The sequence below is a fragment of the Peromyscus leucopus genome, chromosome 10 (assembly GCF_004664715.2).
Source record: "Peromyscus leucopus breed LL Stock chromosome 10, UCI_PerLeu_2.1, whole genome shotgun sequence".
NCBI lineage: Eukaryota > Metazoa > Chordata > Mammalia > Rodentia > Cricetidae > Peromyscus > Peromyscus leucopus.
Genome location: NC_051071.1, coordinates 71,378,785 through 71,522,963, shown reverse-complemented (window position 1 = coordinate 71,522,963; position 144,179 = coordinate 71,378,785). Strand labels below are relative to the sequence as shown.

General features: G+C 35.9%; 1 long non-coding RNA gene across 2 annotated transcripts; it reads right to left on the bottom strand.

The window, feature by feature from the left end:
• Nucleotides 1-58,655: 58,655 nt before the first annotated feature.
• On the bottom strand, nt 58,656-114,674 carry LOC119088689. Of its 2 annotated transcripts, none has more exons than XR_005092384.1 (3): nt 114,583-114,674; nt 75,368-75,422; nt 58,656-58,787 (listed from the first exon to the last, which is right to left on the bottom strand). It is a non-coding gene; the product is annotated as an uncharacterized LOC119088689 (long non-coding RNA). The 2 variants fall into 2 exon arrangements; XR_005092383.1 differs by lacking the exon at nt 58,656-58,787 and adding an exon at nt 68,847-68,985.
• Nucleotides 114,675-144,179: the final 29,505 nt, after the last annotated feature.

The window sequence follows — 144,179 nt, the reverse complement described above, 5'->3', positions numbered from 1 at the left end:
CCCAAGAGTGGTATATCTGGATCTTGGGGGAGATTGATTCCCAATTTTCTAAGAAAGGGCCATATTGATTTCCAAAGTGGTTGTACAAACTTGCATTGCCACCAGCAGTAGAGGAGAGTTCCCCTAGCTCCACATCCTCTCTAGCATAAGCTGTCTTCAGTGTTTTTGATCTTAGCCATTCTGACAGGTGTAAGGTGGTATCTTGCCTGTAGTCCTAGCACTTAAGAGACAGAGCCAGGTGGATCTCTGTCAACCTGGTCTACAGAGTAAAATTTTTAATGTTAAACTTGAGGACCTGTGTTTGATCTCCAGAACCCATGTATGAAGGCAAGAATGGTGATATATACTTGTATTCCTAAATGGGATCACTGTGATAGGGATATCCACATACTTGCTAACCAGCTAGCTTAGCTTATTCAATGTCTTCCAGACCAATATCTCAGAAATAAAAGAATGTGGAAAATGGCACCATAGGAACAAAATCTGAGGTGGACTTCTAGTTTACACACACACACACACACACATACACACACACACACACACACACACACACACACACACACACATACACATACACACACAGAGGAAGACAGACAGAGAGAGAGAGAGATACAGGAACATATGCTCACAATATCACATACAAAGTGGTTTAAAGATTAAAGCCTGATCTGGTATGTGTATATTGGTTCAAGAGGTTTTTTTTTTTGGTTTTTTTTTTTTTTGGTGATACAAAACCACAAAACTTACTTTTAAGAAAAAGAATGCTTCTCAATTTTCTCATATCCCCTATATCTGCTAGGGATTGTTTCAGGGTACTCACACATTCCAAGATCTTCAGTAATTAAAGCCACATGAACAAACTAGTATATTGCTAACATGTAATATATGAAATACTTTTCATATGTTTCATATTTTCTGTAAATTCTACAGAAGGTTTACTAAAATTGAAACACTAGGTAAATAGTTATGTTATCCTGACTAGAGAAGATGAAAAAGAAAAGTGTCAGTACATGAGAAATACAAAAGAAATATTTTTATGAGTATCTTAGATCCACAGGTTTTTAAATCCATGTATGTAGAAACATTGGTGTAGATGAATTTCCAAATGGTCATATTAAATAAAAAAGATGGAGTCAAATATAAAGTTGAAAGCCTTACAATCAGGGAAATAGGGAAAGCCACAGCCAACCTTATCTCACCAACTCTGCATCTTCCAAATGCTGCAACTTCCTGTCTACCCATGCCTCTATGCCTTGCTGTTTTGCCATCTGATTTGCTCTGTCCAGCTACATCACTTCCTCTTTCTGCCCAGCTCTGTCACTTCCTGTCTGTCTGTATAGACCTCCAGACCACCACGTTTAACTAGTGTTGGAATTAAGCCGTGTGCCACCACATCTGGCTCTGTTTCCAGTGTAGCCTCGAACACACTGAGATCCAGCCTGCTAAGTGATAGGATTAAGGGCATGTGCTACTGTTGCCTGACTTCTTTGTTTATTTAAAATGGCTTCATATTTCCTCTGATCTCCAGATAAGCTTTATTTATTAAAGCACAAATAAAATATCACCACACTTTAGTTATGCATAACCAACTGCAGACATGTTTTCAGTGTACATGATCTGTATATTCTTATACTAAAAATGGGTATGGCTGAAGATGGCTAACTTGCTAGTTTATATATGATTGCAAATTAATTGAGTTGGATTGCTACAGTGGTTATTGTTGAAGTTAAATATCAGATTGGTTGGGTTTTGTTTATAATAAAATTCTATCCATTGAATGTTGGGTTAGTTGTGTTACTTCCAAATTCAGGAGTTATTATACAATGATTCAAAGTTATGAGATAGGTTGGTTGGCATATCCAAGATTCTATTTTCTTTCCTTTCAAAGATCTAAGATGCTTGCAAATACTTTTGAGTGGTATGCTATTGAAAGATAAAAAAAGGCTAGGAAGCAAAGGAAACAGGGGTTTTAAAGAGATTTTTTTAAAAAAACTTTAATAATCAGGAAGAAAAATATTTTTAAAAAATCGGAGAAAAACGGATGTATCTGTTTGTTTTCTGAGGTTGTTCTGAAAAGAAATAGGTAACTATTCATGTACTTAGTCCAAAGATTATTCAAAGGAACAAGTTGCTAAAAATTATTAATTGAACAGATGTGTTTCCAGAAAATGCATGACTTAATCAATATTATTATATTGTGCTCCTGTGTGCAAAGGCAAGATATCGAGGTTTAATATCATCGTCAGTCACTTTCTCTCTTATATTTTGCAATGGGTTTTCTCGCTGTATTTTTTATCAGAGGGATGCTGGATTTTGTCAAAAGATTTTTCTGCTATTGAGATTATCATGTGATACTTGTGTTTCAGTCTGTTTATGTTGTTTGTGTGGTTTTTGATTTACCTATGTTAAATCATCACCACTCTATCACTGGGAGGAAGTCATCTTCATGGTTGAAAAATCTTACTCATGTGTTCTAATCTTATTCATGTGTTCTAAAATTAAGTTTGCACGTGTTTTATTGACAATTTTGGCTTCCAAATTCATAAAATATATTGCTCTGTAATTTTTTTATTTTTATTGATTTTTATGTGGCTTTGATGTCAGAGTAACATTGTCTTTGCAGAAAGAATTAGAAAATGATCATTCCATTTCTGTTTTGTAGAATAATTTTAGGAATGTTGGTGTTAGTTTGCTTTGAGGGTTTGTTAGAATTCTGTACTACATTCATGCGTCCCAGATGCTTTGGGTTGGGAGATTTTTAATTACTGATCTATTTCACTAGCAGTTATGTATTTGTTTAGCTTGTTTATTTATTTTATCTTCACTTAACTTTGGTAGACTGTATATATAAAGAAATTCATCCATTTTTTTGTATTCGGTTTGCCAATATTTTATTGAGTATTTTTGCATCAATGTTCAAGAGGGAGATTGGTCTGTAATTCTCTTTCTTTTTTGTATCTTTGTGTGGTTTGGGTATCAGGTTAACTTTAGCTTTTGGTAATGTTTCTTCTGTTTCTATTGTGTAGAAAAATTTGAAGAGTATTGGAATTAGCTCTTCTTTAAAAATCTTGTAGAATTCTGGGCTGAAATCATCTGGTCCTGGGCTTTTTTGGTTGGGAGACTTTTAATGACTGTTTCTATTTTCTTAGGAGTTATTGGTCTATTTAGTTTATCTGGTCTTGATTTAACTTTTTTATGTGGTACCTATCCAGAAAATTGTTCATTTCTTTCAGATTTTCCAATTTTGTATAGTACAGATTTTTGAAGTATGATGACCTGATGATTCTCTGCATTTCCTCATTGTCTGTTGTTATGTCTCCATTTTCATTTCTGATTTTGTTAATTTGGATGCTCTCTTTCTGCCTTTTGGTTTATTTAGATAAGGGCTTGTCTGTCTTGCTGATTTTTTCAAATAACCAACTCTTTGTTTCATTGATTTTTTTGTATTGTACTCTGTTTGTATTTCATTGATTTAAATGCTCTATTTCTTTATTTTCTGGTGTCTATTCCTCCTGGGTGAGTTTGCTTCTTTTTGTTCTAAAGCTTTCAGGTGTGCTGTTAAGTCACTAGTGTGAGATTTCTCCATCTTCTTTATATGGTCATTTAGGGCCATGTATTTTCCTATTAGCACTGCTTTCATGGTGTCACATAAGTTTGGATATGTTGTGCTTTCACTTTTATTGAATTCTAGGAAATTTTTAATTTCTTTCTTTATTTCTTCCTTGACCCATTGATGATTCATTTGGGCATTATTAAGTTTCCATGAGATTGTAGGCTTTCTGTAATTTTTGTTGTTGTTGAAATCTAACTTTAAGTCATGGTTGCCTGATAGAATACAGGAAGTTATCCCAATTTTTTTTTGTATCTGTTGAGATTTGCTTGTGACCAAGCATGTAGTCAATTTTAGAGAAGGTTCCATGGGGTGCTGAGAAGAAGGTATATTCTTTTTTGTAAGGATGGAATGTTCTGTAGATATCTAGTAAGTCCATTTGTGTCATAACTTCTGTTAGGTCCCTTATTTCTCTGTTAAGTTTCAGTCTGGCAGATCTATTCAGTGGTGAGAGTGGTGTGCTGAAATCTCTACTACAAGTGTATGGGGTTTGATGTGTGATTTAAGCTTTAGTAATGTTTCTTTTGCAAATGTGGGGGCCCTTGTATTTGGGGCATAGATGTTCAGAATTGAGACTTCATCCTGGTGGACTTTTCCTATGATAAATATGTAATGTCCTTCCCTATCTCTTTCAATTAATTTTAGTTTGAAGTCTATTTTATTAGATATTAGGATAGCTACACCACCACTTTTTAAATGTAACAACAGTAACAAAGACACTGAGAGCAACAATTAATAAATGGGACTTCTTGAAACTGAGAAGCTTTTGTAGGGCAAAGAACATGGTCAATAAGACAAAATAACAGCTTACAGAATGGGAAAAACATATTAACCAACCCCACAAGTAAAAGATGGGTGATCGCTAAAATATATAAAGAACTCAAGAAATTAAACATTAAAATACAGAACAATCCAATTAAAAAATGGGCTATGGAGCTAAATGAAGAATTCTCAATGGCAGAATCTCAAACGGCCAAAAGACATTAAGTTGAGAATTTAAGAATTGCTCAAGATCCTTAGTCATTAAGGAGGAAATGCAAATCAAAAATACTCTGTGATACCATCTTATACCTGTCAGAATGGCTAAGATAAAAAACACCGAAGACAGCTTATGTTGAGAGGATGTCGAGCAAAGGGAACACTCCTCCACTGTTGGTGGGAGTGCAAACTTGTACAGCCACTTTGGAAATCTGTATTGTGTTTTCTCAGAAAATTGGGAATCAATCTTTCTCAAGACCCAGCTATACCACTCTTGAGCATATACCCAAAAGATGCTCAATCATACCACAAGGACACATACTCAACTATGTTCATAGCAGCATTCTTTATAATAGTCAGAACCTGGAAACAACCTAGATGCCTCTCAATTGAAGAATGGATTGAGAAAAATGTGATACATATACACAATGGAGTACTACTCAGCAGAGAAGAATAATGACATCATGACATTTTCAGGCAAATGGACGGAACTAGAAAACAAACTCCTGAGTGAGGTAACCCAGACTCAGAAGGACAAACATGGTATATACTCACTCATAAGTAGATACTAGATGTAAAGCACAGGATAACCAGACTGCAACCCACAGCTCCAAGGAGGCTAGTTAGCAGAAAGAGCCCTAGCAAGGATGCATGGATTGCCCAGTGAAGGAGAAAAAAAAAAGATAAAATTTCTTGTTGAAGGGTGATACCCTTACACCTGTGTGTCTAAGGGCAAATATATATAATGCAATTAGAGATTGTGCTGATTTAATAAGCATTGTTTTTAAGTTCTGCTCCAATACCCATGACTTCCCTAACCCTGGGGAATTTGTTTCCAAAATGGGATTGCATTGAATCTACAAATATCTTTTGGTAAAACGTTCATTTCATAATATTAATTCTATCAATACATGAGTATGCCTTTCCAAACTCTACAGTCTTTCTTTATCCCTGTCTTCAGTTATTTAAACTTTTCATTTTAGAGGTACTTTATTTCCTTGGTTAGGATTATTTCTAGATATTTGGTTTTCTTTCTGGCTATTGTGAATAAATTGTGTCATCCATCATCTCATTCTCTATATTTTTTGTTGCTGGTGTAAAAGTAAAAAATAAAACCTATTTATTTGTAGAAGTTGGTTCTATATCCTGCCACATTGCTGAATTTACCATTTTAGAAGTTTTATAGTAGAGTTTGGGGGTATCTCTAGTGTATAGTATCATGTCCTCTACAAATAGGAATAGTTTGAATTCTTCATTTCTTATTTGTATCTATTTCTTTTGCCTTATTGCTATATCTAATGGTTCAAGTTAAATATTGAAAAGGAGTTGGGAAGATGGACATCCCTGTCTCATTCCTGATTTAATGGAATTGTCTTGAGCATTCTTCCACCTATAATGATATTGTCCATGAGCTTCTCATATATAGATTATTATTATGTTGCCTCTAGACATATATTCTCTAGGACTTTTATTATAAAGGTATGTTGGATTTTGTCAAAAGTTTTTTCTGTATTTATTGAAATTATAATGTGATTTTGTTTTTAAGTCCATTTATGTGTTTTATTACATTTATTGAGTTGCTTGTGTTGAAATATCCATGCATGTCACAGATAAAAGAAATTTGGTCATGGTGGATGATTTTTTTGTATTGATGTCTGTATTCTGCTGAGTGTATTTTATTGTGCATTTTGAATCTATTTTCATCAGGGACATTGGCCTGTGGTTTTCTTTATGTGTGTTTAAAGAAAACCTGGTTCTTTACCTTGTTTTTATGCTAGAGTGATACTGAGTTCATAGAACAACTATATTCTATGTAAGTACATACAAACAATTTCAGTTGTTTGAGGGTATTCCTGCTGTTTCTACTTGTTCTAATAATTTAAGAAGAATTGGTTGTTAATGTTCTTTGAAAGTAACTGAATTCTGTTGTGAAGTCATCTAGCCCGCTATTTTTAGATGGAAGTATTTTTAATATGATATAATTCTCCTCATTTTAATAGTCCTGTTCTATGCTGTTGAGTTTCTTTGGTTTAATATTAGTAGTTTAGTTGAATCTAAAGTAGTATCCATTTCTTTTATGTTTTTGTGGTTAAGAGAGTACCAGTTTTTAAGGTTTTTCCTTATAATATTTTGTGCTTCTTTGGTGTCTTCTGTAATGTTTTCCTAGTCATTTCTGTTTATGTTAATTTGAGTTCTCTTTTTCTTTCTTTTTCTTTTTTGGTAAGTTTAGACATGGATCTATCTATTGAAGAAAGTGCAGTATTAAAATTATCTAGTATAACTGGATTGATGCTAAAATTTTGTCTTTTCTCTGTACACATTTTATGAAACTGGGTTCCCCAATGTGTGTTACATATATGTTTAGGTTAGCAAGGTTCTCTTGGTTAACTTTTCCCTTGATTAGAAGAATTTGTCCTTCCTTATCTCTTCTGATTAATTTTAGTTTGAAGTCTATTTTGTTCCTACTAGGATAGGACACTTGCTTGCTTGCTGGTCCAATTTGATGCAGTAATTTTGTCCATCATTTTACCTTAAGGCAGTGCCTATCTTAAAAGTGATGTCATGTTTCTTGTAGAAAATATATAGATTTTGTTTTTTAATCCATTCAGTCAACCTGTGTCTTTGATAGAAGAATTGAGGCTGTTGCTATTTAAGTTATCATTGAAATGTATGTGTTAATTGTGATCATTGTGATGCTGATTTTTGGTGGTGTTGTGTTCTCAGTTGTTACCTTGTGTTCTAATAATTATGGTTACATATTTCTTTCCAGAGCTATGATCATTCCTCTCTCCATCCTTAATATTGCTTCCTGAAACATGTCACATTCTTTGTTTAACACCTCTATTATCTATATTTGAATGTATGATTCAGTAACAAGAGTTGTTTGTTATTCAGCAGTACTCTCATTTTCAAAAAAAAAAATACCTTAATGATTCAGTGCATGAATGGATGACTCTTCTTATTAGAAGCTCTTATAAAATTTTAGAAAAATAAGTTTCTTAAAGCCATATGATGCACTCAAGTTTTAATATACATGTTCTATAATTGTCTTTCTTGGATATTTCATTTTCTTTGGTGGTGGTGGTGGTATATGTGTGTGTGTGTGTGTGTGTGTGTGTGTTATTACATACTCACACGTTATGCTAACTTTTTATGAGAATATTCATGATAAAAATTAATTTTGATTAAAATAGGCTACTCATTTATTGTGTACTATACAATTCTCAAAGTACATTATCTCTTTTTCTAACAGACTAAAAGTTGTGGATATGTCATGGATGTGCAGTTCTCTACAGTTGGATGATATTATAGAGAAAATAGCAGAACAGTGATTGCAAAGGAAGGCTTGCATTCTTTTATAGTAGGTGAGCAGACATTTTTTATTTCATACATCATTACAACTTTTTTCCATGATTGGGCACCAATTTTAACTCACTCCATCACAAGTTACCTTCACACAAACTCAGGATAAAGGTTGAAACAGTCTCAACACACTATCTGTGAAACATTGTAATTTCCAGTGTTCATAATAAAAATGTGATGTTATGCATCTCATTGTGATCCGATCATATTAGCAGGTTACAATACACCATTAGACTGTGAAAAAACTGTTTCAAAAATATCTAGCATAATGTAAAAAGTGAAAAAAATGTAGTAGATATTAGTATTCTCTGCACTTATGGTGCATAAGTTTTCCAAACATTACTTGTTGGCTTATTTTAAAAATTTTACTAATTACTAATAGATTAATCTAGTCTATCTAAATCAGCATTGTTTATTAGTACTAAAAGAGGGGTAATGAATCAATAAACTGGATGTTCATTCTTAAGTTTAAATTTTCCATTCTTAAATAAGTTTGTCCTTATCAATCACTCCATGAGGGGAATCTAAGAAATTAACCTTGTGCTTCCGGGTTTTCGCTTATTTTAAGGTTTTATTCATGTACACCTATTGTACACTATACCATGGACACAAGGCTCAAAATAGCAAATGTTTAAAATCCTCTGTACTATTAAAAGTAGAAGTTTTAGGGGTTAGAAAAATTGCTCCAAATAAATAAGCTAAGCCAACAAATGACAGAGAAAGTGATAGATAGATAGGTAGATGGATAGATACATAGATAGATAGATAGATAGATACATAGATAGATGAAAGAGGTGTGTTCCCTTAATTGAAGTGAAGTAAGGAAGAAAATATATTCTATGAGTGGGTTTGTTATTTGCAAAACTGTTAAGAAAGAAGATAGTCATTATGAATTTAGTCAAGTGAAAAATAAGAGAATGATCTCTTACAGGGAAGAATAGAGAGTGTCTAAATATGAAGCTGACAATACCAGAAAATAATTACAGTATGCTGGGTGTGGGACTTCATTTTAAGAACCACAGAACTTCTTTGAGTATTTTTCAAAGAACTTGTTTATTCACATATGCATTTTAACAAATACTTTCCAAGCTAAAGAGAATTAATGTGAATAGGCAATGGTCATGGTTGAAGACAGTTGTAATATTGATAAAAGATAATGGCATCTTGATAAAACAACTGTAGTATGTAGAGGAAAAAATAAAGACATATTTATTCACCATATAAAAAGTGAAGAGAATGGATATAGTAGAGATAATAGCTTGACTAATCCAGTGTATATTCAAATAAATCTGTGCTGAGTGACTCTTAAGCCTGAGCACCACTTGAAGAATGAGAAGTAAGGCAGTATTGATAACTGAAACATCTGCTTCATTGGAATTGATAATTGAGCTGTAAGAAACAGGCAATTAACAAATTAGTAAACAATGTACAAGCCTCCATATAGAAGGTTCTGCATCCAAATACTCATCCAACTATGGATTGAAAAATATGTGAGAAAGTCTCTTTCTTTATTGTCCTTATTTCCTAAATTTTACAACATATAACTTTATAACTTTGAATAACATTGGTTAATCTATGTAATATTGATATGATTTAAAATATTCAGGTATATGTATATGTCATATGCACCAGGACTACTACATTTTCATAGGATCCTGGAGAAGCCACACAATTTGCCATCCAGAAGATTTCTTGGAATTAGTGTAGCACTGATATCGAGGAAATGCTGAAGCTCATCATCCATGAAATACAAGAAAAGGTACAATCAAGGAAAAAGTTTTGAAAAGATTTAGTTAAAGGTAAGATGGTGCATTTCAATTTTATATGAGGGAGTCACCAAAAATGTAGATTTTTGAGCAAAGAGTGCTCATTAAAAAAGTGGCATTTGTAGAAATACCCTGAGTGAATGAATAAGGTAGCATAGAAGAATGCTTAAGATCAGGAACTACGACAGGTACATCTTGTAGAATTTTAAAAACTATTTTAATCAGTTATCAACTACAACATTGCACTCTCCTTACACATCTCTGATTAGACATGTGCTAATTACACTTCTCAGTCACTTACAACCTTCTAATGAACTCTACCATTTGTTACCCTACAAGAAAAAGTAATCTATTCAATGTGAGAGGGTTAGTTCCCCACACATAATACTGTTATGCATGGAGCATAGGTTCTGTAGGTTCTTGCAAGATGAATAAATGAGTACTTGCCCCTACAATTTTCTCCATAGAATGTATAAAATAAAATGTGTTTATTTTCCTAATTATGTTATAATGTCAAATGTTTACTTAAATTCATTAATTTATCCTCTTTCTCTATTACAGAATAGACAAAGGCATAGATCTTTGGCTATGGGAATGTATGATGTGCAATATACACATCTGGTCTTTTTCGAATTTTGATAAATTTTACAGCCTATATGCTATGCTTAAAATGGATCATGTTATAAAAGTAATTGTGTTTAATCACTGTACATGATAATAAATGAAGACAGAAAGCAGATGTAGCTTTTGACAAATATGTACTAGGCAAATAAATGGACTAAAATGCAAAGGCATTGTTATATGTTGAAATATAATTAATCTGCCTTTATTATAGAAAAAATAATAGATTACGATGCCTTTCATGTCAGTTCTTTTGAATCGTTTCCTGTAAAATAGATAATTCGTTATCGATAGAACTATTGCCAAGTGCTATAAGAGAAGCACCATTTTGCATATTTTCTCTTCCTAACAAAGTATTAAGTCATATAGGAATGATAGGATAAAAGGGTATATGATTGATTCTACTTTTAAATTAAAAAGCAACTACTAGTCTTAAATATTTTACATTCATATGGATTTTTGCATATTGATGCAAATTTAAGGTTATTTTTGTTATACTGTATAACAAAACTCTATGTTTCTTAAGGTATTGTACCTATTCAGCTCATTTAACAATGTAATGTAAATTTCTAGCCCTTGAAAGCTATTATTATAAACTATTTAGAATAATTAAGAAATGCAGGTTAGTAGTTATACATAACAATCAAACTTGTAGTTATGTTAGGTATGTTTTTCAAGGTCAAACACATATACTTTTAGATATATAGGTGATCTTCAAACACTTCAGAGGTCTACAGAATAAGGTATTTAAGATATTTTAATGACACAAGGCTTTTCATGACAGTTATACATATCTGCTCCTGGCAGCACCAATTTACTTCATAAAAGGATGATGGGCATCAAAGAATCTCCATATGGAGTTTGCTTTCTTTGTGGGAAATTAGCCACTGGGGCAAGAAATTGCCCTTGCATTGACTGTTGACAGCATTCTGTCCAATTGGACAAGCAGGACACAAAAGAAGATATCTACTGAACTTTTTCAAGACAAGGTAGGACAGTGCTTTGAAATTCCTGATTCACAAAAATGTCTGCCAGATATTCTAGGCCTTAGTCAAAAGATAGATGCTCCAATGTTGCAGAGGAAACTTGGATAACTGTCTAGGCAGAGAGGTGTTTCTGTCATTTCTAGAGTTTTGGAAGTTGCTTGTTCTGTATTCCCTGCTTACTCAGATAATATTAGATCCTTCTTGGGTCTCTGATGGGGTTGAAAAACAGATAGTTATAGTTCTACAATTTTACTTGTTAGCAAATTCAGAAAAGAAGCTTACATAAGGAATATAAAATTTATAATGTGGAGAAACATAAGGCTTAAGCTGTTTATTGAAGATGTTTTAAAGTCTAAAAAGGTACTTTTAGAATGGTAATGCAAGTTATGGAAGAAAATCATTTAGGTATAAGAGTTTGGACTCATCAGGATATTGATAATAGAAAAATTTCCTCAAAATTGCCAATTATAAATGTACTGAACATTTTGAATATAATTTTTACCTGATAATTGTTCTTGTTATATATACTTTTATTATGTTAGAGTTAAAAACTTTCCTTTTCATTTAGACAAAAAGAGGGAAATGTTGCAGAGTATTTCTTTCAACTGTGCAAAGATGTGTCACGGTGATTGGTTTAATAAAGAGCTGACTGCCTAACATCAAGAAAAGAGAGATAGGTGGGATTTCCAGGGAGAGAGAAGAAGAGGAGGAGTAATCTAGGCACATGAATTATGCCAGAGGGACACCAGTGGGACTCTGAAGAAGTCAGACATATGGTACAGAGCAGATGTAACTGAGCCACATGGCAGAACATAGAAGGTTCATTTGAATTATGTGCTAGTTGGTGACAAGCATAAGTAAAATAAAGCCCAAACTTCCATAATTAATAAAAAGTCTCCATGTCATTATGACTTGGAGTACTTAAGAAAGTACTGCTACAATCTCTGTTACAGGATAAAAAGTTATTGGGTATATGCCCAGGAGCCAAATAGCTGGAACATAAATTAGTTCTATTATTAACTTTGAGAAAACTTCATGCTGATTTCCACAGTGGCTGTACCAGTTATATACCCCACAATGAATGTATTTTTCTTTCTCCACATGATCATCACCAATTGTTTCCCTTTGTTTTCTTGGCTAAGATGAAATAACAAAGTCATTTTGATTTGCGTTTCCCAGGAAGCTAAGATGGTTGAACGCTTTATAAAATATTTCTGACACATCTACATTTCTTCTCTTGGAAACTCTGTTTCATTCCATACCCTAACAAAGGGACAAACTTTTAATTGTTTTTAAAAATATTTTTAATTTGAAAATGTCCAATTGGTAAACTGTTAGTGCCATTTCCTGAGCCAATGTGATTAAAATTGTCCTTACTCTTTAACAGTTTCAGAGTATCTGATCTTAGGTTGAGATTATCTATCTATCTATCTATCTATCTATCTATCTATCTGTCTGTCTGTCTGTCTGTCTGTCTGTCTATCTATCATGTATTTATTTATTTATTTATTTATTTATTTATTTATTTATTTATTTGGAGTTGATTTTGTGCAGAGTAAGAGATAATTATCTAGTTTCATTTTTCTACATTTACATTATCCAGTTTTCCCAGCACCATATGTTGCAGATGCTCACTATCCTTCAGTGTGTAATTTCAGGAAAGTATTGAAAAATCATGTACCTGACCGGGCAGTGGTGGCTCACACCTTTAATCCCAGCACTTGGGAGGCAGAGGCAGGCAGATCTTTGTGAATTTGAGGCCAGCCTGGTCTACAGAGTGAGATCCAGGAAAAGCAAAAAGCTACACAGAGAAACCCTGTCTCATAAAACAAAATAAATAAATAAATAAATAAATAAATAAATAAATAAATAAATAAAAACATACACCTGTGTAGACTTACGTCTATGTCTTCAACTCTATTTAATTGAGCTATAAGTTTGTTCTATATTAGTCTCCTGTTATTTGTATAACTATGTCTGTAATATTACGTGTAATTGGGGATAGTAATGCCTCTGGTTTTGTTATTTTGCTCAGTGTTGCTTTGGTCATCTGGGGTCTTCTATGCTTCCATATTAATTTTAAATTTGGTTTATTTATTTCATCATAGAATGGCATGAGGGTTTTGATTGTGATATTATTGAATCTGTAGGTTACTTTTGGTAGGACATTCAATTTCACAACAGTAATACTTTCAATCCATATGCAATATCATCTTTCCATCTTCCATCATACTTAATTTATATCTTCAAAGTTTTAAAGTTTATAAATTAGAGGGTTTTTTATTTCACTGATAAGTTTTACTCCCAGGGGGAATTTTTAAGGTATTGTTAATCATATTTTCCCCTGATTTCTTTTCCAGAATGTTTGTCATTGATGTATAGAAATGTTACTGATATGGTAATGATGAGTTTACATTCACAACTGTGCTGAAATTATTTATCAGCTCTAAGAATGTGTGTGTGTGTGTGTGTGTGTGTGTGTGTGTATGTGTGTGTGTAATATTTCAGGCCTGATATTCATAAAATTCTCATTAACAAATAAGATAATTTTCTTTTCTTTTCTAAAATTCTTCTGTTTGTTTCTCCTGTCCTACTGATCTACTCATGTTCAGGTATCATATTTGATGGAGTGGATAGAGCACATAGCCTTATATTGTTTTCTATCACATGCAAATTACATAACCAAATATTTATTTTTCATGTTTAATTTGCTATGAGTGTCTGTAGAGGAAAGATAAGAAGAATCTTGAAAAGTGAAGAGAGAACAACAACACATACATCAATAGTAAAACCCAACAAGTTTGGATGAGTAGTAAAACAGACTTGATTTGAAAGTTGAGAGATAATTTTGGGAGTGGAAATATTTAAATGAGGATTGGTGATGGAGTTGGTAGAAGGGACAGACAGAGGATTAACCAAAACTAAAGATTTATGATAAAGTTTTGTGGAAATCTATTATGTCTTAAATTTTCATCTTTTTTGACCCTAATATTTAACATTCTATACATTTTTAAAATATTTGTCTCTTAGTGTACATTATCTTATTCTTTACTTTATCTCATATAATTATAAAGACATTTTGCTAGATATATAACCTTAATTTTTGTTGACTCTATTTCATCAGTTATAGCAATATGAAATACAGTTTTATAAATTGCTAATTCATTTTTTAAATAATGTCTTAGTGTTTCTATTTTAGGTATCATTTAATTTTTTGAAATTTGTTTACTATCATTTTATATGTATGATAAGTTCTAATGTTTGATGTTTGCATGTATATTTATGAAAAAGAACCAGCTTGATCACTTCAAATTGTGGCCTATCATTTACTTATCATATGTGAGCATTCTCTTGATGAACCATAAGAATTGATTATATGTGCACATCTATTGGCATGTTTCATTTTAGAATATTGGTCAGAATTTTGGCAGAAAAACTCTGCTATTGATCATAAGAGACAGAAAATAGAGAGCACTACTCTTGTTTGCCAACAACTACATTCAAATTTTAGTAATTTCAAAGCAAGTTATGTGTGTTATTTCTATAGTATGTGGATGGAGTCTAACTTCCAAACATAATGGTAAAAATAACCACTGGTAACCATTCTATACTGAATGGTCCTGAAAAACTTGAGAGGTATTGATTATTAGTGAATTTAAAGCCTCTAATAGTCTCTGTATTTCTTTGTAGATTATTACTGAAATTTCAATCCCTACGGAGAGTCTCATCTGGTAAAGTTTTCAAATTTCATTCAATTTTCCTTTGAATCTGTTTCCACTGTCTTCTCCACTCCAGATCATAAATCACTTTTACACTATGTACTCTCAGCCTTCCAAAATTCTGCCTAAAGGTTGACTGAGTAAACATCTTGTTTGGTGACAGTTTATTTCTATTCAGGACACAAGTATTTGGGCTCAAACTTAAGTGCAAAGTGCTGGAGTGATTATCAATGGCTAAGAGCCTTTGCTGCTTTTCCAAGGGACTAGAATTCTGTTTGCAGGATTCACATCAGGTAGGTTACAACTACTTTCGTTCCAGGGAATTCAACAACCTCTTCCAAAATGTGGGCAACCACACACATGTGGCAAGCACTCACACAACAAAAAACAATTTAAATCTAGCTGGAAAATGAAAAGGAGATAGATCTGTGTAATAAATCTACAATATTGTTCCAAAAATGATGAAATTACATAGTTCATCATTTTAAAATATTCTTCATATATTCTAGGTTTCTTTGTTGTTGTTATTGTTATTTTGATTTTTTTTTGTACACTCCTTCATGTATGTGTCTTTTGAGTAATTTTTTTTTTCTTTGTCAACAAGACATTGAATCTGATAGAGAATTACATAGGGGAAAATGCTGGGTTCCAAGAAATGATTTATGACTACACTCTTTTTTTTTAAATTTATTTTACAATACTATTCAGTTCTACATAATAGCCACAGATTCCCTTGTTCTCTCCCTTCCTGCCCTCCTCCCCTTCCCCCCAGCCTACCCCCTATTCCCACCTCTTTCAGATCAAGGTCTCCCCTGAGGACTGGGATCGACTTGATAGACTCAGTCCAGGCAGGTCCAGTCCCCTCCTCCCAGATTGAGCCAAGTTTCCCTGCATAAGTCCCAGGTTGCAAACAGCTAACTCATGCAACGAGCCCAGGACCTGGTACCACTGCCTAGATGCCTCCCAAACAGATCAAGCCAATCGACTGTCTCACCTATTCAGAGGGCCTGATCCAGTTGGGGGCCCCTCAGCCTTTGTTTCATAGTTCATGTGTTTCCATTCATTTGGTTATTTGTCCCTGTGCTTAATCCAACCTTGGTTTCAACAATTCTCGATCATATAAACCTTCCTCTTTCTCACTAATTAGACTCCCAGCGCTCCACCAGGGGCCTAGCTGTGGATGTCTGCATCCAGATCCCTTAGTCCTTGGATGGGGTTTATGGCACAAGTATTAGGGTGTTTGGCCATCCCATCACCAAAGTAGGTCAGTCCCGGCTGTCTCTCGACCATTGCCAGCAGTCTTTGTGGGGGTATCTTTGTGGATTTCTGTGGGCCTCTTTAGCTCATTGTTTCTTCCTTTTCTCATGCGGTCTTCATTTACTTGTTCTCCCTCTCTTTTCTTGATCCAGCTAGGATCTCCAGCTCTCTTTCCCTCGACCCTCGCCCTTCCTTGCTCTCACTCATGTCCAGGCTGTTCATGTAGATCTCATCCATTTCTCCGTGTCTTTCTTGGGGTCCCATTTTCCAGGTAGTCTCACTGGTGATGTGAGTAGCAGTCCAGTCATCCTTGTTCCACATCTAGCATCTTCCTATGAGTGAGTACATACCATATTTGTCTTTCTGAGTCTGGGTTACCTCACTCAGGATGATTTTTTTCTAGATCCATCCATTTGCCTGCAAACCTCATGATGTCATTGTTTTTCTCTTCTGAGTAGTATTCCATTGTGTATATGTGCCACAATTTATTTATCCATTCTTCAGTTGAAGGGCATCTAGGTTGTTTCCAGGTTTTGGCTATTACAAATAATGCTGATATGAACATAGCTGAGCAAGTGCTCTTGTGGTATGATTGAGCATTTCTTGGGTATATGCCCAGGAGTGGTATAGCTGGATCTTGGGGGAGATTGATTCCCAATTTTCTAATAAAGCTCCATATTGATTTCCAAAGTGGTAGTACAAGCTTGCATTGCCACCAGCAGTAGAGGAGAGTTCCCCTAGTTCCACATCCTCTCCAGCATAAAGTGTCTTCAGTGTTTTTGATCTTAGCCATTCTGACAGGTGTAAGGTAGTATCTCAGAGTTGTTTTGATTTGCATTTCCCTGATGATTAGGTATGTTGAGCAATTCCTTAAATGTCTTTCAGCCATTTGAGTTTCCTCTGTTGAGAATTCTCTGTTTAGTTCTAAAGCCCATTTCTCAATTGGACTGTTGGTCATTTTGATATCCTTATATATTCTGGATATCAGTCCTCTGTCACATGTGGGGTTGGTGAAGATCTTTTCCCATTCTGTAGGCTGTCTCTTTGCCTTGTTGACCGTATCCTTTCCTCTACAAAAGCTTCTCAGTTTCAAGAGGTCCCATTGATTGATTGTTTGTCTCAGTGTCTGTGCTACTGATGTTATATTTAGGAAGTGATCTCCTATGCCAATGCATTCAAGACTACTTACTACTTTCTCTTCTAGCAGGTTCAGAGTAGCTGGATTTATGTTGAGGTCCTTGATCCACTTGGAATAAGTTTTGTGCACAGTGACAGATATGGATCTATTTGCAGCCTTCTACACATTAATATCCAGTTATGCCAGCACCATTTGTTGAAGATGCTTTCTTTTTTTCATTGTACCCTTTTGGCTTCTTTGTAAAAAATTATATGTTCATAGGTGTGTGGGTTAATGTCAGGGTCTTCAATTCGATTCCATTGGTCCACATGTCGGTTTTTATGCCAATGCCAAGCTGTTTTTATTACTGTAGCTCTATAGTAGAGCTTGAAGTCAGTGATTGTGATGCCTCCAGAGGTTGTTTTATTGTACAGGATTCTTTTGGCTATTCTGGGTTTTTTGTTTTTCCATATGAAGTTGACTATTATTCTTTCCACGTCTGTGAAGAATTGTGTTGGTATTTTGATGGGGATTGCATTGAATCTGTAGATTGCTTTTGGTAAGTTTGCCATTTTTACTATGTTAACCCTGACTATCCATGAGCATGGGAGATCTTTCCATTTTCTGACATCTTCTTCAATTTCTTTTTTCAGGGACTTAAAGTTCTTGTCATATAGGTCCTTCACTTGCTTGGTTAGTGTTACCCCAAGGTATTTTTTGTCATTTTTGGCTATTGTAAAGGGTGATGTATCTCTAATTGCCTTTTCAGCTTCTTTGTCCATTGTATATAGGAGGGCTACTGATTTTTTTTTGAGTTGATCTTGTATCCTGCTATGTTGTTGAAGGTGTTTATAAGCTTTATCAGTTCCTGGGTGGAATCTTTGGGGTCACTCAAGTATACTATCATGTCATCTGCAAATAGGGAAAGCTTGACTTCTTCCTTTCCAATTTGTATCCCCTTAATCTCCTTATGTTGTCTTATTGCTCTGGCTAGAACTTCAAGTACTATATTAAATAAGTATGGGGAGAGTGGACAGCCTTCCCTCGTTCCTGATTTTAGTGGAATTGCTTTGAGTTTATCTCCATTTAATTTGATGTTGGCTGTTGGCTTGCTGTAAATTGCTTTATTATGTTTAGGTATGTTCCCTGTATTCCTGATCGCTCCAAGACTTTTATCATGAAGGGGTGTTGAATTTTGTCAAATGCCTTTTCTGCATCTAGTGAGATGATCATGAGGTTTTTTTCTTTGATTTTTTTTATATGGTGTGGACTTTTGTATGTTGAACCACCCTTGCATCCCTGGGATGAAGCCTACTTGATCATGGTGGATAATTGTTCTGATGTGTTCTTGGAGTCTGTTTGCCAGTATTTTATTGAGTATTTTTGCATCAATGTTCATGAGGGAGATCGGTCTGTAGTTCTCTTTCTTTGTTGCATCCTTGTTTGGTTTAGGAATCAGGGTAATTGTAGCCTCATAGAAGGAGTTTGGTAATGTTCCTTCTGATTCTATTGTGTGGAACAATTTAGAGAGTATTGGTATTAACTCTTCTTTGAAGATCTGGTAAAATTCTGCACTGAAACCAACTGGTCCTGGACTTTATTTGGTTGGGAGACTTTTACTGACTGTTTCTATTTCCTTAGGGGTTATTGGACTATTTAAATAGCTTATCTGGTCTTGATTTAACTTAGGTATGTCGTACCTATCCAGAAAATGGTCCATTTCTTTTAGGTTTTCCAGTTTTGTGGAGTAGAGGTTTTTGAAATATGACCTAATAATTCTCTGGATTTCCTCAATGTCTGTTTTTATGTCCCCCTTTTCATTTCTGATTTTGTTGATTTGGATTCTCTCTCTCTGCCTTTTGGTTAGTTTGGATAAAGGCTTGTCTATCTTGTTGATTTTCTCAAAGAACCAACTCTTTGTTTCATTAATTTTTTGTATTATTCTCTTAGTTTCTAATTTATTAATTTCACCTCTCACTTTGATAATTTCCTGGCATTTATTCTTCCTGGGAGACTTTGCTTCTTCTTGTTCTAGAGCTTTCAGGTGTGCTGTTAAGTCACTAGTGTGGGATTTCTCCAACTTTTTTATGTGGGCATTTAGTGCTATGAATTTCCCTCTTAGCACTGCTTTCATAGTGTCCCATAAGTTTGGGTATGTGGTGTCTTCATTTTCATTGATCTCTAGGAAGTCTTTAATTTCTTTCTTTATTTCTTCCTTAACCCCTTGATGATTCAGTTGAGCGTTATTCAGTTTCCATGAGGTTGTAGGTTTTCTGTAGTTTTTGTTGTTGTTGAAATCTAACTTTAAACCATGGTGGTCTGATAGAACACAGGAGGTTATTCCAATTGTTTTGTATCTGTTGAGATTTACTTTGTGGCCAAGTATGTGGTCGATTTTAGAGAAAGTTCCATGGGGTTTCTTGTTAGGATGGAATGTTCTGTAGATATCTATTAGGTCCAATTGGGTCATGACATCAGTTAAGTCCTTTATTTCTCTGTTAAGTTTCCATTTGGGAGATCTGTCCAGTGGTGAAAGTGGGGTGTTGAGATCTCCCACTATTAATGTGTGGGGTTTTATATGTGGTTTAAGCTTTAGTAATGTTTCTTTTACATATGTGGGTGCCCTTGTGTTTGGGGCATAAATGTTCTGAATTGAAACCATCTTGGTGGATCATTCCTGGGATGAGGATGTAATGCCCTCCTTGATCTCTTTTGATTGATTTTAGTTTGAAGTCTATTTTGTTTGATATGAGGATGGCTACACCCGCTTGTTTCTTAAGACCATTTGATTGGAAAGTCTTTTCCCAGCCTTTTATTCTTAGGTAGTGTCTGTCTTTGAATTTGAGATGTGTTTGTTGTATGCAGCAGAAAGATGGGTCCTGCTTTCGTATCCATTCTGTAAGTCTATGTCTTTTTATAGGTGAATTAAGTCCGTTGATATTAAGGGATATTAACAACCAGTGATTGTTCGTCCCTGTTACTTTTGGTGGTAGTGTGTGTGTACTTCTCTTCTTTCGGGTTTACTGTTGTGGCTTTATCTATTGCCTGTGTTTTCAAGTGTGTATCTGACTTCCTTCAGTTGGAATTTTCCTTCTAGTGCTTTCTGCAGGGCTGGGTTGGTGGATAGGTATTGTTTAAATCTGGCTTTGTCTTCGAATGTCTTGTTCCTTCTGTCTATGATGATTGAAAGTTTTGCTGGGTATATTAGTCTGGGCTGACATCCATGGTCTCTTAGTGTCTGCATTACATCTGTCCAGATCCTTCTGGCTTTCAAAGTCTCCATTGAAAAATTGGGTGTTATTCTGATGGGTTTACCTTTATAGGTCACTTGGCCTTTTTCCTTTCCTGATCTTAATATTCTTTCTTTATTCTGTACATTTAGTTGTTTAATTATTATGTGTCGAGGGGACGTTTTTTGGGGGTCTAGTCTGTTTGGTGTTCTATAGGCTTCTTGTATCTTCATAGGAATTTCCTTCTTTAAGTTGGGAAAGTTTTCTTCTATAATTTTGTTGAATAAATTTCTGTGTCTTTGAGTTGGTATTCTTTACCTTCTTCTATCCCTATAATTTGTAGGTTTGGTCTTTTCATGGTGTGCCAAATTTCTTGGACATTTTGGTTCATGACTTTGTTGGCTTTAGTGTTTCTTTCGACTGATGAAACTATTTCTTCTACTGTATCTTCAATGCCAGAGATCCTCTCTTCCATCTCTTGCATTCTGTTGGTTATACTTGCATCTGAAGTTCCCGATCTTTTACTCAGGTTTTCTATTTCCAACATTCCCTCTGTGTGTGTCTTCTTTATTTTTTCAATTTTCTTTTCAGGTCTTGGACTGTTTCTTTTGTTTGTTTCATTGCTTTTTCATAATTTTCTTTCAGTACTTTATTGTTTTCTTCCAGTACTTTATTGTTTTCTTCCAGAACTTTGTTTTCTTGCAGGACTTTATTGTTTTCTTCTAATTTGTTTGCCCTTTCCTCTAGTTGTTTACAGTGTTCTTCCAATTTTCATGTCTTTTCCTCTACACAAGCCTCTACCTTCTTCATGATGTTACTCATAAGGCTACTTTCTTCTGCTTCTTCCAATTTTTGATGTTCAGGTCTAGATGTTGGAGGCGGGCTAGGTTCTGGTGATGCTGTATTGCTCTTCATTTTGTTGTATGTACTTCTGCCTTGATGTCTGCACATCTCCTTGTGGTTCCTTCTTGGTCTTATCAGTGTACTTGGTTCAGAAAGAGCTGACAGATTCAGGGTGTCTCTCTCTCTTGTCCAGATGGGAGTTTTCTTGTCCAAATGGGAACTCCGAGGCAGAATGGAAGCTCTTATCTGGACCGGAAGTCTCTGGTCCAGAAGGGAAGTCCGGAGCAGGATGGGAGCTGGAGGCTGGTCTCTAAGTCTCAGGAAGTGGCTGGGGTTTTGGGCAGATGGGCGTGGGGGGCAGTGTGTGGAGATTGCAGGGGTTGCGGGGGGCGGGGCTTGGAAAAGGGGATCCCTCCTGGTGCGGCTAGAAGGGGACCTGCCAGGTGGCCAGAACCTGGGGCCAAGTTGGACAGGTCTTCCCAGAGTGGCTGGTGCCCAGGGATGGGGTCTGGGTTGGGCCCGGATACTCACCTCTGGTCTAGAAGGGAAGTTGGGGGCAGGATGGGAGCTGGGGGCCGGTCTCTAAGTCTCAGGAAGTGGCTGGGGTCTCAGGCAGATGGGCATGGGGGCAGGGCGCGGAGATTGCAAGGGCTGCTGGGGGGGGGAGGGCCTTGGAAAAGGGGATCTCTCCCAGTGAGGCTAGAAGGGGACCTGCCCGGTGGCCAGAACCTGGGGGCCAAGTTGGGCAGGTCTTCCCAGATTGGCTAGTGCCCAGGGATGGGGTCCGGGTTGGGCCCGGATACTCACCTCTGGTTCAGAAGGGAAGTCGGGGGCAGGATGGGAGCTGGGGGCTGGTCTCTAAATCTTAAGTAATATTTTTAAATCATTTTCATTTTGTTGTCTGGAGCACTTTTATTTTACTGTTTATTTTTTTTACTAATTTAATTTTGGAGGATTTTTATATATAAATAATGTATTCACATCATTTTTCTTTCCTCTCCCTGCTCCAAATCTTCCAATTTCTCTTCCTTGTTTCCTCTTATATTTGTAACTTCTTCTTTTTGCATTATTATTATTAAACATAGACATACAAACACATGCAGATAGATAGATAGATAGATAGATAGATAGATAGATAGATAGAGAAAGACTTAACCAATTAAATTCACTTTGTTTCATTGCACACATGTTTAGGGATGAGTATTTAGGACTGTGTAATCTACCAGTGGTCAGAAGGCTTTTCCCTGGAAAAAAAACTGATTCTCCCTACTTCAGCAGTCATAGTTACCCTAGGATAATCTGTTTAAGATTGGACTTGTAATTCTTCTTGTGCATCTTGACATGTCAATGGTGATTTAGTCAACCATACTGTTGAGATTTCATGGGTGCAGGAACCTTGTCATGTCCAGAAGTCACTACTTTGCAGCAGATATCCTAATTCCTTGGCTCTTGCCATCTTTACTCCACTTCCCATGATATTCCCTGAGCCTTAGGTGCAGTGATTACATTGCAGTTACACCAGCTAGGGCTGGGCATCCCATGGTCACTTACTATTTTCAATATGACCAGTTGTGGATCTCTCCAATAGTCTCTACCTGTTGTGGGGAAAAACATTTGGTGAAGGGTGAGAGCTACACTTCTCTTTTGGTATAAGGGTAAGTATTTAAGGTGCAGTTGGACATTATAATTCTTTGGAAATGTGGCTGCAGTACATTCTCCTTTAGAGTCTATGCTTGCACCAATCGTGAATATTTGGTTAGGTTTACGGGAACAGGTATTAATTCTCAACTCTTGAGCAGACTCTTCAATTAGATAGTTGTTGATTATCCCAAGATACAAGTTCAACTATTGCAGCCTTGGGAATATCTTGCCAAACTGAAAGTTTTTGTGATTTGTAGGCAGTATAGCTGTGTAGTAATGAATAATATTTTCCTTTGCCAGCTTATATTGCATCATAAGATAATGGGAGAGTTAAACATCAGAGAAAAAGCTTCCTGGTAAGTTCAGATTAATTAGTCCATGTTCTGTGTTGAAATTAAATGAGTTATTTCCTAAATAGTATTTTACCTTCAAGTTCTAGGAGGCAAACATGGGTAATGGCAATAACCTATATAATTTTGGAAGTCGCTTTGACTACCCTGACCAACAAAACAAAGAGATTTATCATGCCCGACACTGTGGCTTTTGTATAGTCTATGACAAAAAGGGATGCATCGTCAACTCATGTGGCATCACTCATTAAAACTTACAATTTAGTTCATGTTTGGCCAGTCATGTTGGTGAGAATTTATGGGTTTAGGTTCAGGTAGTGCCAAATAGCCCCCAAAATGTACAAACATGTCCCTTTATACAAATTGAGCAGGTAATATTTAGGAATATATATGTACATGAATATACATATTTGCAGGCAATAGTAATTAAAAGAGAGGCCAAATTTTGAATCAGAGGAAGGAAGGGTATATGGGCTTGTTTGGAGCAAAGAAAGAGAAGGAAAATTGTTTTAATTTTATTATACTCTCAAAAACAAAGCAAAAGCATATTTGTAAAATTATAGTTTAAATGGAGCTGTACATATATATATGTACATATGCATACATAGTATGTAAGAATTTCAAAGTACTATTATAGTATGATTACCTCTAGCATTTTCAAACATCCTCAATGTTTATCTCTCTTCTCTTTCTCTTGCTTTGTAGTATTATCTCACCTCTCCCACTTCTATTGACATACTCACTCACCTTTACCATTCCCCCTTCATAGCTCCATATTTCTTATCTTCCTCTGTTTTAACATTCCACTTCCCTAGATTCAGTGGTTGCACAGGTTATATACTCAAATTTAAGCATTCGGAGCTAGAACCCACTAATAAAAAAAAATTCTGCATCTTTCTTTTGTATTTCTGGGTCTCGGTTACCTCATTCAGCATATTTTTTCCCCAATTCCATCCATATGCCACCAAATGTCATGATTTCCCTCCTTCTTTATATCTGACTAGAATGCCATTATGTATATGCACTCTATGTTCATTGTCTGTTCTTCAGTGAATGGACATTAAATTTGTCTATGTTTCCTAGTTATTTTGAATACTGCAGCAGTGAATTTGGCCGAGCAAGTATCTCTGTTGTAGAATACCAAATCCTTTACATATGTGCCGGATTAATGCAAGTGGATCATATGGTAGATCTACTTCAGCATTTTGAGAATTTTCCACATTGATTTCTATAATAGCGATACCAGTTTGTAATCCCCCCACTGTCAACAACATAAGAAGATTTCTCTGTTCCAGAATTGTCCCCAGTATTTGCTGTGAGCTTGATTTATTTCATCCTTAGTCTTAGCTGTTCTGACTAGAGTAGGGTGAACTATTTCTTTGCATATTCTGAATATCCTTCCTCTGTTGTTTGTGTAGCTGGACAAAGTTATCCCCCACTCTGTGGAACTCAATCTTCACTTCACTGGCTGTTTGTCTTGCTGTAAACAGCATTTTAGTTTTGTGAGACCTCATTTTTCAGTTGCTGATTTTCATTCTTGAACAAATTGAGTCCCATTTCAAAAAGACTTTCCTACATCTAATGTTTGACATCTCATAGTTATCCCAGCAAACTGTATTAAGAGATGTTCTTTTTAATCCAGAAGAAAAATATACATCCCATCTTTTTTTATCATGGAAATATGGTTTTATATGTAAACACAGTCATAAAGTAGAATGGGTTGAATTTCTGTCAAAGCTGTAATACTTATGTATTACATTTATCAATCAAATTAGACATAAAATTGTACTTTTCCTAACAGACTTTTGCAAAATCTATATTAGTTAATTCACTGGAGCATTTAAAGTTATTCTAGGTAGAATATAAACATACAAAAATTTTAATCTTTTATTGAAATTAATCTTTTGAGTAATAGTTCCTTCTTTTTAAATATATGTTTTTATTTCATAAGCCTTATTTCACATTTGATTTTATTAACTACCATAATTCTAGCTAGCCCTAATTAACAGTAGATTTAATAATGACTAAAACATGAAAATTTAAAAATAAGATAAAACATTGTTATTACTTTTCTCAGTCACGCCTGAAAATTGTTTATAAAAACTATGACTAAAGAATAGATAAGTGGTATTACTCACAAAATTTAACATGAGTTATTCTAAATGAGTTAAAAGATCATTTCATTTTATGTAAGTCTGAAAACTTTTAAAATGCTAAACTCTTTCAGAAAAACTAAAAATTTACTTTGCAATTATATTTATAAGATTTTTAAAGGATTGTAGGTTTAGTATTTGGTTAGAGATTATGCATGAATGATGGAAAAAATGAGAGGAAAAATGGAGCCTATAACTAAACGATATTTGCTTGATTTTGATTTTTCAGAATTTAACTTGAGCTCCTAAAAACAATTTATTTCCATCTTTTGTTTTCTTGTCCTCTAGGCACAGGATGACTTAGATTAACAGATTATGTATACATTGAACAGATTTCTTTGAAAGTCTGTTCTTCATTATGATAGTATGTGTAGGACTATGTAGGTGATTTAATTGTTATAGTGCTTTTTGTGTAAGCATGAGAACCTGAGTTTGAAAATTCAGCACTTGTGTACTGACTTGGATTGTAACCTCAGCCCTGAGGTTGTACATAGGCAGACAGCATGGGCATGTTGGCCTACCAGTCAGCTTGAACAGCAAGATCTTGTTCAGTTTGTTACCCTGTATCTAAAATATGCCATGAAGAGAGCAGGGAAGACACGGGCTACACATGCTTCTAGATCTGCATTTGGACACATAAACACACACTCTTATACTACACTACACACACATGCACACACTAATTAAACAGAAAATATAGCAAAATATAATTATTTAATGAAATTAAGTTATCCAGTTCTCATAAATTTGTTATGTATATTTAGCCAAATTCTAAAAAAAAAAAAATCAGCTATAAGTCTTCAAATAGTTTTTCTTATAATGAAAAATATCTTTCAAAAACTAAATGAAAAAAGCTATATTTCTGTCCTATACTTCACTATCAACTTTCCCTCAAAAATAACAGTGAGCCTAAGAGTTTCTGGCATAATAGCCATAAAATGTTAATGAGTTCCTACTGATTTTATAACAGTACTTGGAAGAATGGAGAACCATTAATAATTTTTGGAAAATGAATTCTCATGGCAAATAAGTTTCTTAATATGAGTTATGAGAATCAAATATAAAGGAATTCAAGAGCTTTTTCTTGCTTAAAATCTTCTGCTTTCAAAACATGCTGATTTGAGAAACAAAAATAAATTTAAAAATGAGAATGTTTTACAGTGGAATTTATAAATTAGATAAACACAATGAAAATCATAATATAACTTAATAGAAGCAATTATTTCTATATTCTAAAATACTTTATTATATTTGATTCCATGCATAGTGAATGTCTTCCTTATAATAACAATGACTAATACAGCTTATGATATAATAAGAACTCTATACTGAATTTCCTAATGACATTAAGTCTTTTGGTACAATTGGATTAAAAAATATATTCTGTTAAAATCAAATAATTCCCCCAAAATTGCATTTTTAAATATTTACATATTTTTAAAAACATGTAAATTTATTCTAAAGACTATATTAGCATAATTTCTGAAATCCTGAGTGTGTAAAACGATCATGTCTTCTGAAGAAAAGTTAATAAAAGTTGCATGGAACCAGCGTTCATAGAACTATCTGATCTGTCAGGAGATGTGTAAAAATAATTTGTTTTCTACAGAGTCTAAAATAAAATATTTAGGCAATAACTGCTTGTTAAATTGGTAATTTTGAAAAATAATACTGTTTTTTCACTAGAAAGGAACGTAGATCTGGAAATTAGAGTCCATTTAAACTAATTGCCCTGGAGTTAAGTTTGAAGATTACTGGCAGAATGTTGACTCAAAATAATGACACTCTAAAACTGCAGACAGAACTCCACCCTTTGGGAGATTATAAAAGGAGATAGAACTTCAAGAAGTTATTATTGTGATTATTCACTGAATGGGTAGAAAAAATGCAAAACAAGTCATTTATCTCAGTGGGTCTCACAAATAAAGTTCCTTTGTTTGGCTTCATTTCAGCTGGTGGTTGGTAGGATGAAGGAAAGCTCTGGCTGGGATGAACTTCCTGTCCTCTTTCGATTCTGCTTCTTCATAGAGACTTTTCTAAACATTGTACTTGAATCATAAAAGGCAAATGATGTCAAAATAGCATCACTCTCTGTTGTCTGTCCCATATATACTCTACAGTTGACTTGTCAACATGCCACCATATTCAAAACTGCACTTACCAGGTTATGTGTATTATGATTATTCACATGTGCTTTACATTATTTATCCCATTCCACTTAAATCATAGACAACTGATTATACTATCAAAAATATCAACTACATCTGAAACTTGGATGAAAGTCATTAGTTATTTCCAATTTCCTTATTCTCCACCCCCAAAAATAAAGATGACTTAAGTAAGATAATATAAAATGTACATTCTATTGTTACATATTCATGTGTTTCAATAAAAAAATTATTTGGGGTTCTGCTTGCCTTTGTTAACAAGTATTCTTACTTATTTAATATTCCTATTTTATGAAAGTATAAGTCACAATGCTCTTGTATTTTTGTAGAATTTCATAAGATTTTTCCACCATTGTTGGCAACAAGCACGTAACAAAGCACCCATTAGTTCCTTGCTCCTAATTCTCAGAGTCCTGTGGCAGTTCTGCATTCTCTGTACTCTGTGCCTACAGATTCTTTGTCTCTTCCTTTAGGGTTGGCAAAAATATATATTTTTTTTTCATGGAATTTCCCTTAAGGGAGCCTCTTTTGTCAACGGCTAAATGTGGCTTGGAATTCTAAAGCAGAGCTTTTCAGGAGTTTCTTTTGGAGTGTTCACCTGTTTGTATTTTTTTTCCTAGCTTGAGTATGATCACAACTCAGGAGCAGTCTGACTGCTGAGTGTCACAGGACTTTGCATCTCTCTTTGAATCTCTAGTGCTAATTTCTAACCATATTCTAAGTTCTTATCATTATACTCATAGGGAAGTCTTGCTCTGAATCTTCATCAGAGAAGCTTGTTTTTTCAGCAATTGGAGACTAATCCAGAGATCTACAACTGTTCAAACTGCCAAGAATTCATGTCTGTGGATTGCCTAATCCCATATGATAATATCTTGACATGGAGATCTAAACATAATGCTCAGGAAATCATGGAACAGGGCCTGAAAGATCTTCAGATCAGAGTCTAAGGATATCTTCTATTTCCTTTCCTCTACACATGACAGTAAAAATGCATTTATGGACTCTTAAGAATATGTTTGCCAGAACAAGACCAACATAGTAACAATAGCAGTTGGCATGCCTTGGCATATAAGGAAATATCCACATGGCTCTATGCATAGATACAGAGTTGCAAGTAGTCACACAGTTATAGGAAGGGAGGGAGGGAGGGAGGGAGGGAGGGAGGGAGGGAGGGAGAGAGAGAGAGAGAGAGAGAGAGAGAGAGAGAGAGAGAGAGAGAAGCAGTTGCAGATTCTGTATTTCCATTTCTTTCAGAGATGAGCTCCCACACGGATTGTTCAATCTCAGGCAGACAGCCTAGAACACATATAAGATCAGTTCCAAATAAACTCCTCAGATTGCATAGACATCTGCCTATGTATGTACATATACCTATAGACATGGAACAATAATCATTATAGAAGAGAGGATGTATTTGGGGGGCGGGAAACAGTAGGAATTGGAGTAGGTAGAGGTCAGAGTGAGATCAGGTAGAGGCAGTGCACATGTAGGATGTTCTAAAAAAATAAAAAACTCATTTCATGGACAATATATTGCTTCATAAATTAAATCTTGTGGCTCAGTTATTATTTGCTTTTATTAAATAATAATTCTTTATTGATTCTTTTGCAATTTTACACCATGTGTCCCAATCCCACTAACCTCCCAGACCCTGTATATCTGCCCCTTGCCCCTGCTGCATTTCCCCCAAAGAATGACCCCTGAAAGTTAATTAAAAACAAAACAAAAACCTCAAGTCACTCTTCCTTCTTCTAATACCTTTCCATTCATCCTAGTGGCATTGGAAGCTGTGGTATGACAGGCAGTAACACCCTTTTGTCCAATCAGTCCTACTCATTACAATGAGTCATTGGTCTGGTTCAAGGCCTCTGGCACACCATCATTACTGCAGGAGCCGGCTATCCATGGGGGGCAGGGCCAGCTCTCCTGCTGTAGTGCACAGTGAGGGGCAAGACCAGTGATCCCAGGGCCAGCAAGGGTTTTCAACACACATGGTTCCTATGACCCCCTGTGGTCACTCAGGCCATTGACATTACACAGACACCAGCTGCAGCACAAAAGTGGACCAAGATATAACCCTTGACAGCAGCTTGGGCCCAAATGTTACTATGACCCTGGTGGAAACACAGGCTATCCAGATCAGTATAGTCTTAGTGGCAGCAAGGCCCTGGGATACCAACCTGGTCTCAGGTGGGTGGCCTTACCCTGGGTCTCTTCACACCTCTCAGTTCTTTTTTTTTTTAATTTTATAATTTAATTTAATTTTACATATAAGCCACGGATTCCCTTGTTCTCCCCCAGCGCCTTCCCCCATCCCACCCCCCATTCCCATCTCTTCCAGGGCAAAGACTCCCCTGAGGATTGAGTTCAACCTGGTAGATTCAGTACAGCAGGTCCAGTCCCCTCCTCCCAGGCTGAGCCAAGTGTCCCTGTATTATAAGCCCAGGTTTCAAACAGCCAACTCATGCAATGAGCACAGGACCTGATACCACTGCCTAAGATGCCTCCCAAACAGATCAAGCTAATCAACTTGTAGCAGGAATCTTAAAAGTTCTTATTAATAAAATCAAACCTGAGCCAGGTATTGGGGTGAACTGGAAGATTAGAGAAACAGAATGAGCCACAGCTAACCTGGCCAACTTCTTGTTTCCTCAGACTGGAAGCTTCTGTGTCCTCATCCCAATGGCTCTCAGCTGAACTGTGCTGCTAGCAGTCTGGAAGCTTAACCAGCCAAATGCTTAACCAGCCAAATGCTTAACCAGCCAAATGCTTAACCAGCCAAATGCTTCTAGTTTCTGGTCCTCATGACTTATATACCTTTCTGTTTTCTACCACCACTCCCTGGGATTAAAGGCGTGATGAGTCACCATGCCTGTCTGTATCCTTGAACACATTGATTTCTGCCTCTGGAATGCTAGGATTAAAGGCGTGTGCTACCACTGCCTATCCTTTATGTTTAATATTGTGACTGCTTTGTCTCTGACCCCAGATAAGTTTATTAGTATTCACAATATTTGGGGGAATACAATACCACATTTCTTCTCTTTTTGTCTAAAATTTTAAAAAGCTTATAACTAATACAAGAAAAATTATATCCAGTAAGTATATACAATATACATAGTCAAGATTACATTAACAATGTATAGTCCATTAACATTTGACAGATTTAGATAAAAAATTATTCTTTATCTTGTTTTTTTCAGAATAGATTCAGTGACCTACTTCATATCTATATTCTTTTCTCTCTTTTCTTTCTTTTTTAAACAAAACCTCTGAATCTACTCTCCATGGTCAGCTTTTTTCCTGACCATTAACAATTAACAACTTGTAACCAACCATTGTAAACAATGACAGTATCCAAAACTCATTAAACGACCAAAAACCTCCCATCCCATCTCTTGGGAATGTGGGTGTCTGGTTTTTTTTTTGTTTGTTTGTTTGTTTTGTTTTTTGTTTGTTTGTTTGTTTTAAATTACTCCTGCCTTCTAGGGGTGAAGACATCTTTAAGGAATCCTGAAAAGAAAAATTTTGGGTTAACTGTCAAGTCCTGTACATTTGTCCAGTCTCTGCATAAAAAGAAAGTTCAGGGCTTGTCATAAGTCCTTGCTCGAGTAGTCTGTCAGGTTGGATCATCTCAGCTAGTCATCTCAAAATTGTCCTAAACAATTTGTAGTCCAAAGTCAGTCTTTTGGTGGTGTTAATCAGCTTAATGGCTTCATTTATCTTAGTCCATGTGGAATCATCATTGTAGGATCCTGTCATCTTTTTGAAGATTTCAAAGTCACTGTTAGGCGTGGTCATGGATCCCTGTAGATTTTTTGTCATGTGCCTCCTCTGTGGTTTGGAGCAATCACAGTCTGATAAATGTCTGTCTCTCAGAACCATGAGTATTCTTCCCTAGAACAGAAAATCTTCACAGCAATTTCTCCCTACCATTTGTCTTGCCAAACTTTTCCAAACTGACCTTTGCCGATGCTTTCTTGTAACACTTATCCAGAGGGCCTGATCCAGGTGGGGGCTCCTCAGCTATTGGTTCATTGTTCAAGTATATCCATTCGTTTGGCTATTTGTCCCTGTGCTTTATCCAACCTTGGTCTCAACAATTTTTGCTCATACAAACCCTCCTCTTTCTCACTAACTGGACTCCTGGAGCTCCACCTGGGGCCTGTTCATGGATCTCTACATACTGTTCCCTCAGTTATTGGATGGGGTTTCTAGCACAACAATTAGGGTGTTTGGCCATCCTATCACAAGAATAGGTCAATTTGGGATGTCTGTCCACCATTGCCAGTAGTCTATTGTGGGGGTATCTTTGTGGATTTCTGTGGACCTCTCTAGCACTTTGCTTCTTCCTATTCTCATGTGGTCTTCATTTACCATGGTCTCCTGTTCCTTGTTCTCCCTCTCTTTTCTTGATCCAGCTCAGATCTCCTGCTCCCCTAAGCTCTCTTTCCCTCGACCCTTACCCTTCATTACCCCCACTCACGTCCATGTTGTTCATGTAGATCTTATCCATTTCTCTGTCATTGGGCAATCCCTGCGTCTTTCTTGGGGTTCTGTTTTCTAGGCAGCCTCCCTGGAGTTGTGAGTAGCAGTCTAGTCATCTTTGTTTTACATCTAGTATCCTGCTATGAGTGAGTACATACCATGTTTGTCTTTCTGAGTCTGGGTTACCTCACTCAGGATGATTTTTTCTAGATCCATCCCTTTGCCTGCAAACCTCATGATGTCATTGTTTTTCTCTGCTGAGTAGTATTCCATTGTGTATATGTACCACATTTTATTTATCCATTGTTCAGTTGAAGGGCATCCAGCTTGTTTTCAGGTTCTGGCTATTACAAACAATGCTGATATGAACATAGCTGAGTAAGTGCCCTTGTGGTATGATGGAGCATTCCTTGGGTATATGCCCAAGAGTGGTATATCTGGATCTTGGGGGAGATCAATTCCCAATTTTCTAATAAAGCTCCATATTGATTTCCAAAGTGGTTGTACAAGCTTGCATTTCCACCAACAGTGGAGGAAAGTTCCCCTAGCTCCACATCCTCTCAAGCATAAGGTGTCTTCAGTGTTTTTGATCTTAGCCATTCTGACAGGCATAAGGTGGTATCTCAGAGTTGTTTTGATTTGCATTTCCCTGATAATTAGGGATGTTGAGCAATTCCTTAAATGTCTTTCATCCATTTGAGTTTCCTCTGTTGAGAATTCTCTGTTTAGTTCTAAAGCCCATTTCTTTTTCTTTTTTTTTTTTTCTTTTTCTTTTTTTTTTTTTTTTTTTGGTTTTTTTCGAGACAGGGTTTCTCTGTGTAGCTTTGTGCCTTTCCTGGGACCCCCTTGGTAGTCCAGGCTGGCCTCGAACTCACAGAGATCTGCCTGCCTTTGCCTCCCGAATGCTGGGATTAAAGGCATGCGACACCACCGCCTGGCTCTAAAGCCCATTTCTTAATTGGACTGTTGGGCATTTTGATGTCAAATTTCTTGAGTTCTTTATATATTCTGGATATCAGTCCTCTGCTTGCATAACTGGATATCAATGTGTAGAAGGCTGCAAATAGATTCATATCTGTCACCGTGCACAAAATTTAGGTTCAAGTGGATCAAAGACCTCAACATAAATCCAGCTACGCTGAACCTGCTAGAAGAGAAAGTAGGAAGTATTCTTGAACACATTAGCATAGGAGATCACTTCCTAAATATAACACCAGTAGCACAGACACTGAGAGAAACAATCAATCAATGGGACCTCTTGAAACTGAGAAGTTTTTGTAGAACAAAGGATACAGTCAACAAGGCAAAGTGACAGCCTACAGAATGGGAAAAGTTCTTCAGCTCTCAGTTCTAATAGGAGCCACAGACATCAACTTAGACCTTGGCTGTTGCTTACCCACAGAACCAGAAATGGCCCTAGGCACAACCTGGCAGAAGACACTTTGGTCCTGTATGGCACTAAGGCTACCAGATCGATGTAGCCCTTGTTGTGGCACAGACACTTGTGGTGGTATTGTGTTCCCCATAGTATTGTGCAACCTAATAAACTTATCTGGGGTCAAAGAACAGAACAGCCACTAGATACAAAGGCTAGAAAATAGTGGCACTCACACCTTTAATCTTAGCATTCCAGAGGCAGAAATCCCTCTGGAATCTCTGTGAGTTCAAGGCCACATTGGAAACATCCAGCAATGGTGACCCACTCCTTTAATCCCAAGAAGTGAGCCCTTAATCCTAGGGAGTGATGGCAGAAAGTTTAAAGGTATATAAGGCATGAAGACCAGAAACTAGAAGCTTTTGACTGGTTAAGCTTTTAGGCTTTGAGCAGCAGAGTTCAGTTGAGATTCATTTGGATGAGGACACAGAGGTTTCCAGTCTGAGGAAATAGAATCAGCTGAGAAACTGGCAAGGTGAGGTAGCTGTGATTTGTTCTGCTTCTCTGATCTTCCAGCATTTACCCCAATAACTGGCCTCAGGTTTGTTTTTATTAATAAGACTCTTTCAGATTCCTGCTACAGACCCTGGTCATTCTCATGGCCTTTGGTGGTACCCTGGGTTGTGGTAGGACTATGGACCTTGACTTGATTGTCAGCAGAACCCCAGACCCAGATGTCACCATGGTCCCATGTGGCAGTGTAGGCCACTCAGATCTTCATGGTCCCCATGCCAGTGAGGTCATTGGACACCAAAATGACCTCAAGTGGTAGCCCAGACCCTTGGCATCAGCACAGTCATCAATAATATCAGGAGCCAAGGAAATCAGAACAGTCCCTGGATGTCATGTGGCTTAGGCAAGCAAAAGACCCCCAGGGAAGCCTGGGGTGGGATCCATTACGATAAGCAAGTATATGGGAGAGAAATGGAGGTGGAATGGTTCATACTGTAGTGAAGGACACATCTGAAGAAGCCAGGGAGGTAAGGAATAGGCTGATTTGGGCAGCCTGCTTGCAACCTTGGACCAGGATGTCATCTCAGCCTGGACTGTTGCCAGAGGCCATGTTTGGGTCTATGGTCCTACTGAAGCAGGGGTCTGTGTTGAGGCTTAGTTATTTTAGTAATTAAAGATATATGTAATACTGTATTTGCTGCAAGAAAGGTCATAGTTCATGCACCATGCAAACATTTCATAGAAAAGAAGAGTAGTTGTGTGTTGACTAGTTAAATCCTTAACTGTTAAAATATATTTTCATCTATGAGGCAAAAAACTATATTTTTCAGTTTCATTTTATATGGACATTACATTCCCACACACCATATTTTTCCCAAATATTTCTTCTATGGGAGTTTATATATATGTTTGTAGGTATTTAATGCTTATACATGTAAGTAGAGAAAAATATAATTATTAAATTTAAAAGGGTTTTATAAAACATACATTTAACATATTGCATATTTTTGAAAAGCACATGATATAACATAAAAGCACAAGTTTTTGAGCACTTGACTGGTATACAAATTAGAAATTGTTGAGGATATACAGATGTTTCAATGCATTTTAAAACCTTTTAATAAGAATGTGTGTAAGTACTTGTTTGTGTATTTGGACACATGTGTGTGGGTGTACTTCAGGACATGGGTTGGTATCGGTTGTCTTCAATTGCTTTCCACATAATTTTTTAAGATAGTAAATCTAGAATTTACCCATTTTGGCTATATTAGTTGACTAGCAAACCACAATAACATTCCTGCCTCAGCCTCCCCAGACTTGTATACAAGAATGCCATTGGTGCCCAGGTTTTCTGTGGCTTCTCGATAATCAAACTCAAAATCTTTATAACTGTGAAGTAAGTTATTTTGCAATCATCCATCTTCAAAACCCCCTTTAAACAGTTTAATTATTCAAGATGTGTTTCTGGTTATCCTGTAAGATACCAAGGACACATTTGATAGTTATTTGTAATTTTTGTGATGATTAGGGTTTGTTTAGTAGGCAAGCAAAATGGAAGAACAATTTTAAACCCTCTTCTAAAGAACTATTGAACTGAATTTTTGTTCATAACCTAAATAATAAAAGTCCCATCTTTATCTCCTTAAAATGATTTAATTTACATGAGATGTTTCATACATACAAACATAGACATACATACTTGTGTGTGTGTGTGTGTGTGTGTGTGTGTAAAACCAAAATTAATGTAAAAGAGGCCAAATATTTGAGGGAGAAACTGATGGGGGATACAAGGGAGTGGCTAGAGGGACTAAAAGGAAGGGAGAAATTATATAATTATATATAATATATATTTATATTATATATAATATATTATATAATAATATAATATATCACATATAATAATATAATTATATATAATATAATATAATATATACAATATAATTATATTTTAATTTCAAAAAATAAAGCAATACTTTAAAAGTAAAAAAAAGAACATTAAAAATAAGGAATCTTGATGTCACCTCTATCATGAGATTAAAAACTACAGTGGCAAATTTTAAAATATTGTAATATATTTACTAAATAATCACTCTACATTTGAACATTCTTAAGTCATTTCTGATGCCCTGGAGAAGGGCTCGCTCATGACTAAATTATAAAATCAACAATATCAGACTAAGTCAATTTGTGGTAATATTTCTGGGAATATAAGTCCCATTGACTTTGGGGGTAGAAAAAATAGTTGCAATGTGACACACAGTAAGTGGTTATCTGTATAAGTAGTATTTAAGAAATGCCTATCATTCTGAATTTCCAAGTACATTCTACCCTTCAATGGGTCCTTGCACCCATATTGATTTTGTCCATCAACTGACTTATTTTCAGGGAACTTGACATTTTTGTCATTACCATCCAAAGCAGGGTTTTCATGTAAGTAAAACCAATGAACTCACTTGTGGATGTATCAACCATAAACAGGCATTGCTTTATTTTTTCCAGTTTTCATAGAAAATATATACATTAGTCACCTTGGATTAACAGTAAAGACCCTACATTTCTATCACTTTTGATAGTCATTTTTCATTTTATAGATACCATGTTATGTTTCTTTCAAAACATTTTCAAACGTCATTCTAAAATTCTTTCACTAACAATTATATTTTACCAAAAAAAAGTATGATTATTCACCTAAAAAAATAACAATTACTCAAGTGTTATTCAAAGAGGAAGTCCTTATACACTGTTGGTATATATCATATTCATACAGCCATTATAAAATGTAGTATTGAAGTATCAAACTCTAACACTAGAACCAATATATAGCACATTTACAACCTACTCATTGCTGAGGATAATATCCAAAGGAAATGAAATTGACATCTTAAGGAGATATTTGTGTATTCACTTTTACTGTAGCACTATGCACAGCATTCAACAAATAGAATCTACTGAATGGTTCAGCTCATTTCTAGAAATTAATTGCCAAGCAGGCCTCACTGCTTAGTTAAAGCATTTGTCTTGCACAAAAATAATTGCAGGATATAGAATAATACTAAATAAATTCTACACATTTTGTTATTTTAATTCAATGACATGAAGGTTCTATTTATTTTGTGTTTAAAAGTACAATTTTCCTTTTTAGTTAGATATGAAATTGTCTTATTTTCCTGAAAATTTCAATGATAAAAATAATATTATAAGCCACAAAGAAGTCAGCAATAGGCCCTCAAATTTCATCATCAGAGAAAGCTACTGGGAAATGAAGTCATTGACAGAACAGAGAGCTTCACTAATATTTACTGGAACTACCCTGTCATGTGTCCCTTATGGTGTACTATATATAGACAGCTCCATGACTTACATCACAGGAAAGCAAATGTTACCCTCAGATAAGAAAGAACTGCACAAATAAATGCCGTATTTTCTGAAGTCATCCTAGTTAAAAGTTAATTAAAACTAAGTACTTATTGTCTTAGACAAAAGTTATTTATAAAAATAAAATTTATGAATTTCTATGCCATTGCTAAGTACTTCATGATTTACCATGTAATTCAAATCATGAAGAAAGATTTCAGGAATACAGACTTTCCAGAATTATTTGGGTCAGCTTGCTCACTAGACCAAGTCTTATACCTTTCTTCAACAACAATGAAATAAGTACAACAATACACAAACAGACATGATGAATTTCCACAAACACATGCCTCAGCCATGTATCTGCTTTCTTAGGCAATTTTTTAGTAATTTGTAGAAGTTCATGCTTCAATAACTCAATAACTTCAATAGCTCAGGCTTAGGAGGATGGGACTTTATACTTTATATCTTGAACACAATGACTTTCTCCTCATAAATTAATTTTAATATCTATGGTTAGGTTTCCATGAATACATACAGATTTAGATTCAAATTCTGGAACACTGCTGGAATTTTAAAAATATATATTAAGATAAAGAAAATAGAGAAATAATGAAAGTACAAATTTTAGGTTAATTTTAATGGAGAAGAAGAGTGATCCATTTTTATAATAAGTATTATTATTTAGTATATTTTTCTTAAAAAACTTAAATGGTATTCAGTAATAAATTTCTTACAGTATAGGTTATTCAATTTGAATATATATTTTAGAACATGGATTGAAGTTGTAAACTGAGTCCTAAGTTGAAATGAAGCTCATTTTGGTGTATGGACAATGACGCATGTTCAAACATCCCAACTTTCTCAACACACACATTGACACATACACTGTCATCTGTGTGCCACGGTCTTATCCTACTAAAAAAATAGATACCACAAATTTGAGAGAGAGCAAGGGGGGATGCCTTGGAAAGGTTGGAGGGAGGAAGGGGAAGAAAAAAAATGCTGTAATTATATTTTAATTGAAAAATATAAAAAAATTTGAAAGTATAATAAGTAAATATAAGTTGATACTTAAATTTGGTTGCTCTACATTTCTTGGCTACCAATTCTTAGACTGTGATTGATCCTAGAGACTCAGCATATTCTGCTGCCCTGTGTGAGTTTAAGCTGCTGCAGTACCTCTAATTGTGCATTTAGATCACAGGAGGAAGAAGAAACATGGAATGCACATTCCTTTGAAACATTGGTATTTTGTGTTGTCAGCTGCAATATTGAGTGCCTAAGAAAAGAAATTTAAGGGTTATGAGTCTTTCATTAGCTCATTAAGTATATGTCCTAATTTTGAATTTGTGAAAATGTTCTTGTACAATAGTAAGAGTTAAGATGCTCACATATGTCCAAATACAGAACTTAAAAATAAATCCAGTAACAATCTAGAGATGGTGAAAAACAAGTATAATGTATAGCAATCTATTGCAAGCAAAGAAAAAGAAAGCAATATTTTCTACCTTATCATCTGTCTTAGGAAAACAAAGATAAATTAGAGAAAGATACAGATCTATAGCATGTCCCTGAACTGTATTGGTACACCTTCAGTAAATGACAAACTGGAGGATCAAAATTTGAATTAATTGTCTACTGTAGATATTTCCTCATATAGAAAACATAACTGAAAATATGAGAGTGCAACTGTTTCATGCACACCCAACCTCCAAGCATCACTCATAAGTACCCATTGTCTGAGAACAGAATGATACTGATGAGGTTCCACAGCATCTTTACTCAATGTTGAAGCAGACAAGAGCAAGGCAAGTGGATGGAACTGATCACTGCAACACTGAGTTGTCAACTGAAAGTATGCCTGAACACTAATTTGCTGTGGAAGCAGAGCAGAGAAGCTCCTACAATAGTATCAAAAGCTAAATATTTTGAATACTAAATTTATGGTCAACATTCAAATTTGCTATTTCATGCATGCCATATACATTATCTTCCAGCTCCAATACTTACCTTCTCTATTCCTTTTATCTCCCTCTCTAGATGCAAAATCTAGCTTGATCTCATAGAAAACTGGCTAATTTTGAAATAAAATTTTGATTCTATATTTATTTTCAATATTTGGCATAAAACTTGAAATGTGGCTCAGTGATACAGAATTTGTCTATTTAAAATATGTATCTGTATTTTATACTCAGCACTGAACAGTCTAATAGGACAGTAGAATAACTACTATAACACAGGATGGTTAAAGGCAGCTCAACATTATAGCAGAGGTATGTTTACTGATGGATGTTTTCAGCCGGGTTTCAATAAGAATTCAGAGCAAAAACCAAAAAGCATATAATTCAAACATTTTTAATCTCTTGGGAATTTTATATGCTGTATTTTGATCATATTTATTCCTACACTCCTCCAAGATCTAATGCCCCTTTACATAAACACCCATTTTGGGTCCTCATTTTTTATTATAAAATGCATAAATGAAGGCTATAGAGATGCCTTAGTAGTTAAGAGTGCTTGCTGCTAGATCATGAAAACTAGATTTCAGATATCAGTACTCATGTAACAAGCCATGCTTTCTATAGCATACCTCCAATTCAGGTCAGATTCAGGTCAATTCAGTGCTGTGGGATGGTCTGTATGTCAAATTACTCTGATTGGTCAATAAATAAAACACTGATTGGCCAGTGGCTAGGCAGGAAGTATAGGTGGGACTAACAGAGAGGAGAAAAGAAAGAACAGGAAGGTGGAAGGAGATACTGCCAGCCGCCGCCATGACAAGAAGCATGTGAAGACGCCTGTAAGCCATAAGCCATGTGGCAAGGTATAGATTTATAGAAATGGATTAATTTAAGATATAAGAACAGTTAGCAAGAAGCCTGCCACGGCCATACATTCTGTAAGCAATATAAGTCTCTGTGTGTTTACTCGGTTGGGTCTGAGCTGCTACAGGACTGGTGGGTTAGAGAGATTTGTCCTGACTATGGGCCAGGCAGGACCAGAAAAACTCTAGCTACAAATACTCCTTTGGCCTTTATACATATACAAGTGCATTCACCCTCACATATGAGTGTACATAAATTCTCATACAGGCACAAACATTACAAAAACACGAATGTATTGTCTTAGTGTTTCTATTACTATTTTAGAAGCCATGACCAAAGGCAACCTGGAGAGAAACATTTAATCAAACAGCTTGCAGCTCATCATTCTGGCAAGACAGGGTATAGAATTAAGACAGCAACCAGGTGACAGGAACTGATACACCGTCCATGGAGGATGAATGCTTACTGGTTTATTCCACATGACTTTCTCAGCCTGCTTTCTTATACAACTCATGATGACCTACCTTTGTGTGACAGCACCCACAATGGGATTGTCCTCCCAAATTTATTATTTAAGAAAATGCCCTACAAGCTTGCCTACATGCCAATATAGTGGGGGGCATTTTCTCCATTTATGTTCTATCTAGTTGTGGCAAGTTGACAAAACACTAGTCAGTAAATGTCCTCTTGCTAGTAACAAAACAGAACTAATGCTGTGGACAAGATTTTGTTTAATGGTAAAAATGCCAATAGAAACAAATGACTTAGTTTTGTTGGTATACTAGGAAAGATATTTTGGTTGTAACTCAGAAATTGACCCACTCTGGCAGGTTCAAGGAATGAAAAAGAAAACCCATTTGGCAGACCTTCCCTCTGAGATACACACTCCTGTGGGATGTTAGATGGCTGAAATACACAGCCATCTACAAAATTTTCTTTAAGGAATCCTGTCGGTACAATTAGCCATTTAAACAATCAAAGGTCACTGAAGCCTCAGTCTCCAGAAACAAAGGACACTGACTGAAGCTGCTGGTATATCTTGAGGTGATGTAGAATACAAGAGTTGAGATGTCATGAAGGCTTCCAGTCTGAGTTCCCAGATTTCAGTCCTTGAAACAGACATGGTAGAAAGAGAGAAACAATTACCAAAAGTTGTCTTCTGCCATCTGCATGTGTGGAATGGAAGACTGCACCAACACACACACACACACACACACACACACACACACACACACACACACACACAAAACACAACACACACAAAACACAACACATAATGAATAATGAATTATGTAATTAGGGGCATTTCATGAAAACCTAGTGCAGTGGAAACTTACTTAAATATATGAAGGTGATCCTAACAAAGTCTCTCCAAAAAATGGAGAATAAGGAGTTCCAAATGGGCATCTTCTTGTCACCAAATGAAGATTCCATTACCAGGAATGGATTATATCCAATGGAGTTGTTGGCCAAAGGGGTCAAAAAAAAAAATCCCAAAACAACCCAGGCTGTTGCCAAGACAATAGGTTGCTTTCCACAAACTGACAGTAAGCACTCATTGCCGAACAGATCATCTACACATCTCATTGAACATTGGAGATGGCCAGCTGGTACCTATGTAGAACCTTCACTCTCACATTCTAGTGTCTTTGATGTGGAAATGTTCTCTTCAGGCTACCAGAAGGAAAACATAAACTCTATCCTTGCCACAAACCCTTTTAATCTACAACCTGTCCTGCCTATAAAATAGGCTGGACAATGGTAGCACAAAGCAAGTGGAAGTAGTCAACCAATGTCTTCTTTGACATAAGGACCACTCCATGAGATGGAACCTATACCCGATATTGTTGGGTGACCAAGAATCAGAGACTAGATAGCCCAGAGACCTAAGGTAAATCCACATACTACTGGCTTAAAAAAAAAAGTAACAATAAAATGACTCCTAGTGATATTCCGCTGTACTTACAAATCAGTGCCCTATTCAGCTATTATCAGAGAAGCTTCATTCTGTAGTAAATGGGGACAAATGTAGAGACCTACAGCCAGACATTATACAGAGAGAGAGAGAGAGAGAGAGAGAGAGAGAGAGAGAGAGAGAGAGAGAGAGAGAGAGAGAGACCTGGGAACACACAGGTCTGAATGGGATGTCTTTACCAAATTCCTCCCCTCAGAGCTCAGGGAACGCCAGGGGAAAGGACACAGACTTGTGTAAGAGCCAGAGGGCATAACGGGTATTGGGAAAACAAGGCCTTCTAAGTCAACTGAGCGAAGCTCATATGAACCCACAGAGACTACAGCAGCAAGCCCAGAGTCTATATGGGTCTGCATTAGATTCTCTACATATGTATTATAGCTTTCAGTTTAATATCTGGGGGCGGGGGTGGGGAGGAACTCCTGAATGTGTTTAGGAGTCTGATTCTTGTGCCTGCCCCTGGCCTCTTTTCCTTCTGCTGGCTTACCTTGTCTATTCAATGTGATGGGTTTTGTTTTATCATATCATATTTCACTGTGTTATATTTGGTGATTATCTTAGAAGCCAGTGCTTTTCTAATGACATATTAGTAGATCCATATGGGAAGGGAGGTGTGGAGGAACTGGAAGTAGTAGATGGAGGGGAAACTGTAATAAGAAAATGTATGAGAAGAGAATCTGTTTTTTAAAAAGGATATAAAAAAGAAAGATGGTAATAGGGAAAAATAGTATTTGGGAATTCTCAGTAATTTTTAAACTCTATTTCTTTCTTTTAATGTAAAGCTATTTAAAAATAGAATTTATTTTTAAATAAAGTCAGGATTAACATATTTAAATATAATAAAGAAGATATGCTTGGGGACTTTTCCATCTTCTTCCAATAACACTGCCAAATTATGTATCCTTAAAATATGACAGTTTTAAAGTAATGAAATGAAATCATATTGGGGAGCTAAAAAGTTTCTAAGTTTATTTTATTTTATTTATTTATTTCTTGAGACAAGGTTTCTCTGTGTTGTTTTGTGCCTTTCCTGGAACTCGCTTTGGAGACCAGGCTGGCTTCGAACTCACAGAGATCCGCCTGCCTCTGCCTCCTGAGTGCAGGGATTAAAGGCGTGCGCCACCACCGCCCGGCCTAAAAGTTTCTAAGTTTAAAGTCCAGTGAGTTTTAACTTATTTAGAAAAAAAAAAGCAGACAAAAACAAACTACAGAAATCTAACTCTTAAGAACTTCCTAGGATCAATGAAAAAGGAATCACACTTTCACTGAATATACAGCAAGCTTAGCTTCTTTAGGTATCTCCTTGAAATGAAAAATTACTTATTCTTTCAATTCAGTCCTATTACTTTACAAATTACTTTCATAACTATTTACTTACATCCAAATTATTTGATCACACTATAAATATTTTCTAATTTAGAAACATCCATAGGATTTGATACTAGGCTGGGTAATGAATGATAATATTATCAGGATTAACTCTTATCGATTTTGGCACTTACATTCAGGAATATATCCACATTGGAAATGGTATCTCACTCTCAGATATGTATGGGCATTTTGGCAATACTGCATCCATTTAATATTAATGAACCTAATTTATTGTTTACTATAAAAATATTAGCAAACATTATATTAAAATATCTCCACTTTAACACTAGTAGATTTCAACCCAAAAAAGCCTAAAATTAATGATTGAAGTCAGTACTTCAACACATTAATTCAATATTTACAATGTTCCTTGATAGCGATGGGGGTGATACAGAAATAAATCTGGTTCCATATGATACTCCAATTCCACGTGGTGCCCATGATATTTCTGAGTATTATGTCACCTTTAGTTATCTGGTACAAATCAAATGTTTCTTCTTCAACTAGTATTCTAATAAAATAAATCTCATCAAATGACTTAAGAAGTCATTTAAACTAAATTTTAATCAGGAATATTTGAAAAAAAAATGAGAGAGCTGTATTAATATATGGCTTTATTTATAATGTAACAAAAGAGGATCTGAGAGTGGGTTATATAACACTGAAATTTTGCAACAGGTTTAAGCCAAATATATTTTGAGATCTGGCATTCCCTAGAACTTTTACTGTATCTAGGAAACTTACTGGGCCAGGAAGACCTCTCAAGACAGGTTGATGGTAATTTCAGTGTAATTATTTAATGCCAAATTCAATCCACACCTGAGTTAAAATGGACCGCTTCTCTTGTAAGCATTTTATTAGTAAACTTGAGAAAGTACAAAGTAATTTAAGGTGTGAGAAACAGTCTTTTATGGCACATGGCCAGAAACACATTTGGATCATGCTCTATATCATAGCCCATTTACAGCATTACATACTACACAGGTTATGTCAAAAACAGCCAAGCACATAGGATATTCTGGTGAGGAGTTTTAGAACATATGACATGGACAACCTCTCCCCATCAAGTCCATTCTGAATCATCTCAACATTCTCTCAGTCACATGAAGAAGCAGAACTGATGGTGAATGGTACTGAGTAGGCAATGTTGTCTAACTTTACTTGGGAGTAATTGTTATCAGGGTCTAAAAGCCTGGAAAAATTATTTCATTACTCGTTCTCGTATAATTGGTGTAAAAGAAGGATATAAGGCAGGAGATAAGGAAAAGTAGAAAATTTGGATAGCCTTTTTATTCATATGCACACAGAAAAAAAAGTCTAAAAATTCTTCTTTTTAGAGTCTATCTTGAAAAGTCAGATTTAATTCTAATAGATCCATCTTTATAAGTTACTTGGTCTTTTTCCCTTGCAGCTTTTAATATCCTTTCTTCATTATGTACATTTAGTGTTTTGATTATTATGTGTTGAGAGGGTTTTCTTTTCTTTCCCAATCTATTTAGTATTCTGTATGCTTCTTGTAATTTAATACATATATCCTTCTTTAGGTTAAGAAATTTTTCTTCTACAATTTTCTTGAAAATATTTTCCTGGTCTTTGAGCTATGTTTCTCCTTCCTCTATTTTTCTTATTCTTAAATTGGTCTTTCCATGTGTCCAGATTTCCTGGATGTTTTGTGTCAGGAGTTTTTTTATATTGACACTGCTTGGGTGACCAAGAACCAGAGACTAGATAGCCCAGAGACCTAAGTCAAACTAATACTACTTGTCTAAAAAAAGTAGTGATAAAAGGACTCCTAATGATAGTCTACTCTACTTATATATCAGTACCTTATTCAGCCATTATCACAGCAGCTTCCTTCTGTAGCAGAGGGGAATAAATACAGAGACACACAGAAAGACAAATTATATGCAAAGACCTGAGAACAAATAGCTCTAAATGGGATGTCTCACCAATTCAGAGCTCAGGGAACTCCAGAGGAAAGGACACAGAAGAGTGTAAGAGCCAGAGGGGGTAGAGGATTCCAGGAGGCCAAGGCCCTCTAAATCAACTGAATGAAGTTCATATGAACTCAGAGACTGTGGCAGCAAGCACAGGGCCTGCACAGGTCTAAATCAGGCTCCTTTCATACACACTATAGCTTTAAGTAGTGAATTGCTGAGGGCACTCCGGAATGTGTAAACATGTGGATCTGTGACTCTTGTGCCTGCCCTTGGGCTCTGTTCATTTGGTTGGCTTGCCTTGTCCAACTTTATGTGATATCTCATTGTATTTTAATTCATTTTGTGTATTGCTATCTCTTATAAGCCTGTTATTTTCTAATAAGAGACAGAAAGGGAGTAGATCCAGATGGGACAAGAGGTAGGGAGGAACTGAGAGAAGTAGATGGAGGGGAAACTGTAATCAGGATATATTGTATAAGAAAAGAATAAGAAAAGAATCTTCTTTTTTTTTTTTTTTTTGGTTTTTCGAGACAGGGTTTCTCTGTGTAGCTTTGCGACTTTCCTGGAGCTCACTTGGTAGCCCAGGCTGGCCTCGAACTCACAGAGATCTGCCTGTCTCTGCCTCCCAAGTGCTGGGATTAAAGGCGTGCACCACCACCGCCCGGCTAGAAAAGAATCTTTTTAATAAAAGGGAAAATAAAATTTATAATCTTTACGTTTTATTAAGAATCCATGAATTAAGTTAACTTTCTCTGTATATGGTTTTGTTTAATATAGTAGGTTTGAGGTTCTGTGTTCTTGATTATTTATCTTAGTCTGATTATCACCATTGATAAAAATACACTCAAATGATTATTTTATTATTTATTAGTTTTAATTCTATTACCTTTTGAGATTATAATATAATCATATTATTTCACATTTCCCTTTAATCCCTCTAAACTCTCAGATGTACCTTCCTCATTGTCTTTAACATTAATGATATTTTTATTTGTTAATTGTCATTATATGCTTATATTTCTAAATACATAAATATAGCCTGCTCAGTTTGAATAATGAAATAAGTACTTGGAAATTAATAAACTTAGTCAAAAAGATATGACAAAAGTGCCTGTGTTATGCAGAAATTTTTCCATAGTAAACCAAAGGATATGGATGTAATAGGCCTTTTTCCATTAAATCACATGCTTATGCAATTTTTCCTTGAGACCCACACAAAGACATTAGCATTTGCCCTTTTACTATACTGAAAAAGCCAACCAAATAAACCGATACTTGAAAATTTGTTTAAACATTAATGAGAATCATATGAAATTGTTTGAGATGGAGTTTATTCAATTAAATCTTTGATATAATAATCTGCAATAGATATTGCTTAAAGTTATTTTAAAAACTAAAGCATTGTTTGAAACCTTATATTGACTTTATTCTTTAATAAAATGGCTATGATATAAAAAGCAAAAAGCAGTTAAATATTATTGGGTACAAAATAAGAAAGTAAAATATGAAAGGACAAACAGAAAACTATTAGAATCCTTATAACAAGTTTTTTCTGCTTTATATATATATATATATATATATATATATATATATATATATATACATATATAGTTTCTCTTTAAGAGACTTTTTCCTTTCACACTGTTCTGTAAATTCTGCACCCATCTCTGAAGCTGGATGACAACACATTTGCTGTTCCTGGCACCCCATACTCCCTGTCAGGATTGTAAATGATACCACTTTTCAACAAAGCAGTCATCCAGGCAGGGGATTAGAGACATGGATTTTGACTGACAAAATATGAATTTGAAGTTAACATGCACTTTTTCAGTGACTATGTTTGAATATAGGAGTGCACCAAGATCAGGCAGGCAGCTCCTGCTTCCATCTGCCATTATAAGTGCAAATCAGTTAATACCATATCAGCTGGCTTTGAAAGCCTCTGCAATGGTCTAGCATGGATGGTGTCTTCCTTTTTTTTTTTTTTTTTTTTTTTTTTGTATCCATGGTGTCAGAATATGCTTCAGTGCTGAAGAGTTGGATGATCGTTAGGAAACCAGGATGGAAACTTCTGTTGTGACTGGCTCTTTTCAGAGTTCTGATTCATCTCTATCACTTCTAATATGACACTTCACTAATCACAGCCCCACAGCTCACACTGAGTTAAGCCTAAAGTTGTTACCAGCAAAACTCTCTCTGCTTTGTGGTTTACATATGACAGATGACAAGTGTTTCATTAATTTTCCTGAGATTGTAGGTATGTGAGTGTTTGTGTGTGAGTGAGTGAGTGTGTGTGTGTGTGTGTGTGTGTGTGTGTGTGTGTGTGTGTGTGTGTGTGGTGTCTGTTTAAGCACTATCCTGTGCTGCTGCTACTATTGGGATTTAATTTTATTCCTGCTCTAGTGACTTCTCTAATATGTCAATCTTGGCCCAAAGCTATCTTGATGCTTCCACTGTAAGGGATGTGGAAGTCAAGGAGATAAGTGAATAAGAAGAAATTGGGCTTGCTTATCACATGAAATATGGTGCCTCTGTGCCTGCCTGTAGCCTGAAGATGATGAAGGAATAATCCAGGATAAAACAGAGTCAGGAGAATCTTAAGGGCATCAGTTTTATTTAGAGATTTTTATTTGGACTGAGGCCATTGCATTTCTTTGCTTTAACACTATATATTTTTCCTAACTCGTAAATTGGTTTGTTGTCAATATTGTGAATATATATATATATGTATATGTATAGATAGGTAGGTAGATAGATAGATATAGAGATTTATGTATATATGGAGATTACATAATATTTTGATTTTATTCTGTTCATGCTTGAGACAAATGTTAACATTTGTAACATGAATATGTATATTTGAATTCCTATATTTCTAATTTTCTTTGTTGCTAAAGAACTATGATTAAGGGCTGAAGAGATGTATCAGTGGTTAAGAGAAATGTCTGCTTTTTTCAGAGAAACTGGTTTTCATTGACAGCACCCACATGGCAGCTCACAACTTTCTATAATTTCAGTTCTGGAGGAAATCACGCCCTTGTTCTCACCCAATGACAATACATTCATGTGGTGCACATGCATATATTCAGACAAAACACCTAGAATCATAACTATAGTAAGTAACTCTTTAAAAAATAGAACTGAGATCATTATTACTCATTTATCTCATCAATACTTACAATAACAAAGAAATTTATATTTCAACAAAAATATGATACAACTGTAAATATATTTATATATACTCATAAAAATAGTAATTCCTTTAGCATATCTAAATTTTCCTGCCAACCTACAGAAATGAACTACTTGTTTTTTTTTTTTTTTTTGGTTTTTTGAGGCAGGGTTTCTCTGTGTAGCTTTGCGCCTTTCCTGGAACTCACTTTGGAGACCAGGCTGGCCTCGAACTCACAGAGATCCGCCTGCCTCTGCCTCCCGAGTGCTGGGATTAAAGGCGTGCGCCACCACCGCCCGGCTGAACTACTTGTTTTAATGCTAATGAAATACTAACATTTTTTTCTCTTTTAACCAGTGTTGGCAATTACATTTTGAGTACAGAAATATAAAATTGTTGTGACATATTATGTTTGCAATGTTGAATATGCTACATAATTTATAGTTATAACAATATGTATAATAAGACATTATTGCATATACATATATAAAATATATAATTATTTAGATATCAAATAGAAAACACATGTATTGTTAGATTGCCCTTTTATTTAGCTTTTTGCCTAAGACATTGCCTGCTTATAGTATAATAATTCATTTAATCTTCATTATATCTCTCAAGGCTATATTGTGTCATTGATGTCTTCCCTTAGTCAAGATTAAATAAGAAAAAAAAACAATAGAATGACTCAATATTTCAGACAATGTAGGAAATTCTTTCAATTTAGATGGATGGAATACTTCTGTATCCTCTATGACACTAAAAGTTTTGTTTTTATATGCTATAGTGCAGTTTGAAAATACAAAATCTGAAGACATTATCGGTCACTGAATGTCCAGAAATGCAAGCTTATCCATGGATTGTATGAAGACACGAAGTAATGCTGTATTCTAAATATGGATGTAATATATAAAATCCCTATATACTGCAGAATTCAGTTCCCAAATCTAGACGCTGTCCCTAGATGACATGCCTGTTGTAAGGATGAGCAATCACCTCAGTGCTAGAATAGTTGTCTGTGCATAAAAACTGAGCTACTAAATGCATACAAGTTAGATTTAATTTTCTGCTTCTGTATTGTTGTCAATTTTCTCCAATGTGTGACAAATGTGTCTTTGGAAAAGTATGTGTCTCACTTAGACTGTAATAATTCTGCAAGTATTCCTTTTTTTCTAGAAAGATGGCATATGTTCTGAGTCTTAGAAATTTTGGAAATGTCTCTCATCTTCATTTGTGAAACATATTGAACAATTTTATTTCATTTAGGTTGTCTTCTTTTCCCCAAATCTATGATGTTTTATTCTGAAAGGTAGTAGTTGAGAAAGTAAATGCCAGACTTTTTTCTTAGCAGTTCTGTTGTGTTTAAACTTGTACAGTTTGCATGACTCCAATGGTTTCATGTTTTGAGGTCTTTTCTTTCAAATGTGGTGGTATTAAGGTGCTAAAAACTTTAAGAGGTGACTGTACCTTGATGATTTTTCAAGAGAGAAAGCTGTTGTAAAAAAAAGTCAACTTTTGCCTTTGACTCACTGTAGCATCTTGCTTTCTATGGGATGTCTTTTGCACTCACTCTCATCATGGTAGCACTGTCCATTACGATTTCCCACAACAAACAAACATGTATGGCTATTCAAACTTGTATTTTGAACATTTAATACTGTAAATGGAATAATTATGTCTTTATAAATTGTTCATTCTCATGCCTTTTGTAATCTCTCCAAAATGAGATGAGGCTTAATCCCTCAATTGAAGCAATTGGAAAGTTATCAGGATCTTTAAGTGGTAGGTCTGGAGTGAAGTCAGTAGGTTTTGGGGGAATGATACAGAAGAGAAGTGTGGTAACCTGGGTAACTATCCTTCCTGTTTCCTAGCAGTGGTAGTATGGCTTTAAGCTCTGGACATTAAATGATCATCCCTTTGCCAGCATGGATGGAGTAAAGATTACCCTGGCCAGTAGATATGACAACCAATTGACCAAAATTGTTCAGTGATAGCTGGGTCTGGGGTAATGATGATGGCTCTGTAACAGCCCTATCATAAGAAGTCACAGAGGGTCAATTCTTCTGGACATGCCATTCCTGCTACAAGTGATCTTATGAATTGCTCAAGTGTAAAGGAAGAGGAATGTTACCTGAAAGTGAGACTGCATGACACGGTTAATGTGAGGTCTTCATCAGTGTTGATCTGAGATTTTGTAGTGAGGCAGCAACACTGGAGTCACCTATCCTCTATAAATAAGCCCAACAAAACCAAGAGTTTACCAGGTTGGACAGTGGTGGAGTTTTTTTTTTCTATTGTCAATGTCCCATAACGAGTGAATAGATTTTTTTTCACATTTCCATGCAAGAAATTAATATATATATATATATATATATGTGTGTGTGTGTGTGTGTGTGTGTGTGTGTGTGTGTGTGTGTGTGTATGTATGTATGGATATGGATATATTGTTAAAACCTGTCTCTCACCATCAGAATTAAGTTCGTAATCAATGTATTGGGACTGGCAATCAGATGCTAGACCATGTAACATACAGCTCCATTAACTAAATGAATATTTTTGCTGTATAAATAAACCATCACAGGTATTTCATTTTAGGAGCATGAAACAGACTAATAAATATAGGACCAGAAAATGAACTAATATAAAAGCTCACAGAATAATCACTCCATTCTTTTGTTGTTGCTGTTTTATGTTTGATCGAGTTATTTTTGTATTTTCTTTTCTTTTCTTTGTTTATTAAGGAACGTTTTATTCATTTTACATACCAACCAAAGATGCCCTTCTCTTCCCTCCTCCTGCCCTTCCAGACTCCCCCCCCCCACCAACCCAATCCCCATTCCTTCCTCCAAGAGAGATGGCCTCCCATGGGGAGTCACCAAAGTCTGATACATTCAGTAGAGGCAGTTACAAGCTCCTCCCCCTGCATCAAGGCTGTTTAAGGTGTCCCCCCATAGGTAGTGGGCTCCAAAAAGCCAGCTCATGCACCAGGAATGGATACTGATTATACTGCCAGAGGCCCCTTAAATCAGATCAAGCTACACAATCTCCCCCCTTATGTAGAGGGACTAGTCCAGTGTCATAGATGCTCCACAACTGTTGGTCTAAAGTTCATGAGTTCCCACTAGTTTGGTTTGATTGTCTCTGTAGGTTTGCCCATCATGATCTTGATGCCCTTTGCTCATAGAACACTTCTTCTGTCTCTTTGGCTGGATTCCTGGAGCTCTGCCTAGTGTTTGTCTGTGGATCTCTACATCTGCTTCCATCAGTCATTGGAGAAAAGCTCTGTGATGACAGTTAGGGTATTCACCGATCTGATCACTGGGGCAAGCCAGTTCAGTTCAGGCACCTCTCCACTATTTCTAGTATTCCAAGCTGGGATCATCCTTGCGGATTCCTGGCAACTTCCCTAGCACTGGGTTTCTCTCTATCCCCATAATATCTCTCTCTATCATGGTATCTCTTTCAGTGCTTTCCCATTCCATCCCTGTTCCAGCTCAACCATCCCATTCCTTTATGTTCTCATTCCCTATCCCCTACCCTCTCCCATTGCCTAACCCTCATCCTCAGTTTATTCATGGAGATCTCATATATTTCCCCTTCCTGGGGCAATCCATATGTCTCTCTTTGGGTCTTCCTTGTTACCTAGTTTCTCTGGAGCTATGGTTGTAATATGGTTATCCTTTACTTTACATCTAGTATCCATTTATGAGTGAGTACATACCATGTTTATCCTTCTGAGTCTGGGTAACCTCACTCAGGATGATATTTTCTAGTTCCATCCATTTTGTAGTTCTATCCATTTGCCTGCAAATTTTATGATGTCATTGTTTTTTACTGCCGAGTAGTGCTCCATTGTGTATACGTACCACATTTTCTTCATCCATTCTTCAATTGAGGGGCATCTAGGTTGTTTCTAGGTTCTGGCTATTATGAATAATGCTTCTATGAACATAGTTGAGCATGTGTCCTTATGGTATGGCTGAGAATTCCTTAGGTATATGCACAAAAGTGGTAAGGCTGGGTCTTGAGAGAGATAGATTCCCAATTTTCTGAGAAACTGCCATACTGATTTCCAAAGAGGCTGTACAAGTTTACACTTCCACCAATAGTGGAGGAGTGATCTCATTGTTCAACATCTTCTCCAACATAAGCTATTATTAGTGTTTTTGATCTTAGCCATTCTGACAGGTGTAAATTGGTATCTCAGAGTCACTTTGATTTGCATTTCCCCAATGACTTAGGATGTTGAGCAATTCCTTAAATGTCTTTCAGCCATTTGAGATTCTTCTGTTGAGAATTCTCTGTTTACATCTGTAGCACATTTTTTAAATTGAATTGTTCATTATTTTGATCTCTAGTTTCTTGAGTCCATTATATATTCTGGAGATCAGCCCTCTGTCAGGAGTCAGGTTGGTACGGATCTTTTCCCATTCTGTAGGCTGTCTTTATGTCTTATTGACTGTGTCTTTTGCCCTACAGAAGCTTCTCAGTTTCAGGAGGTCCCATTTATTAATTGTTGCTCTCAGTGTCTGTGCTCCTGTTGTTATATTTAGGAAGTGATCTCCTGTGCCAATGCATTCAAGAGTGCTTCCTATTTTCCCTTCTATCAGGTTCAGTGTAACTGGATTTGTGTTGAGGTCTTTGATCCTCCTAAATTGATCCATTCTTAAATCTATTTATTTGATAATTTTCACTATTAATAAGATTGTTGTGGTCTGTTTATGTCTTTCTTGATTGTCCAGTAAGTATCTTTAGCTGTCAATAGACTATTGTAGACTCCTTCCTAATGTGGTCAAAAGAATTGTTCTGATGCCCTAGAGAGCACCAGAATGTTTAGCGCTTCTCTAGAGCACAGAATAGTGTTGGATGATAATCAGGTTCTCACTTTGTGCTCTTATCTGCTTATTTACTATAAGAATTAGATGGTACTTGATGAAATAGGACTCTTTTTGATATTCAAAAACAGAATTATCTTCATTCAAACAAACATAATAATCCCATAAAATATATAATTATTGAAAATGTATCACAACATTTATGTTTATGTCTTCATTTTGTGTCCATACCATACTTAATAAAAAACTTAATTAAGCTTAATTTAAAGCAAAGTTAATAAAAATAATTGTATAATATGTGCTTTTGTAAACAAAATTATTGTATAAGAAAAGTAGCAGAAAGCTTAAATAGTCTAATGTGTACATTGAAGTTAGCAAGGTATTAATAACAGACAGAGGGTACTTCCAGGAGGAATGGGAAGGCCAGAAGAAAGGCTGTGCTTCCCATAATGCCAAGTCTAGAACATCTGTCCATGGGACTAATGCTTGTACATCCTGAAATATACTCTGTGGAGAGGTGCCATGGGCTTTTCTTTCATTGTTCTGAGAAGGAAATATCTACAGTGGTGAAAATAATCAAAGGCAAGTCTTCTCAAAGTTGTAGGAGAGGGAATCTGGACTTGACTGTTCTCTTTTGCTAGGGACATTAGCAAATGTTGAAAGCTGGCTTTTGTTGCTTCTTATGACTTCCTGTCTTCCCACATGCTTTCATTGCAGAAACTGAAAATAAACTACCTAACAGAGTGCATAAGAAATTTAATTTCCAGAATTCCAGATCCAGAAAAATCTGTGCAATTGTGGAAAGATAGATTAAGAACTTAATCTTGATGATAGCTGCTAGCAACTTAGATCAGTTAGAGGAAAGTGACAGAAATTCAGAGGTCCTTCAGGGAAAATTGGAGGACAGAGATTATATTTATGTCATAAGTTCATGATCAGCAACCATGGTAGAAGTCTTCCTATTGAAGCTTCCGTTAGTACTGCCTTTAAGCCATGGTGATGTTTTGAATCTTATAGGCACACCAAGACTGGAACTGCAAGTTGCTGATGAGCTTCAGCAACTGATTCACAAGAATCTGTTTTACATTTGCAAGCCTGAGAGAAGCATTTAACCTGTGAATTATCAGATTACATTCATTCAAAACTGGAATGCCATTTAAAAAAAATGAGCAGCACCAATACAGGAACTATTTCCATTTCTATCTATTCTGACGAAATAATATTTGTAGTACAATATGCAGGGACACAAGAAAAGCACATACCTTTGTTCCATGCCTGAAGAAACGTTAGGTTATATTTCCACACAGGACGAACATGTGGTCTTTGGTTTAAATAAATGTTTTATGTAAATTAATGTATGAGCTTCCCAAAGGCAATATTCAGTTTTATAAAGCTAACCCTTTGAGAGCTGTTTAATTCCCCAAAAATACTCATTGTAATGAATTATTATTTATTTTCTACCATTTTCTATTAGAATAAAATCTATGTAAGAGTTCATATCTCATCTTGTTTTATGACATTGTAAGCAGAATGTCTGACTTATAATAAAAGTTAAGTAGGTATCCATTGAACTAAATAAAATTTCCAATTGTATCATAGTTGGCATTTCTCAAATGAAATTTTAATTTCATTTTTAATATATTAAAGTAAATATTACAAACAATTCCATAAAACTTAAATTATTGATCACTCTATCAAATTTAAAACTGCAAAGAACCTGACCCTTCAACCTTGGGACTCTAGCTATCAACTGAGATCCATTTGGAGTAAGAGCATTAAGATACACCCTTTCTTGTGACTGCTTCAGACCCCCTGTTCCATGGGGTAACCCCTTGAAGAGTGCGAAATATTTTACCTCTGTAGTCTAACTCTGAGCTTTCCCCTGGTAACATGTCACTTTTGGCTCTGACATGGTGGGCTAAAATCACATATCAAAAGACATACTATAGACAATAAGACAGACTAAAAGGTAAATGCTCTTGCTACCAAATCTGGTGACTTGAGGTCAGTAGGAGAGAACCAATTTCTGAAGTTTGCCTTCAGATTTACAACTCTGTGCCATGGCATGCACATGTTCCTACTATAAAAAAGTAAATATATTTTTAAAAGACACTCCAACAAATTAATTCAGATGTTGAAGTCCCCCCGCAAAAACAAAAGCCATTTCAAAACAAATACAATTATCCCACCATGATTAATTGATAGTGAAGGGCTGATCCTTAAACAAGGCATTCATTCCAGTTCCTCTAAAGATCAGGGAACATTATAGAACAGGTAATAGAAAGAATATAATAACAGCTGAAAGGTAGAGGGAAGAGTGGCGAAATCTTATCCTCTAGAAATAACATAGCCATTATAGTCATGTACCCACAGTGACTGTGGGTCCCTGAATCAGGCTTACAGAAGACAGGCCCCATCCCTAATTAGTCAATGAGGAGGAAGAAACTACCAATGGGATGTCTTTACCAACTCCATCCTGTAGCTAGAGTTTTCCTGGTCCTGTCTTGCACACGGTCAGAACAAATCTCTCTCACCCGCAAGTCCCACAGCCGGTCAGACCCAACTCAGTAAACACACAGAGACTTAAATTGCTTACAAACTGTATGGCCGTGGCAGGCTTCTTGTTATCAGTTCTTCTATCTTACATTAACCTATTTCTATTAATCTATACATTGCCACATGGCTTGTGGTTTACCGGTACTTTACATCCTGCTCCTCATTGTGGTGGCTGGAAGCATCTCCTGACTCAGCCTTCCTATTCTCAGAATTCTTTCTTTGTCCCACCTATACTTCCTGCCTGGCTACTGGCCAATCAGCAGTTTATTTATTAACCAATCAGAACAACACATTCACAGCATAGAGAACATCCCACAGCACCATCCCCTCAAGGCTCAGGAATATAAGTAAAAGAAAGAGAATGCAGAAAGTTTGTAAGATCCTTGTGGATTTCTGGGGACCTCTAGAATAAGATACCTCCACTGTAGACTACTGGCAATGGTCAAGAGAGTACCTGAGCTGACCTGCTCTGGTGATCAGATGGCTGAACACCTTGGCTGTCATTATAGAACTCTCATCCAGTGTCTGATGGAAGCAGATGCAGTGATCCACAGCCGAGCCCCAGGTGGAGCTCTGGGAGTCCAATCTTCGAGAGAGAGGAAGGATTATATGAGCAAGTGATATCAAGACCATGATTGGAAAAAGCACAGGGAGAAATAGCTAAACTAGTGGAAACACATGAACTGGGAACCAATGCTTGAGGAGCCCCCTTTGAACTGGGCTAGGCCCTCTGGATAAGTGAGACAGTTGATTAGCTTAAACTGTTTGGGAGGCCCTCAGGCAGTGGGACCGGGACCTGTCCTTGGTGCATGGGCTGACTTTTTGGAGCCTAGGGCCTATGCTGGGAAACTTTGTTCAACCTTGGTGTAGGGAAGAGGAGACTGGACCTGCCTCAACTGAATCTACCAGGCTGGGCTGACTCCCCAGGGGAGACCTTGCCTTGGAGGAGGTGGGAATGGGGGGTGGATGGGGGGAAGGTCTGGAGGGTGGGAGGAGGGAGGACGGGGGAATATGTGGCTGATATGTGAAATTAAGTTAATTATAAAATAAAAATATTAAATAAAGAAAAAGTTTGTAAGATCCAGAGGTGGTGGATGATTGCAAGGAACCAGTGTCTTTCAAACACAGCATGGCAAATACACACAATCTGGACTCAAAGAAGCTGTGGTAATATGCTCACAAGGTTTAAGCAAGTTCAAAGCAAATGCAATCCTGGAAAGGAAAAGAAAGAGTCAGCACAGAGGCCAACCCTAATGGAGAGGCTACTTACAACTGATAGCCATGGGAAAGGGAAAATAAAGTTTTCTCCAATGAAATGCCACTGGTATATTAGTAACACACCAGGACAAGCCTAATAATGCACAGGAGTAGTTGGCCAACACAAAACAGGATTTGTGTTTATGTGTGTGTTAAATGTGTATTTTCTTTTGCTTTATTTTGTGTGTGTGTGTGTGTGTGTGTGTGTGTGTGTGTGCTTGGTTCTGTTGTTGTTGTTGTTGTTTTTTTGTCTTATTGGAAGTTTTTGCTTGTTTATTTTAACCTTCATTTTTGTTTATTTTATTTACATATTTTTTTTGAGAGAGAAACAAGTTTGGCCTATAGAAAGGTTGGGAGGAACTGTGAGGAGTTGGGAAAGGGGAAAGAATATGTCTAAAAGGCATTGTATGGAAAAATGTAGATAAAAATCCATAAAACTAATTTAACTAACTAAAAAACTTTAGTGATGAGAATAAGTAGAAATTATTTAGCAAAAATATAGAAATCAAAGTGGCAGCTACTTGCCCTCTATATTGTAAATGAAAATATTATGGATAACTACTATATAAAACAAGAATAATTTCTCAATATATCAAAATTTCTTACTAAAGTAGAGGAAAACTGGCACAACGAGAGCATACAAAAATTATTATTTAGTAAATTATTTTTTGAGAATATGAATTCTATTCAATAAAGTTAAAACTCTAACAGATGGTCAGTATTAAATATTCAGTGAGGAAACTATATTTGCATCGCTGAGCCAAATAACCAATAGTCAATTGTTTCAGTTCTGTTTGTTAGCACAAAACGGAGTAATTGAAGAAAAGAAACAAAATAATTTGTAACTTTTAATTATTGGGAAGATAAAATCTGATAGTTATTGGTAGTTCCAACAAACACATTTAGAAATAAATATAGTTCTACAATAAATGAATGATCCAAAGGAAATAATTTAGAAATTCTTAAAAGTGTATTTGTCTTTTCAGAAACTCAGACATGGTTATGGTAATGAACTCTATTTCATAAAATACACAGTACTGCCAGGAAGTCCTTGGTACAAGATCATAATGTATTACTTATTTTGAACTAATTTACTTTTCTGAAAAGAAAATAGTTTCTAAAGAGCATACTATTTATTCAAACAGGAAAGAAAAGCAGTTCTTAGGATACTGTGTCAACCAAAGTAAGCAGGCACTCTATAGTCAGATGCATTACAATGGACCAGAAGGTCAAAAGATGTCATGTCTTATCACTTCAGATCTTCAGTTTCTCTGTTAAATTTGGTTCTTGATAACTCTCCCACAGCAAGAATCAAACAAACCTGGTACACAATGGATAACAAAAGAGAGAGATTTTGTAACTGAAGAGCAAATTTTCATGTATGTTTTTAAAAAGTGTCTTCAAAGTTTAACTCTTAGTTTATTTTGTCCAGTTTCTATAGTTTGCTAGTGAATCATTAATTACTGAGTAGCAGAGACATTTCTGAAATATATAGAGCACTTGGTTCACTATTGTGTATAGGCTAACTACATTAGAAATCACTAATACATAAATATGCAAGTATGGAAATAAATGTATTAGAAATGCTACCTTCAAGTAGTTCAACAGTATATTTGAAAGAAAAATTGAATTTTTTACAACACTTTAAAGAAAAATCTTCAATTCCCCCACACCAGCCATATGGATAATTTACTTTGTATCGTAAAATGATGCTAGCAATGTTTAAAAATAAAATACTTGGTATGAGAAAACTAATGACAACCTAATGCCTCCATTTCAAAAGGCTTTTTTTTTTTTTTTTTTTTTTTTTTTGGCTAATGACCGTCATATGAATGTCAAGTATACCTCTGGCCTGGATACCTACCTCAAAGAGAATTGATACATCTAAGAAGAATTGACATCACCTTCACAGTTTAAGCTAAATAAGAGTAACAGTTCTAGGCAAGATTTCCTTTTTATCAGTGGACATTTTCTAAGACAGATAATAGAAATGCTATACAATTACTGGGGAGAGTTCAGCATAAATATTTTCATCACAGTCTTATAAAGAGGAAAGCACATAAACAGGCTATGTAACACAACTAATTAATTTGTAGCTATATAAAAAATTCTACTCAGAGAATTTTGTTTTAGAGGTCAATGTCAATCTGAAGGGTATTTTTACCAAGTTTTGTTAATACGAATTTTTACCATCACTGCCAAAGCACTGGCTCATCTAGAACTCGTAGGACTGTAGAATTAACTTAAAAATATTAATTTTTCTTTGTTACTAGGCTAATAAAATGGCATCATTCCTGTAAAATAGCTTCACAGGCATTACACTACATCAGAAAAATATTTCTAGTGCCTATAACATCAGGCTATGTTTTCTTGAAACATTTTTTTAGTTTTCTACAAGATTGAAGTGTCTGATTACTGGTGACTAATTTAATGACTTCCCTTTCTTTACTCACAACAAAAACTTTTGAAAACAAGTATACACACACACATACACACACACACACACACACACATACACACACAAATTTGTATTTCTCAGCCTACAATAACAAGCACATTATAGGTATTAAATAAATTTTCTTTGAACATCTTCTTGTATCATTATATAACTATTCACATACTATTAGTTCTTCTAATATCAATCCCACCTGTATTGAAATTAACATTCAAATTTGTAACACTAAAAGCACATGGGTACATTGTCAATCAATTGCAATATTTCTCACTTTTCATTCCTTGCTCCAAAACCTTTCATACACTTTTCTCCACTCTTCTTCAAATTCATAACTTTCTGGTGGATAGACGAGGGAAAGTGGGAGGGACTTGGAGGTGTGAATGGAAACTGTGATTGGAATGTAGTATATTAAAAAAGAATAAATAAATTAACAGAAAAAGAAAATAATAAATAAAAAAAACAAAAAATTCATGACCTTCATTTTCACTATTATTGTATGCATGAATGTATATGAATATATTTTCCTAAATATAACTTGTTCAGTCCATGTAACATTACTTGTATATATGTTTTCAGGGATGACCATTTGTCTGTAAAACTCTGCTTTTTTTGTGTTGATCATACCTGTGTCTGCCCTGAAGACTAAGTCCCACATCTAAATAAATACATGATATTCCTATTCTGTTCCCTTTAGCTGAACTTGATCTAAACCCTCAAACACTGACAAAATAACCATGGAGATGCTAGTCTTAGAAATGATGCAAGTGAAAACAAAACTCTAATAGCTAGCTGTATTTGCCAGATGTTTGAAAATAGTCACTGAAAGAACATTCAGGTGACTTATTTTCTGTTTAATGTCATTCCTAAATAGTAGTTTGAAGTGTTCTAAAAATTTGTTTCTTTATCAAATCTAAATGTTGAGGGATTACCTTATAACATAATAAAAATGCAAGGGTATGTCTTGACTAGCTAATTGCATTTAGTTATTTTACTGCCATTCTGTTTTTATGTTATATATGTGTGTGTGTGTGTGTGTGTGTGTGTATGTATATATATATATGTGTGTGTATGTATATATATGTTTTGGCTTATGAGGTGTATTATTCAAGTGATATTCAATTGTATTTGCATATTCTCATAGAAAATGATTTCATGACTTTTTATCAAGCCTTTGGAATGGATATAACATCAAAGTAGTTTGTCATAGAAAAGAAAATAATGGATTTCTATAAATAATAATTATAACAAAAAATAGTAGTGTTCAGCGTCTATATTGGTTACTTCTCTGTTTCTGTGATAAAACACCATGACCAAGAAAACCTACAGAAGGAAGAATTTATCTGGCTTTATGGTTCAAAGAAAGAGTTCATAGGGATGATAGAGATATGGAAGCATGGGGCCAATGGAAGAAGTTAAAAGATCACATATTCAACTACAAACATGCAATATAATAAACCTGAGGTGGGAGCCAGGTGATGAACACTCAATGCTTACCCCTCCCTTCATGACAGACTTCCTCCAGGCAAACTGCCCCACTTTCCTAAACAGCACTATCAACTCTAGACTGCATGTTCAAATGTCAGAGCCTATGGGGACACTGTCCTTCAGACTACTACATTCTACTCTTGGCCCCATAAGCTAAAGGCCAGATGAATATGTAAAATACACTTAATCAAGCCTAAAAGTCTCCACAATCTTTCTAAGTTTCAATTCTGTTTAAAAATAACCATGGAGACATCTCTGATGAAATTAATGTAATCTCTTAAATGGAGCTCCATGTAAATTAAAAAAAAAAAAAATTACATACTTTTAACATATAATGGTATGGACTATAAATTATCCTTTCAAAAACAGAAGCATGGGGGCAGAGTGAGGGAATACTGAAATAAAGCAGGAATGAAACCCAGCAAGGCAAACACCGAATTCTGTAGCTCCATGTCTGGTGTGACTAAGGGATTAGTTGTCTTAGTCCTTCCAATTTGCTGCTTGCAACATACATCTCTCTTTTGAGCTGGTTTCACGCCCTGCCTGCAGCTATTTTGGTCAGATGTCTCACAGCTATGACACATCTAGCATATTTGGGTCTCCAATGAAAACTAGGCTTGACTTTCATCATTCCAGAGAGTGGTCTTTCCTGGACTCTTGCCCTCTTAGAGCTTTCAGGCAGGCACTTCCCTGTCACATAAAGCTTGCCCTCAACGGGTCTCTGAAACCACATTGGGAGAAACCACCACACCTTTACTTTTGCCTCTTTCGTTCCTCTATAGCCAGCAATATGGTCAAGATTGATAAATCTGAGTGCCAACTAGAGACAATCCTGGATCCTTTGAATCAATTTATCAGCAGCATTTTATTCACTCGTTTCCTAGGATCATGAAACTTTACAGGCTCCTTTTTTTACAAGTTTGGAGCTTACCTGGGTGGGGTGTTGCCATTGGGGCACTTCTCACTTTATTCCACCGCACAGCAGAAGGCCTCTTCTTAACTGCTAATTACATCACCACTTCCAGATTTGTTTCAGCACAAGTCCTGGGTGCAACATCAAGTTTCCTAGTGACATATTTCACTTAAACTGAGTATGTGCTCTTTTTCCTTCCTCACATTGTTTTTTTCATTGTAAACCTATGTGTTATCATTAACAGTCATGTCACAGACATAACACTGTGCAGTCTTGAAATTTCATCTGCTGAAGAACCAACCAGACAACACAGTCCTGTGCTTGTAATCCCAGAGCTGATAAGACAGAGACAAGAATATGCCTGGGGCTCAATAGACAGCGAGTCAAGACTAAAATGTGAGCCTCAGGTTCCAGTGAGAGAACCAGACTCAAAACAAAAGGTGCACTCTCTTTGGGAATCAACACTGAAGGCTAACCTCTGTCGTACATACACCCATGTGTTCACACTCTCACACATATATTTATCCACATAAACCAGAACATACACATACAACTATCCAATAACATGATTGCAGAAAAACAAGCATGTCTTTTAGCCAATGGAATATTAAAGGCTTAATTTTAAGTCTGAAATTATCAAACTATGACTTCTGAATCAAAACTAAAATGCTGTTTATCTTTGCAGGTCCTGTAAGTTGGAATACTGTGTATATTTCATATATTTGAATAAAAGAACAACTTTATAATATGCGACCTATTGAAATTTAAATTTCAGTTTTTATAAGTGTTTGCCTATTTAGGAAAAAATCCCCTTTGGCTTATATATTAATTAAAACAGGAGTAAAATACATGTTCGAGTAGACATGGCTCATTTGGACCTTAAAAATAAGTACTTCCATCAAGTCTAAATTCTTTGGTCCAGAATAAAAGGCTTTATGTCAATTTCTACCAGTGAAAATGCTAGGTTTAAGCACTCAGGAGGCGGAGCCAGGCAGATCTCTGTGAGTTAGAGGCCAGCCTGGGCTACAGAGTGAGTTCCAAGAAAGGTGCAAAAACTACACAGAGAAACCCTGTCTCAAAATAACAACAACAACAACAAAAATGCTAGGTTTAGAAAGGTGATGTCTTAGAAGATGATTTCTGGCTTTCATGATGGCATAGAGAACAGGACAATTTAAGAAACATAAATTCTGTTGTTCATAGGATGTGCAAGTTCTAAACATATTTATTTCCAAAGAGTGTTTCTCCCTTTAAATTTTGCAATATGAAAATAAAATAAAGTATCCACAGCATTATGTGAAGTGAGAAGTATCAAATCCTAAACTTGAAAAATAATGTTTTCAGTTACAAAAGTATAACCTATTTGTAGCTAGAGTTTTCCTGTCTTGCCCACAGTCAGGACAAATCTTTGTTACCTGCCAGTCCCACAGCTGCTCAGACCCAACCAAGTAAACACAGAGACTTATATTGCTTACAAACTGTATGGCCGTGGCAGGCTTCTTGCTAAGTGTTCTTATAGCTTAAATTAATCCATTTCTATAAATCTATGCCTTGCCATGTGGCTTGTGGCTTACCGGCATCTTCACATGCTGTTTGTTGTGGTGGCGGCTGGCAGTGACTCCCTCTGCCTTCCTGTTCTTTCTTTTCTCCTCTCTGTTAGTCCCACCTATACTTCCTGCCTAGCCACTGGCTAATCAGTGTTTTATTTATTGACCAATCAGAGCAATTTGACATACAAACCATCCCACAGCACCTATTACAATAATATTTTCTTCATTTTTTTAAGGCAGACATTAAAAAGGCAAGGAAATTTATAGTCTACAAAAATCAAAGGCCACAAATTGAGAGTCTCTTGCCTTTGACAAACGCACTTGATGCAAGGGTGTATGACAGCTTAAATGTCTGCTTCCTCAAGATATAGAAGACAACCAAGTTCTAAAAAATGGTTACTTTTTAAAGGCACTTTAAATCTGAAAGAATAATAAAGGGAGAGAAAAGTAACAGAAGTTCCAGAAAGTTTTTTGTTGAGCAGGCTTCTGTGCTGTGCAGTTTAACTTTGCATGATTTCCCCATAGCCCTAGCAGAAATGTTATTAACTTCAGAAAATTGTTTCTCTTCCTGAATGTTGAGTGAAAAAGCAATTTTAAATGTTTATTTTGAGTTTGAATTTTCTATTCATAAAAGAAAAGGTAGAAATATTGTTGTCTTCATTCTGTGACTCAAACCACAGCAGTGCATATTCATGAAATAATTTAGTACAGTATGGAACTGATATGTAAAAAATAATCTCAAATTCTTTTTCTCATTAATATAAACACAATGACATTAACAATACTTTGCATGTCAATGAAGAGAAAGGATGACACTACCATCTGCATTTTCCCATGGTGTGAATGAATACCTTTTTGCTAGTTGGAGGTCAATAGAACTATTACCTCTAATGGAAAATAGGAGGGTGAATATCCTGCTCATTCACATTAAATGAACTGAGACATATTGCTAATTAGTAACTTTTCCACTGATATGTAAATAGAGAAACTACAACAAAGAAGTGGATTTTGTATCATGAAAATGCCCATTGTGTACTGCTCATTGAATGATAGAATTGTATGGAACACAGTACTGTAATGGCTCATTATGCATTTCAGTATGGTTTATGGGCTAAACAATGGACTTAAAACTTATGAAATCCAATGATTAAAGTGTATATTAGTAAGCTGTAGCTCAAACTATTTAATAAAGTAGAATTACTAATTTTGAATGTAGAATTCTATTGGCACAAAAAACTGTCCATTCCATGTAATGGTTCCCACTTCAGTGATTAAGTAAATGACTAATAATTGTTTCTCTGTGATTCACATCAGCAAAACCACATACTTCAATAACTTCAGTTATTAGTATCAAAAATGAACTTGAGAAATCTACCTTTTTTAATTTGAAAGATTTTACTCATATTAGCTAAAGTATATAGTGTGTCACTATAAAATCCATGAAAATAGAATTCAAATACCACAAGATAATATTTTAATATATGTGTAAATATATAAATGTTTATATGTATGTATTATATATATTAACGTACCACACAACACATGTAGTATGTAATATATGTTACATTATATTATAAATTAAGGCATTGAAAACATTTATTTGCTGATTAACCTATATCTTCCCTAGAATCAGAGGGGCTATTGCACTAATCCTTACTGTGCATAAATTATTAAAAACATGGATAAATTAATGAAACACTGAATGAAATGTCTTTGCTATTTCAGTCATATTATTTTAATTTCACTGTGTTTTTCAGTTCTTGTTTTTTTTTTCTTCAATCTTGGTTTACATGTGTGTGCTCCTTATGTATCCTAACCAAAATATCACAAATACCTGACAGTTCTGTGAATTAAATTTAAAGATTCGTGTGAAATTTTGTAACTAAAACTATCTGTATAATTGTCATTCTGTTTGTAGAACATTGATATACTTGTGGTGATTAATCTCAAATGTCAGTTTGATTGGCCTGAGAGAAGTCTGTGTGAGTAGTAAACCACACCTCTGGGCATTTTCAATGATGAGTCCATCATTAGGGCTGGATATGTCAGTAGATTTATTATTTGTCATTATTTTTCTCCTCACAGAAAATGACTTTTCAAAGGTAGTCTTTTCAAAGGCTGTATAGATATTAGGTTCAGAAATCAAGAGCTGCACAAAAAAATATTAAGCAATTACTTTAAATATTGAATGCAAAGTGATTAGAAAATTTCTTAATAATAAAAAGGGGAAAATATTGACTGTAAGTACTTAAAACTAAATTTAATATGAGCCAGAAGCTAATATAAAAAGTGGTAGAATGTTTTCCGTGAAAACATCTCTATTCGTTAACACACTTAAGTGTACTCAGTTTATACACTTAAGAACACTTGCCCACAAACCTAATTATAAACATTGATCCTTCCCCTAATGTCTCATTCCTTGATTCCCCAGTAGATATGAGCAGATCTTGTTATTAGAGTCAGTGTCTTCATCACTGCTTACTCCATATGAGACGTGTGGTCAGTTAACATTTAATATCAAATACTCTGATACATAGTCCATATCTCAATATTCAGGAATACACCTCCCATATTCTAGCCTGGAATTTAGCCACATGAACCCCTCAACTTGAAACAGTTTGTTTCTCTTTTCTATGTACAGAAACTGCTAACAAAAAAGTTCATGGGGGGTAGGGAAACTGTAGCAATGGGAACTAAACTGCTGAAAGTGTACATGTGAAACTATTTCTGGATTTAGTAACATTACAACACATGCTTAATGTACAAATAAGAGCCAGATGCAAACCACAATTATTTCAAGATACAAAGCAGAGCTACTCTCTCAAGCATAATTCAAGCTAACTCCTCTTTTGAGATCAGGAGAGTAAATCCAGACACAGAAACCAAACACAAGAAAAATCCTATTGAGGTTACAAGTATACAAGTCATTACTATCATCATTTACTGCTGTTTGGTCTGGGTTAAGCTGCAATTCATGTTGATTCTTCTCATGTGTTAGTTCCCAGTGTTTTTGTTTGTCATTGAAGAACTCTCCTAGAAAACCACAGTACATATACTAGAGGACACCAGTTTTTAAAGGATCCTTTAATGCATTTGTTTTAGGGAATGAATAGAAGGGAGAAAAATCTTCAGGCTTGTTCTGTAGGATATTTTTTAGAACTGTTTCTAATGCAATACCTTTATGTAGAAGTAATAAAATAAAATCCCAATTTGACCTACATAATATCCTTCATGTCAGTTAGAGTCATGGAATTATCAAATGCAGCTAATCTATTTATGGTAGGCCTTCATATGAATAGAAAATACATGTCTTTCAGATCAAGGAATCAACTGATTGAATAGGCTCTCTAAACAATTTTAATTTTTTTTAAACCCACAAGTTATAGTATGTAGAAATGGCTCAGATGTTAAAAGTACATATTCTGGGAGAAGACTTGGGTTTCATTCCCAGCACATGCGCAATGGTTCCCAAATGACTGTAACTCTGCGCCCAGGTAATCTGATACCCTCCTCTTACCTGTCATTAAGCAGGCATTCACATGATGTACATACATACACGAAGGCAAGAGATTATTTATAAGTACAACTAAATTTTTTAAAGGTAATGCTGAAATATTAGGGTTATCAGATAACCTAAACACATATAGACAATAAGAAATTAAATATATATATATATATATATATATATATATATATATATCATACTTCAATCTCTTCACCTTAACATATGACTTTAAAAGAAATTATATCATTCAAAGAATACATGTATATTGATGTATATTGATATTTACATGTATATATTGCACGAAAAATTAAATAGATGTTTCTTTGACAGTTGGATAAAACATTAAAGTACTTCTCTATGTAGGTGTATTCCTCACCCTTCATCAAGGAAACTTCTTTTTGCAACTGAAAGATACTTTTACAGAAAACCACATCCAAGCAAAATGCAGAATTGTACTATCAAATCACAATTGATACATTTACAACATACTCCTCCTGCACCTAAGGTTCATTGCTGCAGAAGAAAGGACAGAAAGCCTGTATGAGGCTAAGGAACAGGAAGCTTACCATGAGATTGTTTCTCCTACGAATTTCAGAAGCTACATCCATAAAGTCTCAGTTGAGTGAGGTGGGGCTGGAGAGATGGCTCAGTGGCTAAGAGTCCTTACTGCTTTTGCTGAGACCGTGAGTTTGGTTCCCAGCATCCAGGTACCAGGGCTCACAACTGCGTGTAACTCCAGCTTTGGGGGATCCAATGTCCTGCCCTGGCCTCCATAGGAACAGGACTGTGCACGCAGTCTCTGTCACGCACATATGCACATTTAAAAATCACAAAATAAATCTTAAAAATAGACCGAGTGAGGTGGGAACAGGTGGAAGACTGCAGAGGTGAATTTGCCTGAAACCTTCAGGAGAGCTCAGGGGTCCACATCGCTTCCCAAATCCCTCCACCCCGACTCCTGGCCCTGATACCCCTCCTCTGGGCCCTCTGGAACCTCCCTTCCACTGGTTACCACCGCCACCACCCCACCCCTGACCTTGGCTGGCTACAGGGATTGGTATAGGGCAGAGTGTGCATCGGGGCCAGCATCCCCCACAAGCTGCAGAAGTGTTAGAGCTACACCGTGCAGGTCCTTCACCCTTCCGTGGCTCACCACGACTTTTGGACACCGCTTTCTCCACTTCATGGACGGCCCTGACTTCCTGCGTTTCTTCTGTTTCCTCCTCCTCCTCCCCCTCCTCCTCCTCCTCCTCCTTTTCTTCTTCTTTTTGGTTTTTCAAGACAGGGTTTCTCTGTGTAGCCCTGGCTATTCTGGAACTCACTCTGTAGACCAGGCTGGCCCTGAACTCACAGAGATCCTCCTGCCTCTGCTTTCCAAGTGCTGGGATTAAAGGTGTGTGCTACCACCATCACCCGGTCTTCCATTTCTTTTGAGTCCTTCTCTAGATTTGAAAATGGACTCACCTGGGGACACTGTGACCCTAGGGGCTGTGTTGGTATGGCCCTGTCTGCTGGGCTTCTCTGATACATGTTTCCCCTCTGCTGTGTTGGTGGCCCATCAGCCTCCTCCAGAAACAGGGTGGCCAACAGGTGGCGCTGTGGGGCCAAAACCTGCACCAGACACAAAGGCCCAGAGAACGGTGTGAGGCAATAGGGAGGCGTAGGAACCGGGAACTAGAGAGTACAGGGTCCGTCTAAACACATTCTGCTTGGGTGTGTACTCGTAAATACAGCTATAGCAAAAAAAAAACACAGGCACACAAGTATGTTCACACACATGTAAAATGTATGTACACACATATGCATACCTACATTCCTATCGGTGTATCTTTCATACACACATACCTGCATATTTAGGTGCACAAAAATTATTAGATATACATACATACACACACACACAATATTATATGCCTGTATGTGCAAAATTTTGCTGGCTAGTTTTATGTCAACTTGACACAAGCTAGAGTCATCAGAGAAGTGAGCCTCAGTTGAGGAAATGCCTCCATAAGATTGGGCTGTGGGGTGTTTTCTTAATTAGTGATTGATGGGGGAGGGCCCAGCCCACTGTGGGTGGTGCCATCCCTGGGCTGGTGGTCCTGGGTTCTATAAGAAAGCAGAATGAGCAAGCCATGGGGAGCAAGCCAGTAAGCAGCACCCCTCCATGGACTCTGCATCAGCTCCTGCCTCCAGGTTCCTGCCCTGTGTGAGTTCCTGTCCTGACTTCCTCCAGTGATGAACAGTGGTATAAGCCAAATAAACCCTTTCCTCCCCAGCTTGCTTTCTGGTCATGGTGTTTCATCACATCAGTAGAAACCCTAAAATAATAACATATGTACATACAGACATAGATGCTGAGGCACATACACTGGTGTGTATGTGTGTATGCACGTGCGCACACATGGATTTGCACATACACATATCTGTATGTATCAGCATGAAGGGCTGCTGCTGGGTTTGGTCCTCTAGAGGTCAAGAAAGGCAGTAGCTTCTGTCACTAAAGAGGACTCTCGATCTCCTCTGTCACAAAGATTTGCAATAAAACATGCCCTTAACCATCCACCTACTACAATTAAAAAAAAAAAAAAGATTTACTTATTCGTATTGGTGTTTTGTTTGTGCGTATGTCCGTGTGAGGATATCAGGTCCCCTGGAACTGGAGTTACAGATAGTTGTGAGCTGCCATGAGGGTGCTGGAATTGAACCAGAGTCCTCTGGAAGAGCTCTTAAGTGCTGAACTATCTCTCCAGCATATCACATTCTTCTCCTTTTTTGTTTTTGCTTTTTCAAGACAGGGTTTCTCTGCATAGTTTTGGTGCCTTTTCTGGATCTCACTCTGTAGACCAGGCTGGCCTTGAACTCACAGAGATCTGCCTGGCTCTGCCTCCCGAGTGCTGGGATTAAAGGTATGTGCCACCACTGCCTGGCCTTCTTCTTTTTTGTAAAGATTTATTTATTTATTATGTACAGTGCTCTGCCTGCATGTATCCCTGCAGGCCAGAAGAAGGTACCAGATCTCACTACAGATGGTTGTGAGCCACCATGTGGTTGCTGGGAATTGAACTCAGGACCTCTGGAAGAGCAGCCAGTGCTCTTAACCTCTGAGCCATCACTCCAGCCCATCATCAATATGGATAGCTATGGTTTTCCCTAAGAGAAATCTCACTCATCTCTGAATATGAAATCAGGGTGGGTGTTTGGGGGTGGGATTTGAAAGGCAGAGAGGGAGACTGGCTCCCACACACCACAAAAGCTGGGGAGTTAGGGGTAGAGCTTGGAGTGCATGGCCGGCTGGGCATCCCTGTGAGGAACGGCAGACCAGGAGCCTGATGTGGAGGGCACAGCTACGGCAGTTAGGAGCAGAGGAGGCTCGGAGGGGACCGGCAAGACCAGGGCCACCTTTCTCCTTAACGATGCTCAGCGGCGCTGACAGATCCTGCGACGACTGTTGTGGGGACCAGGACTGAGCCAGGTGACCTGGGAAAGCACCCACTGGGCTGGGGAGGATGAAGGACCCTGGTATCTTTCAGAAGATGATCTCATCTGAGAATCAAGAGGATCAGCACCCACAGTACAGTCGATGGAATCGAGGGAGACTGAGTTCAAGCTATCGGTTACTATTCTCATTGCCTGGCACAGTAACTTTAAGGAGAAATGATTTACCTCGGCTTGCTGTAGTGGATAGCCATTCCAGCTTGGATCTGGAAGTTCCAACCCCCATTGAGACTCTGGCAACTGTCATACCTACGAGGCGGAGCGAGGGGAGGCACCTGGAGACCTGAGAGCTGGATGGGCCAGCGCTCTCTCTGTGCGTTCTCTCTGTGCGCTCTCTCTGTGCGCTCTCTCTGTTCCGGGATGCTGAACGGTGAAGATGGACTGTGCAGAGCTCCGGAGAACACCGCTGGATTGCAATACACCTTCCCCAGGCCCTGAGACCTACCTTTCACTTAATTTGTGAGTTACGCCATTAAATAAATATCCTTTTCACTACGTGGAGTGGCCAAAATAATTTCTCCAATATCTGGCGCCCAACGTGGGGCAAACTCTAAAGGCCTGGACGGCTCCCGCCCTCCCCTCGCTCCGCCTCGTAGGCATGACAGTTGCCAGAGTCTCAATGGGGGTTGGAACTTCCAGATCCAAGCTGGAATGGCTACCCACTACAGCTTACGGTTTCAGAGAGTTCAGTCCTGGGTGGTCCTGGGTTCTGTAAGAAAGCAGACTGAGCAAGCCATGGGGAGCAAGCCAGTAAGCAGCACCCCTCCATGGACTCTGCATCAGCAACTGCCTCCAGGTTCCTGCCCTGTGTGAGTTCCTGTCCTGACTTCCTCCAGTGATGAACAGTGGTATAAGCCAAATAAACCCTTTCCTCCCCAGCTTGCTTTCTGATCATGGTGTTTCATCACATCAGTAGAAACCCTAAAATAATAGCATATGTACATACAGACATAGATGCTGAGGCGCATACACTGGTGTGTATGTGTGTATATGCATGTGCACACATGGATTTGCACATACGCATATCTCTATACATCAGCATGCAGGGCTGCGGAAGACAGTGGCTTCTGTCACTAAAAAGGACTCTGGATCTCTGCTGTCACAAAGATTTGCAATAAAACATACCCTTAACCATCCACTTACTACAATTTAAAAAAATTGCCCTGCTCCAGCGGTGGCCTGGGACTGCCTCTGTATCTAGTAAGTATGCAGCTGTTGCCAGGGACCTTGCCCGGAGCTGAGAAGGTGCAAGTGCCCGGTCTGTTTACAGTCTACGCTTTGCATCAGGATGATGGGCATTCAGGAAGAAGGGACCCTAACTTGGCCCAAATCATTGAGGTTGCCCAAACACGGCTTGGCAAAGTGGAAAGGGGAGACATCGTTGAGTCACACACATTTGATCCAAGCTGTAGAATTGTCACTCACTAGCAGTATAACCTTCCAGGTCACCCCTCTGAGTCCTGTCCCCCATACCTATCAAGATGGTGGCTATGCAGGGTTGATGTGACAATCAGAATGTGCCCATGGCTAGGTGGCAGCTCTGTGACACTGGAATACCTGATGGTCTGAATGTCAAGATCTAAAGACCTGCTCTGCTTGCTCAGTTCCAGTCAGCCTGTGGGCTGAATGAAGACAGCAAGGAGGCCGGGCTGCTTTCCCAGGGGGAGCATCCTGTCGACTGGTGGTCCTTCCCCACGGACCCACGAACTAATGGGTTTCTATGGGAAGGAGCTCTATTTTCTAACTGGAGTCACAGCAAGTCTCTTTTGTATGTCTGTGTGTTCACGTTTGTGCCTGTGTAGGTGTGCAGACTGGTGTGCAGACGTGTGAGTGTGCATGTGTGTGAATGTGTGTGAGTGTGCAGATATGTGAGTGTGCAGATGTGTGAGTGCTCACGGAGACCAGAGGAATACCTCAGATGTCACATGTCAGTCTTGAGGTGTCATCCAGTCTTCCTACACACTTCCCTTCCCTTCTTTCCTCCCTTACATTTTTTCCCTTCTCTCCCCTCTCTCCCCTCTCTAGTGACTAGTAGGCTAGTCACGCTGGCCAGCAGGCTCCAGAGATCCACCTGTCACTACCTCCTCAGTGCGGGGATTACAAGTGGAAGACATACTGCTGCTGCTGCTGCTCCCCTCCTCCCCCATCTCCCCACCTCCTCCTCCCTCTCCTCCCCCTCCTCCTCTTCCTCTTCTGCCTTCCTTCCTCCCCCTTCTCCTCCTCCCCCTCAACCTCCTCCACCCATTCCTTCTCCCCCTCCTCCTATACCTCTGTACAGTATATGATTAAAGCTTAGCACCCAGACACAGACCTTTTTTTGTAGGGGGCTGGAAAGGTTAGACAAGGCTCACCTCAGAAGAATAACTATTAATAAGCTTCTGTATAGACAATGTGGAAAATGTGAGGGGGGAAAGGTAAGAAAATCACTTATAATTCTCCTTCCCCACATGACCTCTGCTAACATTTTGGTACATGGTTTGCACTTATCTTGCAATGGAGCGTCTTAAACTATGGCTTTGGTTTTTACATAGTTTTCAATCCTATTTTATGTGTCTATGCATGTATATTTGCAAATCACATCACAAAATGACTGTTGTAAAATATTATTTTAACTAGGCAAAGATGCATTTACATTTGTTTATGCTGTAGACTATTACTTTCAACTGTGTAAAAGTGTGTTGCCTTTCTTCATGCTGCATTTGCTTAATGATGCAAGGATGTGTGCTTAATTATGTAAAGATGTGCTGCATCTGTTTCGCTCTGCCTGCCTAAGCACCTGATGGGTTAAGAGCTGAATGGCCAATAGCTAGGCAGAGAAAAGATGAAAGGATGGAAGTGGCTGGCAGGCAGAGAGAATAAATAGGAGAAATCTGGGCTCAAGAGAGAAGAGCAAAAAAAGAATAACAGCAAGAGAAGGAGGAGAAATAGCTCAGTGGTTAAGAGCACTGACAGCTCTTCCAGAGGTCCTGGGTTCAGTTCCCAGCACCAATGAGAGGGGAGAGGGGAGAGGAATGTCAATAGTTGTATAAAGTTTACTATTTAATTCTCACCTTATTTAACTCATTGTGATTCTATTGGTAATTTAGTTATTGTCATTAGGAAATGGAAAGGAAGAGATTAAATAAATGAATCCAAAATCATGTATCTACTGAGACAAGGCTTTATGGTCTATGTTTTTACTTGTCATTAAATACGTCCCACTTTGTATTAGCCTGTAGAGAAAAGGAGAATTCAAATTCTCCTTCTCTCTCTGTCCATCTATCTGTCTGTCATCGCTGTCTTTGTCACTCTTTTCAAACCCTTCTCCTCCCCAGTCATACACACAGACACAGACAGACAGACAGACAGACACACACACACACACACACACACACACACACACACACACACACACACATCTATCCTGTAAGGTCTGATATTAAAGGTGCCCAGTATCTCTTTTTTGGTCATTGTAGACTGTCTCTCTAGCTGCCTGAATTTTAGTAGCTCTCCTGGAGGAAACCTTCTTCCCTCTACAAGCTTACTTTATTCTATTATACTCTGGAGAGTAGTCCATCTGCTTCTGCTGGTTTACTACATAATGAGTTCTGCTTAGGAAGCTGAAAGAACATAAATCTGGATGAACAGATCCATGCTTGTCAGTGGCATATACTAGAACTCCTGTATGATAATTATGCATGATAAACATCCTGATTATAATACATCTCATCTACTCAGTTGCCCTACTAACGCAGGCATACTGACAGAACTAGGCTATACACAGCTTTCAATGTGCTCTTTCCTGAACAGAGAGACTTATTTTTTAAAAAAATCACTTCTAAGATTGTTCAAATGATGGTGTCTTGCATATTGAATACACCATTTACATTCAATTAAAATTTGAATCTGCAATCTCTTCAACTTATCTAACCAAACTAATTTGCCTTCCTTTTGTTAGTCAAATAAATTCAATAGTTTTATGCTCTATAATATTATCATGGACAAACAATAAAAACTGCATTTCTAAACAATTTTATAACTAGTCATTTTTCTATGTATATATATATTTTAGTAAGAAATATATTTCAACAAGTTATGTTTAATCATATTTATTTAATGTAAACAATATGAATCCATCCCTTTGCAAGGGAATAGAATCTATGTTGCTTATTTATACCATAAAAACAAGACTTGGAGTAGTCTAGACAACATGGTACCCATTGGAACACTTGATAAAGTAGGAAAGTCATCCGTGACAGATATCAAATAAAAATGATGAGTCAGAATGCTACTTGTTCATATGAATTAATGAATTAATCCAAGAAAATAATCACTGTGTATTCTGCACAGTGGATTACATTTAATAAAGTTGTAGGCCAAAGGGTCCCAAAGGGAGCCAAAAAAAAACCCAGGCTATTGCCAAGGCTACTAATTGCTCTCCAAAAACTGATGGTAAGGTCCTATTGTTGAAGTTTATACTTACTTAACTCATTAAACATAGAAAACTGGAGCTTACACTTACCTAGAGCCTTCACATCTACTGACTGGTGTTCATGGTCTTGAATGTACTCTGTACACTAGCAAAAGAGAAAGGCAAACACCAAATCAGTGATAACTACTTTGATCTACAATGGTGATCTGTCTCCAAGACATGCTAATAGAATAGTGGCACAAATCTTGTGGTAGTAACCAACCAATATATGATTGAATTTAAGGTCACTCTATGAGATGGAACCATCTCTGACACTGTTTGCATATCTAAGAACCTGAGACTAGATAGGCTATTAACCTAGGAGAAAACCAAATACTACTGTCCTGCTAAAGAATATAGAAATGAAATTGCTGGTAATGACATTCTTCTATAGTCATAGATGAGTGCCTTGTTCAACCATCATCAGAGAAGCTATTTTCTGCAGTAGAGGGGAATAAATACAGAGACCCAGAGATGGACAAAATGCCGAGAGTGAGAGACCTTGAAGCACTCAGGCCTAAAAAGAATATTTCCATCAAATCTTTTTCCTCAGGGCTCAGGGATCCTGTGAAAAAGGAGGAAGAAAGAGTGTAACACCCACAGGGGATGAAGAACACCAAAGAAAGAAGGCCTCATAAACACAGTGGGACTAATGCATGTATGAATTCAGAGAATCTGACAGCATGCTCTGGGCCTGCACAGGTCTGGGCCTGATAGGCTTCCAGTGTTAGTAATGAAAATTGCCACCACAATATGAACTCAATTATATTTTAGGAGAAGTTTGTCTTATATTGCTTTGTCTGGATTTTTTTCTTATCATATAGTTCTCTAGTTTATATAATATTGTTCCTCTTTGGTTTTTATTTTTAATGGGATTTCTGTGTTTGACAATCTGTTTGTTTGTATGTGTATGCATGTCCCCTGTGCTTTATTTTTCTGTTTGTTCATTTATTTTATACTGTCTATTTGTTTTAATCCTTTCTAATAAAAAGGATGCATGTTACTTTCTTTTTCTTCTTTTTGCCCTCTTTTATTAAAGGTAGATTCCTTTCTCATGTAATATATCCTGAAGTCATTTGCCTCCCTCTACTGTTCCCAGTTCCTCCGTACAACCCCTCCCATCCAGATCCACTCCCTTTCTGACTCTTATTAGAAAAGAATAAGATTCTAAGAGATATAAGCAAAACATAACAAAATAAAATATAATAAGTTTAAATAAAAACCATCAAATCAAAGTTGGACAAGATAAACCAACAGAAGAAAAAAAAAGCACCAAAAAGAGGTATCACACCATCAGAGTCCCATAGAAATACTAAAATGAAGTTATGATATATATGCAAAGGACCTGATAGGTATAGACCTATGTCAGCCCTATTCTTGCTTCTTCAGTCTTTGGGTTCATATGGACTTTGTTCAGTTGATGTGTACGGCTTTATTCTTCCGGTTCCCTCCATCCCCTCTTTCTCTTACTGGAACCTTCAATTCTATGTCTAGTGTCTTCGTTATGGGAAGATATCTTGCAGGGTACCCAAAAGAGATGGCAACATCAAACCAGCTACAAAACCTTTATCTACAATCTGTCCTGCCTGAAAAATATACTAGGGCAATAGTGGCACAAAATTTATGGGAGAAACCAAGCAACATCTTATTTGATCTAAGGCCCATTAGACAACATAGAACCCCTAACCAAAACTGCTAGATTGCCCAGGGACCTAGTGTAAAACTAAATACTACTGGTCTAAAAAAAAATAAAAACAGTAAAATAAATAAGATGACTCCTTATATTATTCTTCTATACTCATACAACATTGCCTTATTCAGCCATCATCAGAGCTTCTTCCTGCAGCAGATGGAAACAAATACAGAGATTCACAGCAAGAAATTATTCAGAGAGAGACTTTGGAACACCCAAGGACCCAAGAAAGAGTAGGCTGAAAGAGTGCACCTTTTTGTTTTCTAGGGAGAAAGAACAAGAAAGGATGTGGATTTTGGTAAATGTAGAGGTAAAAAGGATTTGGGAGGAGTTGGAAGGGGACTGTAATCAGAATGAATTTCTTGAAACAAATCTATTTTGAATTTAAAATGAAAAAGTCAAGGATGTATCAGAATTCTCCCAAGATTCTTAGCAAATGTGGCTACTCTATTCAGTCAGCTCCTAAGCTTTATATCTATTCTCAGTATTTGTAATTATTTAACTAAACAATAAAATATTCCTAATACCATCTCCAGCAACATAGTTTTATTTATCAGAAGAAAAATCTAAATGTGTGATTTGTTATCTATATTCTGGTTTTGCTCAAGCAACATGGTTTTCAGCCATCACAAATGAGGTAGTAATTTGCAGTTGGAACCACTCCCATGACCTATGTGTCTTAATTTCTGATGGTGAGACTTCACAAAGTCTTTAGATTATCTCAACTGTGTTTTATCAGTTTTCATTAAAACTCCTTACTGGAAGTTCTCCTCAAGACAGAAACACACAGGCCTTTGAAATCAACTTTCACATCCTTATTGTTACTTAAATTCATTTGTATTCCTTTAGAATCCCTGAACAATTATGCAAATTAATCTCCTCAATTTCTAGTAACTTCTATCATTGATAATCTTCTTAATGATTCCTTTTCCACCAATTATTAATAACTATGTACAAGATAACACTTTGCTTCCTGTGTAATGTTACATGGTGCCTGCAATGAAACACACATGAATCACATACCAGGACAAATTTACATTTAGTTTGAAATGTGTACCTGTCTTGCCTTTCCTATGATGTGTTAACCTGTCTTTATTAGAAGGATTCTATCAGCAAGTGTGCTCTCTTGAAACTGTGGGAATCAGTTTTGTTTACTCTTCCACATATCAGTCAAGAGGCAAATGTGAAGCTGTGCTTGATTTTAAGAAAATCAAACCACATAAGATGTTTCTGTCCACACAAAGAAATCTCCTCATTTATTCACAGCCACACGTTCTCTTAATATACCAGTCTCTAAAAGGGTTATATGCCTTGAAAGATAATCTATTTTATATTTTCATACTGTAATTTATTTAGTTTGGAATTTTCACTGTCCCAAGAATGCTCTATATTATGAAATTTAAGGACATTATTAATATATCTTAAGTTACAATGATAAAATTCATTGTAAATATACCCCAACAGCTGGCATTAACTTGTATTTTTTTTATTATGAGGTATAGTCATTAGTCTCCTAAAGAGAAAACTGTTGAAGGTAGCAATTTAAAGGCTGTAAAAGGGAAGAACATCTGGAAAAACGTGTGGGAAGGGAAGGCTATGATCAAAATATCTTTAAATTCAAAAATCATATTAAATAATAAAAAGAAAAAAATTGATGTTGTCAAATATAATTTCTGAAGTGTGCATGACAAAAAAACTCATCATAAGCAATATCCTGAGTAAGATACATATTGTTGTATGTGAATACATAAGAGATTGAACAGTAAGAACTGAAACTTTGCAGTCCTATTCAAATTGGTTTGAATAATGAGATTTAAACATAAGTAAATAATAATAAAGATGAGATCATCAAGTGATGTTATATAAAGACCTTTTCATTCATTGATTAGTTTATTGAGGAGGAGACTTCTAACATGTAATTAATATTGAATATTATTGTCAAGTTTACATGACAGAAGTCAAATGAATTTGTTTAATATGCCAACTCTTAATGATATTTGGATAGCTTGAAAACATATGATTTAACTTTGCTATATTAAATAATTCAGTAATGGATTACTTGAAACTAAGACATTTTGATTTGCCTATTAAAACATCAAAATTCATTGTAAAGCTTTGAACATAATCTTATTTCTCCTATGTCTCCTTATCCTCACTCCCAATCAGACTTTTGCCACATGCCTAAGTAGACATTTTGGACTGTGAAAATTAGTTTTGAAAATGATTAATTATGAATAATAATAAATTGGGCCATCCCTTGTTGTGGATATCACTTTGTATAAATAAAACACTGATTGACCAGTAGCCAGACAGGAGGTATAGGCGGGACTAACAGAGAGGAGAATGGAGGGAACAGGAAGGCAGAGAGGGAGACACTGCCTGTAGCCATGCCAGGACAAGGAAGATATAAGGTACCGGTAAGCCACGAGTTACGTGGCAAAGTATAGATTAATAGAAATGGGCTAAATATAAGAGTAAGAGCTAGACAATGATAGGCCTGAGCTAATAGCCAAGCAGTTTAAATAATATAAGCATCTGTATGTTTATTTTATAAGTGGGCTAAGGGACTTCCTGGGCTTGGTGGGACCCAGAGAGAAAGCTCTCCAGCAACAATCCCTGTTTCTATACATTTGTTTATAGACATCAGATGAAATTTATCTGAGGGTAAGTCCTACATTTTCAGGGACAGAACTCTACTCTGGAAGGTGAGTGTCCCCTAGAAGAATGGGCCACCTTAGCACTACTTCCCTATTAGTATCTTCCTAGTAGTTTACTAGATGAAATGGTATACAATAAAACCAATTGATTAGATCATTCCTTTCAAACTGTCACACGTTGATGTCAGGTAAGACAAATTACTGTTCCACATTGGATGAGAAGACCTTAACTTTATAGCCACAGGCTAGTGTAAGATAAAAGTTTCACAAAAAGGTGGATAGTGATGTAATAACAGGTAAGATTAGCTTCAAGACTCTACCACAATTTCATACCCTTACATGCACATCAAAATATACTAAAATGCACTCACACACAGAAGAGCATGCACGTGAGTGCATACTCACAAAATAATTACATCCTTGGGAGCAGTCTAGTATGCTTTCAAGATTTTTCCCCCATCTCCCTTAGGATGGAGTATTCATTCTCTTCATTGCAGTTAGAGCTGACAGGTGGATAAGCTCATCTGAGTCCCTATGGAGCAATTGTCTTTAAATGTAAGATAGCATTTTCCCCAGGTGTCCCTTTCCAGGAACAGTTCACAGAGAGTAATTATTTAATATAAGCATTAACACTTGGCCTTCCTGTTTTAATATAATCAATTCTGTGAGACTAGCCCAGATTGAGATTTTTTTTTTGACTGCTCAATTGTGTATTGTTTGCTATAGGGAATAAGATGATTTAAAAGCAGAATATACATAGATCTTTTTTTACAAGTACTTCTTCATCTCAAAGTCCCTGTCCCAGTGTTTCTTTGGTTTGGGAGTGGATTGAATCCTAAACCATGGTTAGTATGACAAGCAAGATCAAGGCTGAGAAGGAAATGGGATCTTGGAAAATAACCTGGCAATACCTTAGCTATTGGCAGTTTTCTTTTTGGATCACTGGTTGCTCAATTTGAAGTTGTCCATCTGTGTGATCATACATATGGAGCAGTCCAGTGGAAGTTGCTGGGCTCACCAACTGAAGAGGTACTTCAGAAACCATAAGTAGCTAATAGTTCAAGAAGAAGGAGAGGGCTCTTGGGGCCTTCCAAGATCCAAGACTGGCTAATACCAGGCACATATATGATGTACAGACATACATGCAGGAGAAACACTGATTTGCATAAAATAATATCTTTTAAAAATAAATTGACTATATTGATCAGGATTCTCTAGAGAAGATGTATCTTGTTTTAAAAATTCAGGGAACAGGAATTCATACATTGCATTTTGTTTCTTCTAGGCCTGTATAAGATTAGAGAGTTCTCAACCATATTTTTTAAAAGGTCTGCACTTCATAGCATTCCCACTCTCAGACTAATTACGATTCTTTGAGATTCCTCATACTCCATGTAACAAGGTTTTTAGCAGTGATCTAGATTTCCTTTAACCTAGTTGATAATTAAGTTGAACTATTACAGCAACTTTCATGGTATTAAATTTTTGTTACTTACTGAATGAAAGAAAGTAAATGTGAATAAACATGCTCTCAATAATGTAGTGGAACATTCACTTACCATGCAGTTAGGGTATAAGTTTTCAGTTTAGTGCAAGTCATTTTCATCCACCGATTGCTCACATGGAAGACACTATTCCTGCTTCTGCACATAAAATTTCACAGTACCATTGTGAACCTAATGATTTCCATATGTTTGAAAATTTCTGCGATTTTTAGAACCTTTAGCTTCATAATGATATATATATATGTGTATATATATATATATATATATATATATATATATATATATATATATACTATTCACTATTTGGTAGTTATCAAATACAGCTGAAAATCAACCCAATTTTTTACTCTACCATTTATAAGTAAAATAAAGGTTAAAAAGGCCTATGTGAGCAGGAAAGAATCATGAAAACTAGTTTAACAGTTTCTGGAAGTGCAATGTTGGAACTCAGTGCATGCCAGCCTCAGCTCATCAGCATCTCCATGAAGAGAATATTTCACTTTGCTTCATGACTTACTCAGTGCCAGATGCTATAAAGTTACTGTGAGAGAGTACATACTAGGGACACATGGAGGCCATGTCAGGAGCAACACAGGAGACTTTTATATAACCCTAAGTTAATTAATAAGAAATCTGTAGTTTGGAAATTTAGGGAGTGTGTGTGTGTGTGTGTGTGTGTGTGCACAAATACATCCTAAGGAAACATTTGTTTCCAATGGTAATATTTCTCACACCACAGCAATCCATAGAAATCTCATTTAGCTTTGCCACACATGTTTGTAATAATGGCAATTTGGCTGGCCAGCGCTCTAAGTTTCAATAGCACAGAAATCTTTGCTGGCACAGTAGGTGGCAGCCATCCATGTGGGTGGGTACATGACTCCTGGCAGTTTACCTCATTTGTAAATAGTAGTGGCCAAGAACGCTGGTTTGCAAATGATCTCACCTCATTTGGAAATATTTAATTCATTGTAACAGTTCGTTTGCTGCAGAGTGTAAAGACATAAGGACTTTTACAATCAAGGCAGCATTCATCTTGACATTTCTTTTAAGCGGCCATATTCTGTATTTTCTATCACTTGTGTAGCTAATGGCTAAAACCAAAAATTGCATGTGCTATTGAGTTTCATTTAGTGTTTACTTATAGTATATACTGTAAAGTTTATATCAGACTACATATATCTATAAATCTTTTCTTTCCAGTGAAAATATTCAGTGTCTTTTTACCAGGCTTTGGAAATGTATAGCATATCCATCTTTATTACTGACAGAGTCCTACTGTACAATATAAATATTGGCTCTTGTTTTCCTATTTTAATTTAATATTCATTGCTAAATTTACCTATACATTTCTCCATATTTTGTTCCTTTTCCCTCCATTTTCTACAGAGTTGTAGAAAAGCTGACTTCTTGACTGGAGTCTTGAGCCCTCAAGAAAACAAGTTATCTAATGTAACTGCCAATACATTATTTCTTATTATATTTAATCACTCAAAGATCAGCACAAGAAACCCAATATCAGATGATTTTGTTTAGTGCCAAAAAGCAAAGCAAAAATAAACTGTCTCTTTAACTTTTAGTTTGTACTTTTTTTTCTGTATTTGATGGTAAATTTGTGGTGATTTTTGACAAGACCTCAAATTCTGCATTTAAAAGTTAATTATAGTTAAGTAGTTTTAGCTAAAACACAGTACACAACATTTAAAATGGTTAGTGTCCTCTGATACCCACTACTCTAAACAATCTGACAGTATAGGCTGGCTTCAAAATCCACTTTTAGACTCTTTTTAAATGAACAACAGCAGGTCATAAACAATAGAATTGTAAGAAATTAGGGTTTTACTAAAAGAGTTATTTAGATGAGAAAATTACAGCTTCATGTTAGCACATCTGCACCTTGACAATCAAATGTATGAACACATTATAATTCCAATGAATTATGCAAAATGCTAATTAAAAAGTCAAATTTACTAATCATCTCTCAGGGTCATACTGAAATTGAATTTGAGTAAGGACAAACAATTCTATAAAGTGAGATTTCATCATGTAGTTTTTAAAACTGTTTAGAAATGCATATCAGAAAAAAATTGTTTTTATTTAGATGCTAATTGATTTCACTGTGCTCAACCTATCAAAATTACTGATTACTCCTTTATAAATTATAACCAGATATTATAAATGTGTATTTCAGAGAAATGGTATGTTATAAATATAGACAATTACAGTGAATATTGGCTTTGTTTGTTAAATTAAAAGCTGGTTAAGCAGTGAACATCATTCATCCAGTTTTCTTACTTTTTAGAGAATGGTGAGCTTGTACTAGAAATTGAACAAAGGGCCTCATCTAGAGTTGTGAAGCATTCAACTATTGAATTACAATGTTGACTCCTTTAAAAAATTTTATTTTGATAAAAGTGGGTCTTGGTAAATAGCAATGGCCAACCTGAAATTTATGGTTGCCCTGTCTAGTGTGCTGCCACATTTTGTTTCTCACATTGTTTTCTGTATGGATTATAGGGAGTTTTCACATTCTTCATGTATACTGTTTTCTCTTTCATAAATATTTCAAAAAGATATCATTACTCTGTCATGAATATACTGGGTTTAATCCCCAGCACCACAAATGACAGCCAGGAAACATGGTGTCCTAGCTAATACATATATATGTTTAATTTAATTACTTCTAACTAGTACTGAGAACATTAGAATACGTAGAATTCAGTACCATAGTGTCTTAAGACAATAGCTAGTCAGTAGAGACAAATGGATAGACAGAATATAATTTTACAAAATTGTGTTTTTGTGATAATTCTGATGTCTCTTCCAAATGTCTGGTGAAAGGAATTATGTTTCAAAACTATATATTTTTGTTTATCATTAGAAAAAATGTTAAATGACAGTAAAGATAGAGAAACCCTATGCCTATTCTGTGTGTGTAAACCATTCCCATTTTTCTAGAGTATCTTTGTTAAAAAAAGTATATAAGAAAAATATGTTGGACCAAAACCCATTTTTGTGTTTTTTTCTTAATTGGATAAAATCAGGTGAAATAGTCTGCCAATAACTCTCACCAATACACTGAAACAACATACCTCAGATGAGAATTCATGAAGACATATGTTGGATTAGATTCAGGTCATTGGATATTTTTACTCTAAATTTGTTGCAGAATGTTGGTCTTCTTCATTAACGATCAGCTGTTGACTATCAGTTGTGACATGGCTTTGGTCATCTGTGTCAGATTATTTCTAGTGAAGGTTTACTTTCAGTTTCACTCGGCAATGCTTTTTCAATTATTACATTAAGTGCTTATTATTGGCAAGTCTATAAAATGTTTAGTGTTCCAACACAGATATTTGTAAGACTGAAATTCTCTCCTCTCTCTCTGCAATGACAAGGTAGATTCTGCCAGACATTGTAATGCCAACACCGGTCATTCAGGCCATAATTGGTTCTAATTAGTTCTTTCATCTAGCTGTAAAGTTCTTTACCTGCAGTTGAGAGACACTCAGGAGTGTGAAAGCCTCACTGTTGAGTATTTGAAAATATCTGCTAATTCATGCCAATATAACCATTACAAAGGAGTTGTAAGACCATTTGCTTTGATTGAAAATGGGATTAGGAAAGTGAGATTAGATTGAAACTTGCTGTGTATTTACAATAATCAATATCCATTGAAAATATCTTCTATGTATCAAGGCTCATAAGTAAATTCTGTACTTAAAATAAGGACTGAAAGGAACGGTCTCAGAATCCAACTTTCACTGTCTGTTCAGCTTATATCCATGGTTACATAAGATATTTGTGACTGTTGATTAGATGAATAGAATACTCTAATAAATCAAAACTTCCCTTGTTACTATGAAATTTTGTATAACAATGGAATGATATCAGTGTTGTGTATGTTAACATCTGTGAACATATTTGTGAGTGTGTGTGTATGTGTGTGTGCATGTGTGTGTGTGTGTGTGTGTGTGTGTGTGTGTGTGTGTGTGTGTACCCAAAGGCTTTGGACAGATGCCTGTGATCTTCAATTGATCTTTCATTTTATACTTCTTAGGAAGTATCTCTGAATTAATCATAGCACGCTCATTATAAATACTCTTTAGACAATTACTCATGGGGTCCCTTGTCTCTGCCTAGATATTCTCACATATTTCATGTTAGAAGTGCAAGATGGAAAGAATCCTCATTTTATTCTTCCAGGACAATGTAAAGTTTTCCTTACACTCTCTTTCTCTCATTGTCTTTCTTGCAGGTAAATTCTTTTTCTGATTGAAGGATTCATACAGAGAGCATACAGCTTAGAATTCAATGGTTCTCAACATTCCTAATGCTGTGGCTCTTTAGTACAATGTTGTTGCGACCCCCACACATAAAATATTTTCATTGCTACTTCATAATTGTAATTTTATGTTATTACAAATTGTAATGTGAATATCTCTGTTTTCTAATGGTGTTAGATGACCCCTGTTGTGGGGTCCCATTTTCAGGCTCCTTGTGGCTTTACTCAGAAGATCTACATAAAGAGGATGATTAAGACCATGGGCCTGAGTGCAGATGTCTGAGACAGTCTGTACTTGGCTGTGCTGGGGGAGGTCTTTTGCTCCACCCCTTGGTGTATCTATAAATACCTTGGGGCAGAGACAGTCAGCCCCCTTTGGAATAGGTTCCAGGCCCTCTTGAGGCTATCCTTTATTTTCTATCTGCTTATCTCCACAATCTAAATCCTTCTATTTAATATTTCCTGTTGCTCACACTCAAGAAAACTCTGGGCAACTGTGGGGTTGGTGGGTAAACACCCTGCACCCTGTGAAAGGGTCATCCAAGACCCAAAGGGCTTTCAATATGCAGGTTGAGAACTGCTGGCTTAGATAATGTTATTGCAAAATAGAATATTTAATTCATCAGGCAGTTAAGAAAAATAAAAAAAATCGTATATGAATATAGAGTATTGAATTTTTTATGGAAAAGACAGTTTGAATGGTCTCTATAGAAGTGTAATGTTTTTACTTGAAGATTATTGTAAAGTTGGTTTTGAGAAAACTGATAATGATTAGGAAACAATGCAATAGCAATATAACTCTAAGAAAGGATTAGTGAAGGGCTAAAACGTGACGTGGTCCCCATCTAGTTATGCTTTATCTACAAAACTACATATTTCAGTGAAATTACTTTCCCAGGGACAAGCCATACCAAGAATGGAAGAAAGTATTAAAAGAGGTCCAAAGCTTTAGATATTATCATATCCAGTCAGTCTTAAGTGTTGTTTCTTTACTTTCCTTCACAATACAAGACATCATAATTCATCTTCTATTCATATTACATTCTTTCTTATTAACTATGACCATATTTTATTTTTTACTTATTAAAAGTATTTCTTTTGTTTGAATTAATTTTCAAAATGATTGGCAAAATACATTCTTCTCAAAGATTATATTAATAATAGCTTGCTACAATAATGCTCCCTTTAGCTTTGTATTAGTGACTAAATAAATCTGGAAAAAGAGTTGGCTGAATGAAGTATAGTGGATTATACTTAGAGGTGCTCTCACCTTTTGAAAAGAATAGTCATGGAATTGACAGACCTAGGAGTTAGACCTCCACAAAGAAAACGCTGAATACCAACAGAGGTTAATATGTGAGATTTTCAGTATGGTAGTATCTATCTCTAGTTCTGACTTAACACTTTTTACACTCAACCAGGAAACCTACAAATATAAAAATATAGAGACTTTCAGTGGTTTCCATTCAAACATGGGCCATGATTGGTTAATACTACCAATAAATGAATTAGATTTTAATATTATAAATTATGCTGTGAAATGAAAAAGAACTGTTACAACTCATCTACAAATGACAGAATTTTATATATGTATGCATATATATACATATATACAATCTTAATAATATATAATCTTAAATTAAGAATTTCATAAGAGAGACCTAAATTGAACATGTTTTAGGTCTTCAAAAATTAGTATTGTGTGGGGTGGGGATAGTTTAGAGCATGAGCATTTACTTGAAAGTGAATCCCTAACACCAACTTAAAGGATTCAGCATATGTGAACATGCCTTGTAACCTTAGTGGTGAGAGCAAAGACAGGTTAATCCTGAAAACTATTTACCAATGCAGTCAGCTAGTTATAATGGCAATCCTCTAGTTCTCTGAGAGACCCAAAAGGGAGTAAAGAGGGGAGCCATGCAGAAAAGCACCCAATGTCCTGTTCTGGTGTCTGTATACACATATATACTTAAGCATGCAACACACATGCACACACAAGCTGAAATGATATTATTTCATATTAACTTATTTTTTTTTATTATGTGCACTGTACTGCCTATCATTGAGTTTTTTTATACTACTCTTTAATGTCTTGATCTGAGGCACACTTTCCTTCTGATTTCTAAGCCCACTGTGGCATTGCCATAGTTGGCTGACCAGGCTCATTATGAGTATTACAGCTGCCACTGGGGCTGCTGTTGATCACATCACTGTAGTAGGTGGCAACAATGAGTAATGAAGGCTAAAGCATTGAGTAGACATTCTTTGTTGTGACACTTGGCTTATTAATACAAATCTACACACATATTTTCTTCAAAACGACTTCAGGAGTACTTTTGGGTTTAGAACTACTCAACTTCTCTACTGTATAAAGAAAATGCTATACAAACTGAAAATCAATATTATTTCTTGGACATGTCAAGAGAAGTAAGGCTGCAGGCTAAAATGCCTCTGCAATTTAGAGAGTCAGGAATCTAGAGATCTGCAGCTACCAAGAATTTCTTACCAGCGACAGAAGACACTGGAAGCAATGTTTAAATATTAATGACCAGTTGCTGGAGGCTGAGTGCCCATAGCAAGAGAATAAGAAGTCTCAAATATAATTGGGAAAGCAAAAGTGTTCAGACTCTTTGCAGGAACCTAATAGTGTTCTTAGAGTGAGGATCTGAGAAACCCAAGCCCGGACCTTGACACAGTGAAACTAGAACACTTCTCTCCTCAATATGTGCACCAAGGGTATTTCTAAAATCATCCCCATTTGGGGAAATGAAGTTTTATCTATTTCAGACTGTTTTCAATAAAGAAAATAGTCACTAGGAAAAAGAAATGAAAGAGTTGAATAAAAATGTTGCAACTGGAGAAAAGATAATGACTAACAGGAGGGTCAACGCAGTCAGTGGGAGTAGAGTTATGACATATAACCATGGCTATACATTAGAAGTTAGGTCCCCAACAGCCACGTTAAAGCCTGGGCATGTATTGTACACATGTAATATGAAAGGTGAGAGATGCAGAAAGGAGGATCACTGGAGCCCCCTGATCAGTTAACCTATTCAGTTGTATTGTTCCAAGTTCAATGAGAGTTTGATAGAGGAGGACACTCAGTATCAACCTCTGGTCACCACTTGTGTACACATGGAAGATCTTATAAACATACACAGAGAGAATGTACACATGTATACAACACTCTTCAAAGATGTGCACTGGAGTATTAATTAGTTATATAACATACATGAACTATAAATCAAATTTAGGAATATGTATTTTCAATGCATATTGTTAAAGGAAATAAGCTTGTGTAATGTTTAATTCTATTTGTGGGGCATTGTGTAAATGTTTAAATGACAGATCTTATGAATAAAGATCAACTCTTCAGGACTGTTGGTGTTCAGAGGCAGACATGACTGGGTATAGAACGGGGTATTTCAGAGTGGTACAAAGTAAGATAAGTCTAAGATACTGACAATGATCAGAGAAAACAAGAAGAGATGATATAGATGTAATATGGGATGTTGGACCAAGAAAACAGAGAAAACAGAGACATTAGATAAAAACTAAGGAAACTTTAATTATTGTTGTATTTTAGTCCTCATACAATGATGGTATTAATTAATTGGAAACTGTGCTATATTAGGATGTCAAAATGGTGTGCAAAGTTATATGTCTCCAATACATTCTGCAAATCTAAAATTACTCTAAAATAAAAAATAGTAAACACCAACAACCAAAAGTAAATCCTATATAAAAGGCTAAGTCTATGTTAGTTCTATACCCTAGTACATGTGGCTGGCCCTTTCTCTCCTTTAATGGAAAACTTGATAATTCTTGTTTATTCTGGATCTATCTCTGTTCCATGTGGTGTGATACTAACTGTCAAAGAAGATATGTGCTACCATTTGAAAACATTTTCCCAGCTGTCTTCATTTTCCTCTTCATAAACTTATGAAAACCCATAAAATGTGTTGATTAATAGCTATTTCTAATTCTACCAGGCAATGTGTATTCCATTGCTGTGGAATAGTTGTCTATGTCTTCACTCAAATTCCACCAAAACCAAACCAAATTCCTACAAATAAAACAATCTCTTTTGAAACTCTTTACATTTTGTCACTCTCTGCTCTTCCATCCAACTTAATTACTATGTGCCCTGCATTCCTTATTCTTCTTCATTATTATGCTACCTGGCTACGGTTCAGTGGTTAATGTGTGCACAGCAATGCTATTATGTAATTTAACATCAAAATTATGTTAACATGGCCCTTCATGTTAATGCTTCTGTTTATCTATGTCTATGTTCACTAACAAAAACAATCAGTTCAGGTGCCATGGCAATATTCCAGTGCCTTCTGACCTGCAGAGAAAGTGAATGTATGCAGCTGTCGGACAAACACCAGGTACCAGTGTTACTGTGTTAAACCAGCTGAATTACACAACATCTGTTTTTCATTGAAATTGTAAATTCTGAGTTCATAGATACCATGCTAACTAACTTTCATGTCTCTAAATTAGCACTGTGTAAGCCAGGCCTCCTCTCCTGTGTGTATTCTCACTTCAGGTCACAACTACTAGGCTATCTTAAATGTTGTTTTGAATGTGTTAGCTAAAGTATAATTTTACAAATATAAAAATACCTAAATAGGAAAAAATATTCTTATGATTATTTATCCACTGTTATTAATTACTTTCACTATATGAGTTCTGTAGTGACAAATAGTTATACATGTTTGTCGTGTGTGTGTGTGTGTGTCCATATGTAGATATTCAGTAATTTTATAGTCTATTGAGTGCTATCATTTGTTCAGTTTTCAGTGCTCACACTATAGCAAAATGGTAAACTGAAAGACTCTCTACTGCTGTGAAAGTTATACACATAAGCAAAATTATAAGCAAACACATAGTGGTAACTCATGTTAATTAAAATAAATATTGAGGCCAGAATAAAATCTTTAAGAATGAGAATAGTGAGTAGTATTAGACACAGAAACACAGAAAAGCCTCCTGAGAAAGGCACCATTGCACATGCCTGTCCTTCCAGTACTCAAGAGCAAAAGTGAATGGGGAGGAATTATAATCTGAAGACTAACTTGGATTTTCTAGAGATACCTTAATTTCAAAATGCAAAGTTCATATATTATATTTTATTAAATTAAAGTAAATGTCAGAGGGGGAAAAGCTATCATCTGTGTACAGCTCTAGGGGTGTATCTGAAACAAAAGCATCATGGACATGCACAAGTAAGAACCGTGCCTGGTACACGCAAACTAAAAATCCAAAGTATGTTTGGTACAAAGAGGATAGTTACAAAAGTAGGAATTCATAGAGTCATAAACACTTTAAGAAACATTTTAGAATATTATTGATTATTGTAAGAATTTAGCTTTCTTTCTTGGTGAATTGATAAATACTGTTGGATTCTAACTAGAAGACTGATATCAACTGATATGCATTTTCTTATTTAATAATACTTTCTGTGACATTTTTAATTCTAATAATGATATTTTATGACCTTGACAGCTCTCCCTCCTCCCTGAGAATTTCTTTCTTAGTTTCATGTCTTTATGTTTGGTGATTTTTTTTTTTGTTTTGTTTCAAATTTTACCAAGGCAGAGCAGGAAAAAGCTTATCAACTTGAGACTGGTAATCTAACACAATGACATGTTTCCCAGAAAACTTCAGTTGTAAATAGTTCAGTAGACATGGAAATATCCATTGTGATCTAGTTGAATAACTATTTGGCATACAACTGAAGACAATGGCTCTGCCTCTCCTAGAATTTTTTAATAGTCAATAGTTTAACATCAAGTAATAGAGACAAAGAATCCATCCATCACCCAGAACAGTTGGCAGGGCCAGGCTTGGGCATATTCAGTGCAGATATGCTCAGCTTTTGTGAGTTCAAGATTGACATGGCTGTCTCATGTCTATAAGATCAAATTTCATAGAACTACTTTGTATTTTTCAGCTCTATAATACTCTCAAACCTCTTCCAGGAGAAGAAGTGGTACAAATATCTTGTTTAGGGATGGACACTCAACTGTCACTTATTTTTAGCAATTTTCAGCAATTTTGAATCTGTGTCTAGTATCAATCACTGCAAAGAGAGACTTCTCATTAATAATTAAAATAGCACTTTTGTATAGGTACAACCACAAATATTAACAAGGTAGTTTCGTGCTATGTCAATGTAGCTAAACATGTATTCCCTCCTCATGCTATAATCTCCCAGGGTATGGGCTTTTAACAAGATTACTGCATGAGTCTCAAGTTTTCTCTTGTGGAATCTAAAATCAAATGGTAGAACAGTCAGTTATCCCTATATGCCACTCACACAAATGGCATATTTTCCCTGACAAGTTGCTACTGAATTTTGGAGTGTGAATTCCTGGGTAAGATCATTAACACCTTTTATCTATCAGCAGCCAGCATAGTAAATTCTGGCAACTTCTATGAAGTTTATCCAGCAGACAGGTAGTTTGCAGTTGTTTCTGATTGTTTTCTCTTTATGGTGCAATCAAGGTATATGTAGTCTTCATGTATGGCTTTATCATTCACTTCTGGTAGACAAAAAAAAAAAAAAAAAAGAATGGAAATAGGCTATGTGATTTGAGAGATTCTGGGAGCTCTCTGATATTCTACATTTTGGGGGGTATTCCATGTTGGAAACAGGAATATTGACTTGGTAATCCATGGCTTCTTGTTGCAGCATTTTCCATTCATTTATGTTATCTCCCCTCTAACTAACCGTTTGTCAAACGGTATTTTTATTTGAGTTACCAGATAATAGGTTTGTATAGGGTTTTAAGCGTCATCTAGAGGTTATGAATAGAAAATAAGACAAAGTTAAAGTAGTCAAAATATGGCTTAGATTGAGAATCCTACATATAACTAGCATTTGCAAATGTATTCTGAGGGTACAGAGAAATACATACCAGTTTGATGAATCCTGGAAGTAGCTTTAAAAAAAAAATACCTGCCCAAGTTAATAAAATATAAACATCAACTCCTTTACTTTTCTTACAATTTAGAGTGAATATATATTAACATAATCATTAAATGTATATTAATTAAATTGTATAAATTTATTAAATGTATATTAAGACACATACATGTATAGTATCCACTGCATTTCAGATGTTACTCTATAGAAGGGTGTAAATGTAAAAGAAAGAAGGTAAGGATGTATCAGGAACTAAGGGAACTGAATGGTTGTATATGAGTAGAAAGCATTAATATGAGTTATGAGGAACTTAGAGCAATAATATCACACAGAAGTGAACTCCATGGACTCTGTGAATTATTCTGTTCACCATCTATAGAACATTCGACTGGTTCTGAATTATCTTAAGTAATTCCATCCAATTCTAAATTATATTTTGAAAATTATTTCCTTCACAATGTCTTTCCAAACACACAGTAAAGATGGTAAGTGGGTGCAAGGAAGAAAGCTGAGAATTTACTACCAACCTAAGATATATGACTATTTATATCAGTAGTAGTGTGAATGGTTAATGGAAAGGTTCGGAACATATTTAGTAGAAGTGGACAGACATAAAAATATTAGATGTAGATGAAGAAGTAATGATGTTCTCACACATTCAAACAACATTAAATATAACTGTGAACTGAAGTTCTTTCTGAATGAGCTATATTATGAAAGAAATAAATGAGTTTATGGTTTTCTAAGCAGAAATATAATTTAAAGGGACCTACTTAAGGAAAACAAGAAGAACATATATGTTTAAAAAATACCTGTCTTCAGTTATTTAGTTCTTCATATAATGTTCAAGAAATATAAAATGGCTTGTAAGTTTCCACAAGACAGTCATATGGAAGGGAAAAGTTGATTTCTACTTTTAAATTAGATTAGCTTAGTTTCATATCACACACACACATATATTTATATAATATATATATATATTCTTCATAATTCTCCTTCCATATTGTCCATTTCCATAAAATCCCACCAAGAAAACTTTCACATTTGCAACACAGTTTAAAAGTATGGATCCATTATGGTATTATTTAACATAAGAAAACAATCTGGAATATACTACTTCTGAGTAATGTAACAGAGGACTTTATGGCTGTTTTTTTATGAAAAGCAATTTGTTATTAACTGCCTAACATTTTCTATAACAGAAAAATGTGTATTCTGAGGAATAATATATAGAGTTCCATAAATTATTACTATTTTTTTTACTGCACAAGATATGGTAATTCAAAAATTCTACAAGACATTCAAAATCATTCTATGTCTAGTTTCAAACTGAGTTTGGCAGTTAGGTGGAAAATGGATTGTTACATCAGACTTGGACACCTCTGCAAACTACCAGACTCAGATTAGGAAGAACAGCACAGGACACTATAAACTAAATCTTCACTTTAAAACCATTGGCTTATATGTTGAGAAAAAAAACATGTTGCTGATTTTGAACCTGTATTTTCTTAGAGTGGTAACTAGGAAAATATAAATCTTCTACCACAACAATATAAATTACATCCTTCTTTAAAGAAATTTATGTAGAGGGAAAAGTGACCTAGAGGGTTTGTTGCAATTCCCTGATAAACACTAATTAAACTGAAAATTCTGTTTGACATTTTTTCTTGTCAATGTTAACCTATGGCTTGTTTTTTCCAGAAAGAACATGCACACTAAAATTAATTATAGAAAATCTTAACAATATAATTTGATCCACTAGTGTTTTAATATTGAAGAATACCATAAAAAACATTTGGGGGCTATGAAATATACAGCCTTCAATTCTATTCATGAGCTACCTGACCCCTATCTTTCTCTCCAGAATGACAAGCTTATGTTGATCCTCTCTGTAAGTCCTGCTCACAGTCAAGTATCACTTTTTCCAAACAACTTTTTCTCTTTAACAGTGAAGATGGGGCCCTTAACTGAAGAATGTATTAATAAAAAGCAGATGCTGAGATCCACAACCAAACACCAGGCTGAGCTCCAGGAGTCCAGTCAAAGAGAAAGAAGAGGGATTCTATGAGCAAGGGGCATCAAGATCATGATGTGGAAACCTATGGAGACAACCAAACCAAACTACTGGGAACTCATGAAATTTAGACCAATACCTGTGGAGCCTCCACAGGACTGGACTAGACCATCAGCATAAGCGAGACAATTGTGTAGCTTGATCTCCTTAAGTGATCCCCTGGCAATACGATTAGGATCCATCTGTGGTGCACAAGGTGATTTTTCGGAGCACACTACCTATGGTGGGACACCTGGCACAGCCTTAAGGCAGAGGGGAGGCCTTGGACCTGCTTCAACTCAATGCAACAGGCTCTGCTGACTCCCCATGGGAGGCCTCTTCTTGTAGGAGGGAATTGGGGGTGGACTGAGGGGTGGGAAGGCTGGAGGGGTGGGAAGAGGGAAAAGGGAGATCTGTGATTGGCATTTAAAATTAATTAAAAATTTTCTTAATTAAAAAAAGAAAGAAACAATATTGTACAATATGCTTTCCAGATTTCCCAAGGCTATCCACTGAGTTATTGAGCATGTTGATTACAAAAAAGAACATATTTAGCAATTATATGTTATATTAATATATTTTTTTCAATTTGGCAAAGAAGGAAAAAGGACTTGATTTGTGGATTTTTTGCTTGGTTTGATAGTGTTTTCTTCTCATATCATTTTTCATTAAAATAGACATAAAACAGTGTTGGAGATTGGTGGGCATGAGACTCAGCTCTCACTGACCAGAACGAGAGCTGAGTCAGTCACCAGCACCATGTGCTAAACAGAGATATGCTACAAATGACCTACCCTTGTAAGACTTTGCTGGCTTGAACAGGGAAATGCTGCAGATGCACAAAAAAGCAAGATCAAGACAAAAAAAGAAAAAACCCTTTCAATAGGTACAGTACACTTGAAAATGTATTTAGATTCTGAAGAAAGAAAAGAAAATGGGTATAGACAGTCAATAGTTAAAAAAATAATGAAGTCTTTAAAGAAAGAGTATAGTAGTATAAAAAGAATGAGCTATGTAAGGATAGGAAATACTCAGGGCATCTGGGTCCTGTACGATGCTTTATTGACTTTGAATTTTTGAATGCTAATGAACAAAAGAGCAGCTGCAGAGAGAGATTGGATAGTCAAAAGAAAAACATTTAAATAAACCATCCAACATATTTTAATGATGTCTTAACTATAGAATGGAAGTCAGAAAATGTCTTGCACTGGGGAGAAGTTATGCCTTTGTTTCCACAGAAAACAAAAAGCTATGGATTCCTTCAAAATTAATAAAGACCAAATTTGATAGAGGGAGACCTCCTAAACATCTTAGCTACAGACATGAAGAAAGAAACAAATTAAAACAAGACAGGTGACATATATGCTGATCCCTCAACATGAGAACAACTCTGAGACTGGATGAGACTAGATAAATCTTGTAGGATACAGAGCCCTAATGACTTATTATTACACCCTATCCTTTCATAGGGCATGGATGGAGAGTTATATTGCAATTTGGTTATAGAATCCAAACAGACATATAAAGTTGAGAGATGCCTTTACCTGCTCAAACATAGAACAGTGACTCATCTTTAGCTGATCTGCACACACCACACATTCAAAACTTGTGTTAATGCAGATATGTATGTTACCTTTAAAAGTTTGTATGTTTTTAGAACAAAAGGACCAGACACCAATGAAGACAAAGAGCCCAGGTGATCCATCCTCTCAGAATGCCTCTGTTTCAGTTTCCTCAAAAATTGGCATCCAGAACTTCAAAGCAGCTAGCTAGGATGGTTCTTCCTCACAGACTACTCCAGCCAGGACTTCAGATAAGCTTTGCACTTTACTCTTACACAGAGACTAGACAAAAAAGTGAGACAGCTAGCTCTCCCTGGACTTGACAATAATACCATTTTTTTCAGGGTCCCCTAAAGATGTCATTGCCCTCAGACAACAAGATGCAGTGTAGAGGCTAGAGAACATGATGCCTATATTTCCAAGAGGGGAGTGAGTGGTGTTTGGTCATTTGGTGAATTGTGGATGTTTATCATCATTTAAGAAGGTTGGTTAAAAGTTATTACCAATCATGGGAAGGATGGAAACTAAGCAAAGGAGGTTAGATTCAGGAATTTCTTTAAGAAGAACAGTGGGGATATAGGAATGATAGGATAAAAAGATTGATTATTGAATCTATTTTTAAATGAAAAGGCAACTATTAGTCTTAAATATTTTTAATTGGTATGGATTTTGCATATTGATAGAAACTATTTATGATGATTAAGAAATGCATGTTTGTATTTAGTCACCTATCACAAACTAACTCATAGTTGTGTTAGGTATGTTTCAAGGTCAAACAGAGAGATATATTTTTAGATAGATAGATAGTCTTCAAACACTTCAGAGACCTACAGAATATGGCATTTAAGATGTTTTAATAATCTAAGGCTTTTCATGACAGTGAGATATGTCTGCTCCTAACAGCACCAATCTACTTCATAAAAGGATGATGGGCATCAAAGAACCTCCATAGAGACTTTGCTTTCTTTGGGGCAGTGTTAGCCACTGTGCAAGAAACTGACCTTGCCTCAACTGTTAACAGCATACTGTACAAATAGGGCAAGCAGGACAAAGAGGAAGTGACTATAGAATTTTGCCAAGACAGGGTAGGAGAGTCCTTAAAAATTCCAGCTTCACAGAAAAATCTGTCAGATATTTTAGGACTATAGTCCAAAGATAGATGCCACAAAATGCAGAAGAACCTTGTGTGACTGTCCTGGCAGCCAGCTGTTTCTGTCATTTCTATAGTTTAGGAACTTGTTTGCTCTGCATTTTCTATTTACTCAGATAATATTTTATCCTTCTCCGGTATCTGATGGGTTAAAGTTTAGAAAGTTATATTGTTTTCATTGATATCAAATTCAAAAAAGAAACATACAAAAGAGATACAAAATTTATAAAAGCAAGAGATATAAAAGCTTAAGTTTACTATCTAAGAAAATTTAATCTAAAAAGTTATTTTAGTTTAGTAATACAATTTATGATAGAAAGTGGTTTAGTTATAAAGTTCTGGACTTACCAAGATAATATATTTTTGAGATAATATATTTTTTTCTACAAATTTGACAAACATACATGAACTGGACATTGTAAATATAATCCTTACCTGATAATTGTTCTTATTGTATGTGGCTTTACTGTATTGGAGTTAAAACCTTTTGTTTCTAATTAGACAAAAGAGGTAACCTTTGCAAGATGTTTGTGCAAACTATGTACAGCCGTGTCACTGTTTCACCTTGCCTGGCTAAGGAACCTGATTAGTTTAATAAAGAGCTGAATGGTCAGTGGCTAGGCAGAAAAGGTTAGGCGGGACTTCCGGGGAGAGAGAGCAACCCAGGATGAATCTAGGTGCATGAGAGAAGACAGAGCGACACGGAGGGAGGGAGTTGGATGGACAAACGGAGGAGAGTTAAAGAGCCACATGGTAGAATGTAGATTGATATAAATGGGTTAACTTAAGCTGTAAGAGCTAGTTGGGGACAAATTTTTATTACCATGCAGATAAAAGTTGAGTAATAAATTAATTCAAAATTTTAAACATGAGATTTATTTTCTTTTAAAAACTCATGGCTTCTGTATGCCTACAGACCAGAAGAGGGCACCAGATCTCATTATAGATGGCTGTGAGCCACCATGTGGTTGCTGGGAACTGAACTCAGGACCTCTGGAAGAGCAGCCAGTGCTCTTAACCTCTGAGCCAGGAGATCCTAGCTGGATCAAGAAAAGAGAGGGAGAACAAGGAATAGGAGACCATGGTAAATGAAGACCACATGAGAAAAAGGTAGAAACAAAGAGCTAAAGAGGCCCACAGAAATCCACAAAGATACCCCCACAAAAGACTGCTGGCAATGGTCTAGAGACAGCCGGGACTGACCTACTCTGGTGATGACCAAACACCCTAATAGTTGTGCCAGAAACCCCATCCAAGGACTGAGGAATCTGGATACAGACATCCACGGCTAGGCACCTGGTGGAGCGCTGGGAGTCTAATTAGTGAGAAAGAGGAGGGTCTATATGAGTGAGAATTGTTGAAACCAAGGTTGGATAAAGCACAGGGACAAATAACCAAATGAATGGAAACACATGAACTATGAACCAAAGGCTGAGGGGCCCCCAACTGGATCAGGCCCTCTGAATAGGTGAGACAGTTGATTGGTTTGATCTGTTTGGGAGGCATCTAGGCAGTGGTACCAGGTCCTGGGCTTGTTGCATGAGTTAGCTGTTTGAAACCTGGGACTTATGCAGGGATGCTTGGCTCAATCTGGGAGGAGGGGACTGGACCTGCCTGGACTGAGTCTATCAGGTCTATCCCAGTCCTCAGGGGAGACCTTGATCTGGAGGCAGTGGGAATGGGGGGTGGACTGGGGGGAAGGGGAGGGGGGCAGGAAGGGAGAGAACAAGGGAATCTGTGGCTGTTATGTAGACTGAATAGTATTGTAAAATTAATTAATTAATTAATTAATTAAAAAAACCTCATGGCCTCTAATGAGAAAAAAGTTCTTTTTAGGTGAGTTCCACATTTTTAACTTAAAAATATTTACCTGTTAATATTTCATGATCAAATATTTTAATACATTCATGGCACTGAAAAAGTGAGAAACAAAAAATTATAATTTCATATCCCTTCAAAGAAATGTAAAACTGATTTTGAATATTGTGTGCATGCTTAAAATATTTAATGATTTTGATGCACAGCATTTTATCTATCATTATATTTAAATGTTATATGTTTTTATATATCATATGAATATGTTTCATAATATCTATCATTATTACATCTTATACACAACAAAGCAAAACAATTTTCCTCATTTATGTTAAAAATAGGGCCACATGATTCCACTTATTCACTTGACCCAACTCTGGCCTGGTAAACAGTAAATCCTGAGACTACCCTTTCCTATTATCTTTTAAGAAGTACAAGTATGCTTACTCAATAGAAAATAATCAGTGTTACTTGCAAATACTGGATGAAGTGGGAACTGCAAAGTCAGTTTCAGTATTGTTTTAATCACTTTCATAAATACCTGCAAATCAGATTGATTGTATATAGTTTGGAACTCAGTATAGTAATAATCGTCTGACTAGTGACATCCTTAGTCAAGCAATAATTGTCCCATTATTAAGTTTAAGGATTATATGAGTTTTACTTCATGACTTCATACTGAATAATTTTTCAGTTAAGTCTATCGACCACCTGTATAGATAAGTTTCCATTCTTAATGGCAAACTTTACTAAAAGCAAGCAAATAATTAAAACACTGCCAACACAAGCACATTGTAGTCCTCTGGTACAAGTGGAATCACTAGGGCAATGTGAGCTGAAGTATACTCTTTTTCTTGTTATGGGACCAAAATTTAGTGTAAAAAAATGGTTAAACAAAAATTTCTTACTTTAAATTCTAGTAATTTACCATAATAGTGACATTCCATGTTTTCTGTAATAACTGGATCACTTTCTCCTTCCAAGTCTTATTGAAAAAGCATGCATTGTCTACCAACAAAGTATCAATATTCTTAAATGTTTTCAGTTTTAACAGTGATAAAAGACAAAATCTTATATGGTTATTGATCTTATATTTCCTTGACAAAAATAAAATTAACCAGAGAAACCAACTTTGAAGTAAGAATTATTAAACAGAAATCTTTTCAAGGCATGCCATTTACATGAAAAAGTCAGAATTAAGAAATGGCACATGGAAGGAAGAATGGTGATAGCTTTGATAGATTCCATGTAATAATAATGTTTTAATAATGCTAAAACTAAAATCTGCTTTGGGTATTCTAGGAAAATAAATAAAACCAGTAAGTTGTGTCAAGATGCTTTTACTTAAAATCTAAAATAAATAAATAAAGGAAACTAAAAAATCAGAATTTGAGTAGGCATGTGTGGAGATAGGCAGATAGTGAGATTTAGTTTTGTTAAATACAGTAATATCTCATTGAAGGGATGCTTGTAAGAAGCCACACCTCTTTAAATAAGAACTCTTGGCTATATTGTTGAGAAACAATTGAGCATGAATGAAAAATGAAGAAGAAAGAATAGTGAAGATTCTCTTAAAATATTCTAATTTAAATTTTGTAAACTTTAGACAGTTTATATAACAAAATGTTGGATAGATGATAAGTAGCAGGAGAAATATTTAAGACAATAATGGAAGCAGCTCAAAACTAATAAAACAAATTACTGCAACAATGAACTAAATTATTTTGAATTTCATCAAAAATTTAAGATGATTAAAATATTTTTAAAACCAGGAATTAGTAAATAAGACTTAATGAAATGTACATCTATATTCTCATAACAGAACAGTACATTACATGGACACAGCACAAAGAACGTGAAACTTAGTCAGATCTCATATACATGACATATAAACTATCACACCAACAGGGAGTCTCCACAAATGACTTCCAAACTTGTATATATTTACTCTGTCTGTTGACTTGGTATCCCATTAACCCAGTAATCTCATTAAACAATTATAACTATGTATCATCTATCTATCTCTCTACCTAAGTATTGTTTATCTATCTATTTCTCTTCATATCCAGAAGTTAGAAGACTTTATACAATGTATCAAACAAATAAAATAAAACAAAGGCTAAGGAGTAAAAATGTGAAATAATTTGGAGCTTGAAAACAGTATGATAAGATTGAGATAATACTTCAGTTAGTAAACTATCTCAACTATTTTTCAGGTGACTTGGCATCAATATCATATCATTTCTACTTAATGGGTGCTGATTTGATCAAGAAACACAAACAATACAGAGCTTCAGCCAGTTTTGTACAATTATATCGGTGACATTGTATTTATTCTAGCTATAATGTGATTCTTCCTAAACACACACTCCTGAGAATTTCAACAAAATTTCCTTACCAATAATGTTAATATTATCTATCATTTAGGCCTTCAAATGGAAGCTATGGGAAAATAAGGACAGTTTGGTTTTAATTCTTAACTTTCCTCTACCTTAGAAGTCCCTACTCTGGTCTTAGTTCTCCTTTAGTCCAGTACAATTGTCATTGCCAGAATCTACTTAATAATCTGATTTTATCCATTAACCTCAAACAGCACTGCTATATTAACACATACTATACCTAAGCTCACAAACTACAATATTCACAGCCATCTGTGTACTTCACTCATAGTGACATTAAAAAATTTGTAGTTTTCTCTAGCCACCTTGTCCTAATAATAGCAACGTTAGGTGCTAACCAAACCTTAGTTAGCATTTCTCCACATTTTGTACACATAAATTCTTTACAGTCATACTCTTCATATCCTCCAGATCCATTTCATCTGTCCATAGCCTAAAAGACAAACAAGATACACAGAGAATAGGAAACTTAATAGAATCTCTACCATTCACAGTGTTCCCCTAATTACCAGAAGCTTTGTATTAACTGATATATCATTTCTTACAGAATTTTATTCAAAAAATTTAATCATCAAAGTCATTAATACATCTAGTTCCAATGCCTGAGCCTTTCTAATCATATTAATCACCATGTCCCTAACAGTCATCTACAGCACCTAAATACCAAAAATGGCTATAGAACCAGATTTGGCTTTGGAAAAAAATAGGTTTGTGATATTAAACAAGTTATGTGAGTTGTAGTATGCTGTTTCCTGCTTTAACAGTAGGAATTTTGACACACATCAAGAAGGTTGATATCAAAAATCTATATAAAATCCAATGAAAACAGACGTAATCTTTGAAGAGAAGCACCACTTTGAAACAGTAAGAAAATGCCATTTGATACTACTGTCAGTAGTATTGCTAACATATAATTTATGTACTGACTTATAACATCATATGCTGAGAATTCAGCATGCATAGGAAAGTGATAATTATAGATCATGTGATCTGAGTATTATTTGGCATGTTAGTGGCCTATGTGACTGTAAGGAACCTTTCCTACTTTAATTCTTATTGAACACAGTAGGAATAGTGAAAATCTTTCATCAAAGTTAATTTTAAAATGTCCTGAAGTCATGAAAATCATTTTGTTTCTTTTTTTCTCTCTCTGGTCGTTTTGTAATTCTTAATTTTTATTGAGCATACAATCCATTAGTACCCTGCATCTGCAAACTTTGAAAGGTCCACCAGCTCCTCCTCCCATGTAACCATAAAAAACACCATTCTCAAATTTATGTGCTCTTTATATACTTATTTTTGTTTTATATTCACACACATACATAGCACAGATGTGTATACACATATCTGATGTTGTTGTCCTTGAAAAACAAAACAGGTTCTGCCTCCCCAGCAGCCTCTGAGTTCTTGTAGCTTTTCACCTAGAAGTGTGGGGGAGTTCCTATAAAATGACCCTTCATCAATGTTGACATGCTACTGGTATGAATGTGCAGGTCTTATGTCAACAAACATATTGGTCATAGTCAATGGGAGCAATTTCTGTGAAGAAAACTATCACACAGCAGTCATCCTCATCTTTTGAGTTTTTCTTATAACCAAATTGGAATTTTTTTTTTAACCACTTATTCTGATACAATGATATTGATGGTATATTTATTATCAAAGTATTAGGAACAACACTTATTTGTCAGGGACCAAACATGAACTATGGAAAAGTACTAGCTAGGCCAGAGAACAAGCCACAGGCCCTAAACCAGATGCCCTCAAAGATAAAGAACATTCCTCAGTCAGGTAGGTCAGGTAGCATAGCAAAAGAACAATGGGCCCTGACCAGTGACCTTATCACCTAGCACAACATCCTGCAGCCTCACAACCTGCACATCTCCCCTCAACTGCACGTCTGGCACGTCCTGCACCCCTTCCCTCCTTCCTGCCCCCTCCCCCTCCTATGCTATATAAGCCTTGCTGAGGAAACTACAATTTGCAGCTTGATCAGAACCCTGTCTTGCTGTCTTCCTTCATGTGTCTCCCCGTCCCTTTCATTCTCTCCCGCAGATGGGTCGCCCCTGTTGAGACCCCACTGGCCGGGGCACTTATTCACATGCACACATACATATATCCACAAATTATAACATAAATTAAAATAACTGTAATGATTATAAGATGGGCACCACTTACAATAAGAAAGTCATTGAAACATCAGACTGAGATTAACATGGGTTTAACTGCAAGAAAATTTAGATTCATTTTATGGCACTAAAATCTTTACAATTCCAAGTAGGTTCATCTATAATTTCATAGTTTGTTTTCTATTAAATTAATTGAATGTTCTATGTTCTCTGACAGTTTTATTCATTAATAATTCAAGTTTTTATTGAGAACCTCATTTTGTTAGACATTGATTTAATCATTTGAAGAAAAGCAAGGCAGAATTTGTACTTTAACAAAGATAGCACGCTACATTTTTAGATTTGAAGCCTGTGAAATATATTATAGACAGATAAGGTAGGAAGATACAGAGAGGGAATGAGACAGAAAAAAAATACAGTGGCTAAAAAAATTGGGACAAGGCTTTCCAGGGTAAGGTAAATCAATTTTAAAAGGAGAGACCTCAAAACAAATCCCAGAGATGACATTTGATCAAAATCTGAAAAATGTAGGAGGAATTTTTTTTTGCCAACTGAAATATAAAGAAAACAGTCTATGTTATGGAAATGACAATTCTAAAGGCTCAGAATGAGACAGGTTTGCTACTCATGGATCAATAGGGAGCCAGTGTTATTTGGACTGAGTCACTTACAGGTTATCACAGAAAAGTTGAGAGCTACAGGCACAGACTCTGAAGGGATCATAAGATCCATTTATTTCTGAATGGAGAAGAAAAAAATGTAGGAGGATTTTGCTAAGTCCCAATTTAGTTTTCATTTGTGTCTGAAGTGAAAGGAAACATGAGTTTAAAGATCAAGAACAACCATACTTTTTCTCAATGTGTTTACCAAGTTTCAGCCTGCGATAAACATTTTCATCCAGCTTCAAATTTAATTTTTCTGTTTTTTCTAGTACTTAGTAAATTATGCATGTCATATCACTAAAGAAATTATAAAATGACAAAATCTGATATTGATCCATTTCATCATGTTGATAATACTTGAAGTACAAAGTTAAAGTAGACATTCCAATTGGCTATTTAAAATGTTACAATGTCTGATATACAGTTAGAAAGATGACTCAGATAATATATGTTTGTGTACCCAAATCAATAATTTGAGTTTGATCCACAGGATCAGTGCAGTGGAAAGAGATAGCCTATACCTGTGCAATGCTCTCTGACCTCTAAAAGTATACCCTGGCACTTGCTGCCATTACAGAGGACCTAGGTTTATTTACTAGCACCCAAGAAACAGCTCATATTGGTTTGTAATTCCAGATCTAGGGCGGAATCAATTCCCTCTTCAAGTCTCTATAGACACTAGGTTGGCATATGATGCCCATACATTCATGTAGGCAAAACACTCGTGCACAGAAATAAAAGTAAATAAATCTTTAAGAAATAAATAATTAAAATATTTTGAAAATTGGTATTTGGAGCAGAATATTGCTTAAATTTTTCTTATCTTCCAAGCTACACACCAAAAATTTGTATTTCCTACTTTAATGCAATATTTGGCCACTTGTTACTCTAGTTCATTATGTATATACATGAACATATACATGTATTTATACATATATGTGTATATACATCTCTATACATGTATACACAGAGTTACATGCATACACACACACACACACCACACACACATATATATATAAACCTTAAGTACAAATTATACACACACACATGCCAAACAGGAGAAGGAAGTTAAAATGAATCCTGTCATACTTGATGATGTTGACTGTTCCATGTATAAGTACATGTGGATAATCTGGATTCAATGTTATACTCACATGTCTGCTTTCTTGGCAAGTGACGACCCAGATAGCCTGATACCCAGGAACACTGGATTTAATCTAACAGCCTAGTCTGGATTTTCAAATATCATTCTCCATTAAAATTAAATATGGTTTAGAATAAGAAAATAAAAAAGAGCCTAAAATATACTGTGACATCAGGAATAAATAAATGATCAAAGGAAACCACTCTATGAACATGAGATGACATAAGTTATGAAACATAGACAAAAGTAAAAGAGGCATCTTACAGACCTCCCTTGGTAAAGCCTGAAAAAATGATTAACAAAATATAAAATAGTATGATATAATAATTCCATATAATATTATCCATATTTGTCAATCGATAATTATATAAGGATTGAATAGCATGGAAGGCTCATCCCATCCTATCAGAAGAATTTAGGACATTATCTTCTCATACCCTTCCTCAACTAGAAGGTTGTCTGTGAGATTTCCTACAATTCCATCTTTAATCCCGAGTTTTAAAAGGGCAGAGTAACAGTCAGATAAATATTAGATGTGGAAGTGAGAGGAAAATGGCAACATCTTTTCACAGGAAAAGGCTGGGAAATAGTACCTAACTCAAGTGGTCAAGTTAAACACCACTGGTTAATAAGTCCTGTTGATATCATGTATGTCCTGAAATGATGTGCAGAGGATGTGATCTGATAAATGAGGACTTATTCTCACACTTACCACTCTAATCTAGCCATAGGAACTCATCAGAAAACTCCATGATGAGTTTTTTTTTTCTTTAAAATATCTATCCAGTGCTGTCTGTAAGTATGCAGATGGAACAATCAATGCAACTTTAAGAAAGTACAGAACATTAAGTATTTGAAATATAATCTGCTTTGAATTCAGTGATACTTTAAAAGCTATTTGACAAGAAAAGTGTTACCATCCAAACATTCTTTTTCAAATTTTATAGTTAAATAATATTTTATCTCTGATTAGTGCAATATAGCAATCCAAGATATTAACATCAGTAGAAAGCAAATGTAGTCAGGGAGAAGCTACCTACACTACACTATGGTTTTGGAAATTAAGAATTATTACTTTTATTACTAAAGAATTGCTTCAAAATAAAGTTCTCACATTCTTACAATAAATGAACAAATATCCGTACAAATGAATGCTTTGTACAAAAGAAGCTCAAATATGTTTCTTTTGTATAATTTAGAATATTTGCTTGCATTTTCTGAAACATTTAATTCCAATTAGGAATAACATCTCTGCATCCTCAGAACAGCTATTTTCATAGTTAACATGGAGGAAATATAAAATCAAGATCAACTATTGAAAGAGTTAAATAATTTTATTTCACAGGGAGAAAGAACACGCACAAATCTGTATCAAGATGCGTGACTGGTGTGCTTGTGTTTCTTACTGACAAACTCCATTAACACACTGAAATGCAGGTACAAACCATCAGCTCCCTGAGTTTCTTTGACTGATGGACTTCTAGAAAAAAAAAATAAAATGAATCTTTTGCTAATGCCAATCTAACTGTCACATTTGACATTGGTCCACTGCAGCACTATTTCCACATTCAAGGTTGTGACAAATGAAAATATAGTTTGTACCAAGCTATGTTAGCAGTTTGGAGGAAGCTCATTTCAGATCAACTCAACCTTATAGAGATGTGATATGCTACCACACAACACAGAGCCTTGCATTCCCCGGAACTTGTATTCTTATGAGATTTCTAGAACTAAATCTTTTCCTCCATAGCAAAGCTCACAAATAAACCAACCTTATATGTGGAAGTCAATATTTCCTGGGGAAGTCAATATTTCCAGGGGAAGTCAATATTTCCTGGGAATAGGTCTTCCCTATTCTTTAAAAATCATGAGTCTCTTTTGCTTACATCAGATCTGTTATAGCTAACTCTAATTACGGTTAGCAGCTCAGACAAAACAAGGACCAAAGTTACTAAATGATTCATTTTTTTTCTGATTTTCATTGTACCAATTTTTCATCAACAAGTCATAAGAGCACATAGGAAGTCAAGTGACTTTACTCTAAAAAATTGAAAAATTATTATTTGTAGAGTAATACTACTATGTTTAACATTTACAGTTTTACTTCTTCAGTTACTAGTAATTCATTTAAATTCCATACACAGAAAACAGTTTTTAAAAACCTGTTGCATGGCTTTGTGTTTGTGGGTCCCCTTGCAATGGGACCAGGACTTATCCCGGCTACAAGAACTGGCTTTTTAGAGCCCATTCCCTGTGTTTCAATGCCTTCCTCAGCCTTGATGCAAGGAGGAGGGGCTAGGTCTGGCCCCAAATTGGTATGCCAGTCTGTGTTGACTACCCAAGGAAGGCTTTATCCTCTATGAGGAGGGGATGAGAATGGGATGGGGATACGTGGGGGGCAGAGAGAGATGAGGGAGACAGAACAGGGGTTAGTATGTAAAAGGAAAGAAATTTCTTTAAATAAAAAAAGTAAAACTTCAGTCAAGTGAGTATATTCAGCCTATAATGGACATAACTAAAGGTTTGAGTTTGAGCAGCAGTTTTATGTTGACATGTGATTTAATTTCTGCTTTTCACTCCTGCCTGCACTTTATATTATTTATTAGGAAATATATATTTAAACTCTTCTTTTTCATTACCAATAGTAATCTGGGTGTGTGAATGTTGGTGAACCCACAGAATTTACATGTTGATTTAGGACCCAGAACAGTAGATCATAGGAAGTAAATTTTATACTGAGACATTATGAATGGGATAGATGCCATAATATGTACACACTAGATAAATTCTTTTCATTCTCAACTGTAAAACACATGAGAAAGCAGGTGTAGTTTCTGATAAAGATGACTTCAACAGACATACCTGATGTCTTGACCTTAGGTTTCCTACCTTCCCAAACTGTTAAAAAATTTATTAGTAGCCAGGTGGTGGCGCACGCCTTTAATGCCAGCACTCAGGAGGCAGAACCAGGTGGATCTTTGTGAGTTCGAAGCCAGCCTGGGCTAGAAAGTGAGTCCCAGGAAAGGTGTCAAAGCTACACAGAGAAACCCTGTCTTGAAAAACCAAAAAAAAAAAAATTAATTAGTATATAATATAATTGATATATGATATATAATATAATATAATTAATATTATAAGATGCATAGTTTCTGGCATTTTGTTACAGCTGAGTAAACACAGTGAGACAAAAATCTCACCTGAAGAAAGTTCCTGTTTTCCATGAGTTTATGAGTAGTTTGTACCATTGCATCCTAGTTTCTCAAAACTTTTCCTTCTTTTCAATATCATCTGCTAAAAGATACTTTAGCATGATTACTCAGTGACTATTTTATATTGTGATGTAAACATGAGATCTTGTGGATAAACAAGAAAGGAAGGGTTATGGTTTAATAGTGATGAGTATGGGTGACAAGTTGACATGTGGTCAATTGTACCAGTTTCCTTTTTTTGCTAACATGACCCATTCATCTGTGAGGAAGTAATCTCAACTGAGAAAAGGTTTCCATTAAATAGGCCCGCAGACAAATCTGCAGGGCCTTTTTGGATTAGTGATTGCTGTAGAAGGGTCCAGCCCACTTTGACTCTTCCACCCCTCAGGAGGTAGTCTAGGGCTGTATAAGAAAAGAAAATCAACAGGTCATGGGAAACAGGGTAAGTAGCATTCCTCCAATGTCTTGATTCAGTTCCTGCCTCTAGGTTCCTGCCTTGAGTTCCTGCCCTTACTTCCCTTCATGATGGACTCCAAACTCTCCCCAAGTTGCTTTGGGTAATGGTTTTAATCACAATAGACAGCAAAGGTGAACACTGGGAAATACTTAACTTTTTATGAAATATATACATATATATATTATAAAATACAGTTGTAATAATTCTGAACTTAAAAGATACTTTAGTGGATATTGATTCATTAATTTTAAGTTTATTTCCTTAAACATTTGATTTCATGTCTATGCATGTTTTAAATGCATGTACATTCATAGCACCACATGTGTGCCTTTCGCCTGCAGATACCAGAAAGGGTACTGGATCCCCTGAAAATATTCTTACAGAGGGCTGGGAGTATCTGATAGGTGCTAGGAATCAAACCTCAGTGCTCTGGAATAGAAGTGAGTGTTCTTACTCACTGAGCCAGCTCCTATAATACATTTTATTTCTGAGCATTTACTTTCTCTTGTCTAAAAATTCAATTTTATTTAATACTCTAGAACTGGTGTGTGTATCTCATTTTTTTCTGAAAACACATATAGCATGTGCCATGTCCCTTTTCATCACTTAAGAAATTTTACATGTGTATTTATATCTCTGTGGATGCTTGTGTGTAGAGATCCATATATGGTGAGTGTGTATGCACTCAGATGAGAAAAGACAATTTTGGATTTTGTTTCTCAGGTTATGTCCACGATTATTTGTTGTTTTGTTCACAGTGTCTATCACTGGCCTTGAATTTATCATGTAGGCTAATTTTTCTGGCATGTGAAAGGCAAAATCTGTCAGAGTTTGCCTTGTAAGCACAGGCATTACAGTGTGCACTACCACATCCAGTTACTGCATATGAGTTTGGAATAGCAGAGTCAGCACCTTATGCTTGCAATCAAGCACTTTCCAAACAGTGATGTCCATAACCCTGTTCTTAAGAAATGTATTAGGAAGGGTTGGTGGATTGGGTAGGAACAGGAGGTGATGGAGAAATGATCAAAACACATTGTATGAAATTCTAGAAGAACTAATAATAAGGAAGAGAGAAACGTATTAGAATTTTTTTTATATTTTACTTTCATATTCCTCTGTCTTTAAAGAATCATCATGTTTGCATATTTTTAAAATAAATTTTATTTACTTATTGAATGAGAACTTAATACATGATTTTTTTGTCATATTCACCACTCTCCCCTATTCCTTATCTATCATCTGAGTACACCCATAAGCAAAAACATGCCATTCAATAGTATTTTTGGAGAAGACAGAAGAACAGCCCTCTCTTCTCCGTTTTCATGTCCAGAATTCTGGAGTCTCAATCACTATAACCTGGCAAATAGATGCCTTTCTCATGGAAAATATGATAATAAATGGGATTTTGTTAAGGGCTTTAGAATGGCAGATTATACCAAACAATTAACATGGGCCCTGGATATTCACAAAAGCTTTAGCAAAAATTCCTTATAAAAGAACCGTGAACAAGGTTCTAATCCTCTAAAGTTATCAAAAACAGAAGAGAATGGAAGATACTGCAAGGTGCTGTTTCCTTAGTTTTGAAGAAAGGTGTAGAGGAAATAAGCCTATGAATTCAGTTGCTGTCGAGAGCTGGTAGAGCCTAAAAGGTACTCTCTATTGTAGTTACCACATGAAGGAGCACTGCTACCCTGACTTTAGCCTGGTAAAATCTGTTGGGTACAGCTTTCGTTGAGAGCTGTAGGAGCACAAATATTGAACACAAATATGACTGACTGTGAGCCTCAGCATGTGTGATGAGCTGTTAGAGCAGTAGCAGGATCATGACATGTTGCAATATAATATTGACATGGGGTGTTTAATGTACCTATTCAATAGCCTGGTTGAATTTACAGGCCCTTGAGAAGACTTTTCTGTCACCAAGTTTAAGCCTTTGGAGATTTTAGAGTGTGTATTTTGTCAATTTCTTATACCATTAAATCTTTATAATATCGCACTATGTTGAATTCACATAGACACAAAGGTGTTTTTACACTTATAGATTGAGGGCAGAAAGAATCGAAGGTTTACAAATCTTGCTTCAGTTTTTTTTTTTTAATAACTCTCCCATTTTGAGAACTATACAATAGAAAACATGGTGTTGGTTTTACTTTCATAAAGTATGACAGATTTTTATCAACATGACCAAATATCTGAAAAACCTCAAATGAGGGGAACACTGGTATATTTTGCATCATTGACCTTGAGATTTCATTCATTCTTCCTTGTTCTCACTGCTTTGGGGGCTTGTGACAGTGATGTGACAAGTTTACATTTGTGTTCAAAGAGTGCTGTTAATTCACTTCTTTGGAGGCCTGGAGGCAAAAGAACAACAACAAAAAAAAAATGGCTGGGGCCCAATATTACATGCAGGTACACTGTGTTGACCTAAGTTTATCCAAGTAGATCTGGCTTCTAGATCATTCATATCATCCCAGTAGCACAGAATTTCATCATACAGGGGACGGATAAGGTCCAACCATGACAAAACTGTTTTTTTGTTTTTTTTTTATTTTACTATGGGATACATAATTTGACATTTTCAAGTAATACCCAAAAAATCCAAATTTGTTATATGGTCAGACTCTACTTTTACTGTTTGGGGAAACTAATTTAATAAAGGAATTCTTTCTCCCCCCCCCCCCGAGACAGGGTTTCTCTGTGCAGCTTTGGAGCCTGTCCTGGATCTCACTTTGTAGACCAGGCTGGACTCGAACTCACAAAGATTTGCCTGGCTCTGCCTCCTGAGTGCTGGGATTAAAAGCGTATGCCACCACCGCCCTGCAGTAATTCTTTCTTTACACCTCTTGTTCTTACTGATTGAGGTGACTAAGCTGCCCAGTGCTGCTGATAATGATCTGCTTCTCTTCTAGTTTCCAATCAGCAATCCATTTTGTCACAAATCTGAAGTATTACTTCCATCAGGCTCATAAACATGAATAATGTCATTTTGATTTCCTTCTGTCTGACAGGCATACTCATGTCTGTCTTGCATTTTGTCAAAAGTCAGTGCCAAACAACAGCATAGCATGGTGGCAAGTGGAGATTTTTAAAGCTGGGCTTCAATCTTTGAACTGGAGAAGGTTTTGCTGGCATGTATCTTTCAATTTTCTCCCGAGTTCCCAAGATATCTGTCCAGGTTCGGAACCTGGCAGCACTGTGGCTTTGTCCCGTGTAATGCAGCAATAACCACATGAGTCTGAGTAACATTAAGCACTTGAAAATTTGCATTAGATATAGGGTCTTTTGAGAGGCTTCTCCTCTGTGGTGCTAATTAACTCTGCTTCCACACCTGGGATGACTGTCCACAGCTATAAGCAGGTTTTCAAGAGGGGGTTTGAGAGCCAATTCATTAATTTGCTGTCATACTCCAAAATCAACAACAATAAAAGCATACAAAGCAGCAGCAGATTGGATAACTAATTCAGTCTAGAATGAGAACATCTGCCATGAAGCTATAGCAGGTTTGTTTTGGCTTTAACTTTATTTTAAAAGCTCCAATCTGTTTAATTTGAAGGGAGCATGGGATCAGGGAAAGAGGGTTGAACATTAGAGTCCTGGGAACATTGGTTGATTAAAAAATGGGACCTAAGAAAGAAAGGGTAAAAATAAACAAGACCAAATGCATAAAATGTAAGAAAAGTATTATACTTCAAGTAAAAAAGGCCAAGAATATCCAATCTCAAAATCTGTCATCTCGGTGACTTCTTTTGACTTCTGAAATTAAGTTCATTCAATATCAGCTTTCGTATCCACAACCTGGATAAAACAATATGAACCTCAGATACCTTTTAAGGACATTTGAACAATAAGAGAGTTTTAGCAATAAACCTGGTCTGTAAACGAAAGTGGCAAATCAGTAAGTTTTATTCTAATCTGAATCTAAAGAGTTTCAAAGAAAATTTCACTTAAGAAGATTCAACTTTCATATTGCCTAGATAAACAAAATTTCACATATAAGTGCGAGTCATAGCACCAGCCTTTATCTGCTCTAAGAGCCTAATATGCTGCTTGAAACAGGCACTCACAAGGACAGGGGGGAGAGTGCTGAATGGGCCGTTTCAATTCCACCAAATATAATCTCCCCAAACATTCACTCTAAGTGAAAAGAGCATTTTCAGAGCACAGGGATTTTCGAATCAGGACTTTGGCTCTTTGATCAAAAAAATTACGTCTTACAGTTTCATCCATTACCAAAATTTGGAGACATATTTGTGAAGAAGTATATGCCAGATGGTGCAGTCTTTATTGGATGTTAGGAAATGAAGAGAAACAAAACAAAATGGCCTCGCTCCTAAGTAGTCAGTGAACAGAATTTACCTATCTGACAACACTTGTGGAAGAATTGCATTGTCTTTTAATCTTGCTTAATTCATTTAGCATGAATTATTTTATTTTAATTTTCTTGTGAAGAAATAACTTAAGGATTACTGTGGAAATTTTTTTAATTGAGATTAAAACAGTCAGTTTGACTCTGTGTCTACAAAAGTAATGTTCAGTCTTACTGTAATGAAAAAAAAATCAGAAGGTGCTTGTGCAATTTAGAGGGCTGCTTCTCAACCCCATGCGGTGTGTTGATGGACACACAGAGAAAGCCCAGGAGGAGATGGGGCAGCAACCAAGAGATCTGGGCATCTTTGTGCTCAGGCACTGTCCTTAGGCTCCCTCCTCACCAGGATTTTACTACTCATTAGTCCTGGAACTGAAAGCAGGGCAAGCCAGTGAATTCATCTGTCTGTCACACAGGAAAAGTCCCATTGCACTTTACAACTCAAATGTCTTTGCATTGCAGAAAGCTACAAAAACCCGGGTTTCTGTCACATTATTTCTTGAAGTAAACTAAGCAAGAAAGCAAACAAACAAAACAAACAGGTTATCAGTCTTCCAAGGTTTCTGCTGAGTGGTGAAGAAATTGTCTGTCTGCCTCTTTTCTCTTTCTGTCTGTCTATCTGTCTGTCTGTCTGCCTCTCCCTCTCTCCTTGTGTGTGTGTATGTGTGTGTGTGTGAAAGAGAGAGAGAGAGAGAGAGAGAGAGAGAGAGAGAGAGAGAGAGAGAGAAGAGAGAAGAGAGAAGAGAGAAGAGAAAAAAGAGGAGAGAGAGAGAGACTGAAGTTTCCACAGAAAACCTATTACAACTCATCTCAGTAGCCATACCTACTAAATGAAACCTAAGACTGATCAGTGAGAAAGCAGAAAAATGATTCATCCTCATTAGGAAAAGACACTTGCTACCAAGTGTGGTGACCTGAATTCCATCCTCAGAACCAGCATCATGGAAACAAAACAGTAGGCTTGTAAGGCATGCCAAATTGAAATGAAATCTCTGGTTTATAGAAGACCAGTCTTAGTTAGCATTTTATTGATATAAAGATATACCATGGCAATGGCAACACTTGCAAAGGACAACACTTAATTGGGCCTGGCTTATAGTTAAGAGGTTTAGTTCATTATCATCATGGCAGGAAGCATGGCAACATACAGGGAGACATACATGGTGCTGGAGAAGTAGCTGAGAGTTCTATATATGGATCACCTGGCAACAAGAACAAAGAGCGACAGTGGGCCTACCTTGATCATTCAATAGCCCAAAGCCCACCTCTGGGACACACTTCCTCCAATAAGACCACAGCTACTCCAACAAGGACATACCTCCTAATAGTGATACCCCTTGTGGATCTATAGAGACCATTTTCATTCAAACCATCACAATACCTATTCTTACATCATCTTCACCAAGGAGAGACAAAGTTCTATACTGCCACACTCAACATTTTGAGGAGGTCAAATAAGGTTTTAACATTCTCAATTCAGGCTAAAACAGGATTCATAGTTTTAACAATAAAAACAATTTCAGGATTAGTCAAAATAGTAGAGTAAAATTGGAAACTTTAATTGAATATATATTTAATATAGGCTAAGGCACAAGGATTGAAAGAGACAGAGGTATTCAGAAGAAAGTAAAACATACATAAGATTATGCATACTCTTCAAATATGAAGTCACAGAAAGTAAAATGCACCCAAATGTGAGCATAGGCTAAAGGGACATTTAGTCACATATACTATTTTGGTGACTCTAAAGTTATATTTCAAAGTTATTTGTGATTACCTCATTCCCTTTTTTCTTTTCTCTTTTGATAAAAGGCAAAAGTGAGGTGACTCTGTGGATGCCTTGGTTGGTATTATAATTATAATCTGATAAAGAGAAACCAAGAGCCACTAAGATTACACAAGGACTTTAGTACTGGCCTTTTCCCTGTAGATCTGCTTCTGATGACATTTCTAGAAAAGTGCACATTTACAGCTGGGAAGGGAGGGAGGCCTTAAGCAGTTGGAAATTGTGCTGGAATTCTTGCTCTACTTGCAAAGGTTTTATCTGGGTTGCAGGGTGAAGGTTTCTTTTTCTTCTCATGTACCCTAAAATTTCCCTGACTTTCTATACTGTCTCAAAATGACACACCAAAATGTTAGCAGTGTGATATGTTGGTGTCCAGAGTAGAGTGGCTGTCTCATAACTGAAATGTGTGAGCATTCAATATGGTTTTTGCTGTACCTATTACTCCCTGTGAGACGTCCAAAAAAATTAAATTTTTGAGCAGAATATCTAGAAAAGCACAAACATAAAGAAAATGTTTCTATCACCTGCCATTTCTTCAGTTTCTTCTCTCTGGCTTTGAACTCCATCAAGTGATTCAGCAATTGGAAATACCTACACACACTCCTTAAATCTTGGAGCTTTGTATTGCTATTCTGTGAGACAGTTCTTTATATCCTATTTCAAGTTATACCTAGTCTGGGACATATTGAATTAAAAGTTGTACTTCGGTTTCTTTCATTATTTTTATCAGTCCTATATAAAACTGGTTTATAGGAATTGTATAATTTCAACACAATATTTTAAAAGTTTATGGCACTAGAAAATAACTTCTCAACCTTGACATCATAATAAACAGGAAACCTAGTATCTGGGACTCCAAGATGCACGATTTTATTCCTTTTTCCTCATATTTCCTGTTACTTTCATTAACTTATGTGACTTTCCCCTAAAATATATCAAATATATTTTTGATAAAAGTTCTTCTTATTCTTTCCAACTGACTTTAGTGAGAGAAATAGTAAAATTTATCATTACATAATTCTCCATAGTTATAAAGCAAATATTCCTTCAGATAATGTTTTGCTTTTAAATTTTAAGGTATTATCAATTAATACTTCAGATTATTATTTCAATTAATACTTCAGAATTGTTTTTAATTTTGAACTTCTAATGTTCTCTTTTTGTTTTATACATAATGATAAAAATAATATTTGAGTGTTTCAATCAAATATAATTTGACTGAGGACTTAAGGCCCTCAACTATTTCCACAAATGCAGTTAACTGTTAGCTATTTTATTTATTAATGTCACATAAACTTCCTGTACATCATTCTCATGCCTGAAAACATACTTTCATTCAGATAATACCTTAAAAATGATAAACACCAATCTTCTACATGGCTGAAAGTATCCAGTAGAATTTCAAGATACTTATATTCATTTCAAATAATACATCTGACATTCTGCAGACAAGATGCACTGCATCATCATTCTATTACTTTTCATAAATAAATACTATTCTTGAGCTTCTATATCTTAATATCACACATAATCATGAATCCAATATATTTTCCCCTTTTTGAATCATCCTTGCAATAAATAATCAATGTAGTATCTGAATGCCTTATGGCAGCCATTTTGTTTGTTCTAAACCAAGCACCAAGAACACTGCATGATAGTCTGTGCAAGGTCTAACCTAATAAGAATGCTAACTCCAGGCCTATATTTAATATTACATTCTCCTCATGGCAGCAAAACTTTTGTTCAGTTTCATTGGCTCCCTCATTCCCCAGCAATCATATAAAAATTAGACTGCTTTAAATGAGAGTATCCAACATCAGGGCAGTTTTATTTGTATATGCTTTTCTTTTATTATTGAAATATTTAATAAAACAACTTTAGTATAAGTTGTAACATAATTTCAGTTCTATAATATTCACATATAACTGAAAATTATTTTATAATGCAAACTTTATTCTATTTTTTCAAATATGTGTATCTGTATAAATTTCACATATATATACATATATGTATGTATATAATGTGTGATTTCCAAAGGTCTTTAAACATAGTTATTCCTCCCCAAACACTCTACTCTACCTTGCCCTTTCATCTGTGATTCTTTTAACTCTTTGTTTGTTTGTTTTGAGACAGGGTTTCTCTATGTAGTGCTGGTTTTCCTGGAACTCACTCTGTAGGCTTAGCTGGCCTTTAATTCAGACATCATCCTGCCTCTGCCTCCAAAGTGCTGGGATTAAAGACATGCACCACTACTGCCTGACTCTTTAACTCTTCTTATTTTATTCTTCTTCTTTCCCCTTTTGTACATACACACAAAAGGAATTAAGTGCAATTTGTCCCCCCCGCCCCAGATACCAAAGACTATCAAATAAAACCCAGTGCAAATTATTTATTAGTAATTATTTTGGAATTATATAAATAAGTACTTATAGTATTTGTTTAGGAATTGTTGTTAATTTGGATATATAGACCCTGGCAATCATTGCCTGCTGTTGTCACTGGATTGGTTACCCTCCACAAATTGATGAAAAGAACCTATTCTTTTTTTTTTTAATTGAAAATAGTTTTTTATACAATGTGTTCTGATTATAGTCCTTCCCCAAACACCTTCCAGATCCTCCTCACACACCCAAATCCACATATTTTGCTGTGCTCTTTCACTAGAAAACAAACGCATATCTAAAACAATAAAAAAGGAAAATGAAGTAGAAACAAACAAACCAGAATTGGTTAAAACAAACAAATAAATACAAAGGAAAAGCTGAAGAAATACCACAAGAGATAGATAGATAGATAGATAGATAGATAGATAGATAGATAGAAAGAAAGATAGATAGAAAGAAAGAAAGAAAGAAAGATAGATAGATAGATAGATAGATAGATAGATAGATAGATAGATAGATAGATAGATGCAGAGACACACATATTTGCACACACAGAAACCCCATAATAACACAAAACTGAACACCATAATATATAAGCAAAAGACATGTAAGGTAAATAATCAAAAAGCCCAGGTAAAGCATTATGAAACCAAAGTTTCCCCAAAATACCACTGAGTTCATTTTATGTCTGTTCTACTGCTGGACATGGAGCCTGCCCTTAGGTATCATCTGTATCTCCAATGATACTCTCTTGGAGAAAATGGATTTTTCCTTTGTGAGTCGTTATCTATTGGTGGTAGCTGGATTAGGGATGGGAGCTTATGTCCCTTTGCACTCTCAGCTTTGGGACCCTATAAGGCTTATAGTTGGGCAGACTCTGCATGCTGCCACACTCTCTGTGAATTCTCATATGCATCACTGCTGTTGGGTCTAGAAGACCTTGTGTCCTTGGTGCCTTTCACTGACTCAGGTTCTAACAATCTACCTATTCTTCCAAAGAGTTCTCTGAGCTCTGAGGGGAGGGCTTTAACAGAGACAGCCTATTTATGGTCACGCTTGGCACTCTTGTACAATTGTGGATATTCCTCTGTGTTCTCATCTACTGAAGGAGAAAACCTCTCTAATGATGGTCGAGGCAGCCATTGATCTATGAGTATAGCAGAATATAGTTAGGAGTAATTTTATTTCTAGACTTATTTTGGCAAAACAGTAGTACTTGCTTTTACCCTTGGTCCATGTCCTATCTAGTTTCATGTCCTTGCCTTATATTAACATTATAAGACATTATATTAACATCCACATTTAACATATATCTATATATAATGTAGATATTTTATCTTTTGGAGTCTGGGTTACCTCACTCAGGATGATTTTTTTTTCTAGATCCACCCATTTACCTGTGAATTTCCTTTGGATATATCCCTAGGAGTATATAGCTGTATCTTGAGATACCATCATAAGATGGAACTGATCCATTAACTGAGTCAAAACCCTATAGCTCATGAGATGAGAGGCCCAAGGGGAGAATTTAATATTATTATTCTGCTAAACATAATAATAAACTGCCCAATGAATTATTATCTCTATATACTGACCAGTACATCTCTCAACCCCCACAAGAAAAGTTTCCTTTTTAATGGATGACAATTGATACAGAGACCTACATTGGATCATTGGGTGGATAATAGAAGTCTGTGGAGTTTTTAGCTCTAAATGGGATGTTTATGTCACAACCCCTCTTTAGGATCAAGTATCATCATGGAAGAGGGGGATGAAATTTTTAAGAGCCAAGGGTGATGGACATCTGTAGTGAAAGACTCTTTGTGGGGCATTGGGGCATGACAGAAGCCATTGCACATGTGAACTCATAGTAGTTGTGATTGCATACAAAAGACTTACAAGATCAAGACAGAAAAATCACAATATGGACAGAGGAGAAGTTTATGAAGTCCCACCACTGAGAAGCTTTTGATAATTGGTAGCCCCTGGGGAAGTGTCAGTTTACATCTGGGATATGGCCCCCAAGAAGCTCCATTAGATTGTCCTATATCTGTGCACATATAGGTAACATTAGGCAAACTTAATGGGTTTTTGAAAAGTACACATGAATTTTGGAGGAAATAATGATGGAGTATACAGGAGGAATTTGGAACAAAGGTAATGGGAAAAGGATTTGATCAAAAAAGTATGATCTCAGTCAATAAAAACTAAAACAATTAAAGAACTTTGGTCATGCTAAAGACTGTTAGAAAAACATTCTAAATGGAACTTACTTCATCCCACTAGTTACTGCCCACACAGAAAAAGCAAATATGCTTCTGAAAGAGCTTTTCAAAGCCATCTAGATTAGAGCCATCCTGTTGTCATGAAATTGTTAAATTGTGCATTCAACCCTAGCTATGTTAGATTTCAGAGCACCAACACTTAATCATTTTGATATACATTACTGAATTATACATTTCTATGTGTTACCCAGGCAAGAAGTAATGTCATCTTTTCTATTTGTAAATACCACCTGTCTTCATTTAGTATAATGGGATTCATATTATTTCATATTGACCTTGGGAGCATTAAAGTATGTTAGAAACATTGTCTTGGTAGTGCATTTATAGATATTTTTCTTTCTCCACATTTTCTCTTTGACTGCATTTGACTATATAAATAAATATAGTATATCCAATAGGCCTTTTTTAACTTACATATTTTACTGGAATTTGTTTTCTTCTGTGCTCCCCACAAAAATTTAAAATCTTGGTCATTTGTTAATGTGAAATGGACCTGTAATTTATCTTTGTATCTCGTATGAATTGGGAAATTATGAATGTTTTCACTATCATCAAACTCTATTCATGACTCCTCTCTGAGTATGTAAAGATCTATTGTGCTCACTAAGCATGAATATACACTATGCATATAGTCAATGTTCAGAACCACAGACTTATATACAACTTTTATACAGATGAATGATATCATATAATGCTTCCTTTAACTGTTAAAACCAATAGCTATAAAATCTTTCAGCTAATATATCTCAAAATTTTTTCTTATCTTGATCCTTAATTCTAGCCATTGAAAAATAATTCCACAAAATTTTAATCTCTGTGACTTAAAAGTATATATCAAAACCGTTATCTTGAACTACTTTCTTATGTTGAGCTTTATATATTAATTAATATAAATTTGCTAGAGTGAGATGGCCTAGGTTTTAAATTGTTATCTTCCATTTGCAGTCTTTGTGACTTTTTATGTGCTATAAACTAGTCCTTAAGTGGACACATTGATCATATTCAATACAGTTTATTAGTAGCTTTGTATAAATTTACTATCAGGATTAAATTACATATGGCACAGTGAATTCAACATGCTATGCATAGTCAAAGGTTATTGTAAGTTTCTATACAGCATATTTCTTAAGAAAATCAACTTTGAACTTAGAAGATTGTAATTTTAGACCATGGCTTTGCCCTTCACAGACTATGATACTCCAAAGTGATGCTGACAAGAATACAATGTTGTCTAGCTCATACTGTATTCATTGTAGAGTGTGAATGTGTACTCTAGAGTGAGACAGTTTTGACTCTATGGTCTCTCCAACATTTGTGAGGAATGCAGTCCTAAAAAGCATAAATTAATGTGTCCTTTGGTGAGGTAAGGATAATAAATACACCAGCTTTCTACATTGTTATAAGAGTGTATTATATCAAAACCACATAAACAAAAAATTTCACAAAGTTATGTGATCTTTGCTGTAGATTCTGCTGCTCAGAGCAGTAGGTTTTTACATTCTCATTTCATAGGGTAATATTGTGTTTCTTATCATTTTCCTCACCCTTATTGATTTATCAAATTTTTGTGTATGGTTTCCTTATTGTCTATTTTCTGCCTGGCATTCTTTCTGACTTTTTCACCTCTTGTACTCATTCTGCTCCAATTATCTTCATCATTATTTTTAATTCTTGTTCATTTCACACATCATATTACAAATATTGATTTTTCAAGGCTCACAGAAGAAACTGCCTAAATATAAAACTCACTTAATTGGTGAGGAAAGAAGTTCATGGATACACAGTAGTACTTACTAATCATGACTAATTAATACATCAGTCAATCGAAATAGATCAAATATTGTATAAAATAATGGCTTCTAAGTAGCTTACTTTTATTTTGTAGCTGCAAACATTTCACACTTTATTTTGGTAGCTCAATCTAAATGAATATGCTTAATAGATCTTAAATATATATTTTTAAAATTAGAGCTATGACTCATTAGTAGTTGATGAAATTATTTTAAAAGTTAATTACAGTGGGGATAAGTAGACTATAAAAAAACTGAGTAGGATATTGTAAAATCAAATAAAATTAATCATGTCACAGCACAGTGAATTAATACTGCATTGTAAGGACTTGTGTTGTTTTTGAAATATATTTATTCCATTTTCTACATAAGTATGTACTGTGTTTATGCATGTGCTGTATATCAGTGTGATATTTATTTTGGTGCATGCTCCAAAATCTTAAAATGGTCCTGAGTTATAGAGTGAAAATAACAAATTAGAAATGAAATTTTTCAATTTTTTGAATTTATGAATCTAGAAAACAGAGAGATTGAAAATGGAGCCATCATAGACTGCTCTGTTTTTAGCTTTTCACTGATTTTATCTGAAATCTTCATTCTAATCATTAGGTTAATGAGAAGCATTCCTTATTTACACACACACAAAAATAAACGGTTGTTTATCCAATTTATGGTTACCATATTAAAGAACAAGTTTTCCTTACATTCTTTTTATTCATTGGAATTACAGATATGATAAATCTTTTTATACTACTTAGAAAATGACATAATCCAGCCAGGCAATGGTGGCACACGCCTTTAATACCAGCACTCAGGAGGCAGAGGCAGGTGGGTCTTTGTGAGTTTGAGGCCAGCCTGGTGTACAGAGCGAGACCCAGGAAAGGCACAAAGCTACACAGAGAAACCCTGTCTCAGAAAAAAAATTACATAATCCAAATTACATAATTTTTGACAATTGTGGTTTTAAAATATAGACTATGAGTGAATTAAAACTTTCAATTAAAAATATAAGTATGTTCATTCTGAAATTATCATGTCTTTAGGTTACTTATTTCTGAGTTTCTTTTAATGTGACAGTAAAAGTAGAGTGTATTCTCTGTGCCCACATCATCTTTGTTTTCACTCACAGAGTATGATATGCACATTCTCTGTGCTTACCTCACCTCTGTAAGTATGGTGTACTCACTGGTAAATATAGATAAACTAGGCTTTAAAAGCTCAGATAATTATTGTGCTCCTTTCTTTCTTTGTCCCTCTTCATTACACAGTTGGAATGTTTATTAAATACAGGCAGATTTTTATGATTTACTTTCTTTTTATTTAAAATTTTTTATCTATTTAATGTTGTGGAATAAACCTTCTGTATGCTGCGAATATGTATTACTCTCATTGGTTAATAAAGAAACTGACTAGTCAATAGCTAAACAAAATAAAGTTAGGTGGGAGTCAGGGGAGATGCTAGCTAGCTGCTGAGGAAGTAGGACATGTAGAAAATGAAGTAACATGCCACGAACCACATGACAAAGCATAGACAAGAAATATGGGTTAATTTAAATGTAAGGTTTAGTTAGTAACAAGCCTGAGCTATTAGCCAAGCATTTATAATTAATAATAAGCCTCTGTTTCTGTTATTTGGGAACTGGTGGATGGGACAGAAACTTCTGCCTACAATTTAATTTAACATATATGTCTTAACTTTTAATTGGAATTTTTACAAATATAGAATCTCTTCTGTCATTAAAAGATGAAGTCTAAAGTACATAATATTAATATTGCCAAGCTACCTTGTTTTTGGTTTTTGGTTTGTTGTTTATTCTCTTTGCTTTTACTTTTAAACCATTTGTGACCTACACTTAGTAGTACTGTTTAATACCTTATATAATTATATTTGCTAAATTATCCATTTTTAAGGACAGAGAATTTATTTTTGCTCAATTCAAAGATAAATGTCAATATATGCTAGGAAGTCTTGGTGGCTGGAGCTTGCATTGACTGACAGAGTCTTTCTTCAATTGGGAAGCATAAAATAAGGAATACTAGTGCCCAGCAATATTTACCCTTTGATTCAGTCCACAGTCCACAGATGAAATGGTGTTGCCAACGTTGCAGGTGAGTCATATCACTTCAATTAACTAAGTGTACCAAAGTCTGCACAGACATTTCCAGAGTTTGTTGTCTTAATGATTACAGAACTTGTCAGGTTGACAATCTAAATAAATCATCACAATTATAACAATCAACGTGTTTACAAATCCTCTACCAAACACTTTATATGACTCATATAATTTTTAATAATCTTATTTACTGACATTGCCCAATTTGCCCCAATAAGAAATTTGAGATCTAACAAGGAGAAGTACATAAGGGTATATGGAAAGTATTCAAAGTAAAGAATATGAAGGGTTCAGTCCTTTTTGAGTGTATATATAGTACTTATTTGCCTGACATATTCAACTTTGTCTTTGAAGACAAAGGTATATATTGTATCTCAAAAGTATGCAGATAATCTATTTTTCTTTTACACACATATAAAATACCAAGGATAATGTGCTGGATGTGACATTAGCATGATGTGATATGATTTATATTATATGATGTGATGAAATTTCTGTGGCAATTTATATCATATTACACTATTGTAATAAAAAGTTCTTATTTTAATTATTTTATAGATGTATAGCATAGCATAAGATCACAACTGCTATCTATTTTCTCTATCCCACTTCCTCAATATCTAACCCAACAGGCTTCAGCCAACTACATATCTTTCTTTTTCTATTCTTTCTTCTTCTTTATGTTTTTTCAATCTCCCAAAAAATCATTAGTACTACCCATATGTGCATGGTAGATTATACATTTTTGAGACAGATCTCACTATGTGTTCAAAAAAGGCCTGATTTTCAACCTTCATGCCTCAGTCTGCTGAGAAAAAGTATGTATTGGAAGTGAAGCCCCTTACTTTACCTCATGTTTTCTAATTGTATATTATGAAAAGCCATCACACTTATCTCCTATGTATTGGTTACTCTTGCCATATGCTTCATTCATAAAAACAATAAAAAATCCCATTGTAATTTACATTTTTGCTTTGTTTTACAGAGTATTTTCTTTAAAACCATACGATGGGCCAGAAAGATATAGATCAGTGTGAAAGCATTTACCACAGAAGTATGCAGACTGAAGTTCAATTCTGGAACCCACATAAAGGTAGAAGGATAGACATGATTCTATAAAGGTGACCTCTGATAAACACTGGTGCTTGCGGCACGTATACCTAAACACAATAACCACATGTACATATAATAACACGCACACATTTAAAATATTGTAGGAAGAAATTAGTACTCTGTTCTGAACACTTACATTAAACTTAGTTGCCTGGCAACGTTACAAATCTTAGCTTCCCATTAGAATCTTTGTTTATTTGGTTTTATTTTTTTTTTTTGTTTGTTTGTTTATCATCAACCTGATCATCTTTCTGATTTTTGCAATGGAGTTTAACAGAAAAAGAAATCACTCATCTTTCCACTTATATGAACGTGTCTTAATTTCACTTGACTTTTAAAGGGTTCTTTGTCAATTTTAACATTTGAGATGACTGAGTCTCTGCTCTTCCTCCTCACCTTTTGAAAGATACCAGATTTTCCTCCTGTCATATATACTGTTTTAAGAGATACAATTCATACAATCGTCCCTTATGTCTTTTTAGTCTTCTTTCCTGTTAATTCCATTGCAATCTCCAGGATTTACTCTTAAGCTTTCAATTTCAAGGCTTTGGTTGTGCTGAACCTACACATCATTGTCTGCTCTTTACTTTCTTGAAATTCACAAGCTTCTTAGACCTTCTAGAAAACTGTTTCAATAAAAGTTGGAAAACAGCAGGTAGGTGGTGGCACATGCCTTTGATCCTTTAATCCCAGAACTCAGGGAGGCAGAGGCAGGCAGATCTCTGTGAGTTTGAGGCCAGTCTGGTCAACAGAGAGAGTTCCAGTACAACTAGGACATTGCAGAGAAACCCTGTCTCAAGAACATAAACCATCCCCCCAAAAAAGTTTTTGTATGTGTGAGTGGTGTGGTGTGGTGTGTGTGTGTGTGTGTGTGTGCGCGTGCGTGCGTGCGCTGTGGCATATATGTAGCTGCTGAAGAACCAATTCACAGGTTCCGTTCCTACCTTTGACTGTGTTCGGGGATGGAACTTATGTTGTTAAGCTTACACACCCTGTGCCTTTACCTACTGAGACATTTCTTCGGCTGCTTTTCTTTGTCCTGACACATTCCATGTTTCTTTCTTTGCTTCCAAATCTTTGTATATGAAATCACCTCATGATGGCTCACATGTCAGTAGCACATTCTTTACTAAAAATACCTTCATTTTCTCCAATTGAAGTAGTACTAATTAGTTTCCAAATTCTTAGTATCTTATTATTTGCATATATATATTTACAAATAATACTTACAGTTAGTTAATTAGTTAGTTAGTTAGTTAGTTGCTATCTTCAGAATACTTTAAGTCTTCCTCAGGAATTCTTGTGCTTACAAGTAAAACACTAAATTAGTCATGGATGTGTTTATGATACAATGACTTGGAAATATAATGTCATCACCTGTTGTCACACTGTAACAGGGTTGCAATTTCTGAATTATTTACACTTATGACTCAGAACAAAGAGATCTCTTCAATGCATTATAAAAAGCTTAGAGGCATTCATGACCTTGGCATACTGGATGCCATCAATAGTCATTGCCTCTCCTGTGACAATGAAAAGTTGTACATATACAAACATTACCAAAAATCCTCTTGCGAGAAAAATAAACTTATGTTGGGATCTGCGACATAGAAACACATTTTTAAGTTAATTTCTCAATATAGCTACACTCACATTTAAGATATATATTAAAGTCAAGAAAATTAAATACAATTACAAACTGAGTCAAAATTAGTGGAGGCCCATGTTTGAATAACATATTTAAGGAACACAATAACAATGTCCTATGAAACAATTATTCAGAGATTGATTTTTCATGATATGCTCAATGTAATGTTAGAAAAGATGTAAAAATATTTTCAAACTGCAATCAATTTCAAATATGTCAAATGCAAGACATTGCTATATGTATACATCAAATTGCTAACTCTTTCCTTCATAATGTGCCATTGAAAAATTGATTCAAAGGAATGGCCTAGAAGTCTAAACATAGCATATGACCTTCAGTAAACTGCTATGCTTGCAGCCATGCTGTGTATTTGTGGATATGCCCTAATGGCTTTATTGTGGCTATTTAAATGAGGGCATCTATTATAAAAAGTCACCACTTAGTTAACTCATTTTGGGGATACTTAGCATAAACATTTGGTTGAAACTTCTAGGGCTTTGTCATCATATGCCTATGCCTCATGTGTATGTGTGTGCCTATGCATTCAAGGGTGTTACATACTTGTTTTAAATTAGCAACCTTCCAAGTTTAATACATTTTGTCAAATACATTTTCATTTTTGTATCCCAAGGAAGGATATTAATTACCTTTTAAATTCATATCAAATTTCTGATAACTAGTTTGGGTATAAGTAAACACTAGAGGTATGGTTGTTTTTTGTTTGTTTGTTTGTTTGTTTGTTTTGGTTTTTTCGAGACAGGGTTTCTCTGCAGTTTTGCGCCTTTCCTGGATCTTGCACTGTAGACCAGGCTGGCCTCGAACTAAAAAAAATCCACCTGCCTCTGCCTCCCGAGTGCTGGGATTAAAGGCATGTGTAGTGGGTAGCCATTCCAACTTGGTTCTGGAAGTTCCAACCCCCATTGAGACTCTGGCAACTGTCACGCCTACGAGGCGGGGCGAGGGGAGGCGCCTGGGGACCCGAGAGCTGGATGGGCCAGCGCTCGCTCTGGGTGCTCTCTCGTGCCCGGACGCTGACCAGTGCAGATTGACTGTGTAGAGCTCCGGAGAACACCGTTGGACTGCATTACACCTTCCCCAGACCCTGCGACCTACCCATTACTTAATTTGTGAGTTTCGCCATTAAATAAATATCCTTTTAACTACGTGGAGTGGCCAAAATAATTTCTCCAATAGGCATGCGCCACCACGGCCCGGCAAGTTATGGTTTTATATGATTAAAATAAAGAGAAAAATGAGTAAACTAAAATTAGAATAAATGTCATGTTTACAGAGAAAACAAAAAAGAGAAAAATCATGAGTAAAAATACAGTACTGTTTTCCTTTGAGGTTATAGAATCAAATACATACACCAGTGAAAACCAAAGTGTTTTGGCATTTAGAAATTTTATGTATTTTCTCCTATATAGTTTTATGTAACTCTTTTTAGAATGGAACACTGAATTTTTCAAAGCATTTACTTATCTTTATTAAGGAAATGATGGGATATGTATAAGCACAACATATACCATTTTCAAACAAAAAATTATAAATATTAGTCTCAATTAACACATTATTGTCCTATTTGTTGGTTGTAATAAAACTTAAAACAAAATTTGATACTATCCTCATTATATATAATGAATGGTGAGTGATTCAATATATTTACAATATACAGAATTCTAAGAACTATTATTAAATATATCATTTCTCTTACAAAATAAATGTTGTACTTATTTTTGTCTCTTGTCTGACATAGTAAAAACCACAGCATATTCTACATATGCTCACACCAAACACCTCCATCTCTCTTTATTGTTCCCTGTAGCATCATACAGATTTCTTCCCTGATAATAACCAAAACTGGACTAAGTGGTTAGATAGCCTACATTGAAAAAGTAGTGGAAATAGTCTTGGGATATTTTAGGTACTATTCATTCCAATTTCATTTTTCTACATCTCAGAGCCTGAATCAATAAGAACTTTATGCATAGTACAAATTGCTTATATTCTTGAAAGAATATTGTTTTTATTTCATTGACTCAGCTACTAAGCTCACAAAAGCAATGTGAAGTTGGAGACAGTATGTTTTCCATTAATGAATCTCATATAAAAGCCATAGGAAATCCAAGACCAGAGGTCAAGGGGAGAGATCAATGCTTTAAGAGTGAAGAGTCAAGAACATTCAGAAATGGTGGCATTAGAATTACCTTATTCAGCAACAACTGGAACAGGGAATTAGATGTAGCAAAGGGTGGGAATAGAAGGAACACTAAAGAGGACAAGAAGCAATATCTTCTTCTTTGTCCTCCCATTCTCCAACTACCAGTACTGCCCTGTTGATTAATTTCATCCAGAGCCTAGCTAACAATATAGTGTAGGAAATGTTGCAAGTTAGTCTCTGTGATGGTATGGAGAACAGAGGGTGGAGGTGCTTTGATGGGTTCTCATGTAGCACATCCTCTGATTTCCCATATGTAAATTGTGAGCCACAGCAAAGGTCTGATGTCGATTAATTATGAAACACTGTGCAGTACATGGTTGTGAACATTCTTATTACTATGGCAGGAATCACATTGATGTAGCAATGAATGGTTCTTATTTTGGTTTCTTTATTACCTTGGAAATGTTACTCATCTATGATTAGCATTATCAATCTAATAAGACTTGTTGAACTTTAGAAAAACCAAAGAGAGTCTCTGATAATTTGAGATGCTGTGTTTTTCAATGACTTGAACTGAAAAGGAAATGTTCTGGTTTCTATTTTCTCAATGGTAGTATGCTAAACAATAGCAGAGCAGCAGAAACAATAGCAGTGATACTCTAGAGTATCGAGAAATGGTCCCATCAGCAAATCCTACTGGCCTGCACCACCAGAACCAGCCTAGGCTGGGCTAACTCCTGAGGAGAGACCTTGCCTTGGAGGAGGTGGCAATGGGGGGTGGATTGGGAGGAAAGGCTGGGGGTGGGAGGAAGGAGGATAGAGGAAGGCTGGTATGTAAAATTAAATTAATTATAAAATAAAAATATTTATAAAAAAAGAATAAAGAAATGGTCCCAAAAATGCACACAAAAGAAACTGTTGCACAGGAGCAATGAAAACGTGTTCCTTGGAACTCAGTCTTTAGAGTTCCTCTTCCACTGCAGTTTAGTGTGATGAAAACTCAATCCCAATGAGTTCTCCTACACCTGCTTTCATTCAGCAGCTACAACATCTGTGTTAGTATGTTCTAATTGCAAGCATAACTGAGTTTTTAATAATGTAGTAGAATAATAAAATACATAGGAGGGCATAGGTTATATAATTTTAAGCAGATTATTGTTTCAAGAAGGTTTTAATCAAACGGATGTGTTAATCAATTTGATTGAGTTTTTAATTTTTTTATTTGTTTTTTGACTGTTGTTATTTGGAGGCTGTGGAAAGTAGGAAAACTGACCAATTGAAGGAAATTGGCCCCCAGAGCTTGTACTTGGAGACAAGGTTTGGCCTTGATTCTGTCAAATTACTTAGTTACTGTTTTCTACATCTTCTCTGCTTTGAAGTAAACACTCTTCCATCAAATACTGCTACTACCATAATATATGAGAGCAGAGCCATGTGACTCTGAGATGAACCCTTTGAAACCATGAGATATAATAAATATCTCCTCCATTGACAACTTCACAGTTGTTTCTTCAAAAATTTAAGTCACATTGATGCAAGCTAACACAGTTACCAGAGTTGATATAAATCATTTCATGCTCTGCCTCATAGTTTAAGTATCTAGAGACCTTAACCAAAGAATCAGATGCTACTGTTTTTGGCTGGCTGCATTGGTGGTAAGAAATCTTTTCATTTGATATACCTTATTGAAAGAGAGTACAAGAGCAATCTTTACCATTGCTACCTCTGTATTAGGTACTGGAGAGGTGGCTAAAGGTTTAAGAGCACTGATGTTCTTGCAGAGGAACAGAGTTGTATCCACAGGGCACCTCACAACTGATTTTAACTTCCTCTCCTTTATCTCTTTGGTACCAAGAATGCTCGTACATGTGCATACATGTAGTCAAACACACATACCCACAAAATAAGTGATAAATCTTTTAAACCTATTCTATGTTAGCATATGAAAGATTAAAGCTTTTTTTAGTTTCTGTTTGTATTTTTTTATTATTATTTTATTTTATTTTACAATACTATTCAGTTCTACATAACAGCCACAGATTCCTTTGTTCTCCCCCTGAAAGATTAAAGCTTTTATCACTCTCATTCTGAACCACCTAGCTACTGAATCAAAGATTCAGAGAACTGCTTCACTTTCTGTACCCAAGTTCCAGAGCTATGTCTCAAGAACTAAGGAAGACAACATTTGGACAAATAAAGGATCATATGATGAAAAAAATCTCAAAGATAAAAATCATGCATGAAAAATAGAAATTAGATTCTAATAAAAAATAGAAATGCTAAAGGTGAAACACAGAAACCTAAAACTAAAAAATAAATCATTGTGCATCAACAATGTATTTAAATCTAAATGTAATCTAGGAGGCACAGTTTTTTTTAAGTAAGCAAAAATGCCAAGAGCCATCACATGCATTGACAGAGGTAATGAAGGTTCCAAAAGGAGAAGGAAAGGAGTGGAAATGATATTCAAAGAAATTATGACAAGAAGCATATGAAAATTGTTGGGACCCTGAGTAGCTTAACCAAATTCAGGAAGAGATCCCTACCCAAATGCAGAGGGATCTATAAACAGCACAACATGGTAAGATGCAGAAAACCAAAGAAAAGAACAAAAGTCTTATACGAAGTAAGAAGAAAAAGAATTCCTTTCATACAAGAAGAATTTCATTGGGTAAGAGCCTTTTGCTCATCAGACAACAGCATTCAGAATTAACTGATAGCATATCCAAAGTGCTCAAAGGAAAAGGGAGCCAGAACAAACAAAGCTCTAAAACAAAACCAAACTCAACTATGAATTCTAGAACAAGTATATAGTTTCTTGTTTCCCATCTATTGACCTTCATATTTTCCTGCCATTGTTTCTTTTAAAACCACCAACTTTACTTGGTGTTGCTTGTATCAGAATCAGTAGGAGGTTACTTGCTGGACCATGGCTGATTCACCACTGGCTAGCCAACTGAGGAAAATGATATTTCTTCTCCAGGCAATTGTGGACTGCCAATATTTCCTCTAGAAGATGTAGGATATCTTGGATACCTACCCTATTCATGATGGAATGCCTAAGTGCTCAGTCTTGAATAGTCCACATGAAAGGTTTCATATCTACTATGTTTTTATCATTGCAACAGCCATGCTCATTTCATGTCTGGATAGCAGCATTAAATAGCATCCTTAGTGATTCTCCAGATCTTACCTTTTTTTCTAGCCTGCCTTTCAAAATGTTTGCTGGGCTTTAGAGGGAGTGATGTAGATGTCAAATTAATGGCAGAATGAAACACAGTCATTTATTTTCAGTACACTTTCCAGATATATCTCCATATTACCCATCATTCTTTATAAAATATAGGCACGCCTCTGGCCAAGGTTGGCATCAGGACTAGTCTATGGGTATATACACACAAATATTTAGAAGACAGTTTAACAATACATACACACACTTAGTAAAGAAACAATAATAGGTTAATTCCTAACACCTATAGCCTGCCCATTCATAGGTACTCGGCATGAATTATGGCTTTAGGTGTCACTTGGACTACCCTGACCAATCACATCTAAAGCAAATTCCTCATGCCTCTTTATGAGGGTTTTGTCAGTATATTCAGTGTGGTGTAGTCTAGCTTCCATGGTCCCAGAAAATACTATGCAAGCTGCCAAGGCAATAATGCAGCCTATAGTCCTTCCTGGATGTGTCACCTGTGGACAACAATTATCATCAGAGAGGCAAGCTACCCATAAAGGTACATTAAGTGGCACTCAGATATTGGTTGCAACCAGCAGCTGTCTAATTAGACTTAAGGCACACTCATAGGAGAGAAACCTAGCCAATTTCTTGAGACTAGTGAGGTCAAGGATCTTATAAAAGAATCTACTACTACCACTTTACTAGGGAAGTACAAATCCTAACTCTGTTCTAAATCTTATCTTATCCTCACACCTACAGATAAGTGTAGTCTCCATCCTTAGTCCAAGTGTCTTCTCTTTACAGCAAACAGAGACCATCACAAAACAAACAAACAAGAGCAGGACTGGATAGAATGCAGAGATGAATGATTAGTCAATCCTGGGGATCCCTGTGTCTATGGCCCAGGGAACATCAAAGAAAAAGAGGAAGAAAAATTGCAAGATCTAGAATACCAGGAAATCTGTTGAGCAAAATTTTTTCTTAGAAATGGTTGCATATGCCGGGCGGTGGTATCGCACGCCTTTAATCCCAGCAGTCGGGAGGCAGAGCCAGGCGGATCTCTGTGGGTTTGAGGCCAGCCTAGTCTCCAAAGTGAGTTCTAGGAAAGGCGCAGAGCTACACAGAGAAACCCTGTCTCGAAAAACAAAAACAAAACAAAACAAAAAAATTAAGTATTGGTACGCACTACAACAGTGGTGGTCTTTGAATGAGTAGATGGTAAGAAAAAATATATAAGGCAAAACAGACTTCGTACTACAGGATTCTATTTTTTTTAAATTTACAGAAAAGGTAAATTATAAAGCAGCATTACAAAGACAACTTTTGTTGGTCTACGGCTGAGAAAACAGGATTAGAGATGATAATTCCTACAATATTCATTTTGTGGACCTGAAAATACTTTAAAAGTGATTATATTGATGGATTTGAAACTAGTTGAATATAGTAAATTATTTTTAAGTAAATATTAAAGTGTAAACTGCTCATTTTAAATGAGAAAAATAGCATGATATCAGAATCAAATCTCAAATTAAAATGCTGTGAAAATTATACAAAGTTATATATTTGTGAAATGGAATTATAACATAAGGCATCACGGCTCATAGTATGTATTTTTTAAAAAATTTTTATTAAGAAATTTTTTTTATTCATTCTACATACCAACCACAGATTCCCCCTACTCACTCCTCCTCCTGCTCCTCTTAGCCTTCCCTCCCAGCCCACCTCCCATCTCCTCTTCTGAAAAGGTATGGCCTACCACAGGCAGTCAGCAAAGCCTGGCACATTCAGCTGAGGCAGGTCAAAGCCCCTCCCCCTGCATCAAGGTTGTGCAAGGTGTCCCACTATAGGCAATGGGCTCCAAAAAGCCAGCTCAGGCACCAAGGATAGATCATATTCCCACTATCAGGGGCCCCTCAAACAGATTAAGCTACTGAACTCTCTTGCCCACCCAGAGGGCCCAGTCCAGTCCCATAGAGGCTCCACAGCTATCAGTGCAAAGTTCATGAGTTCCCACTGGCTTGTTTTGGTTGTTTCTGGAAGCTTCCCGACCATGCTCTTGATACCCCTTGCTCACAAAATTCCTCTTCCTTCTCTTCTACTGGACTTCTGGAGCTCGGCCTGGTGTATAGCCGTGGCTCTCTGCATCTGCTTCCATAAGTTTCTGGATGAAGGCTCTATGATGACAGTTAGGGCATTCACCAATCTGATCATCATGGTAGACCAGCTCAGGCACCCCCAACCCCAATGCTAGCATTCTGTAAGTTGGGGATCCTGTGGATTTCTAGGAAATTTTCTCCCTTACCCCATGATGTCTCCCTCTATCAAAGTATCTCCCTCATTGCTCTCCGTCTCCTCCCCTGTTCCAGATCGACCATTCATTCCCCCATACTCCCGTCCTCCGTCCCCTGCCCTCTATGGTGCCCCCATCACCCTCAGTTTAAATAGAAGTATGTAATTGATTTTTATGATAAAATACTCAAAAAGCAGCCAAACACAGATGCACTTTGTTCTAAAAGCTCAAACACTGGGCCTGCAAGAGGGCTTGGCAAGCCTGACAATGTCAATTTAATTCCAAAAACCCAGCTAAAGGTGGAAGAAGACAACCAACTACACAAAATTACCTTCTGATTGCCACATGCAATCATTAGCACACTCATACTTGCATTCGTGTGTGTGTGTGTGTGTGCATCCATGCACACATGCACACAAAATTTAAAAATATATATTATTTTTAAATGAATATGTACAGTGTTCACTTTTAACTGTTTTCTGCTACCTATTATTTTTTTGTGTGTGTTTTTCATACTAGCCAAGTTTTCATTAAAACTCAAACAATGGAACTTGATTTTCAAGCATGAATAAACAGTCACCATTTTCTGCGCGTGCTAACCGATGATTTTGATCCCTTTCCTGGCATTTGGGAATGAGTGTTCCTTCCCCAGGAGGACAGTCTAAACACCGAGAGAAGGATTTTCGCTTGCATTTGTTGGCTTCCAAGTGCACGTGTCTCGGCTTTAATATCTCTTAAGTAGAGTTTATTTTGCAGAGAATCTGTTTATTTAGCCTTAGTACACGGCAAAACCAGAAGAGTAATAGGAATGAGTAACTTGAAAATGCACAGTGCATAACTGAATATTTGAACATGTCTCAAAGCAGTGGAGCAATTTAATCCTTATAATCCAGTTTACTTTTTTTTTTTCCCTGAGAGGAAAGGGCACGGTTAGCTAGGATTTATTTCATCTGCAATTTTCACATGACAAAATTTACTTTTAAGTTTAAAATGATGTTGTTTCAGTCCCTGGTGTCTGAGTGTGATGGGAGCTGGAAAAGTAGACGGAACTGCAAATGTCTAATATTGGCATGGCATTTGCTTTCCATTTTCTTTAGTGTGCACTAGTGGGATGTTGCTGAATGTTAAAGCCTTGGCAGAGTCACTAGTGGAGAATGTCTATTTATTTCACAGAGAAGGAAGTGAAATTGAAGACCAGTGATGTTTATTTTGTAAATCACTGATGATTAGCTTTTATTTCCTCTTATGGTGGTATTTTTTCCCCCTTTGGCTGTACATAGGCTGAAAAACACTGAATTTTAACCACACTGAAGAGTTGTATGTAAGACTACACTATTTTCATACAAGATATGAATCTGTAGGCTTTGAATACATTGAACTCCTGTCATAGTAGAGAGGGAGTCAAAGTATAAGTCACTTAGTGCCCTGACAGTTTCTGTCCCTGTTTTCATCAGTTGAGAATCTTTGGAAGTAATGACTCCCCTTTTGTTTCCTTTGGCAGATATTTGTGGACTTTGGTTAAATATTAATTTGGAATATTTAATGTGGGGAAATAAATCCATAATGTGTTACAAAAACTGTACCTGGGAGGCTGAGATACAACTGAGTCAATAATGTATTTTCTATGGAAGCATGAGGACCTGGTGAATCATTAGTATGCTTATCATAAACAATAAAGAAAAGAAAAAGAGAAGTTAAGAGAGATGTCATGCACTTGAAATCCCAGCACCCAGAAAGCAAACAAAACAACAACAATGAGGATCCTAGGTTTCTCTAAGCATCCAGGCTGTATCACTTGGTAAATGCTAGGCCCATGAGAAAGCCTGTTTTAAAACTTAAGGTGGGAAATATGATAATTTCTATCTACTGCAAATAGAAGGTTGTCTTATGAGGACTGAGAAATACATTAGTTTATTTGTATAGCAATAAGTCATTAGGAGCTGGTTTAATACTATACCCATTTAGCATATTACAAGAGGAGAAAGGGAATCATCAATCTTACCACATGGTGAGATTTGAAAACTATAATAGGAATGGCCTGTTAAGACATGCCCAGTGGCACAATAGTGGCACAAGCATCATAAGAGTAACCAAAAACATTCTGATTGGATTTAGGATCTATTTATTTATATAACAAAGTGATTTCCCATATGAAATATATTATACTTGGATTTAGCAATACTCTATTTACTCTTATCCTATGCTTGTCATTGTACTGCAAGAAAGCCTTCCTACCTTTCTTAACCCAGAGATAGCATGGTTATATTTATTTTATGCTAAAAGTAAAACTCCCAACAAGTATTCTCTCTCCATATCTTCAAGTTAATTATAATAGTGACCCTTTTATTCAAATTACCCTCTACAATAAACCTATTGAATAGGCTAGATTCTTTACTTGTCTCCCATCAGGTTGAAAGTTTCAAGGGAACTAAATGAGACTTATTTTTGTAGCTTAATATCTATCACAGTATTTGTGTCAAGTTAAATGATAATAAAATAAAAGAATGGCTTTCATACAAATACTTACCTTTGTAGGGTTGGGGAAGTGGCCTAGGTTCAGAACATGTAGTACTCTTCCAGGGTCTAGAGTTGGGTTTCAAGAAAGATCATAATTCCATCTAGATAAAATTGGTCAACATACAACACCCTGTAATTCCAACTCCAGGGGACATCTGAAGCCTCTGAACTCCACAGACACCTGCACTCAGATGCACATGCTCATTCACAGACACAGGCATACACACAATTAAAAATAAAATAAATATTTAAAGAAAAATATTTATCTTTGTAAAACTACCTATTTATATTAGCAGAAATCTTTCTAGTGATATAGACATAAGTATAAATGTTTTCATATTCTGATTACTTCCTAAGTGCTCCAAATAAAATAATAAAAAAGGAGAAATAGAAAAACAAAAATGTAGGTTCAAAACCTTAATGCCATGTCCTTACAAAATGCCTAAGGTTATTTCAATAGGCAGTAAAGGTGAGTGACATATGCCATGAACTTTAGAAGGCTTACAAAAGCAATTCCAGTGATCTAGAAAAGTGAGTAATTCATGGTCACAAGCAAACATGCCTGCCTTGATTTTATATCAAAACCCTACACCATTCTTCAAGGACCCACAATTTTATAATTCTATATTTGTACATACTCACAATTGCTTTCAATTCTGTGTATTGTTTTCCTTCTTCAGTATAACTGCCTTTCTTTTTCGGATATTTTTAAAGATTTTAATGTGAGACTTCTCTTGCATCAGTGAAGAATATTTTATTGTAGAACTTCAAAATATTTGGAAAAAGTTTATATGACATCTATATCTGACTCCTTTCGTTTCAGTTATAAAATATGTCTTAGCTTTATACCATGACTTTCTGGTTCATTCCTGAAAAGCTTTATACCATGACTTTCTGGTTCATTCCTGAAAAGTAATGGCAAATTCAGTTTTCCTCTATAAAATGTTACATCATTATTTTTCCTGGCATTATATATAATGGTTCTCATATTGTTCTCTTAAAAATTTTTCTATTATTTCTCTTGCTGGACTGTATTTATAATCGATATACTTCTAATCAATATATATATTTTGTGGCAGAGCATAGTAGTCCAAAAACTGTATTTCCCATAAAATTTACCATATAGTTCCAAATAATTGCACTTCAGTAGATGAACCAAGAGAACAGAATGACAAATTCAAGGTTTTACATCTCCAGCATAGACCTGACAGAACAGTGTTAACCAAGGGTATATGTCTTAACCTCTTGCTTGTCCATCTACTTGGATCTACTATATCACTGAGCTGTATTTTTCATTTTGAGGTTTTCATATTTTTCTCAATAATAGTGATATTCAATAAGTCTATAGATGTTAGGACAGGGGAAAGAGAGAAAGCATGGGAAAAGAGTAGGGAGGGAAACACTGATGGAGAGGAAAGGAAGAGGAATAATGATAAATACAAATAATTGAAAATGCCTCAAGGAAACATATGTTATGACATATATGTGTGTGTATATGTGTGTTCTTATATATATGTAAATACAAACTATATATGTATATATAAATATAAATAATTTAAATTAATTTAAGCCCATTAGGATTGTAATCAAGAGCCATAGATAATCTAGCAAAAATCCAAGTTAAATGCATGGGAAACCTTCCTTCAAGTTGCTGGTCAAGGGAGTCCAAGGGACTCCTAAAACAATAGAAACTGTTAGCATTGACCTTGGTTAACTCTTCAAACTTGAAGGTAAGATCCAATTGATACAGGGACCATATATTCAGAGACAGGATTTGAGAATGCAAGCTGGAACTGCCCTGGAAGTATTCACCTTGAGGTGTTAAGCAAGGTGCCAAGGCAGGGAAGCAGTGAATATTTCTTCCCAGCTGTAAAGACTATCTACAAAAATGGCTAGACCAACAAAATATTCTCTATTGTGCAATAGTGGCATTGTGAAATTGAGGGTAAACAACAACTATCTAATTGTACTTAATGTCAATTCGATAGGAGAGAATATGTACCTGATACAAAAAACAAACAAACAAAAAACCCAACCAAACAACAACAAAAACCAACAACTGGACAATTATCCTGAGCTGGAGAGGACAGACTCCAGAAGTCAACCTACAACTTCCATTTTAAAAAACAAATATAATCTTTAACTCTGTCTAAATACTACTCCACAGATAAGTATAGCATTCATTCATCATCAAGGATGCATTATTTTCTTTACAATGCATACTATTATGTGGTGATCCACAACTGGTCAAAAATGCAGAGAATAAGTAGAAATAGTGTGCACGACCTGGATTAATCCATCTACAACACAATTTCTATGGTAAGGATCAGGAGAAATTATGAAGAGTAGAGTGAAAGATTATAGCAACCAGAAGACTACAATGTATGCTGTGCAGCATATGATAGGAAAGCTACACCCCCAAACTCTAATGATACAGTTGTCTGCAAAAGAAAAGCATAATGACAACTGACATGCCAAGGCAGACAGGGAAAATTTCATACAGACTCACTAATGGATAAAAGAACTACAATAAATTAAACAAGAGATCATAAGATATGTATATATATATATATATATATATATATATATATATATACATACATACATACATATATAATAAATTATTTCTGAAAAATATAGGGGCAGTATGCATTCCCAGAAGCCATGTGAAATAATAGTAATTTATCTGTGTCTTTGTTGAAAATTAGCAATTTTAGTTTGATGATTTGGGGGTTGATAGGAAAGTAATAATTATTTGATAGATGCTGTGGATATCACTCTATGTAAATAAAACACTGATGGCCAGTGACCAGGCAGGAAGTATAGGCGGGACAAAGAGAGAGGAGAATTGGGGAAACAGGAAGAAGGAGGAGAGAGACTGCAGCCACCGCCAGGAGAAGAGCATGTAGAGACGCCAGTAAGCCACCAGCCACGTGGCAAGCTATAGATTTATAAAAATGGGTTAATTTAAGATAAAAGAACAGTTAGCAAGAAGCCTGCCACGGCCATACAGTTTATAAGTGATATAAGCGTCTGAGTGATTATTTTATAAGTGGATTGTGGGACTGCGGGGCTTGGGGAACCTGGAGAGAAGCCCTCCAGCAACAAATGGCGCCCAACGGCTCGAGTTTCCACCTTAAACCTGAGAATATTTAATAACCAATTCTAAACAGAGCCAAAACCAGGTTGCTGCTTCTTGTCTCATACGGGCAGCTAGATGCAGCAAAATGCAGGTTTGAACACTGGCGGGTTCCTGGCGGGTGCGTTTGACCGGCAGTATGGCGGAAATGAAGCATCTACCAGCGGCAAATTAAGCTGTGTGGTAGATTTAGTCTTTACTAGTATTTAAAAAAAAAAAAAAAAAGAGGTTTCTGGGCTACACGCTGCTTTGATAAAAGCTTAGACCCACTATTTCTGAGACTTGATGACTCCCAGAGCTGGCAGAAAACGTACCACTGCCATGTTGGGAAGCTGAAATGGGCGGAGCCAGCAGCCACAGCACCGTTTCAGTCTTAGAATGGTGCAGTTTAAAGCAATAGGCTCAAGGCTCAAGGTAATATAAAACATAAGCCACATAAAGATGGCTACCACACAGAGAATCTGGATTATGTTCTCTTTGATATTCATAATTAAAGAAAAACATTTGATTACAAAAGCTGTTGAGTTATGCCAAAATGTATATTTTAAAGGTACCTTGACTTCAAAATTTGGATATAAGGATATGTTACTTTGGAAACGAGGTTCTGCTTTTGTTTCCACAGAAAGCCAGAGGCTGTGGACTTGTTCCAGATTAAGATACATCAGGTTTCACCAGCCAAGACCCCCTGAAAGGACTCCGATGACACCATGGCCCAGATGATCCAACATCCAGATTGGTTTCAAGGCAACTGGTTCACACAATACAGCCTCACGGACTACCCCATAGGTCTAAAATTTTCTTTGCGTCCCCATAAGATACAGCGCCCCCTCCAGCAGGAAGTAGTAAGAGATGCTACGCCCAAATTCCCAAATATACCAAGCTGGCTTTAGAGGTGGAATTGGCTCACTCCCCTCTAAACCCAGACATATTGCTTTAAAAAAAAAAAAATGGTTAAGGGATTCTTGTGTCCCAAATCAGAAGAGCCCTCTGGTGTGGGACAGAGAAAAACCAATATTTTTATTTAAAACAGGTTGATTATAAATGTGATCTCTTTCTAAAAAAGAAAAGGGGATATGATATATAGGAGGATATGGAGATTATAAGATAAAAGGGTAGATTAATGAACCTACTTTTAAAGAACAACTTGTTTAAAATGTTTTACATTGGTATAGATTTTAGTTTATGTTTAAAATGTTTTACATTGGTATAAATTTTAGTTCATTGATACAAACTTGAAGTTAATTTTGTTATACTGTATATATATATATATATATATATATATATTTCTATTCTTGTTTGAGGTATTATGTTTATATAACTCATTTAAAATTGTAATGGATAATTAAAAAATAGATTAATAATTAGTCATCTATGATAATCATATCTGTAGCCATGTTAGTTAAGTCTTCTAGGTATACATAGATATATTTCAGATAGATAGGTAATCTTCAAACACTTCATAGACCTGGAGAATATGGCATTTAAATAACTTAGAATTCTGTTGACGTGAGACACAATTGCTCCTGGCTGCACCAATTTGATCCCGAGAGAATGTTGGGCTTCTAAGACATTTCCATTTGGAAGTTTGTCTTTTTGGCACAAAATGGCCTACTGGGCAAAGAACTGCCCTTGCCTTGATGGCTGACAGTACAAATGTAATGCTGTCCTTTCTGGACAAGCGGGACACAAGGAAAGCGACCACTGTACTCTGCCAAGACAGGGTAAGATGGTCTCTTAAAATTCCTGCTTCTAAAAATGGTCTGTCAGATACTCTAGGCCTGTAGCCAATTTGAATGCACCAACAATGCTGAGAAACATTAGGTGACTGTCCAGGCTGCCAGCTGTCTTGGTCTACTCTTGCAAGATTCCCGAAAGTTGCTTGCATCCATCTACCATTTCTCAGGTACCATTATGTTCCTTCTCAGGTCTTTGATGTGGTTGAAGGCTAGATAGTCGTAATTTCCTCAGTTATGATAAAAGATAAGTTAGCTATAAAACCTTAAACTCACAAATATAAGATAGATAGGACATCTTCTTTAATATTGTAACTATAATTCTTGCTCGGTAATTGTTTTGTTATATGTAATTTTACCATGTTAAAGTTAAAACCTTCCTTTTTAAAAAAAGAAGAAAGGGGAAGTGCTGTGGATATCACTCTATGTAAATAAAACACTGATGGCCAGTGACCAGGCAGGAAGTATAGGCAGGACAAAGAGAGAGGAGAATTGGGGAAACAGGAAGTAGGAGGAGAGAGACTGCAGCCACCGCCAGGAGAAGAGCATGTAGAGACGCCAGTAAGCCACCAGCCACGTGGCAAGCTATAGATTTATAAAAATGGGTTAATTTAAGATAAAAGAACAGTTAGCAAGAAGCCTGCCACGGCCATACAGTTTATAAGTGATATAAGCGTCTGAGTGATTATTTTATAAGTGGATTGTGGGACTGCGGGGCTTGGGGAACCTGGAGAGAAGCCCTCCAGCAACAGATAGATCAATTGAAATGTCAATGTATATACCACATTGTTCTAATTTTTTTCCTAAAAGTGAATATTACTTAGATGATTGCAATCCAGAAAATAAAACATTGAAAATCTCACACTTGCCCTTTATGTATGTAGTCTGAAAGAATTATCAAGTTAACATCCTTCCTAAGGAGTCAAGGAAATATGAGTTTTAGCTATTTTTCTAGAAAAGAAAAAGTAAACATAATTGGAACAAAGTAATCTTATAGTATATGTATGATATGTGTGACATTGAAATAAATTATCAAGATGAATAAAAGTATACATCAAGATGTAAATGATTTTCAGATGATATGGGGTACATGTAATTGTGTTTGTGACTTATGTCTTTCTCCTTTGACTTAGGTGTCAAGAAATCAATATGTGATTATCAGATGCAATGATAGCATCATGGTACCATGGAAGCATTTAATTTTATGACAGAAAATGTTGTATACAAAAAGTACCAGAAAACTGGACAGAGGCTCCAGTTGGAAATGGAAGAGGGACATCAATAGAGATGGAGGAGGGAAGAGGGTCAAATAACATCAAGAACATTAAATAAAACCTCAAGAAATCATTTTATATTTACCTAAAATTATATGTGTATGTGTATACACACCACACACACACACCACATACACAATCTTGAACAAATTTATTCCATTTAGGCTAATGCAATACCCTAAATAAGAAACATAGTTTAATAAGAACCCCAGCACTATGAGTAACCTCCTTTCAAGTGGTTGTTCAGGATAGTCCAAATAAACTCAAAACAATATAAGCTCTTGGCCTTGTCCATCTCTCAAAGGTTGAGGGCAAGCCCTTATTGCAGAAGACACTGAACATGTTGGTCACAGGACTTGAATTATTCGAGAATAATCAAAATTGAAAGCCTATATCTGTGGACTTACTTCCATAGTAACAGAAGTACTGTGCAAGGTGCCCAAGGAGGAAATCAATCAATAGTCCTACCTAATTGTGACACCTATGAATCAGAGCAATGACTAGCACAAACACACACACACACACACACACACACACACACACACACAAAGTTACAGTAGTGGCATTCACATGTTGGTGGTAGCCAAAGACTGTCTAATTAAACTAATGCCCACTCACTGGGAGGGACATTATGTCTGGTATTAGAAACCTAGCTTACCTTCCAGGGCTAGTGAGGTCATAGATCCTAGGAGAGAATCAATTACTGCCATTTTGCTATACTAGTATAATTCCTTAATTACATTCTAAACCTTATTGTAATATCCACATATAAATTTAGCTCTTACCTCTCATTAATGAGGGTCCTCTCTACAGTAAATGAAGACCATTACAGAAAATTGTAACTGCACGCAAAACAGAGATCAATAGATTGCGGGAAACCCAGCTTCACTGAATGCCTTCATATCACAGCTCCTGTGTCTGTGGCTGAGGGAAGGGATAGAGGTGAAGGGATAGAATGATTGTAAGAAAATATAACAGGAATTCTGTTGTAAGACTGTAACGAAACGTATCAATGGCATTATCAACAAACATACTAACAACAATGATGAGAAATCCCACAGGGTCTCAGCCATAGACAAACCTACAGGCAACTAATGGATAGTGGGAAATTGAGAATTAGCCTTTCCTAGGGATCAGGGTCAGCTCCTTGATTATGCATCACTAAGTGGGCATGTATTAAACCTTATTCACAGAAACAAGGAAAATGTATTCAACAAGCTGTATATTTATATACTCATGTGCATTTTCACACACACACATACACTCACATGAATCTATTATATATACATATATTTATTATTTATAATATATAATACATATGATATATTTTATTCAGCTTTATCTTTAATTATAACTATGTCATTATATATATATATATATATATATATATATATATATATATATATATACAAAGAAGAA